At 43.0% G+C, this 144,179-nt stretch overlaps 4 protein-coding genes across 5 annotated transcripts; all 4 read left to right on the top strand.

Annotated features, from left to right (window-relative positions):
• Positions 1-11,390: 11,390 nt before the first annotated feature.
• On the top strand, positions 11,391-36,324 carry CDC42EP1 (CDC42 effector protein 1). The gene is made up of 3 exons (XM_020787742.3): positions 11,391-11,640; positions 19,523-20,597; positions 30,637-36,324. Exons 2-3 carry the CDS (start codon positions 20,183-20,185, stop codon positions 31,428-31,430), a joined length of 1,209 nt encoding a protein of 402 aa, XP_020643401.3. The 5' UTR covers positions 11,391-11,640; positions 19,523-20,182; the 3' UTR covers positions 31,431-36,324.
• Positions 36,325-76,155: 39,831 nt separating this feature from the next.
• GGA1 (golgi associated, gamma adaptin ear containing, ARF binding protein 1) lies at positions 76,156-95,364 on the top strand. Of its 2 annotated transcripts, none has more exons than XM_020787672.3 (17): positions 76,156-76,394; positions 77,923-78,007; positions 79,658-79,733; positions 82,301-82,399; positions 83,065-83,188; positions 83,691-83,791; positions 85,093-85,173; positions 85,798-85,935; positions 86,332-86,413; positions 87,093-87,200; positions 87,508-87,666; positions 88,078-88,142; positions 89,167-89,345; positions 89,472-89,758; positions 91,460-91,629; positions 93,048-93,158; positions 93,718-95,364. In XM_020787672.3, exons 1-17 carry the CDS (start codon positions 76,352-76,354, stop codon positions 93,826-93,828), a joined length of 2,019 nt encoding a protein of 672 aa, XP_020643331.3. In that variant the 5' UTR covers positions 76,156-76,351; the 3' UTR covers positions 93,829-95,364. The 2 variants fall into 2 exon arrangements, with proteins under 2 accessions (XP_020643331.3, XP_078232300.1); XM_078376174.1 differs by lacking the exon at positions 76,156-76,394 and adding an exon at positions 76,504-76,848.
• Positions 95,365-102,175: 6,811 nt separating this feature from the next.
• On the top strand, positions 102,176-137,333 carry SH3BP1 (SH3 domain binding protein 1). The gene is made up of 18 exons (XM_020787740.3): positions 102,176-102,401; positions 108,320-108,362; positions 109,163-109,267; positions 110,374-110,450; positions 112,031-112,142; positions 114,041-114,117; positions 116,631-116,766; positions 118,147-118,215; positions 118,955-119,045; positions 120,579-120,721; positions 120,811-120,916; positions 121,355-121,436; positions 123,029-123,109; positions 123,802-123,918; positions 131,124-131,221; positions 132,193-132,322; positions 134,085-134,245; positions 135,687-137,333. Exons 1-18 carry the CDS (start codon positions 102,340-102,342, stop codon positions 136,103-136,105), a joined length of 2,109 nt encoding a protein of 702 aa, XP_020643399.3. The 5' UTR covers positions 102,176-102,339; the 3' UTR covers positions 136,106-137,333.
• A 1,264-nt stretch (positions 137,334-138,597) lies between these two features.
• PDXP (pyridoxal phosphatase) lies at positions 138,598-142,874 on the top strand. The gene is made up of 2 exons (XM_020787745.3): positions 138,598-139,262; positions 141,172-142,874. Exons 1-2 carry the CDS (start codon positions 138,644-138,646, stop codon positions 141,495-141,497), a joined length of 945 nt encoding a protein of 314 aa, XP_020643404.1. The 5' UTR covers positions 138,598-138,643; the 3' UTR covers positions 141,498-142,874.
• Positions 142,875-144,179: the final 1,305 nt, after the last annotated feature.

Raw genomic sequence — 144,179 nt, 5'->3', positions numbered from 1 at the left:
AAAGTTCAGACAGGTCTTTGGATCGCTCCAATTTGTCTCCTTTTCTATTAATTACACTCCCCTCCCCACCCCTTTCCTTGCATTTTCTTGCAGCTGTCATTCAGCAAGCCACAGTGACTTTCCTTTCTTGGTTGTTAAATAAAGTGACGTAGCAAAACAGCAATACATTTACCTAGCATGATACAGAGAATACCACCAATACATCTCAGAATAATGCTGCATCGATAGGAAAACATATTTTAAATATTAAAACAGTAGAGTAGATGAAAGCGGGGGGAGGGGTTCTCCGTGTCCCTTTCAATGACACAACCTACCAAATACATCACAGGGTTGTCACCTCAGCTCACAGCTCTACTGTATTTGGATTAGAACTAACCATACACACAAGCTATAGAAAGGGATAATTAGGAGTGCTTCAAATTGCACTAAAAAGTCCTATAGCCCTACTGCTACGCCAAAAAAGAGTGAGACCATTCTAAAAAGGGGCAGGATAGATCACTCTGAGGAAACACTGTGGACACCATAATTTGATTCAAACCAAACAGCACCAAAAGCGGTCCAAACAGTGGGCTGCTGTATATGCCCATCTGGATGTGCTCTATCTGTCACATAAACATCACCCGGTAATCTTTTCTGAAGGGTCTGCCCCTCTGTGATATCACAAGCACCTGCCCCTAATCTCAGGTTTTAGTCCCGAAATCTCTAGCAGAAAATACTGCTGATCAGCTAGACTTCTGTCGAGTCCAACTGATTATCCGAGGGACACATTTATATGAGCTCTAAGATCTTGCAGAAGGCCCTTACTTCAATCTCACCACAACCATTCCCCTCAGGAGTCAAGAGCAAGCATTCTCTTTTTTAAAATAAATATTCTTGATTCTTGTTTGGAATATATTGCTTTAATTTCTCCTATAAACTTCTCTCTAGCTTCCATTAATTGCAACTATGTTAGCAAAAAATTCCAGTTCATATTGTCAAAGGCCTTCTCTGCATCAAGGAATATTAATGCCATCTGTTTTCCAGGGTGGGCTTCATAGTATTCCAAGACATTTAATACTATCCTGATATTGTTTTTCATTTGTCTTTTTGGTAAGAATCCTGATTGGTCCTGATGAATGATCTGCACCAAAACCTTTTTCAATCTGTTTGCTAATATTGATGCAAAAATTTTATAATCTACATTCAATAATGAAATTGGTCTATAGTTTGGGATTTCTGATTGATCTGTACCTTCTTTATGTATCGTTGAAATCATTGCTTCTTTCCATTAAGTGGGAATTTCTTTTTCTATTTCTATTTCTTCTATCAATTCCTTAAAGGGTAAACCTAGAACTTCTTCAAAATTCTTGTAATATTCAGCCAGTCTTCCATCGCTTCCTGAAGATTTATTATTCTTTTGTTTTCTAATAGCTTCCACCACTTCACACATCGTTATTGAGGAATTCAAGATCTCTTTATTTTCTTTAGATAATTTATTTAACTGAAACTTCTGTAGGTATTCTCTTTGCTTTATTATTGATTTCCCTGGTTCTTTGTAGAGCGCTTGATAGAAATCCTTGACAATTTTTTTTAATTTCCTTCTGCTCTCATTTAGTCTCTCCTTCCTGGTCTTTAAGGTTTATAATTTGGTTTCTTGTTTGTTCTTTTCTCAGTCTATAGGCAAGCCAGCTACCTGGTTTGTTTGCTTTTTTAAAAAAAATTGTTTTGCTTGTTTTATCTTCATTGCCATTTCTGACATCCATCATAAATTTATTTGATGTTGTACTGATTTCATATTATCTACTACTTTCCAGTTGAGCTATTTTGTTTTGACTGTTTTTTCTCTAATTCTTTGAATTTTTGTGTGTTTTTTTCCCTTTTTGTCTTGCTGGTAAAGACAGAAAGTACTCGTTTGTTATAAACCACAACAAAACTTTGTACGGCAAGTTATTGGCAAACAGGCACGACCCCACTTGAAACACAAACATTAAGTTTTAATGTGATTCTTTGCACTAAAGCAGGATGTGTGCTTCCAGCCACCTGGCCAATGCTGGGAGGCTTCCTGATTAATGCTGAAGTCAGAGCAGCAGCTCCCTTGGTCAACATGCACTGAAAGCAGAGCCACCAGAGTTGCCTCAACCCCATCTTGGTGAAGAATAATGTCAGAGGCTAGTGAGGGCTAAGATAGCCAGGAAGACTTCAGGACTGACTGCATGGTGACACTATTCTTGCTCCGGTGGCTTCATTTTTACCATAGGTTGAATGGGGGAATACTCTGCTGCCCCAGCTCGAGTACTGTTAGTAGCCAGAAAGCCTCCCAGCTCTAGCCAAGCAGTTATGGAAGACCCAATGCAGTAATTGGTGCCATTTTAAAACCACAATAGAGCTTGTGTTACATGGAGTGAAAATAGTCACTGCAAATTCCATCTGGGTTCAAACAGAGAGAGAGAGTGCAGTTTTGGCCGAAATGAAGTAACCACCTCAAGCAGCAGGTGCTTGGTGAGAACAATGGTGACAAATGATCTCTCTGGTGTCCACTGTTGGAGTACAGATCTCTATATGACATACAGTCCATCTTGGCCACCCATTGGAGTAGCCCAGTGCTTGAGTGGTAGTAGAGGACACAGGCACCAAAACCACTATTCATGTAAGCACAACATCTTGTTTACAACAGGCACCAAAATGTCTTAGGCTAACTCTGTTCAGGACTTCTTTTTTGATATGCCAGATAGTGATTATTAAAAATTACTATGAATATGTACATAACATATCCAAAGAGAGCACAATTGGGGAAACTAGTCATCTGAGCCAGACATCCAGGAGTTGATCAAACTTCGTAAGTAGCACAACATTGCAAATAACTGAATACATCTATGTTACTTTTTGTGGCAGTGAGGTCAAGGACAACATGGTGATTTTGGAGTAGGAGGCAGTTAGCTGCTGCATATTCCATATGCTGGGAAGGGTGATTTGCAGTTATTAGTATATATCTATCCTGTTTCCCTGAAAATAAGACCTAACCAGAAAATAAGCCCTAGTATGATTTTTCAGGATGCTCCTAATATAAGCCCTACCCAAAAATAAGCCCCAGTTAAGTGAAACCACACCCTCCACCATTGTGCAGCAACTAGAAGATGATGGCATGACTGTATTTTAATAAATATAGATTGTAGTACATGAAAAAAATTAAACATCCCCTGAAAATAAGCTCTAATGCATTTTTGGATTTTCATCCCCTGAAAATAAGCTCTAATGCATTAATATAAGACCCTGTCTTATTTTCAGGGAAACACGGTAGATCTGAGTTATCTCAGATCAGTGATTCTAATACTGATATGGGCAATCCACATGTTGTTGTGTAGGAAAGGTGATATATGTGGCAGAGATTGGGAAAGCATGACCCTCCAGATGTGGTTGCACTACAACTCCCATCAAATCAATCCAGCATAGCCAACGGTGAAGCATCATGGGAGCTGTAGTCCAACATCTGAAGGGCCTTATATTTCCCCATTCCAGTTCTAACAACCTACTGGGGTGGGGAATTTCGCTTTGTTCTTGTTATTAAACATCCTGATTCACCTGCTGTCCTTGTTTCACTGTATATGTCTTCTAATGATCCTCCCTGTCCCGCCACATTGCTTTAGCTTCCCCCTTTCACTGTTCCTGTCTATCTTTTCTCTTTCTCTTGTTGTCTCCTCTCTTTTCCTCTCCTTTTCAACAACTCTGTTAAAATTACAGCAATTTTGCAAAATTTATATCCAAGTTTACTATAAAATAATGAAGATGGGTTAAAATACAAAAAACCCAGTTCCAAATAACAAAGACAAAATAACAATATAAACTCACTCAATAAAATAGATGACAATAGAGAAAAGAGCAGTGATTTGCAAAAGCTGATTGAAATAAAAACAACTGGGTGGCCTGTGAAAGGGCCAGCCATACTAGAGCAGATTTACATTTGTATTTATTTCTATCTATTTTTCTGGTTTTACAATGCATCCTGATAGCTTAACTAGAGCTTCCAATGTAATGTATAGTAACTGTTTTTCTTATAACCATAAAACTAACCAGAATTATAAAAACAAGCATCCAAGCATCATCAATGTCGTAGTGTTTTTTTAAAGGGCGCATGATATTACCAGACATGCCATAGCACAAGAGAAGTAAGGGGTAACCTGCTATCAGCTTTTTTATCTGTTGGATTACATAATATTATAAAAAGAATATATAATTGGCTCATGAGTTACAGTGGGAAAGCAATATTTGACCTGTTTTGTCTCTGGGGGATTTGTGTGTTTTTTTAAAAGAGAAGCATTAACCTCCAAAAGAACATAGGCCTGAATTCAATTGTTAGTCCCCACTAGAGTGGAGCCATTAAATTAATCGGGATTTGGTAAATCAATACTTATGTAAAATTAATTGATTCAGCTGGTCTACTTTAGTTAAGAGTCTAACAATTGGATTTAGTGCATGGGATATAGGGTCAGAAGCAGATGCTAGAGATGGCCTACCATTAGAGTTGAAAACACCTTACTGTTGCAAAAAAAAGTGATTCAGGTTTCCTGAAAAATGGAACTTGAAGTGGCCAACTAAATCTCATCCTGCACCAAAATTTCTAAATAAGCATGTGCAATTATTATTATTTTTTTCAGATCTGTCACACAACGTGTGCTCTTTTCTGTGTGCATGCGTGCATATGTATTGGGGCCTGATTGGGAGGAGTCATAATACTTTCCATGGCAAGAATTATCTATCTATCTAGAATCACAGAATCATAGAAAAGTGATGATGGAAGGGGCCTACAAGGCCGTCAAGTCCAACCCCCTGCTCAATGCAGGAATACAATCAAAGCATATCTGCCAGGTGATTATTTAAGTTTTTCTTGAATGCCTCCAGTGTTGGAGCACTCACCAACTCCTGACGTAACTGGTTCCACTGTCGTACCGCTCTAACAGTTAGGAGGTTTTTCCTGATATTCAGCCGAAATCTGACTTCCCTTAACTTGAGCCCATTGTTGTGTGTCTTGCACTCTGGGATGATTGAGAATAGAACTTGCCCCTCCTCTGTATGACAGCCTTTCAAATATTTGAAAACTGCTATCATATCATACACACCCCCAGCCTTCTTTTCTCAAGGCTAAACATGCCCAATTCTTTCAATCTTTCCTCATAAGGCTTGGTTTGCAGCCCCCTGATCATCCTTGTTGCCCTTCTCTGAACTTGTTCCAATTTGTTAGCATCGTTCTTGAACTGTGGTGTCCAGAACTGGACACAATACTCAAGGTGAGGGGAATTACCACCTCATGGGATTTGGAAACTATACTTCTATTAATGCAGCCTAAAATAGAATTTGCCTTTTTTGTAGCCACATCACACTGTTGTCTCATATTTAGCTTATGATCTACGACAATTCCAAGATCCTTCTCGCTTGTAGTTTTTGCTGAGCCAGGTATCGCCCATCTTGTAACTGTGGAATTGGTTTCTTTTTCCAAGGTGCAGTACTTTGCACTTATCCCTGTTGAATTTCATTCTATTGCTTTTAGCCCAGTGCTCCATCCTATCAAAGTCATTTTGAATTTTGTTTCTGTCTTCTAGGGTATTAGCTATTCTGCCCAATTTTGTATCATCTGTAAATTTGACAAGCATTCCCTGCACTCCCTCATCCAAGTCATTAATAAAAATCTTGAAGAGCACCAGGCCCAGGACTGAGCCTTGGGGTACCCCACTAGTTACCTCCTCCCAGTTAGAGAAGGACCCATTAATCATCTTCTGAGTACGATTCTATAACCAACTGTGTATCCACTTGACACTTGGTCTATCCAGCCCACACCTAGTTTGCTTGCTAATGAGGATATTTGTCAAAAGCTTTGCTGAAGTCAAGATATACTATGTCTACAGAATTCCTTCTGTCTATCAGGGACGTGACATGATTAAAAAAAAGAGATCAAATTAGTTTGGCAAGATTTGTTCTTGACAAATCCATGTTGGCTTCTAGTTATTACCGCATTGTTTTCTAGGTGCTTGCACAATGATCGCTTTACGGTCTGTTCCAGAATTTTGCCTATGATTGATGGCAGGCTGACTGACCTGTAGTTCCCAGGTTTCTCTTTTTTGCCCTTTTTGAAGATAGGAACAACATTAACCCTCCTCCAATCCACTGGCACCTCCCGTTTCCCATGATTTCAAAAAAATAATGGATATCTGTCTGTCTGTCTGTCTGTCTGTCTGTCTGTCTGTCTGTCTGTCTGTCTGTCTGTCTGTCTGTCTGTCTGTCTGTCTGTCTGTCTGTCTGTATCTATCTATCTATCTATCTATCTATCTATCTATCTATCTATCTATCTATCTATCTATCTATCTATCTATCTATCTATCTATCTATCTATCAGTGAAGGTGGCCTTCCTGTAACTGATGATAGTAGACACTCCCTTCTCTGAAGTAACCAGGCCTCCTGTTTTGCACCAACAAAATTTAAAGCTACATATGTAACTTCCTTTGGAAGCATCCTAACAGAAACTACTGTGTGAAAAGAGCAACTTCGCCCCTTCCTGACTTTTAATACCAATGCTGGCAGCACAAAAGCCTGATCCATGGTGGTCTTCTGTTTAGGTAGGGAACTAAACGAGCCCTTCCTAGTTAAGAGGATAAAGGTGAAATCTTAACCCCGGGTGGTCTGGCTGCAGGACCACATAGGAACACTCCTTCTATCTGCTTAGGAGGAAAACATAAGATGATGGGTGCCGCCATGGAGTACAGAAATGTTGAGAGTGGTTAGGATGAAGAGGGAAACAGAAAAGGCTCACAACCCCTCCCCATGGAGAATCCTATGACCCCTCCCACACCAGACCCCAATCTGGAAAAGATTTGTTCTGCATTCCTGACCTGGGCTGATTACAGCTCCTTTGGAATCAGCTCTCCCACTGTAAATGAGCAAGGAGGGAAAATAATGTTCTATGATCTGCCCACAACAGGAATATATTCCACTGGCTAATAAAGCTAACTTCTGTCGAGGGCTGCCAGCTCGTGCAAAACACAGATTGAAATGATGTTCCATGACAGGGGATGGGTTACCCAGCACCCCTAGGTATGAGGATAATCAGAGGAATGAGTGGGTTGGCTCTGTTCTCCTTGAGCCCAAGGGAACAAGCAGCTGCTTTGAGCTTGCCGTTGCTCAGACATCATGCCCCGATGCACCCAGATCCGTGGGTTTGGCAGAAAGCCCCACCCTATCAGTAAAGGCCAAAAGAATGTAGTGCTCCTGCTTGTTAATAATAAATTGGTCTGGCAGGTCGTGCTTTAGAAACCCCTGCTGTGGGGTAAGTAATTGTTAACCCTGTTTCACAGGCCTCCAAGCACTCCAGGATTTGACAGATGCCCCATCAGGCAAGAGTTAAAAGCAATGTGCTTTATTGACCATGGAAAGCCCATCTTTTAGACACTGTTGTTATTATTTTTCTGAAGTGCCAGCAGTGGGTCTGGTATTATACTGTATAAACAGAGATTTTAGAGCAAAGATGACCTGGCGTGTCAGTGTAGTACAGCAGCAAGGATCCTGCATTTGATTCTAGAAGCTTGAAGCTTTAAAAGACAGGTATGGATCCTTCCAAACATCACAATGCCCACTGTATGCCTTCTGGAGCGTTTCTACTAATGATTCAGCCATTACATCGGCAACAGCAAGGAGCAGAATTTGGAGAAGTTACAGTAGTTTTGAGGTCCCAAACTTTCAGAATTCTCTGATACCCCATCCCAGGAAGTCCAGGTCCTTAATTCCAAAAGCACATGATATCTGCTAGACTGCAGTCTATATGATGTTGTTATTAACAATGATGAAATCTGCTAGTTTCGCTTTCTCTCACATTCTTCTTTTTTAAAACCTCAGGGTCTTTCCATCCCAAATGTGATGAAATCTGTGAACTTTGGTAAATTCTTGGAAAACAAGCTGAAATGGAAAATCTCCCCATTTGCACCAGCTATGTACAATATATTACCACTATTCCCAGCAGGGCGATGACCAAGTTTGCCCGCCTTCCATATGTTAAAGATAAAAAAGCATGGGTGACACTAACCCAGCATTGATAGGATTGAACACACAAGTTCAAACCCAGATTTATACATTCAGGTCAAGACTTGTAATCTAGAAATGTGATGAGTTCTTGCAGAATTTATTTCTCTCCACAATTTTTCAAGCTCTATCATTCCAAGACTCCCTGCTAAGACATCTCCTCAAATTAGAGAGATTTCCTGTCTTCCTGCAAAAAATTATTTTATTACTTACTTACTTACTTACTAATTTTATGTCCCGTCTTTTGCCTTGTTAGAGGGACTTAAGGCAACTCACACAAATAATTTAAAAAGCACAAATATTAAACCAGTTACAAAACATAAATAATATTATTACAAACAAATAATTATTAAAAGACAGAATATTAGAAGACCTATTAAAATCCACTAAAAGGTAAAGGTAAAGGTTCCCCTTGACAATTTTTGTCCAGTCGTGTTCGACTCTAGGGGGCGGTGCTCATCCCCGTTTCCAAGCCATAGAGCCAGCGTTTTGTCTGAAGACAATCTTCCGTGGTCACATGGCCAGTGCGACTTAGACACGGAACGCTGTTACCTTCCCACCAAGGTGGTCCCTATTTATCTACTTGCATTTGCATGCTTTCGAACCGCTAGGTTGGCGAGAGCTGGGACAAGCAACGGGCGCTCACTCCGCCGCGTGGATTCGATCCTACAACTGCTTGGTCTTCTGACCCTGCAGCACAAGCTTCTGCGGTTTAGCCCGCAGCGCCACCACTAAAACCACACGATAAAAGAATATTTCAAAAGTAGAAACGTGAGCTTCCTTAATGTAAAGTATGCCTCCTTATCAGGAGTACATGGAATGAGGAAGCCATGTTACCACTGCTTCTAATCTACACATCAGGATCCTAAATTCTAACACTGAGGCGATAAGTTCCCTGATTCTTCCATCTCCTCTGTATCTAGGACCCAGAGCTTTTTGCTATATAGCCAAGTCTTCTATTTTCCACTGATACCTTACCAGAAGCCACTCCTCTACTGTGTTTGCACTGGCACTTTATCTCAAGGTTTAGCAAACTTTTCCAGTATGTATACAGAACATACCCGTACCATGGTAGCAACTGTGTAAGACCGGGGAAAGGTTGGGACATATCAGTGTTTCTGATTCAATTTGTGGGACACCTCTATTAAAATGCCAGTACAGTATAAGGCTAAAACTTTAGGGTCAAGGGTGAACTACACAAGTGCATAGAGAGTTGTACTAAATTAAATTTATTATATTTATTTTGGATACATTTATATCCTGTTCTGTATCTAAAGAACTCTAGTAGATCCATAGTACCTGGGACTAGAAGTACATTGGCAGGAGAGAGTTTTTATAATATGATTACCATAATTCTACTGGCAATTCATGCTTCCCTGAGGGAAAGAGCATAAATCTTGGTGACAAATTGCTGCTCATCAGCATGGTGTCGGTTATGTTCCTGGGCATGTGTCAGATTTAGAGATGGACATGAACTGTAGTTTGGTGATTCGTCCCAGTACCCACAAGGGTAATTTCACAAGGACCACACACTCCCATCTCCTGCCTCCTCTTTATGCTCACCCATTCTCTGGGTGAAGCATGCTTCCTTCCCTGCCTCTTCAGCATGAGTGTCCGCTCCCCAGTGCAGTGTGTGTTTCCCTCCTCCACCTCCTCTGATGGCTGCCCACTCAAAGACAGTGGTGCAGGCTTCCCTGCCCTGCCTCCTTCTCTGAGTGGGTGGCTGTTGGAGGAGACTGAGGAGGGAAGCACGTGTGCTATGATTGCTGAGTGGGAGTCGCGCTGAGGAGGCAGGGAAGGAAGCACCCTTTGCCCTGGGAATGGGCAAATGTGCAGAGGACATAGGAAAGAGGTGTGTGTAGCACTTGCAGAATACCTGTGCAGGCACTGGGCCAAACTGGGCCGAACTGCTGAACACCTACCTCTAGTCAAATTGCATAATCAGATGTACACATACACACATTGGTTTAAAGTTAATTAACAGTCTAAAAGTATTTAATTTTCAGTTCTAAATAGTATATGGTAACGAGGAATAAACAGCTACAAGAGACTGTGAGGAAGAGGAAGGGAAGAGTACATACAAAGAGTACGTACACATATTTTAAATATACTGTATACTGTATTTATATTGCACCTTTCCAGAAATAAAGAAGACATCACCATCTGCTTCAACCAAACCTCTCTCTTACTTGTAAAGACATATCGACACACAACTATCCATCATTAGTGCAAAGGTTTCCTAGGACTTTTTACATTGTTACTTTGATTTTATTAAAAGTTTCTGTGACTTGAGAATCGCTTCAGAGAAATAAACAACTGCATGTATAAAGCTCAGCCATATATATTCAGTTTACATTTGTCTACAACATTGATACTGTGGCTACCTTTATCTGTTTGTCCCTTTTAAGTCTTTTTACAGTAAGTCATACCTTACTGAAAGGATGACATAAACATCAATAGGACCTTCCTGTAACTGGCAGGCACAGGGAAGAAAAGATTAAAGACCTCCTTATGTGGCCTTCATGTCCAATCCACCTATATGGGAGCCTAAGTGTCTGCATTTCAGGGTCTAATCCTGTATCTGAGGGGAAAAATGTATTTGTACAACTTTCTTCTGAGTACAGTAGTTATGTACAGAATTGCATAATTTCATGTGAAAGAGCCATTCTCTCAATTACGAGTCATGTAATTGACTACTTTGGCCCTCAGCTTTGTGTGCAGAGCTTGGAAGTTTCAGAAGGAGTAGCCAAGTTATGTGCTAGCTATCAGGCCAAAAAAAGAAAAAGAAAAACGAAGAAGACAAAAACGTGGCACCTTAAAAGACTGTTATACTTTAATGTGAGCTTCTGTGGTCAAATCCTTTTCCCCACACCTTGGAAAAAGTACTTTTCTGCACAATTCTCAGAAGTTTCCAGGCAGGATGACTAGAGTCCAGAAAAGTAAGTTTTCAAATGCTCAACTGAAACCTAAGATCTAAATTAAACGTTTTCTGAAATATAACTGCCACTTCTTTTACAGGGAGCAGCACAGATGAAGGGGGTGGAATTAGGCCCAATACAAACCAAAGGGATATTTAGCAACAGCCAATGGAAGAGGGTGCCAAAAGCTGAGCATGCCAACTTTTTCCTGCCATTTGAGGAAGGAAAGATTCAAAATCCCAGGCTATTTTTCGTCAGCCGGAAAGTTCCATTTGGAAAAACGGAGCGGTGGATAAATGGGGTATTCAAGAATCCCTAAATTTCCTTCTGCGGGACTTTTGAACTCGGCTCCGCCTTCTCTGGGCTTCGTGCTCTGACGGGGCTCCGGGATTGGCTGGCTGGGGTGTCGAAACTCCGCCCACTCCTGTCTTTATTCCCTCTTGTCCTCCTTAGGTTTTGCGCCCGCGGGGAAGGGACGGCAACAGAAAAAAGGAGGGGGTTTACAACGTCGTTGGTATCCCCACCCCGCGAGTTGTGGGGGCAAAAAAAGAGAGGGGGGTCCTTGGATCAAAACGTACAGTCTCCTTTTGGTGCAACTCTGATCGAGGTGGGGAGAAATGCAGCCTTCTTAGAAAGCCGAAGAGGGGGATTTCCCCCCACCTCCACTTTGCCCAAGAAAAGGTAAAGTTCAGAAGTTTTTTATTTTTGTACGCGTGTCAAGTTATGTGGAGGTGAAAGATGTCAAGAGAAGAGCGAGTCTTTGTAGAGAGATGGTCAGCAAGCGTGATGAAGGGAGTGAAGGAAGTAAAGCGGTAATAATGAGTATAATTAAAAAGAAATATTGTAATACAAATTTAAAAAAAAATGTGGAAACAGAATGACAGGGGATGGGAGAGGGAAACTTGTTCAAGAAGTGGATGTTAAAGGAGAAGAGAGGAGATGGAAGGGACTGGGATCTACTGGGGAGAAACAGGGTCCAAGTGTGGAAGAAGGAGAGGGGAGAGAAAGGGATCTGTGAAGAGTCAGGGAAAAGATCAAGGAGGAAGGGAGGAGGAGAGAAAAAGAGGCAGGGTAGTAGGATGGAGAAAGGACTGCTATGGAGGAGTCCATGTGCAAGAAGAAAGAGGTAAAAGGGAGCCGGAATGTAGGAGAGAAACCAAAGTGGTTAATATCTTGAACTTTCAAAGGCAGCTAACAAGAATTGCTTCCACAAGAGGAAAAAGTGTGTTTATGGGGAACTAAAAAGTATTTTGACATGCAAACTCCATATAGCTATGGGAATGACTCATTTTTCCCCAAGCCTTGCAAAGCTGACCTTCTAATCATGAGTGAAGGCACAGTTGCAATGTAGGGGAGGTCTGAGGGGGTCCTATCCAGCCTGTTTTTCAAACCTGTACACACAAAGACTGTCCCCATCAAAGGGTCTTCTCGTCTTTTGCTCAGTCTGATTCCATATGGTTCAACTTTAATTGCTATGCCGCTTGTTAAAGTAAGCAAGGAAGAAGGAAGGGCTTGTAGCACTGAATCTCCAGATTTCCACTGGAAACTGTATTGCTTGCTTTGCTACAGGAAGCTGAATGACTCTGAGTTAACACAACTTGAAGATGATTTTGAGTAAACAAGGTTTTTTTTTGGGGGGGGGGAGGTTGGACTACAACTCCCAGAATCCCAGTGGCTGTAATGTTCTGGGAGTTGTAGTTTTTTTAAAAAAGACTTCTTACTTTTGTTGTTAACATTGTTGGCAATCTGGATTGTGTCCTAATGAGTCCAGTCTGAGGAGACATCTGGAGCTTTTGCTTCTGTGTCTTGTTTTAGCTACAGTACTCTTTCAACAAGAATAGGCAGCCTCTGATGACTAGTCTTTGGAATTGGGCAAATCAGAATTAAAAGCATTTTGAGCCACCAATAAAATGCATTAAGTTTGATGTAACTACTGTATAGTGGCCTGGATACACAAGACAGGTGTATCTTGAAATAAGGGGTGCACAAAAATTCTATTTAGGAACTGGCAAATTAGAGATAGCTATCATTTTCTGATTTCAACTATTTCTTTGGAGATTCCTTCTTTGAGAGGTTTGAGGTGAAGGAATAGTGGATGCTAAAGAAGGGTTAGAGAAGTAAAATAAATCACACAGAGCTTTCTCCAAATCAATGCACTGCAGATATGCTTGGGCTACCAACTCCCATTAAGTCCAGGGAGCAGGACCTTGCTGATGGTGCAGTATAATGGAAGCTGTAGTCCAGACACTATAGTCAGCCTAATCTAGATAGCTGCACTTGGTGATGTGAGAGATATAAAACAATGGCTGCACTCCTATGTACATTTATTTGGGAGTAAACAACGCTGAATTCCATAGGGTTGAGTAAATGTGCTTTAGACTCCACTGCACTTATGATGGATGAATAGGAAGTTGGTTAGACGGGGATCAGAACAAAAGCCATTGTTTTTGTGTTGACCAGATAGTCACGAGCACTTTCCTTAAACAAAGGAATAACTGGACTTGAAGTCAAGTGAGTGGGAAGGATTTTGTTAGTTATGTTGTTGTTCTGAGATATGCACACTTTAGTTCAGGCTCAGCAGTAAAAGCTTAGGCTAGTTGGTGTAGGGAAGACAGGAAAAAGGGAGCAGAGCCAAAGATGGGACATAAGAAGCCTTGGAGCACAGTGTGGCTGTGGAAGAATCTGGAGCCTTCTGGCTGCAAGGAAAGGGCAGCGCTTGCTGCTACAATTAGGCACAGCAAATAGTAAGGGAATTACAATGTTGACTTCAAGCTAATTGCCTTTTTAGGGACTGGAACACAGGGAAAAAGGAAGAGTCCTATCTGGGGTCTGGTCCAGTCGTGAAAGCAGTCCAGGCCTCTGCTGGGATGTCTGTTAGTGTCCTTTCCCTTCTGCTTTCTCATTTCTTGTGACTTCCATGATGATGCACGTGAGCCCATTGCTGACCCAGAACATTTTGCTGCCTGAAGCAAAGAACAAGACAGCATCCCTGCTGTATTTCCCATACAGAAGCCAGTTTAGTTTTTCTTCCGCCCTACTGAGCTTCCTAGAGATCAGAAAATTACTTTTTTTACTGTAGCCCCCATGATTTGAGAACTGTGGTTCCAAGAAGTAACTTTTATAAACTCTGTTCCCCAGCCACACCTAAGGCATCACAGAATATGGTAGTTAAATGGAGCCCAGGACAGGTTGTATGGCAATTACAGCCCCATCCCAGAAAGAGAGGATTTCAGGAAAAATGGCTGGAGGCAAGGGGGATATATAGGGATGGGGGGTACCTCCCCTGAAATTTTGGGGAGATACTTCTCTAGCCTGGTCACAAGCCACCCTCACTAGAAGGATACAATTGCTGCCCCACCGCCATACCTTCTGCGTGAAGTGGCCAGGGCTATATAAGCAGTTTGAGGCTCAATAAAAAAAAGCAAGCTTTGTTAGAAGGGAAGTAAAAGGAAAGTGATGAGAGAGACAGTAGTTAACATGTTTTGTTTACAGAGTGCCTAAAAGGCACTGGGCATTAACAAAAAAAGAAAAACACAGAGAGAAAAACAGATTAGTAGCTTCAACTTTTCCTTGAATTTGAAGTTGTAGAGATACCACACAACCCATGTAGGTCAGACTGCAAGACATAACACTTTTGTTCTCTCTCAGCATCTTGCAAAAAGTGCCATATTGGTCTTAAAAAGTTATAAAATGCAGTGGATGCAAAAACAGGTAGATTTAGATATGCCCATTGTTTGCCTTGAAAAGGGCATAAAGCCAAAGCTAAAACAGCTTGACTGAATGCAAAAGATAACATGGATTTAGTAATGGTGTGTGGAAAGGGTGAAAAGAGTAGATTCATATTTTCTTAGTCCTCTCCCGTTAGGGCAGGGCAAGCCACAAATGTTACTTCTTCACACACCTGTGAAGTAACGTTTCTGGTAAAATTTCTCTTCCTCCATCACTTCCTGCTCTTCTAAGGCACTGTGACCTATTAAAGACTCTAGTGAGGGATGGACAACTTGCATCTTCCCAAACATTGCATGCAGCCCTTCGTCTAATTTAAAAAAAAAAAAAACTCTGCATGAGATCTGACCTTTGGCAAGAGTGGTTTGTCTCTGCCGCAGCAGCCAGCTTGGCAGAAAAGAGAAGGGAGTGTGTGTCTGTGTCTGTGCTGTAAGTAAAGAGTCTTCACTGATTTGAATATTGACCCTTCCTGCTACTGCCAGCATGAAGCCCCTGGTAGATCATTTCCTCTATAAGTTCTATTGATTCAAATGGTACTAATCTAATTGTGATTTATTTTAGCATAGTAAGTCACAGGTAGAGTGGGCTCATTTATATCAACTGATAAAATCCCCATTGATTCTAGTGTCATTTACTATACTAAGCAACAGGATTTTGGCATTGTCTGGTTACTGGCTCATGAATCTTAACTTTTTGAGATGTGTTCTGAACTAATTTTTAACCATCTCAATGTTGCGAAGATTCACTTCTTGGTCTGTTTTATCCCCGGGCTTTCTTACATGCCTCATAAATAAGAAGAAACATCAGAACTAGCCTTATTGGTTAGTGCTTGTGACGCAACACAACTCACTCTTCTTACAACTTATATTTAATATATACAACGGGTTTGTAATCCTCTGTTTCTATCACTGTCCTCTCTGATTGAAACCTAAGGAGGACAAGAGGGAATAAAGACAGGAGTGGGCGGAGTTTCGACACCCCAGCTAGCCAGTCCCCGGAGCTGGCAGACCTCGTATATTTACTTCTCACAGTGGAAGAAGTGCTCCTTGTTTTTTTTAACAGAATAGCAACATTTAGCAAATAAGTTGGAATGTAAAACAATAACATTCTCTTGCCCCTTGTAGCTTGCGAGGTGAAGATGTTCTTCAGGGCCTTCGTGCTCCCTGTTCTGACTGCTGAATTATAAAGTCTCCCAAAATATTTCAGCTAAAGGCAAAACAAACAATGCTTTCAGCAGGCCATAGCTTAGTGTGGGGGACATGTTCATATAAGGCTTCAAGTTCTGTCTCTAGTAGCAGAGCCAGAAAAGATCCTTGCCAGAAGCTTTGGTCACTCCTACCGCTAGGCAGATGGAGGGAAGCATGCCTGAAGAAAACAAGACTTACCTGGCTTTTGCTTCTGAGCCCCTGCACATCAGGCTGTTCCTCCTTGTTAGAGGAAAGAATAGTGTGTAAATGCAAATACCATATGGCCTCTCTGATTTCCCAAACTGGTCAGCTGCCATCAAGTGTGGTGGAAGCTGCTATATTTAAATTTCCAAGATTCAACTAACAGTTTAAGACAACCTTTATGTATAGAAGAGGGAAGGATGTGCTATCTTACTCCCGCTGAATGCCCTATATGGGCCCAGATGCTTGCCTCATAAAATAGATACAGTAGTACTGGGCCAGATGGACTGTAAGGTTGCTTCCTCATGGACTCGAGGACAGGCTCGCCCCTCTCCTTATATAGGGCAGGGGTTGTTGAATGTGGGCCACCAGGTGTGTTTTGGACTTACTGCTCTCTCCAGCCCTGAGCAGCATAGTCAGCGCTGAGGGATCACAGGGTTTGTGGGCCAGAAACAACTGGAGGGCCGCAGTTGCCAGTCTCTGATGTGGTGAGATTAGCACATGTAAAGCCCATGACGGGGCAGGATTTTATTAGGGGTTTGAGGGGGGGGGCTTATATGGGATTGCTCTACAGTGACTTTCCCTTTTCCTAAAGCCTGGGTGTCTGCCACTTCTGTGTACAAAACAAGGGCACAGGCTGCTCAAAGAATGGAGGACAAAGGGCAACTGTTCTCCCTCCCCACCTCTGCCACATTCCTGGAAAAAAACAACCAGCCAACATCTGTCATAAATTGCAGTTGGAGGATTTTTGTGGGTTTCTTTTATTTCTTTTAACTTGTCATTTGTCAGCCTTTAACTCTAATAGATAAGAAGGACCTTGTGGAAGCAAACACAACTTGTAGCCATGGGATTGGGGAAGAGGGGACCTATGTGGCAATAGCACAGAATTCAATAGTTCAAGGCCCATCTTGCTGGGACATTCTATCTAGCCTATCCTAGAGCTCTCCTACCTGGGGGATTCTGGGAGCTGTAGTCCAGAATTACAAATCTGCACACCTCTAGTCCTGGCAGCTACTCTTTCCAAGGAGCTCTACAGATAGAAAACAAACAGAGAGGACAGTGGTAGAAACAGAGGATTACAAGCAAGGAAGGTAAGGGGCATTGGAACTGAGCTATGAAAGCTTCTTTTTGAACTACAGCTCTCAGAATTCCCCAGCCACCATGTTGCCATGTTCTGCATCACAGCAGGAGGGGCTGAGAAAAAAAATAGGTATTCTTAGAGCTAATTCATTGAAATGAACTTCTGCTTTGAAATCTGGCACCATTTCAAATCTTGCTTTTTGACATGTTCACCATGCAGCAATGGAAGATCACCACATGTGGTAACATATATGATTATATATCAGTTCCTCCATAGAAGCAATATGCATGTAGATAGATTGTGTTTGAAGCAGGCCGTCTTAGGCTCATTCTCCACTTTTCCCAACTTGATGCCCTCCAGATAATTGAGATTACAACATCCATCATCCCTAATTCATGGCTAGGCCTGGCCTGTGGCCCAAGATGCCTGGGAGACATCATGCTGGAAAAAGGCTAACATAGAAGCACCTTATTATAGCCCTGATAATATTTATTTCTATATGGTTCATTATTAGAATAGAACAGGTTCTTATTAAGTTCTTACAAGTTCTCGCTGGGTCATCTTGGACCAGTCATCTCGACCTGCCTCAAAGGGTGGTTGGGAAGATAATGACGAGGAAAAGGAAAACCTGTTCCTTTCAGGCTGCATTATTGAGGGTGCCTAAAAGGTAAAGGTTCCCCTTGACAATTTCTGTCTAGTCGTGTTCGACTCTAGGGGGCGGTGCTCATCCCCGTTTCCAAGCCATAGAGCTAGCGTTTTGTCTGAAGACAATCTTCCGTGGTCACATGGCCAGTGCGACTTAGACACCGAACACTGTTACCTTCCCACCGAGGTGGTCCCTATTTATCTACTTGCATTTGCATGCTTTCGAACCGCTAGGTTGGCGGGAGCTGGGACAAAGCGACGGGTGCTTACTCCATCGCGTGGATTCGATCTTACGACTGCTGGTCTTCTGACCCTGCAGCACAGGCTTCTGCGGTTTAGCCCACAGCACCACCACGTCCCTCTTGAGGGTGCCTATCCGGAGGCAAATAAAGTAAAATAATGCTAGGACCTGGGTATTTTCAGTAATGGCACCATCACTGTGGAATAAACTGCCACCAGAAACTAGACAGGCCCCCTTTCTACAAGTTTTTAGAAGATCAGTTAAAAAAAACTATTTAAGGAGGCCTTTGTCAACATCCTTGGCTAATTTTTGAGACCCATACACTATTGCTGTTATTGATTATTTTTATTATATTACTGGATATTTTGTTTATTAAGTTATGGTTAATGTAATTTGGTTCAGTCAAGCTACCAGGTGTCAGTCTTCAGTCACCTTTGTTTTGTTATGTTTTAGTTTGTGGTGTCATGTATATCGTTTTTTTTAATTATTATTTAGTTTTTGTGTCTTTGCTTAAGTTATGTAAACCACCCCTGAGTAGTGTTTCACTAAGTTGACCAGTCAAAACACTCAATAAATAAAATAAAACAATTGTTGAGCAGATTGGGGGAAAGGTAACTAATTGAACAAGTACAGAAAGTAAGGCATTAAAGCAAACCTTCCTGTCAGCATAACCCCATTTTGCCTGACCTTGGTGTGATATCCTACCTTTTGTCACTAAAGAGGAGCAAGAGAGAAAGTCATTTGCTGACTGAAGCCATTTTGTGTCTGAAAGGGCTTGAATACCTTCCAGATGTCTTGATAAACATTATTGTATCCAGTGTAAATCAGAATTGGAGCCTGAGAAAGTTTCCTTTCTGGAAAGGGGGGTGCAGTTCCCAGAATCCAGCAGCCAACACTGGCATGCTGGCTGTCAGATTCTGAGAACTGTAGGCCAGAAATAAACATTTCCAAGCTCTCTAGATCAATGGGTACAGTATTTCCTCCACCACACAGACAACATCCTGCTTCCCTGGACTTGTGGTGTTGCGGTGGCATAAATTTGGGGAAAAGACAACAGGGCAGGTGACTAACTCTCCTTCCATCTTTAAAGATTCCAGTCTCTACAGTTCTCGTGGAAAATCTAGCCTTATTGTATGTTATTAGAATGGGCATGCTGACTGCCTGTGGAATTCTGGGAGTTGTGCTCCAAAAAAGGAAATTTCTCACTCTCTAAACGGAACAGCTTGTCAGGGTCACAACAAACACAAATCCTTCACCCATCCCTGCCACCTAGTGGAGGAACTCAAGAAGGAGCCCCGACTTTAAAAATGTATGATTTCACCCCTAGGATGGCGCAAAAACAAAAAATCTATTTTTGTGTGTGTTAGTGTTATTTGTCAGCAGCAAACAGTACATTACAGCTGTCTCACTTCTGAAGCTGCCACCTTCAGACAGTCTCTGCTTGGAGGCCTCACCTTCTTCTCTATGTCTGTCTTTTTCCAGCACATCCTTTGGCAGACATCCAGGATCAAGACGTTTGACCTGAGTTTCTTACCCTGGCTGTTGTGACCTGCTGCCCCATCTGTTAGCCAACTCCCACATTCATGGGAGGTAGAATGAGAGAGAGGGCGGGCCAGAGAGAGAGAGAAGCACTGAAGACAGGTTGGACGGATTAACATTAATCCTCAAGATTTGCTCACTTCCAACCAGACAAGAACAGCTACCGGTTTAACTGCAGATTCCTTCAGCACTGCTCTCGCAACTCAAAGTCCAAGAAAGGCCTCATCTGTGCCCTTCTCACCTGCATTCCTGGATGGTCCAGACTTTTTTTAAAAAAAACCACCAAAAACAAGCCAGCTTGGTAGCTTTATGAAATCTGCAAAAAGTGAGCTGTCCAGATGGACCTGAGAGAGGAATGAAAGTTAGATGCCCACTCTCTGCAAGAAATCCAGAAGTTCCCTGGCAGGTTGGTCTTGATTCTTTCAAGAGCAGAGGAGGGAGAAGCGGTAACAGATGTGATGGGGACATCTAAGAAGATGACTGCGTAAGAAGTGTGTGATCCCACTGGAGTGTGACTACACACATCTCTGGGGTGGAGTCCGTCATTTTAAGGGACATACCAAGACATTCCTGAAACTGGGCTTTCCATCAGCGTGCTTAGAGATGAGTCTTGGGAAGCTACCAGTGATCGGCTGGGTGTCCAGCTCCCACAGCAAACGCCGTTTCAAAACAGAACTGACGCCGGACATGATTAGCCCCCCACTGGGGGACTTTCGTCACACCATGCATGTTGGGCGTGGTGGAGATGCTTTTGGGGACACTTCCTTCCTCCGTAACCATGGTGGGGAAGAAGCCAAGCCGAACAACTTCTTTGCTCGGACGCTAAGACATGTACGGAGAAGCCCGCTCAGAAACAGGGGAAGTAGGAGCAAGGATGAGGCCTCTCCGTTGCCTCCTGCCATCTCACCCATCATTAAGAACGCTGTGTCTTTGCCTCAGCTTAACGAGGGGAGCTACAGGAAAGATAGTTTGGGAGGTTTTGCCTTCAAGAGCACTCCCAACAGCTTCTCTGACTATGGTAGGTGGTCGTTGGGATAGGTTATCTTACCTAAATGGCCAGTCTTGCTTTTGCTGTACATCAGTTTTCTAGAATTTGCTGTACATCAGTTTTCTTTCTGAGGTATGCAGCAAAAACATTGACAGATATGCACAAGTGCTTCTTTATTAAATAATCTTGAGATTTCTGTATATTTAGGACCTACAGGTGCCATGAATATGTAAGCAGAGCACTCTTAAGACTGACTCTTCTGTAATGCTGCTTCCTCCACTGCATTCATTCTGAGGCTTAGTGCTCCACTAATTCCCTTTTCTTGATGTTATGTTGTTTTATTTACTGCACAGCCAGGCAACCTGTTTTACTAACAAAATAGTAGTTTGAGATGGGGAAGATTAGCTCTTGAGTCATTGCAGTATAAACCAGGGGTGGTTAGAAGTCCAGCCAGAATCGACTGCTAGATCCCTTGATAATCTGCAGTAGGTTGGCAAAAATTTCTGCCTCCCAGTTATTTAATCATAGCAGCAACAAAGTGATTCCTCTCACAGTCTGCATTATACTTATGAAAAGGAAAACAAGCAGGATAACCAGGAGTGCATTTTTGTATAGGATTGTGAGTTCTGTTTAATTCTGGGGCTCCAATTTCTGGGCTCACAATTCTTTAATTGTGACTTGCTCCACATTTTGGTAGATGGATCATGGGGTTTTACTCAAAAAATTAGATTCTGTAATCCTGGCTCTGCAAGCAATGTGGTACAGTATAAACAATGTCAAATGACAGCCTTGCAAAGTTTCCAGGCACATCACAGGCAGTATATATCTTTATGAGTGTTTAGGTCTAAAAGGTTTATAAGAGATTAAAATAAAAGACTGCAGAGAATGACAATTTCTCCTTGGGATGTAGCTCACCCTCTGAAATAGGGCTCAGAAAAAGTCCCTCCCTCTCTTTTTTTGGACCACATCTCCCAGAGTTCTCCAGTAGGCTGGAGGATGATGGGTGCTGTAGTCTAAAAAAGGAACATTTCCTGGCTCTGCTGAGATGTCCTTTATTTGACTGCCAGCCAAGTGGTAGTGAAGCACACCCAAGACAACTATTGAGGTCTCATCTGTGTCTTAGTGATAGCACTTCAAGGACCTTTTCTGTAGTTTACAAGCAGGTGATATTTCTGCCAAGGTATAGAATATGAGAGGGCACTTGGCGTTCTCTTGCTACTCTTAAGAGGAATCCAGAAATAGCTACAGCATCCATTTTCTGGTCCACCCCCTTCTCCATAGAGGGTTTGAAAAACTCGTAATGGGAAGTATGCTTTAAAAAGGTAAAGAAAAAGATGGGAGAGGATACATCTCCCATTCCATAAATACTGTCAGAGAGCACAACCAGATAAAAGAAAGTGCTAGAAAGAGACTAAATATTTCAAGAATGACTAATAGCACTAGAGACATCTTCTTTTCCACAGAATAAACACTGGGTTGGTGCAGTATATAGGGCCTCACATGGTGATACTAACCATTTCCCTCTCACCACATAGTATACCCCTGCAATCCTAACCTAGTTTCTTATGACTTTTCACTGTTACCTATTGCTTCGCTGTTTGCTTTAGATCAAAGCGCTACCATTTGTAGTTCTTCACCAGGATTTTAAAAACCTTGTTCCTGGCAAATAAGCAAGATAAGCTTTGCAAGAGGTAGATAAGAAAAAACAGGATGGAAAAGCAAAAGGAGCAAGGAAGTAACAAGAGCAGCTTTTCAGAAGTCACAAGCAGTTCTTTAAAATATTAAACAAGTGCTTGGCAAATTAAAAAAAAGAATATATTTACATTATAGCAATATACTCTATCCCACATAGAATTCTTTATGTGTTAACAGCAAATATGCATAGTGGGGAAGGCAGAAATTTTGCAGGTGTTTTTATTCCAGTCCCTCTCCATGTTCACCATAACTTGTCAATATGTGCACAAACTGTTTGTTTTGCAATTAGAGCCCAGGAAGGACAGGGCCCCCAGCTAACTGCAATTCTAAGATTATTATTATTATATATAAGAACATGTACAGTGGTACCTCGACTTACGAACGTCTCCACTTGCGAACGTTTCAAGTTACGAACGGCTCCTTTCGCAAAATGTTGCTTCGACTTGCCAATGGAGCCTCGACTTACAAATGAAAAAAACATTTCCTGCCCTTTTTTTGACCTAAGTTCATCATAGGTCAAAAGAAGAAAAAAATTAAAAAATTCTCCCCTTAGGGGCAGACTACAGATTAACCAATTTTGCACTAGTTCCTATGGGAACTAATGCCTCTACTTAAGAACAGCGCCTCGACATACGAACGAAAAACAGCCTGAACGGATTAAATGGTTTTAAATGCATTCCTATGGACTTACGAATGCCGTTCCAATACAGATTAAGTTCATAAGTCGAGGTACCACTGTACACAGTTTGTGTGCATACAATCTCTTTAATGTTAGGCTGAAAGTAAGTGGTGAAAGCAAGAGCAGTGAACATTTGAGCCTGGTCCACCTCCCATATGGTAAATATTATTAAGATAGCTTGGAAATGGTTGTTGTGGGTTTTTCGGGTTCTTTGGCCATGTTCTGAATGTTGTTCTTCCTGACGTTTTGCCAGTCTCTGTGGCCGGCATCTTCAGAGGACTGGAGTTGGAACTCTTTCCATGCTCTGTTGTCCATACAGAGCATGGACTGAGTTCCTACTCCAATCCTCTGAAGATGCCGGCCACAGAGATTGGCAAAACGTCAGGAAGAACAACTTTCAGAACAAGGCCAAAGAACCCGAAAAACCCATAACAAACATCAGATCCCGGCTGTGAAAGCCTTCGAGAATACATAGCTTGGAAAAGTTGCTTTTTTGGAGTAATGCTCCCAGGATCACTGAACCATTATGAGCACTATGGGATTTTGGGAGTTGTAAAAAAAAAAAAAACACTTCGAAGCTCTGCTTGGGGGATTAAAGTGTTTGCATTACAATTTATGGATCTGTAAAGAACTAGGATAATATATGGCTGATATCTTGCTTGTTACTAATTCAGTGCAAGAAGAGGGACTCTGTGGTCCTTCAGATACTCTTGAACTACAGGTCCCAGAATTCCTCACCATTGATAATTCTGGCAAGGGTTGATGGGAATTGCAGTCCAACAATATCCAGAAGGGCATGCATGTTCCACGCCTAGTTTGCTCTGGGGACTGTTGAAAGTTAAAAGTGGAATACATACAGTATGTCTAAATTAAATGACTGATTGGTCAGATTCATACTTAAGGCATCACACCTCAGTTAGAAGGTTGAACATCATCCTGTTTCAAGGGAAACATTCTAAGCATAGCTGTTTGGATAGCTCAATAATTTAGGTACTGTACCTGGCTGTGGAGCTAGAGGTTGGGATTTCAGTTGCTCAGTGTGCATCTCGGAAGAGCCAGCCTTCTTAGTTACTGACAGTGCTGGGTTGGGGCTACTCATTTGGCAAAACCGGAATTGCTCCTGAGGCAAGAACAGTGTCATTGTCCAGCCAGTATCATGGAGGCGTTCTGGCCACTTTGGCACAGTCCAACAGGCCACATTGTAGCCAGGGTGGGAGATGCTGCAGTGGCTGTTTTTTTCCTGCATGGCAAGCGGGCAAGACTGCTCTGACCCTAGTGCTACAAGTGGCAGCAAGAGTCCTCCCAGTGATGGCCACTCTGCAGGCCAGGGACTGCTCTATGTCCTGCTTCAATTGCAGGGATTTACATTAAGCGGGACGTGTGAGAAAACGTAATGCAGGTTACCTGAAACATGTACAGTGGACCCTTGACTTACAGACAACTTGACTTATAGACTTTTTGAGTTACAGACTTCTCTGGCCACAAAATTTAGGTTTGACTTGCAGCCTGAGAATTGACTTACAGACCAGAAAAAAACCAAAATGGAACAAAAACGGCCTGTTACGGGATTAATCGGTTTTCAATGCCCTGTAGGTCAATGGAGACTTGACCTACAGACTTTTTGACTTGAGAACCGCCTTCCAATACGGATTAAGTTCTCAAGTCAAGACTCCACTATAGTTCCTGCTCTTCTCCTTTACTGCAAGCAAAAATATCTGCCTTTCCCCCTGCAGGCCATCCCTGCTTGTTAGGATTGGACTGTATGCCTGTAAATTTATTTCCTAGTTTGTCTTGATAGATACACATGCATACAAATTAATAATTTGGGAGCCGGCTTCCCAGAAATATTAGAAGTGCCTGCCTGTTTGTTTTGAGCTGGGATGATTGCCTTAGTCACCAAATGCCAAACAAACAGCTGTTTGGAGAGAGAGAGGACTGTGTGTATTGAGAAAGGAATTTTTAGCGTATTTTTTTTTTAGCAGAAAGGAAAAGAGCAATCAGGGGTGGGCATAATGCCAGGGAGAACATGATGATCCTGGAGGCCCTGAAGCAAGGAGGGAATAGAGTATACTGTGGGCCAGACAAGGATGAATGCTTAGGGTTAAATATGTGTATTGGTCCAATATATTGCTTAAAACCCTGAACAGAACTTGGAAGAGTGATTTTTAAAAAAAAACCCTCAGAATTCCTGGGGCAAGATGACATTTGGGAGATTCTGGAAGCTGTGGTCATAAGCAATACCTTTCTCAAGCTCTGCTGCTAAATTGGAAGACCTCAGTCTGTCCTTCCCACTAACCACAAAAACCAGTGAGTCCAGGCTGGGGCCAGTCTAAGAAATTGGGCCACCTGAGGCAGAAGCGGCGCACCCCCTCGCCTCTATGTACAGAAACGGAGTGGATTGGCAGTGGAATTTTCCTTCAACACTGGCAACACAGAACAGAGACCTCGGCTATCCCTGAGGGCGGTAGGGTCGTGTAGGGGGTGCAAGAGGGAAGTTAACCACTGCTGCCGCATAGCCTCTGTCACTAAGGGCAGTTGCCTCACTCTGTCTAATGTAGTGGTTTGGGTCTGTGCTCAGATGTTTGGGTAGCATTCTGGCTTCCCTTCCTTCAACACACAGGCGGCTTCCTTCTCTACCTGCAGCATCTGCATCTCTAGTAGGAAACGTCCACACTGCAGCATTTGCGGTGAGGTGGGGGACTAGGAGGAAACTCAGTACAGTAGCAGCCTCCGTTCTGAGCTCCTGTTGCTGCAGAGAGCCTCTTTTTACCAGCTGCCTGGCGTGCTTAGTATTGCTAGCACCTTCCCAGGCGCTCCTCTCCTCAAACAGAAGCAAATCAATGCTGCCCCCTATTGAACATTGCAAGCCATGCACCTCTTGCAGCAAAACCAATTTCCCCCCAGCGCTTTTATCCTTTATCATTTTTGCTCCTTCTATCTCTGCCTGGATGATGAATTCCAGTTTTGTGAGCACAGTAGAAAAAGAAGAGATAAGGTCAGCCATTCATTTAAATACAAGCCTAGCTCTCCATTCTCTTCAGCTCATCCAGTCAATACGGTGGTGTAATCAAGCCTGCAGTCCCATTGCTCACTGTATATCTGCAGCATAACCAACCCTATTATCTCATTGCTTGTGAATTCATCCTATTCTTAATATAATGGGGATTGAAAAGGTTTAGCTCCAGGACATTCATAGAGGTTACACTCTCTCTCTCTCTCTCTCTCTCTCTCTCTCTCTCTCTCTCTCTCTCACACACACACACACACACACACACACACACACACACACACACACACACACACACACACACACACACACACACAGGCGCACACAGGCACACACACACACACACACACACACACAGGCGCACACACACACACACACAACACACACACACAAACCATCTCTCATATACCTGGTGCTTGTGTTGGACTGCAACTGCCATCATTCCCAGACACTATGACCATTTTAGATCAGGAAGCACCAGGTTGAGAAAAGCTGGACTAAATCTATCAGTAGATAGTTCTCCTTAAGCCAATGATTCCCAAACTGTACCTTGTGGGACTTTGTGTGCCATTTAAGACTGAAAATGCATCTTGAAAACTGGAGAAACTATAATCGATTATCCATCGCTTTGTGCCCATTAGAGCACTAATCCCCTTCTCCTCCCAATAGGTAGACAGAGACATAAATATCCTGGTGGAAGTTGAGGCAGAATTCCCTGATTCAGCCCAAGCTACAGTGACAGAGGCTATGTGGAGGAATCTAAGTAGTACCCCGATTCGTTAAATACTGCAGGGTTCCGTGCCACTTATGGGGCAGAGGGGGTGATGAGATGCCAGAAGCCAATATGAACGAGGCTGTCAGATAGCTCTGATAGCAAGGGAGATGGTGGAGGAGATATAAATATTGTTGTGTGTGCACCCCAGCATTGTGAATACTGAGAATGTTCAAGGACTCCAGTGTTGAGCAGAGTCTAGTTTTCTCAAAAGATCACTGGAGACTTACATGCACAGCTTTTTTTCATGCCTATACAGACTGAGCATAAGATGAAGGTTGATTCCATTATTGCTCCACAGACTTCCGTCTCCATCCAATGTGTACAACAGGAATGGGGAATATGTGACCTTCCAGAAATCCAATCAGAGGGAGAGCACGTGAATCTCCAGATGTTGTTGGATTGCAGCACCTATTATTCCTCACCACTGACTATCCTGGATAAGGCTGGTGGGAGCTGCAGTGTCAAAAAACATGATGAGTCACACATTCCAAGCTCAAGCCTAATAGAATCCTTAGCTCTGTACAATTTCCTGCAGAAAGCAAAAAATGAGCTCTTTGACTCTTTTCCCAGTCCAGATAAAGAAAAGACTAGCTTTTACACATGCTGAAATTCCCCATCTTTTCCCTTCATTTTTTTTTTGAACCAGAGGAGAAATCTGAGTAAAATGAGTTATGCTCCATGCCTTCTTGAGCCAGATAGGTTCCTGCTGAAACAAGATCAACAGAATGCTACCAGCCATCAGCTGTCTAGGGAGAAAGCAATCATGGCTCAAGGACACATCACGTACCTGGTTCAGACCCCAGCATCTCCAGGGCTGAGCTGCAAAAACTTCCAGACTGAAACCCTGGGGTGTTGCTGCCAGTCAGTGTTGACAAAACAAGGCTAAATAGACCATGAATCAGTAGTGTTCTCTACCACTACTGTAAGGTCCCAAGAAGTGTTACTTTTCAAAATCCAAGCTGATACTGGTTTAGCTCAGGAATGAAAATATTACTCTCCACATTGAAAGCTGCTCATTGGAAATAGTTCATGAGCCACCAAGCGGTGGCTATTTGCATATTTTAGTTGCATACCATAAACATAACGTATGTGCATATGGCAAATGTTAATCATTGTTGGCTTGACATGGTGTACTTGATTTACAGTAGCCTTATCTTGAAATTGTTGCCCTCTGATGCAATCAGATCTTGACTAAGCTCTTGGAAGTCTGGACTCAGACATTGCATCGGTGCCAAACATAATCAGTGGGGTTTTCAGTTGACTTGTTGGCTTAATTTTAGCTTTTTGATCATTTTGCTATGACTTCTTTCTTCAACAATAAGGTTGTATGTTTTTGAGTGATTGTTCACATAGTGTTACCAATAGAGATGGGAAATGTTTGATTTTTTTTTTAATTTTAGCTCCCAGGATCCCACAGCTGGCTGTTTGTATCTCAGAGCTGTAGTCCAGAAAACAAACACCAGTGATTTGCCTTCTAAAGACACCTACATTGTCATGGAAAAATATGCCCTTAAGGGAAGGGAGGGAGCAAAATAGAATAGAAAGGAGATAGTGCCTCTTACAATATTAGAACCCGGGGTAACCCCTGAAGCTGAATTAAGGACAGCTTAAAGGATCTTTTTCTCTTCACACAGCACATAGTCAATTGTGGAATTTGCTCTGACAGATACAGGGATGGCCTTCCCTATGGGTAGCTTTGAAAAGAGATTGGACAAATTTATGGCAGAAAAGGCTGTCAATGGTTACCAGCTATGATGGATATGTTCTGTTCCCTTTCGGATAAAAGGCCGAATGCTCCTGTATGTCGGTTACTGGGGAGCAAAGTGGGAAGGCCCTAACCTGCTCAGGTTTGACTCTAGATATTTCCATAGGTGTCTGGTTTGCCACTGTATGGAGATTTTGGACCCGAGATAGGCATTTGGTCCCATCCAGCAGGGTTTACGTTCTTTACTTGGGAGGCACAAGTTATCTGCTATCCCTGGGTTCTAATCTAGAGAGTGTATGAATTTGAATACAGTATATGTTCTGTCAGTTAGTTTAGCAATTGGGACACAGAAAGAAAAAAAAACTGGCCTTCCCAGTGTTGTAGATTCTTTTTTAATGGTAGAATGAAATAATACTTGATTATCACCAGTTAAGCCTACCTCATTGTGGCTGCATGAAGCCAGAGCTAAATAGGAATAGCAAAGCCATCTGTTTTCTCCAACTTTCTAGATGTCGAGAGCAAAATAAAAAAGGAAGCTAAATCATGCAAATCCGAGGATATTTACAAATTGAAAGTTGTGGCTCACAGAATCCTTCTGTTGAGAGCGGATTGGACACACACATAAATAGTACTGTTCTTTTGTGGGATTGTGGTTGTTTAGTCGTTAAGTCATGTCCGACTCTTTGTAACCCCATGGACCAGAGCACACCAGGCCCTCCTGTCTTCCACTGCCTCCTTGAGTTTGGTCAAATTCATGTTGGTAGTTTCGATGACACTGTCCAGCCATCTCACAGATTAATTAAGAGCAATAATAGCTGCCTTGTGAGTGCATTTGTGAACTTTACTTTAACAACAAGACAGCGTAGCTTGCAGAAGACAGATTGGCAGCAGAGAAACTTTCTTGTAATTTCGATGGCATAGAAGGAACTCTATTTGTTATCTATTTGTTCAGTTTATACCCTACTCTTCCTACAGTGATCATGGAGTCCAGGAAAGTAAAATTCGTCACTGCCTCCATATCTTCCCCTTCTGTTTGCCGTGAGGTGATGGGACCAGTGTCCATGATCTTAGTTTTTTTGATGTTGAGCTTCAGACCATTTTTGGCTCTCTCCTCTTTTGCCCTCATTAAGAGGTTCTTTAATCCCTCCTCACTTTCTGCCATCTGAGTGGTATTGTCTGCATATCTGAGGTTACTGAAGATGCCAGCCACAGAGACTGGCGAAACGTTAGGAAGAACAACCTTCAGAACACTGCCAAAGAGCCCGAAAAACCCACAACAACCATTACTGATAATTCTTCCGGCAATCTTAATTCTGGCTTGGGATTCATCCAATCTTGCCTTTCACATTATGTATTCTGTATATAAGTTAAATAAGCAGGGAGACAATATACTGTACAGCCTTGTACTCTTTTCCCAATTTTGAATCAATCAGTTGTTCCATATCCAGTTCTAACTGTTGCTTCCTGACGTGCATTTAGGTTTCTCAGGAGATAGATAAGATGCTCAGGCACTCCCATTTCTTTAAGAACTTGCCATAGTTTGCTGTGGTCCACACAGTCAAAGGCTTTTGTGTAGTCAATGAAGCAGAAGTAGATACTTTTCTGGAACTCTCTCTCTCTCTCTCTCTGGGTGTCCCATAATCCAGCACATGTAGCACATGTTAGCAATTTGGTCTCTAGTTCCTCTGCCCCTTCGAAATCCAGCTTGTACTTCTGGGTCCACATACTGCTGAAGCCTGCCTTGGAGGATTTTCAGCATAACCTTGCTAGCGTGTGAAATGAGTGCAATTGTATGGTAGTTGGAGCATTCTTTGACACTGCCCTTCTTTGGGATTGCGATGTAGACTGAGCTTTTCCAATCTTCTGGCCGCTGCTGAGTTTTCGCAAGACGACAGGACTCGTGGAATGAATTATTTTCGTCTTGCGAGGCACCACTGTACAGCTTTTCCCACTCTTTTGTTGACTATGAGGGCTACTCCATTTCTTCTGTGGGGTTTTGTGGGATAGATAGAGTCTAATACATTGATGTGATTTTCACTGGAGCTTGGGAAAGTGTTTTAGTTTGGGTTTTTTGGAAAAGTAACATCCAGACTCCACCCCCAGCAAAGAATTCTAGAAGTTGGTTTAAAACAAAATTCTTTTCCAAGTTCTTATTCTTCTTTAATGGTATATGCTTTTCTTTCACTATTGGTTTTGTGATCTTCCCAGGATTGGAATCTGGATTCTGCACCATCCCCCGTGTTCCTCGCTCAGAGAAGACTCAGGAGAACACCAGCTTTGCAGAATCAGCCCTGACACGTTCAGACTCTTTGCTGTCTTTCCGCCTTGACCTTGGTCCTTCCTTGATGAGTGAACTGCTTCATGTTATTGGCCACAGTAACAGAGAAGAGGCTGAAGGAGAGGAAAGCCAAACTCCAGCCAGCAGTGACATTGTCCCACCTCATCACCTGAAGGGCAGCCAGGTGGAGGACTCTTTGCCCTGGAGATCAAGGTCACTTCAAGCCAACTGTGAAGACAGAAAAGCTGAGTCAAGCTTCTGGGGTCACTCTGAGACTGATTCATCCTTGGGACACTCTGTATGTACCAATGGGGATGGTCATTCTCTAGAGTTTTCTCAGGAAGAGTTATCCTGTTCTCAGGGCAGGCTCCCCAGCTCTGAATTGGGAGATGACTGCTCCATGGACATGAAAGAATTCAGCCAGGCAACCCCAGTTTTATCTGGCCATTATGGCATGGGAGGTGGCTACCACCGGGGCCTACAACAGCAAGATGAGTCAAGGAGTCAGACTTCATGGGAAAGCTCAAATGTCCATACATGGCATTTGAAAGCTGGACAGGAACACAAGGCTGAGTGGTGCCAGGAAGCAGAGGAAGAGGAGGAGGAGGAGGAGGAGGAGGTGGAAGAGGAATTCTACAAAGATGGGACAAGTAGTGCTAGAGAAGGGCACAGCAGTTCCTTTGAATATGTGGATGAGGAGGAAGATGATGAAGTTAAGGTCTGAATAGCCATAAGCAGTCTCTTGTGATCTTCCAGGAGATACCAGTGTTAAAAGGAACAGTGCAGGTGACAAGCTGACATTCTGGCAGGTGTGTGAACTCAAAAGTTTGGCCTTATTTGGAGATTATCTAGATGGTCATAGGCAGGAGAAGAAGGTAGCTGATTCCTCTGCTTACCTCTCCCCCTTCCCTTCCCTGCTTTGGGAGTTTAAAGGAAAAGATGGAGGCAAAAGGGAACCATACAGAGCTGGCACCCAAGACTCTGTTTCTTTTTCATTGAAGCGAGCATTGAAAGGTGTTAAATGAATTCACATCTTCCTTCATTGGCTCATACTCACTGACTAATATTCCCATTTTGTCGCTGTGTGTTGTGCCCTGATCCCTTCCATGAAAAAGAAGCTACCATGTGAAAAAGATCTTCCACATCTTGGTCAAAAAATTATAGGAAAGAAAGTATAAAAGGTAAAGGTTCCCCTTGACATTTTTAGTCCAGTCATGTCTGACTCTAGGGGGCGGTTCTCATCCCGTTTTTCAAGCCATAGAGCCAGCACTTGTCTGAAGATAGTTTCCGTGGCCAGCGTGACTAGGGAATGCCGTTTTACCTTCCCACCATGGTGGTACCTATTTATCTACTTGCATTTACATGCTTTCGAACTGCTAGGTTGGCGAGGAGTTGGGACAAAGCGGCGGGAGCTCACTCCGCCGCGTGGATTCGATCTTACAACTGCTGGTCTTCTGACCCTGCAGCACAGGATTCTGCGATTTAGCCTGCAGCGCTAAACCGCTGGTCAAAAAATTATAGGAAAGAAAGTATACTTTAAAAAAATAAAGATAAATCTGCATCTTGGAAGTACGGGGGTGGGGGGGAAATATACCTAATCATGTGAAGTTTGCTTCAGTTGTATATCACTATCCATCCAGTTTATAAGGAAAGAGCCAGTGTGCTCTCATGGGTAGTGTGCCAGCTTAGGATTCAGGAGGACTGGTTAAAATCCCACTCGTCCCTGAAAACTCATTGGAGGTTGCAATGATAAATCACTGCTGAATATCTCACATATTGTGAAAACCCTATTAGGATTGCTGTTAAGTTAGAAACAATTTAACAGCACATAACACACACAGCAAGAAATAATTCTGCCTACCCTGTTTCCCCGAAAATAAGACCTAACCTGAAAATAAGCCCTAGTATGATTTTTCAGGATGTTCATAATATCCCTACTCCAAAAATAAGCCCCAGTTGAGTGAAACCCCGGCCTCCACCATTGTGCAGAAGAACCAGAAGAAGATGACATGACTACATTTGAATCAATATAGATTGCTGTACATGAAAAAGATAAGACATCCCCTGAAAATAAGCCCTAATGCGTTTTTGGAGCAAAACTTAATATAAGATCCTGTCTTATTTTCGGGGAAACAGGGTACTGCCTAAGGTACAGATCAACAACATTGGTCTTCCAGTCAAGATCTACGGACACAAAACTGTCCAAAATGCTTTCTGTCCTCTACTTACAAGGAACTCCAGGTTTGGGTTGAAACTCAGATGGATTTGTTGGTCCTCTATCTGATCCATTTCTTGAAACCTGGGCTTGACCAGGTTGATTTGTCCTTCATTTTACATTCTATTGAGGGAATATAATCGTGTTGTCTGTTGCACTGACAGCCTTACACTGCCACTGTGATAACTAGAGACTGCTTGTATTGGAAGAAAATCAGAGGAAGATACTTCTCAGGTAAAGCTAGAAATAGCCTGTGGGATTGCCTTACATGCCCATTTTTGCTTGGAAAGGTTTGAAGTAAAACGCAAATCCTCCAGCTACCATCAACACTGGTCGTGTTGGGAGCTGCAGTCTAAAAGAATAACTTTTGAAAACTCTGTTTTTGTCTTGAAGTAAATATAAGCAGCCAGCAGGCCAGATGTGGCTCTCGGGAGTCTTTGTGCTGACACAAATGCCCAAGTTCCTGCTGAATCTAAGCCCTTTCCTCAGCTGCGCCTAGTGCTGGGTGGGGTCAAACTCAGTTATGGTGCAGAAGAAGGGATGGCGCTTCTCATGGGGCCATCCTCCCTATTCTAACTGCACTCTGCTCAGCCTGCCAATTGCTGTATGTTGGGGGGGGAGGCTGTTTGGAGCACAGTTTAAGCAGGAGCAGCAACAAATAGAAGATACCATCTCTTTGCCCTCTTCCTCCCTTCTTGAATAACATGCATTCCCCTCCCAGCACCCAGCAATTCAGAGCTTGGAAAAGTTACTTTTCTTGGACAATTCCTAGAGTTCCATAGCCAAGGGCCATGACTCGCTGCAGGATTCTAGTGGCTGCCTTCTAAAAAAGGCAGCTTTTCCCATCTCTGGTGCTGAGCATCTGGAGAAGAATGATGAGAGATCAGCATGCAGGGAGGGGACATCTAAACATCCACAGCTGGAGAGGGAAGGGAGGGAGTATCTGTGTGAGCATTCAGCCCCTAGTCAGTGCTCATTGCTACATGTGGCCTTGGAGATAACAAGTCACATACACCCATTCTAAAGGATATAACTGACTCCATTCAGAAAAGCATGAAAAGGCCATCATGTTCTACATCCTCCCAAATTCCCGTTTGTGGAGAGATTCATTTGAAAATGCCTTTCTGTGAAATTTGCTGCCATACAGCAATATTTTACCACACCAAAAAGTCAGAACTAGGTCACCGAGGTGACAAAATTACACTTGTGGCAGTTTTCACATAGAGATGCTTTCAAAGAAAGATGTCCTTGTGTGAAACATGAGGTAGATCAATCTGAATCTCCTCATTACACACATTTTGAAGAGGGCCTTAGACAGAAAGGATTAGTGCGGAGAAGGGGTCGTGTTCTTCCAGCACAATGAAAACATGAGAATCAGGCTCCTAGTCCAGCTTCCTTATCCACATATTTTAGAAGATACTCATACATAACCCTCTTTCAACCTCTGCATCCTCTACATTTTTTCACGATCAGATCACTCTGCTCTCAGGAAACTAATTAGACAAAAAGCAAACGGAACTTGGATGCCAGACAGACAGCTCTTGGTCTTCAAAGGACAAGCCAGTCATGAAGAAGACATCATGTCACAACATCTAATATGGCTGCCAATAGGAACTGGAATGTATCACACAGCGTGGTTTTCCATAGAAAAAAAGCTTCAGAGGCCCAAAACTGCATTTTGTCTGACATTTGTAACCCAGTAACAACTTAATGGTTCCCTGAATTTTATTCACCTGAGGATTGTGTGTCAAGTTCATGTGACCAAAGCAAGCTCTCAGTTTGGTGCAGAAATTCAGTCTTCTTCCAAGGAGATTAGAAAAGGGATACTCTTGTAAACCACAATGTATACATCTCTTTTGGACTACAATTTCCAACCCCACCAGCATAGTCTAAAAAGTAACTTTTTTAAAGCTCTGCTCTGCAAGCTTTTCCTCCCAAGTTGAGTCCAATACAGTGCAGTGTGTTACAGCTCTTGTTTACCACTAGTTGTGTTCAGTGGGAAAAGGGCACACTGTTTTTTCATGGAGGCTTAGAGACTGAAGAATCTTGTTCACCATGTCTTCTTCTTCTTGGTGCCTTTGCTTATGTGGAGTATTGGATCACAGTTCTCCAAGTGTCTGGATCACAGTTCTCCAAGTGTCTCTCCCACATTGGATGTGTCTTGGCAATATGGTACTTTTCGAATGAGCTAGTTCTTCTGGATGCTGTTTCACACAGAGAGGTTTTTGTGGTGAAGCAGAGATTGCTGGGAGATTAGGTCACAGAGTTGTCGCTTAAAGCACTGATTGTTCCCAAGCTGGCAATGGTTGAAGCATGCCTATTGCTACCAAAGAGATCTATGTGACAAGAATGGGAAAAGCAGGAAGTCAACAAAAAGGATATTATAAGAAAGTATTGTTGGGGGTCGCCTAGTCAACCACTGTTCCTGCTCCAGGAGTTATAACTCACTGACTTCAACGCACAGCCTAAGTAACAAAAACAGCTGCAGATGCCTTTAAATGTTTTTTGGGCAATACAGCATTTGGCAGACTTTCAGGATCTATTGGTACAGAGTTTGTAAAAATTCCTCTTTTATGACTACCGAGTCCCAGAATCGCCACCTAGCATGTTCATACTAGCCAGTGGATTTAAGAACCTGTAGCCTGAAAAGCTTTCGAAGCCCTGGAATACTTGCCCAAATCACTTGCTGGCTTAGATGTGAGATTAAACACCTACTTCTATCTAATATGCATATTTTCTAAAAATATAGTGGTGGTTTATACAAATTAGACCATTGGACTCCCTAACTCCATTTTACCTAAGATGGAAAAAGTCGTTCTCCAAATGTTGGACCCCCATCATCCCTTCCCATTGACAATGATGGTCAGAACAATGAGAAATGTAGTCCAACAATATCTGGAGGACCACACCTTCGTGTTCACCTGTCCAGGCAGGAACTGTATAGGTTTTAGACTGTTTTTTAGGCCCTCTACTTGAAAAGTTTGGGAATGGAATGTGAAAAGTTTTGTAGTTACTGTGCTGTGAGCAAAGACCCTTGGAACCAAGAGGAACTTAGCTTTTTTGGAGAAGCAGTTTTTTTCAGGACTCAAGTGGAAAGGAAAGGTTTAACTTCCCACCTCTCTCTGTGATGTTATCTAAATGCAAGAGTACCCGGAAGTTTGGCCAAACCCCCCCCCCCCCGAACTATTAATTTCTGAAAAACAGACATCTACTCTTGGTTTTAGAAGTCACTGCACTTTCTCCTTCCCACCTACCATGGAAGGCCTAGAGACACATATTTTCCATCTTTCTAGAGTATCTGATATGCACCAAAACAAAATCCCACCCGTCTTTCCTATGTATTCTGCGCTCTTGTTACTGTTCTCATTATTGCATTTTTAATACACATCTATATCAATATTGATTGGTGGTATGGTCATTCTTCTCTTGGGATTGATTTCCTTTGCAGTTTGACTGGGACAACCTTAGAGGTCTAGAACAAGGCCTCTGACTAATTATGTTTCCATACTCAATATCTCCTGTTTTTATGTTATGCCACTTCCTTCTTCTAAGGTTGCCTAGCAACTTAATTTTCCTCTTCTCTCTAAGACTATTAAAATGTTGTTTGGCTTGAACATGAAAGGATGATTAATCATGCTACCACACTCTTAGGAAGAGGCCACTCTGATTGGGCAATGTGGTTTAATTCTAATTAATAGGTGATGCACCAGAGGGCTAGTTGACCAATAATCAAAGCGATGGAGCATTCCATGGTCCTGCAGAAGCATGGGATGAAGTACTCTGGGGCCCTCATTCTTAACCTTCTTAATTTCCAAATTTTAATATATCCCCCCCAAAAAACCCCATCCTGCTTCTTCTAAGTCTCAGTCCTTTTCACCCAGACATCCTGAATAAGTGTGTTATAAGTAACGGTCATCATCACCATCATCTTAGAACTGCACAGTTGGAAGGGAGACTCTGGATTATCAAATCTAGTTCCTATCAAGGCAGCACAGCGGGGAATCAGGCTCCCAACATCTGGCTCCACAGCCAGAAAGCTAAACCATTGAGCTATCATGGGACCACTTTAAAAGAGCACATGCTCAAATAAGTCATGATCTGCACTGTTTTGCACCATAGGTATTTGTGTTTTGGTTTTACTGGAGAAGAGGTGAGGGAGGCAGAGGAAGGAAAGTGTACAAAAAGGAATACTGTATGTATGTTAACATGCGGACAAATCAGTCTGAGACAAGGAGGGCCAAACGAAAATGAATAAAGATATGAAATTGGAAGAAACACTACAGACCTTGGGGAAGTTATTTTTGGCTGACAACTGCCTGGAGGCCAGAGGTCATCCTGACTGGGAAATTTCAGGAGTTGTAGTCCAAAAAATAACTTTTCTCAACTCTGGCACATTGTAATAATGATTCAGGCTAGGTTACTAGAAACTGCCTGTAGGAGATGATGGCTTGAAGGACCAAGCTGTCAGGTTTCATTCTTACTGCTTCTCACGCCAGGATTAAGATACGATATGACAAGGTCTGGTTAATGGCTAATGTGGCTGGAATTTCCCAAGAAAAAAATGTTGGAGACAAAGGTAACAAAAGGAAAACTCTATCCCTTTGATGTGTTTCAAATACTTAACACCTGGGTGCTTATTTCTCTAAATTGTACTGAATGAGGATTCTGGTAACTTGAAAAGCAAAATTTAGGGTGACTGGCAGGAGAGGGTTACAATGTCATCGCCTAGATGTGATAGCCTGTAACTTTTAAAATGATCTTCCTCAGTGTGGTTCTTTCCAGAGCTATTGGACTACAACTCCCATGACTGCCAAACACCTTCCTTCCTTCCTTATGTGTTTATATACCACTGACTTAGTATGAAGCACCACTCTAAGTGGTTTACAGCAACACAATGTAATAGTGAGGGATGATGGAGGTTAGAATCCAACAAATGTAGAAAACACAAGGTTCAGGAAGGCTGGTTTAAACTGATGGAGCAGAGTTTTTCACTTCTACTCAAGCCACATGGCCCTGAAAGCACCGATCAGATGACAAGGCAGGTAAACAGAGCTAGCGTGGGTGAGGCCAAGGCTAGATGTTGCTTCCTGTAGACAGGAAGACATGGCATGCCCCCTGCCAGTGCTGATTTGCCATCCCAGGAGTTGAGGCTCTCCTTAGAAAGAAAGAATTGTCATTTCACCTTGCCCACCTCCAACTCTGGTGCCCTCCAGAAATGTTGGACTACAAATCCCATCATCAGCCATGCTGGGTTGTGGGTTATGGGAGCTGTATTCTCACACAACTGGATGACTCCAGGTTGGGGGAGGGAGGTGTAAGATTAGAGCTTGTGTTTCCTACCTCATGCCTTCTGCTCTTCCCTTCCCATTATGTCCAGAAACAGACATTCCGCTTTTCATGTCGTTAGAGTACTTACAATGCAATCATGCTTGCATTGATTCTCCCACACACACACTAGGACTCATCTGCTTGTAATCCTTTAACAAGCACATGAGACCTACTCATTGTGGGAGGGAGGGTGTTAATGCAAGCATGTACAAACCAGAAATCCCATTCTTGGGAAGAATGGTCTAGTCCAGCTGATTCTCTGCTGTACTAGTTGGCTGGCTACGGCAAGATAGTTTGGTTGGTTAATTTGCTCAAGTGAGACTTCAGAAAACACGGTGATCTCATCAGCTGCATAACCCTCCTGCTACATCATTCTAGTACATGTGCAAAGAAGGCCAGAGTGCTTTCTGTTGTCAGACTCCAGGCTCAATGGCTAAGGCAACGAGCTAAACAGAAAGGAAAAGCTTACAATCTTCTTAGTAATTGTGTGGGAAGCATGCCATTTCGGGTGTCCACAAAGGCAAGGCAGATGCTCCTCCATCAAAGGCTACATTTATTTATTGCTTTAATGCATACACTATATTGTAGTAATATTACAGGTATCCACCTCTCCCCATCCCCCCCCAAAAAAATCCTGTGGAAACGCCTCGGTAGAATAAGAGTAACATCCGTGGCTTGCTTGAAAATGTTGAAGATGGCCTTTGGGATGTCTCAGGAGGCAGTCCCTTGTACTAATGACTGCAAAATAATACACATCCATGTGTGCATGTGTTGCACAGTTTCTTCCTGCACTTCCTCCAAAATATGTTATGTACAAAACATAGATTTAGACATCAGCACATGGAGCCACTGAGTGCTGTTGCCAGCTGGGTGTGGGAAGGAGATTGGTATCCAGGCACTACAAAATTAAACTTCTCCTCTGGTAATGCTCACCTGGGATTTGTCTTCTTGCCAGGATAAAATGGCAGAAGCACCGCAGTTCCCTCAGCCAGCAGGCTGAAACCTAGGGATTTTGCCTCACAGCACTTCATATTTATACATATCTGCCTACTGAGTCTTCATCCTGTCTGTATGATCTGATGGGGAACCATACCTTTTCCATGCTCTTCAGTCCTGTTTCCATGCTTACAGTTTCTGAAGAATGAATTTGAAATGAGGGCTCGTTGAGAAGAAAAGAATAGGAGGGGCAAAGAGTATAATGGGAAGGGAGGGAAAGATTAACAGCTTTAAAAAAATAAGGAGTGGAATGCGATAGAAGATCAAAAACCTGTGAAGAGATAGGATAAAGATGTCTTATTGAAAAATAGAGTACAGTATTGGGGTCAGAGCAGCATTAGAGCTGAGCAGAGGCTTGCAGAAGACCAGTTCAGTGTAGTTTCTTCTACTTATCTTCCAAATAAGAGAGGGACATGGCCTTTCGTTTTATTGTGCAAGCATATGTGACCCAGCCTTTCAAAATAGTTTGATGACAGCGCTCACCTCTTGCGGGGTAAGCCCTGCCATAAGGGCACAATGCAGCAGGTATTTCCCCTACAGGTAGCAGCTTTAGAATTCTATGCGAGTAGTGAAGTAGCAGAGCTGTGGGTCACAGGGACAAAGCTCGGGGACTCTGAGTGACAGAGACGGTGGCATCATCTGCCCCTCCCCCTGCCACTGCTTCCCTGTTCTCTCCGTCCTCACAGTAGCTGGACATGTAATAGATTTGCCCAGGAACAGAGTGTTTTTGCAAGCTATTCTTGTTGCAAGGCAAAGTGTCTGAGGGCAGTTTGTTCTTGGTTGGGAAATGAGGTGCCATTAGCTTTGCAAAAGAACTGTTCCTCGGCTCTTGATACAGAGTGATCTAGCTGCCAGCTGCCTGAGTCAGAAGAGGTGGAGACCTGCTGGCGTGATGCCGTGGAGAAGTTGGAACCAGTCCTGTATGGCAAAGAGACGGCTGAGTAATCTTGTGTCTGGGGCCTTTGGATGGGCGTCCTTGCGCAGATGGTGGAGGGTGACTATAGGAATTGCCCCCATGAGCACCTGTGCTTCCACTACATCACTAACATGTTGGATGGGTTATTCTAGCAGAGTCCAACAAAAAAGTGACCTTTGCAAGCTGTAAAAATTTTTTACCACAACGGAGATGGGGATATACATACTGTAATAGGAATTTGTGCCTCAGAAATCAAAATGCTCTGGGCTGGCCCTGAACACTTTCAATGTGATTCTTTCACTCCTTATTATAGTTGTGCTCACCATCCCACTGCCCATTTCACCAAAATGGAGAGGTGGGGCAGCCTTCATTTTACACTTTCAGATACAGATGTCCGCAGCTAAGATGGCTACTCAGATCAAGCAGGCTTAAACAAGCACATTCAGGGGGTATCCACATTGGCCATTTACTCTGAAGTTTCCATCAGATTTGCAACAAATGAAATCAAGTTGAAAACTAGCAACTAGATGATGCAAAGCCAAATGGGAAGCTTGGTGGGGAATCATCTCTTTTAGTGGGATTTTTTTGTTGTTCAGCCACCAGGGAATTGTGAGGGGGTTGCCTCCCTCAGAACCTCTAGCAGGCCATCTGCCCTCATCTTATGTCCTTTGAAGAGCCTGTCAGAGGTGGTGCCCACTGGGCCTCAAGTGGGTGCAGACTGAGATGGGCACAAAGCACCCAATCAGCGGTTTGTGCCAGTTTGCCCTTCAGCCCCACCTCCTCTGGCAGGCACCCACTCAAAGGCAGTGCCCCAGCTCCCACGCCCTGCCACCTCTGGGCGCTGCCTCTGAATGGGCACCCACTGGAGAAGGTGGACCTGGGAAGTGCCAAACGCCTGTTCAGCTGAAAGGTGAACTAACACAAAACACCAGTTTGGCAGCGTGTGCCGATCTCCAGAGGCCTGTCAGCCAAGCCAGGGCAGGAAGAAGGAAGCCGCCGATGAAACTTCCTGGGGAAAAAGATGGGAGTGGGAAGCCATGATGAGCAAAGGAGGGGTAGCTGGTGGTAGAGGAGGAGGCTGCAGCAGAGGGAAGAAAGCGCTGGATACTCAGGGCAGGAGGACACTGAAGTGGACAAATCCTGGGACCACTGAGTTTTTGTGGAGGCCTAGGGTGACACTGTTGAGAAGCTGGAACCAGTCTTCTGTGCCAAAGGGGTGACTGACTACACCTATATTGAGGACCCTGGGATTGGCCTCCTTGTGCAGGTTTGCCTGCCTCATGGAAGTGACCATGGCAGGGATTTTGAACTAGCACTCTGTCAACCTCCACCATGCCTCACAGCCCACTCAGGGCCAGTAGATCAGCCAGCCCCCCAGCCCAACCCAGGCCATCCTTGTGGGATGCTGGCTGGTCAGGACAGACAGTTATGTCATGGCAGCAACAGGTGCTAAGCATACCAGCCCCAGTGAAGTTAGGTGGTGATACAGAAGGAGCTCGAGTTTGGAACTCACCCCTTGACAAACAGATGCGTTGCTTCATCCTTTTGTGTATTCCACTCCCAGGGCTCAATAAAATAAAGTTCAGAAAGTTCTGTCCATTTGGAATTCATGAATGCCCTGTCCAAGGAAGATTGGCCAAGGATTGTGGTGGCAGTGCTTATGGGAAGGTTTAATTTTGCTTCAATTTGCTGATATAACTTTTCTACACTTTCTGCCATGTGTGATCATCTCATCTGATACAAAGGATTGCTCATGGGGGTTCCCCTCAACTGAGCACCTGTTGCCACCAAAGAGTGTTTCTCTTTTTTAAAAAATGCTTGCAAGTGACCTTTGGTTGAGATAGGTTCATGATGGAGGCAAAGTCTCCAGTAGAAAATGTCAATTGGCACCTTTTCAGAAGATCAAAGGTAGCTCCCCTGTTGGAGAACCAAATGACAGCTTTCTCTGCCTCTGCTGGCACTTGCCACACAATAATTGTTTGCTATCTGGACAGATACAGCAATTTCACCCGCGCAGAAACCAACAGGCACCTGATTTGAAAAACTTATAGATCGCAGCATATTTTCCTTGTTGTGTAGCTACACCCTCAGTTTTTTCACCACTGAATTTATCCGAGATTTAACTACTTCCAAAAATCCCCCAAATGAACAGGTAAGAAAAGCCATCTAAAGAGAAGCCTCCCAAAATCACTGGCCAATGAAGCCACTACCCATCCGGGCTAGAAGGTTCAGTAAGCTAGTCTTCCAAAATAAGTTACTTTATCAAACTCTGCCTCAGACTTTTCCTTTCGTCGTCCATTATTTCCGTGCATTTTCCAAACATTTTGTTTCTTTTATTTTACTTCATTTTGTTTTGTTAAATTTCTTGACAGTCTCATAAACAAACAAACAATTAATTAATATTGAAGCCTACAAGAAGACATGAGATATTTTAACTTTAACATGTCAAAAATAATGCAAAATAAGTGCATGCATCAAAATGAGATATGTTTCAAAATCTTTTTGCATTTAAAGAGGAGCTTAATCTTAGCAGAAGCAACCAGGCCTCTTTCCCACAGTATTAGGGGCAACTCAAGAGGACAGGAAACCAATAAAGTCACAAAAGATTACAGCCAGAGATGGGAAGTTACTTTTCAGAGTTATGATTCTGCAAATCCACCCCCCCCCCCCAACCAGCTTGGGCCAGCCCCTGTGTCTCAGGCTTACAAGGTGTTGTGCCATATGTACAATGAAGGACATCAGAGTTCTCAGCCCTGGGTTGAATTTATCTGGTCCAGAATTCATTTTTATCAAATGATAGCCAGCTCCTGTTTCTTTGTTACACTCTAGATGGCTTGGGTTAAAAGATTGGTTTCAACACCCACACGGAAGCTGCAGGAAAGTTTGTACTTATGGCAATCCTACATAAAAGGAAAGTAGTGTTTAAAAAATCATAACTGTGAATGCCAAGCCACTAACAGCCAGAAATAAATGAATGGGATCATAGGGTGTTTTGCAAGGGTTGCCATATATAGCATTATATTTCTGGTTTTTGGTACAGCAATGGGTGGCACATTGTGGGCATCTAGAAAACAGAACATGAATATATATATATATGAATGAAGAAGATTAGTGTTGTATTCTAAGTGTACCAGATGTGGCTTGAAGATGCCTTCAGTGCTCCGAAAATACATATATTCCATACATGTATCTTCCTCAGTTTCTAGATGGAGAATCCCTAGCATTACCAATATACACTGTCCAGCTATGATTTAATTCCTGAGGAGATTTTCCGTGGAACAAAAAAGACAGTAGAAGTTGTGGGGAAAATAGAGAAGGATTTATGTGGAACATGACATAGAATCTATCTTCTGTTTATAATTCCATGAACAAGACAGGACAACTGCATAAAAGGGCAGGTCTATTCCAGAAGCTATGCTAATCTGATCAAAGCAATGGTGTTTCATCCACATAGCTACAGTTGTGGAGGGATTCCCCAGCAGCTCAGCCCCCTACTTAAATACAGTTCTGCAATTTGAGGGCAAATAATGCTTTCATAACCAATCCATATTGACATCTAAAACCCTTTTTTGCTTTTGTAAGTTTGTCATTATTTCCATTGTTATGATAATAAAGAAAGGAAAACAGCAATATTAATATTCTTCAAAAACCTCTATTGTGGTTCTGTATCCAACAAACCAACAACATCTCACATTAGGTTTTTCTCTCTTCCTACTGTCTCCCACCTCACTTTTCCTAGCAAGATGACCTTTTCTGGTCATAACTCCAGATCCCTTTGTCCAAACTTCTATAAACGTGGTGCAGAGCAAGAGAATGTTTGCTAGAACTGTGCCATATTTGATGCTAATACAATGCTCAGTTTCAACATTATAATTGTTTGTGCTGCGCCCATTTTTAGGATTGCCTTGTAGAAGGTTGATTTGAGTGGCTGCACTATGCAGCCATGCGTGTTTATTTAGATTAACGTATATAGCTATATAAGCAGATTCTCATATATTTCACCCTACATATTTTTAAAATTTATGTGAACATACAGTCCAAACAGGAAGGGGAAGGACCAAACTATTGATACACTGATTCAGGGCAGAGAGGAAGGTGCCTTATGGTACTTGTTTTTCTGCAATCAGGGTTAGAAAGCCAGGGTGATACAGCAGTTATGGATCAAACTGCATATTAGGCAATCCAGCGTTGCTTTTGGAATGGAAGATTGCTGTTGTTGTCCAGGAGATGCCTGAATATGTTCACAGTGCTCACATTCTTTGAAGAGCCTCTTTCTATGTCCCTCACATATGAGATGAAATGTGTACTTCCTGCTGTAGCGTTGTTTTGTTTCCAGTAACAGAATTCCTCCAAAGCTCAATTAGACTTCCAAATGAAACAATTTTTAGCTCCCAATAACTAATCACAAAACAAAAACAAGTGAATTTGCAACATCTAGAAGGAGGCAAACCTTTTGTCTCTACTTTTGTCCTAAGGGGATTGGACCAGAAGGTCTGCCTGACCTTGCTGTGAGGAGAAAAAGAACCACCATCTGCATCACTTCACCAGAGCAGTGGTGCCCAACCTTTTCCAACCCGTTGGGGGTGCGGGGTCCATGCACAGGGGGGCACGCTCGCATGCCTGTGCAGATGGTGGGGGGCACACCCGTGGGGGTGGGGGCACTCACATGTGCGAATGGCACAGGGCACATTTGCAGGGGGCAGGGCATGCATGCATGAGGGCGTGTGCGTCCGGGGGTCGATGGGAGATCTGTCTCCACGGCCTGGTCCTGCCAAGGCCATGGACCAGCACCGGACCGTGGACCGGGGGTTGGGACCCCTGCACTTTAGGTAGGATAGAAATATAACCAAAAAAGTCCATATTTACATATTTTATAGGTTATATGGAGTAGCTTTTCACATTTTCAAAACTAACCACTTACAGTTAGAGTTCCAAGGGCCATAGATTATTTAGATCAGTGGTCCCCAACCTTGGGCCTCCAGATGTTCTTGGACTACAACTCCCAGAAGCCTTCACCACTACCTCTGCTGGCCAGGATTTCTGGGAGTTGAAGTCCAAGAACATCTGGAGGCCCAAGGTTGGGGACCACTGATTTAGATGATGTTATAGTTACCATAAAAAATAAACTTTGTACATTCCAGTTGTGCAAAAGTAGCTAGAGCAGGGTTGTGGTAACACAATGCTGTGTATGTCTACCCTAAAGTAAAAGTAAGCATTTGCTTACTTTTTACAAATATGCCTGAACGTTTTTTTTCATTTCACAGCATGAAGCACAGCCTGCACCAGCACTTGAACCATACTCCTCTTTTACAATTTAATGAGGCAACCGCCCCTTCCACTTATCGATAAAAGTAACTGAAAATATACAGTTACACTGTAAATGAAATGAAGTTATCCTGATGGTATAATCGGAATGTAATGTAATTATAGCTTTGATATTGGACCAAAAATTAATGCATGGGGCTAAACCTAGTGGAAATTAATTTGAAACAGGCATTAATGTAGTCGCACTGATTTCTGAAAGAAAAGAAGTGCTTTGTTACCTGCCTCTTGAAATCAATGGGATTAAACAAGCACTTTTTCATGGTCTCTGTGAATGCACACAATTGGGTTTTAGTGTGTCTGCGCAGAGAGTCTAACAAACGCCTAGAGCTTTTACACACGTCTGTTAGGACCTCCCTCTTGTCGTGCATGCCCTGCCCATAGCACAGAGTGCCTCAATTACTTTTTTGCTACCGCTACAGCAGCACCTCGGTTACGGAACTCCGTTCATTCTATAGAAAAAATAAAGATAGTACAATCTCTTCAGGACCTTGCTCCAATTCTATTATTTTATTTCATGAGTTAAAAACAAGAGAGAGAGAGAATAAGGGTAGAAGGCACAAATCTCTTTTCCTGTCCTTTTTTGAACCCAGTACCTCTACTCTTTTATGGCGTTTTCAGGCCCCTTCAAGCAGTGCGAGCCTCTCCCGAATAAAATAACTCTTTACAATGGGCATTCTCAGTGCTTATTCTGCATAGGTGAGGCACATCAAACTTCATCTTGTCAGGCCTGACTAAACCAGCACTTAAACTTCGTCTCCAGTAGTTACAATCTTTCCTCAGGGAAAAATCCCTAAATCCCTATAACCACTTCAGTACTCGACCATGGATCCTATCCAGGCCCAAACCAAAGTCCTCACCTAGCTCTCAAAATCCCTCTCCAGCCTCGGAACCATCCCAACCTACTAAGAAGGCTAAACTGACATCAAAACCAAAGCCTTTGGCATCGATGTTGAAATCCACCTCGATTCACTCAACTGTATTGACACTTTGGTACCGACAACTAGAAGGAAACAAAAAACATCAGTTTCTCACAAGACCAAACACATTCTGGATAAACCAGCTTGTGAGACAGAAGGCGAGAGGGATACCCCACTCGCTAGAGAGCCGTCCCTCCTCCACAACGAGGATAAGGAGGCAAGACCCCAGCCAGCACCCAAACCAATGGAGAGAGCTCAGCAAGGGACAGTGATAGAGGAACTGAGTGAAAGAATGCAGAAAACAATGAGGAGGAGGTCCAGGAGGAAAAAGCAGGAAAGGAGAAGAAATTAGAGGGTGGCGTTTGGGGCAGGAATAGCGGAGGTAAAAGGGAAGGAAGGGCAGCTGCCACCAGGCTGGGAATGGGAGTGGATGGACGATCCTGGACTGGATCATGGGAAAGGCTAAGAGTGCCTAAGGAGGAGGCGGACTATAGAAGGAGAAGGGAGATCCCACCCAGACTCTCATATTGGGGAGAAGCCGAAGTGAGAGAGAGGAGAAGGAGACTAGGAGAGGAAAAGGAGAGAGTTGAGAGGGAAAGGAAGGAAAGCCTGGAATGGAGGATAAGAAAGATGAGGAGGAAGAGTTACAGGGAGGACCCTGGGAGAATTGAGACCCAGAGAAACAAACCCTGTGGATTGATGCCCGGGATGATAAGACCATGCCCCTGTTGGAAGGTTCAACAGGGCAGACCATAAGAGACTGGGTTCCTTCGGATTTGCCGGGACCATGGAACACTTGTCGTGGGAATCCATTCGTGTTCAAAGACTGGAAACCCCTTCGGGACCCATTGGCGGAAGGAGACGAACTTCAAGATCATGTTATGGACACTTGTTTAATTTTAAATGCACCAATAAATCTTTTACCTGTTTTGAAGCAACAAAAAACTATTGGTTTCTTTGAGTCGAACATGGAATCCAAAACCGAACCCTCACACAGGTCCGCATCCTCTGCCTATGGAAGAGCCTCAACAGGAGATGGTGTGCCTTGATTTATTGTCTGGGGATGAGGATGCTCCTCTCCCTTTGCCTGTACCATGCCCTGCCCACAATTCAGTCACTCTCCTGACTAGGAGAATACCTCGGCAGAGGCTACTGCAGTTATGCACTCAGCGCAGGCGAGCCCTCGATCTCAGGTTGGCTCCATTTGAGGCCATACATCGATGTTGGTATCAGACTCGACACAGGAAGATCCTCCTCAGAAGAGGACCTGTAAGACTCACCACACCAAACCTCTTGGGGATACTGAAGGTCACAGATCTCGTGCTCTGTATCGCACACCTATGGGTAAATAACCGCCATATCAACATCACCGTTTTAAGAAGGTACAGCTTTATGATCGTCCGATCTACTACAAGCCTGAAATCTATTATGACCCAATGCCCAATATTCCCACACTGCATTCTGACACTACAGAAAACCACCCCCACTCTCTTTCAGAGGACTTCACATCATACACTCCGCTGATTCTCTGTATCGCTAAGATAATGGACCTTGCTATGGATCAACTGTTACCAGAAGAGTCTGACAAGGTCTACGAGGATACATTCATGACCAGACCCCACCACTTTGCTTAGCCTTCATCCTGTCTCTTCTCAAACTTCTTAAAGAATCATGGAAGAAACCATCCTCTGTTCCTCAGATTCCCATGAGGGTTGAAAACCTCTATAAGACCCATGGTGCCACTACCACCTTTCTCTGTAAACATCTTTTTCCTAACACATTTATTCTAGATGCTACCCAAAATGGAGCTCGGAATCGCTCTGCCTCCACCCCAACAATTGTGAAGGGTGGAAGTTAATGTCATAGTCCATTGGTCTTATTCTCTCCTCTCCTGCATCTTTTGAGTAGCTAATTATACAGCTGCTATGGGAGCCTACCGTTGCTACCTGTGGAACAAAGCACTACCCATTCTCCAGACGGCTGGAGGCCTTACCCTTGCCCACCAGGAGAGAATTGCAACATGCCACATGGTGGATGCTGCTTCTAAGCAAATGGCCACAGCCACAGCGTTATGTTAGCATGCATGGCTAAAGTCAGATGCTAACCCATCTTAGATCTCCGCCACCTCTTCAACAGGGCAATTGGTTCGCAGTCATAGATTTAAAAGATGCTTATTTTCACATAAGTATATGTCTGGATCACTGCAGATTCCTCAGGTTCGCCTTCCAAAGAACAACAGATGAGTTCAAAGCCCTACCATTTGGCTTTTCAACCACACCACAGGTCTTTACAAAATGTCTTGCTCTAGTAGCGGCATATCTCCACCTCCAAGGCATCACTGTCTTCCCGTATTTGGACGACTGGCTCCTAGTACATCTGTCTCACGCCAAAGCGCTCCATGACATCAATCTGACCCTATCCCTCCTAACAGATTCAAGGCTTCAAATCAACCTCTTCAAATGGGTCCTCAAGCCCTCCCAAAGGGTCACATACATAGCGGCGTGTGTGTTTAGTCGTTTAGTCGTGTCCGACTCTTCGTGACCCCATGGACCAGAGCACGCCAGGCCCTCCTGTCTTCTACTGCCTCCCGGAGTTGTGTCAGGTTCATGTTGGTTGCTTCACAGACACTGTCCAACCATCTCATCCTCGGTCGTCCCCTTCTCCTCTTGCCGTCACACCTTCCTAACATCAGGGTTTTTTCCAAGGACTCTTTTCTTCTCATGAGATGGCCAAAGTACTGGAGCCTCAGCTTCAGGATCTGTCCTTCCAGTGAGCACTCAGGGTTGATTTCCTTTAGAACTGATAGGTTTGTTCTCCTTGCAGTCCAGGGGATTCTCAAGAGCCTCCTCCAGCACCACAATTCAAAGGCATCAATTCTTCGGCGGTCTGCTTTCTTTATGGTCCAGCTCTCACTTCCATACATCACGACAGGAAAAACCATAGCTTTGACTATTCGGACTTTTGTTGGCAAGGTGATGTCTCTGCTTTTCAAGATGCTGTCAAGATTTGTCATCGCTTTCCTCCCAAGAAGAAGGCGTCTTTTAATTTCGGGGCTGCTGTCTCCATCTGCAGTGATCATGGAGCCCAGGAAAATAAAATTTGACACTGCCTCCATATCTTCCCCTTCTATTTCCCAGGAGGTGATGGGACCAGTGGCCATGATCTTAGTTTTTTTGATGTTGAGTTTCAGACCGTTTTTTGCACTCTCCTCTTTCACTCTCATTACAAGGTTCTTCAATTCCTCCTCACTTTCTGCCATCAGAGTGGTATCATCTGCATATCGGAGGTTGTTGATATTTCTTCTGGCAATCTTAATTCCGGCTTGGGCTTCTTCCAGTCCAGCCTTCCGCATGATGTATTCTGCATACAAGTTAAATAAGCTGGGGGACAGTATACAGCCTTGCCGTACTCCTTTCCCAATTTTGAACCACTCAGTTCTTCCATGACCAGTTCTGACTGTTGCTTCCTGTCCCACATATAGGTTTCTCAGGAGACAGATAAGGTGGTCAGGCACTCCCATTTCTTTAAGAACTTGCCATAGTTTGCTGTGGTCCACACAGTCAAAGGCTTTCGCATAGTCAATGAAGCAGAAGTAGATATTTTTCTGGAACTCTCTGGCTTTCTCCATAATCCAGCGCAGGTTAGCAATTTGGTCTCGAGTTCCTCTGCCTCTTTGGAATCCCGCATGTACTTCTGGGAGTTCTCGGTCCACATACTGCTGAAGCCTACCTTGGAGGATTTTGAGCATAACCTTGCTAGCGTGTGAAATGAGTGCAATTGTGCGGTAGTTGGAGCATTCTTTGGCACTGCCTTTCTTTGGGATTGGGATGTAGACTGATCTTTTCCAATCCTCTGGCCACTGTTGAGTTTTCCAAACTTGCTGGCATATTGAATGTAGCACCTTAACAGCATCATCTTTCAAGATTTTAAATAGTTCAATTGGAATGCCATCACCTCCACTGGCCTTGTTGTTAGCCAGGCTTTCTAAGGCCCACTTGACTTCGCTCTCCAGGATGTCTGGCTCAAGGTCAGCAACTACATTGTCTGGGTTGTCTGGCAGTACTTGGCTTGGTCCAAGGCCGAGCTTTTCTACCAAAAGAGAGACGGACAACCCTTCGCTCCTTCCTCTGGTTTTTCTCATTCAACACAGCCATTACAGCCCATCTCACTCAGCGTCTCTTAGGCCTCATGGCCTCCACCATTGCAATTGTCCAACAGGCTCACCTCAAGATGCAATCACTCCAAGCATGGTATCTTTCCTTTTTCGGCCCCATGACTGATCATGAGCAATGCCTTCCACCTTTGCTGCCCATTATCACCTAGATGTCCAGGTCAAGGCGAAAGCCTCATTTTGCTGCATTGTCCTTCCTTACTGCTGCTTTGTTGTGATGTCCCACCTCCTGGTAAGTTGGCTTGCTAGTCATCCAAATGTGTGCATTTACAGAGACCATGAACAAGAAAGAGAGGTCACTTACCTGTAACTCTGGTTCTTTGAGTGGTCCTCTGTGAATTCATACTTCCCACCCATCCTCCCCTCTGTCCGTCACATATGCCTATTGCATGCTGGACAGCAGTGGACTGTTCTACAGAACTAAGACACTCTGTGCCATGGGCCGGGCATGCGTGACACAGGCATGCTAAAACCCAATTGTGTGAATTCACAGATGACCACTTGAAGAATCAGAGTTACAGGTAAGTAACTTCTCTTTTTAATGTTGATTATTCTATGGCATCCATTGGTTTTCTGGGGGAAAGGAATAGTTTTTCCTCTCAGCATCTACCAAAAACCAAACAACCAAACAGCTGTCCTTGCAAGGATAAGGCAGGCTTTTATTCTTAAATGTGGTGGGAGTTGCAGCTAAATCCTGAAGCTGAATGAAGGCTTGTGAAAAATTACTGATCTGTCTACAGTGATTGATAGATATGTTCAAAACTGTGCAGTGTCTCTCCCCATACCTGAGACTAGCAATAACATATCTGCCATGTTGAGTATCTTGATACAAAGCATTCTCAGAGGAAAGGTAACATTCTGTCTGTCCTCCAATACATATGCAAAGCTCTCCTTCTTACTAGTCTCTGGTATGGAAGAAAACATTGCACAACTTTGTCCTTACAATAACCCTGTGAGGTAATTGAGTGTTGAGTGAGAGTGAATGGCTCAGCATTGCCCTCCGAGTTACATGGAACGTGAATGTGAACATCATTTCAATTAAATACTCAGATCACTGTACGATACTGGTTCTTATTTTATTTTATTTTAGCTGCAAAAGAGACTAACACTGCTATCTTCTGAATAGCAACTGCAGCAAAATAAATTATCCCATAATCTTTCAAAGCATGTCTTGAAATGTACCATAGTGAAAAGTACCACTAAATTAGGTGCATCCTTACTGCTTTTTTGTGGTCAAGTCACTTCCAATTTATGAAACACTATGAATCAACACCTTGCCAAACATCCTATCATTAACAACCCTCCTCATGTCTTACAAAGTCAAGACTATGGCTTCCCTTACTAAGTGAATCCATTTTGGAATAGAGGACCAAATAGAGTTGCTAGAGGTGCGGTGTGGTGGATATCCTTCCATGTCGACATAAAGATCACCCCAAATGACATAGTGCAGCTCTGTTTAACACAACCAAGTCTGATCAAGGCCAGGATAGTCTGGCTGTTCAATTGCATCCTAAGTCCCATTTAGCTCACTGGAATTTTCTTCCTTTTAGGTATACCTAAGATTGCGGGCTAAGCCTGTTTCTGTCCTGTGTGCATGCACTGCTCATGTATGTTCTCAGTGATTCACTTCAGTTACTAGTTTGTTAAGCTGGTACAACAAGGATACAAAAGCCAAATTGGCAAATAAATACAGTTTATCTAATCATTGTCTGTGAACATCATGATAAGCAAAAACTGTTATCTTACTCATGTGCAACAAAACTGAATGGTTATCTTATCAAATAAGCAGAGAAAGATGTTTCCATTTAGAAAACAATGCATTAAGAAAAGCCAAAAGAGTTTGCCTAGTGAAAAAGGAAGAAAAGAATGAAGCAAGCAAACCAGAAAGAAAACAATAAAATATGTTTGTCTTTTAATCGTCACACACCTTCATATTTGAATGTGCTGTGAATCTGTGAAAAAATCTAAGGACCTAGAACCAACCACTTCGGTCAAAGCCTACAGCTTTCAGCACCATGCAAGATCAGAGCCTTAAAATAATAGCTGCATCTGCAAGCTGAAAAACATATGCTGCTACAAAATTAAACAGAGCACATTCTCTTTGATAGTTTTCAAAAAATATAATGGCAAAACTAGAGCTGGCTGGTGCAGAAAGAAATGTAAAAGCTGCTAAGGAGAGGGGAAATGATACAAAAAAGAAATTTAAATTCCCAGATGAACGCGTTGCTGCAGGGAAATGGGCTTCTAAAACGAAAACTTCATACAGCTCAAGAAAAGCCTAGGAGGAAAAAATGAAATCGGCCTGGAGGAGGAAGACTAAAAATAAATGAATGCATGCATGGACTCACATAGGGAAGGGAACTGAATCTAGGCTACACTAGAGTGTAGAAAGGGCTATTACATATTTCTGAACCAAGAGGGCACTGGTCCAGTATATTTTGCATCTAAGAGACTTAAATTCCTCTAGGAGAATTAGCCACACACAAATTATATCTGTTTTAAGGAGCAAGTAACAATTCTCTAACTGTGTTTCTCAAAGGCCCTCACAAATTGCTAACTGCAATTTCCCCTCCTCCTTCCTTTGCCAGAAAGAAGCTTAATGCACATGAAGGGAATTTTTTACCATATGTGGTGGACTTGCCGAATAGCGAAACAATTTTGGATAGGTGTACATACTTTGTTACAAAAAAATATTGCTTTGTAAGGTTCCACTAACCCCACAACTGTTTCTACTGAGTATTATACAAGACAATATAGGCAAGACAAAGAACTACTTAGTTATATATATAGTCACCACAGTCAGAATTCTTTATGCCAAGAATAGGAAGAAAAAGGTGATACCGAAACAAGAGGCACTTATTGAGAAGATACGGGAAACGGCAGAAATGGATATTTTATCAGAAGTGTTGAAAGACTGCCCAATACAAAAGGCAACTGAACGATGGGATTTATTGTATAAATGGCTTGAATCACCAGATAGTATTTGCATAACAGATTAAAACTAGGATGTAAATGTAAGTTGAAACCTGGAGGGCAATCAAATAGAAGAAAAGCAGAAAGTCGAGTTGATATTGCAACATGAATAGATTGAATGTCAGTACATTTTGTGTTCTCCTCCCCCTCCTTTTTTCTTTCCTCATATCCTCCTTTAACCTTCTGTACCCCTTACCTTATCCCAAGTTGTTAATAATAATAATAATAATAATAATAATAATAATAATAATAATAATAATAATAATAATAATTATTATTATTATTATTATTATTATTATTATTATTATTATTATTATTATTATTATTATTATTATTATTATTATTATTATTATTATATAGAAGAAGCTTAATGCACAGGGGATGGACATACCTCGCAGGTAAGGCCATGAGGAGAAGGGCCTACTCAGTGGTAGCACTCCAATTATAGCATATCTTCCCTGTGTTTTGGCCCTTTCAGTACCTTTTCATTCTAGACAGCTCATGATTGGGCAAGTAGTATCCCCCTGAAATTTTGAATCATTCCATTTTTATACCACCAGACCTTCAGTTACACATCTGTAGTGTGTTCACTGGCACCGTCATATTTTCCATGTTGACTATGAGGCTCAGTGTACATGAGGGGTGGGAACTGTGCAGCCAGCCACAGGATACAAATGAACAATCATCCTCACTAGCCTCTGGGGTCAGAAGTGTCCATTTTATAATGCAGCAGCTAAAATCTATCAGTGTAACTTATACCACATAAGACTGATGGCTTCATTTACCTTATGTGGTGTACATTACGATGCTGGATTTCAGCCAGGGCATAAAAGGTTATACCAAACAAAATATTTAGCCCTAAGGGTGCTACTTCTCTTATGCATACATGTAGAAGTAAAATAAAAGTGTAAAAACCAGAGATCACAGCCAGAAATATCTCAGTTACAGAGTATGGGAAAATTGCTTTTTTCTCCCACTACAACTCCCAGAGTCCTCTACCAGGGTAACTATCAACCTGGTTGGCTGTTGCCCCCAAAAGTAACACCACCAAGCTGTTTGTGCAGACAGCAACAAGAACTGTCACTGTAAAAACCTGCAGCACTAATTTAATGTCACATTAGGAGTAAGTTCACCTGCAACACAGAATTTGGCTACTGAGTGGGAATCCTCCACAGTGTGCCAATAATGTGCTAATTCTCAATGAATTCCTGCACTGAGCAGGGGGCTGGACTTGATGGCCTTATAGGTTCCTTCCAACTCAATTTTTCTATGATTCTATGTCTGAGAGTGAACTGAAATCAAGACATGCAACTTTTATAACATTTCCAGAAGCCAAAAATGTATTATTACCTGCCCAGGAACATACAATCACATCTAGGCAGAAGGAGACCTGATAAAAGATGTCAAAATTGGCAACACTATGCAAGACAGTTCTCATCAGGAGAAAAAGAAGTTTTTTCTCCAGCATTGTCACAATGAAACATGCATGATGATTAAAGACACTGCAGCTGCGCACAGACAATGACAGCTTCTTCTCTCCTTCGGTCTTAACACATAGCACCTTGAAGTGGAACTAGCTATTGCAAGGGAAATTGGCAGATCCCAATTCAGATTTCTCTTTACAATTCTAAGGGGAATGGGGGAATGTAGATTCATTTTTCAAATAGGTTAAAAAACTTACTATTCCACAAAAATATATTACTTGACTGCATACATCTTTAAAACTGTGTAACAGTAAATTCTGAAGGGCAAGTGCTTACCCGAGCAGTTCTTATTACCATGCCACAAAAGATAACACAGGCAGTTGTATTGATCCATATCAACAAATCAGTTCTGGATGTTTTCATCATCACTTGGAACTGGTTATTTTTTAAAGCTAATAGATCCTGATTGCCAGTTCAAGACCAAAGCATGTTAAAATATTTGGTATTACAACAGAGATCATTCACACCTATATGCACGCTTCCTCTCCTCAAAGCTTATATCATTGAGAAAAGCAAAGTGTGTGAGCACAGAACTACAAAACATCTACCCCACAACTATATATAGTCCTGGTTCACCTTGTGAGTCCTGGCTCCATTACACAGTTGAAACATGATCTCTAAAGTCCTACTTATGTGATTGGTAAGCATATTAAATGCAGAAATGGGGAGAATGCCAACTCTGCTCCCCTCTGATATGGTTTTGCTCATGCAAAAGTTATGTAATTGAAGAACTTCTATAAACGTTTACTTGTGGATGTTGTCTGTGCACGCATACACACAAAAATATCAAGATTCTTGCAATTATCAAGTGCCTCCATGCTTAGAATAGTCTCCCTTTCAGATACGTCACTTCTACTATTGCAGTTATTTCAACCTTGTATGCTGCCTCTGGTGGGTTTGGCTGGAAGGGACCTTTCTGGGCTGGGTGACTATCAATAAATCCAGCAGTAGAGCTGTTTCCCCTCTCTTTTTAGTTAAATGCTTTTAATGCAGTTAGTTATGCAGCTATGTGTTAGTACAGTTAGAATGCATTCTTCAGGAGTCTGCTGGAAACAGCCTATTGAGGCCTGTTGCTGTAAGCAGTCATTTTTGTGCTGTATGCTGTTTTTTATTTGTTCAGAACTACGAGTAAATGAAACCTTTTTATTCTTTCTCTTACTGATGTCTCAAAGCATTGAGACAGTAAGTGCTGGTTAATGTGATAATTGCCCAGCTTAGAGACTGCAGACAAGAATGAGTGCCAGCCTTTGCTTGACAGCATAAATTCACCATCTTTCAGCCTAGTCTAGTTCATGTGGTTTCTTCAGCAAGAAAAACAGAAACATCATCCATAACCTCGTATAGTTTGGGAAATGACTTTAAATAAATAAATACAGTGGTGCCTCGCTTAGCGATTGCCTCATTTAACGATGTATTTGCTTAGCGATGAGGTTTCTGGAGTGATTTTGCACTCCGTTTAATGATGTTCCCTATGGGGAAAATTCGCATAGCTATGTTCAGGACCTTGCCTCGCTTAGCGATGACAGTTTTAGGTCCCCTGTTTCGCTTAGCGATGTGCCATTTTCGCTATTTTTAAAGTGTCTTAAAAGGTTCAAAATGGTTTCAAATGCTTGGATTGGTTAGAGCACCTTCTAAAATGTGTGCAAACTTAATTTGGCTTTGTTCTGACTCTTCATTAATTTTTGGTGAATTTTTTCCCCCATTGAAAAGCAGTGAACCCGATTTTGACAGCTCCATTCCATCATGTCGAAATAATGGGACATTTGGAACTCACCTCTACTTAATAGGATGTATTAAGTCCTCTGCAATTGTCAAGCCAGCAATACTTTCAAGCATTAAATTAAAAATATTGCACAGAGTTAACATGCAGTGTTCCTCCAAGACTGATAGGCTAAGAGAGAGAGAGAGAGAGAGAGAGAGTGCAATTATTAAGTGTGATAATTACCATCAGAATAGATTATTGATGCAGCAAGGAGAAAAAGGACAAACAGGACTTACATAAGTAAAGGGGGTGGGTTCCACCCCAGGATAGCTGAACTCTTACTTTTAATAAAGAGAAGCAGATATGCCATACAAATTGGGAGATAATGGTCCAAATCCTATTTCTTAGTAAATCACATTAAAGGGAATCACTGAGGATTTGGTAAGTCAACTCCTCTGTGATCTCCATTGATTTGAATGGGTCTCCTCTAACTTGACTTACTATACTAAATAAGTCATGGTTAAAGCAGGCCATTTGAATCAATGGAATTTACGGAGGTGACTCACAAAATCCCTATTGATTCCATGGGCTTGCTCTAGTGCTATTTACTATGCTAAGCAAGAGGATTTTGGTACCTGTTTTAAAGTTATCAAGCTGGCTGGATAGCTCAGTGGTTTAGGTATCTAATTGTGGAGCCAGAGGCTGGAAGTTTGATTTCCCCATTGTGCATCTTGTGAGTAGAGTCAGCCTGTGTGGCCTTGAGCAAGCTGCACAGTCCTAGGGCAACTCCAGAAGAAATAGGATTGTACTTCTAAGTACTCTGTCTGGAAAATCCTGAAAAGTGTTTCCATAAGTCAGAATTGATTTGACAGCACATGATTATTTAAAATTTGTCAACCACTTAAGTGACCAGAAATGGAAAACCAACACAAGACCAACTCTTGACAGGTGTAATATAAGTATGTTGTGAGCTACCTGTAATTTTCAGTTATTTGAAAAGGTTAGAACTGCTTTAGCATTACAATGCTTAAAATGCCCATTATATGAGAAGCTTTAAAAATTCATTATCTGTCAGGTTTGGTTTCTTTTGGGAGAAGGTCACAGAAGACTTAAAAATGTTTTATTATATTTCTGCACATTTAGCAATATAAAGATTGAAACATATTGCCATGACCCCTAAGTTTGCCCCATCACATCACATCTTCAGTGGGAGACTATCATATTTGCAGAACTCAACTGAGTTCTCTATTGATCTTTTTTAGAGATGGGGGTATTCGTATACAAATATCCCCACACAGGTGGCATTAATGAGGGTCCAGCCCCATGGGACCAGACAGTCCACTCACCGATCTGCCATGGATGTGGATGGTGTGAGTCTACAGATGGCTTGAAAGCACACAATCCGCTCACCACTCTTCAACCTTGCAGTGAGGCTTGTCCTCCTGCCTCCTGCCAGGAGTGGCGAGCGGATTGCGCGCTGCGGAGCCATTCATCAAATCGCACTGTCCACAGCAAATCGGTGAGTGGACCATCTGGCCCAATGGGGCTGGCCCCTCGTTAATGCCACCTGTGGGAGGATATTCGTATTTGTATATGAATACCCCCATCTCTAATCTTTTCTCTTTTTGCCCAAGTCTGACTAACTCAAAAAAGCATATTTCAACAAGCAGTCTGTGAAAGAAAAGAGAAAAGAAAAGAGAGAGAAAGGAAGGAAGGAAGGAAGGAAGGAAGGAAGGAAGGAAGGAAGGAAGGAAGGAAGGAAGGAAGGAAGGAAGATGTAGTACTTATTTATTATTTAAGATATACAGTATTTCAGCATTAGTTTTTGCGATTACAATCCACTTCCTCAAGACACAAAAGGCAGTTCAAAAATTACTACTGTTTGGATCACAAAATTCCTTATAGAACAAAAAGCATCCTGCTCTATTTGCTAATTAAGAGTCATCACTCTATTGCTGAATTTCCATAACAAGCTGTTGCCTTGCAATGCACTGACTTGGGTGAGAGGTGGCTAGCAGGCAAAGACCACCATGTTGTAAAGGACCTTGTGATACCCCCCAGCTCAATTTTCAATCCAAAACATAGGAATTAACAATATGAGATGGATCAATAGTCTGACCTGGTAGAAAGTAGTCTCTTATGTTTTCTAACTGCCATAGCTTTCAAAGCAAAATCCTGGAAGTATCTTCAGTTTCTGTGAAGGTTTCTGGAATACCTAAAAGTTCACTGCCTATGGTCCAATGTAATACTCAGCTTCATATTAACCCTGCACCCAACCTATTTCTTGTTATTGTCACTTATTCCATGTCCCCCACCCCACCTCAAGTTCATTTTAATCTTAAGATGGCCTTTTTTCACATCCAGTAACAAAATGTGTATTTTGAAAAATGTGCAAACTTCCTAAAAGCAGTTGGTTGGAGACATGAAGCATGTTCAGGGCCTGAAACAGTTATAGGCTCATTTGACTCCACTGATCAGGTCAGTGTCCCTTTAAGGATATGCCAGGATTTGTGACGCAGTCCTCTGCAATTCTATTACAGGCACCATCGGTTTATAGCCTTGCAGATAGAGGGAATGTTTAATAAACAAGCTCAGAGTAGCCAAATTGGCACTGCTGCCACCTTGACTTTTCAATTTCCAACTTCTGGTTCATTTAAGGTCTCAGCCACATCATTTTCAATTACCACAATAAATACCACTGGCAGCATCACTATACTCAACAGGAAACAGAAAGACGCATTAGGTAAGTTCCTAACTACTGAACTCTTGGAAACAGAACTGTGAAAAAAGCTAAGCACTTATTGGACAAAATCAGCCCTGCAGACCCAGCATCTCCCTGCCTCCAGCTACTTCGAGGAATATTTCAGTTGAATGGGCTGAATGTTTAAAAAATGTCAGAATGGTTGTCTGATCCTAACCAAATCTGGTTTCTCTGAAAGAAATAATGGCATAAGAGGTCGAAAAAAAAAAAAAGGGGGGGAAATCACTTCATCATAGACAATTATTTCATATGCTTTTTCCTTACTTAAATGTACCCAAAACGGTGATGGGATGGGAATAAAGTGTCAGTCAAATTGTGTTACTGGCACACTGTTTTTATATCAAGCAAAAGGGAAATAAGACTGCGGAAGCATGCAAGCAATTTACAATTCTAAGTAGGGAGATAAATTTAATGTGACAGAGAGATCTATTTGCTTTCCATGAAACTACCTTCTCTACTCTGGAGGCTTGCCTGCATTCCTTGCTGTGCTGGGCCTGTTTGTTTGTCTATCCTTCCTAATCTTAAAAAATCAAGGTTGAATGATGACTGCATTTTTTTACATGACCTGCATCCAACAAGGGATAAGGGGCCCCTTCCCCATTTCTCTCAACATTAAGCAGCCCTTCTCTTCTCTTAATCAAAATAAATTAAGACCACTCATACACAGAACTGAAGACCACATAAGTTTTATTTGTTTGAAAAACAAAAATTGAAATGTGCATTTGAGACAACCATCTGAAACAAACTTTCTCATGTTACTGCACACTAAAACAAAGCAAATTACATTTTTTTAGTTATGAAGACCCACTTAAATGAGGAAAAAACACTTCTAACATCGAGGTGGCTGAACAAAAGAATGCACAACCTTTCCCTTCAGTATGTTTTCCTTCTCAGGAGAGGTTAAACAAATGTTAGGAGTAAGCTCCACTCCTTTCTACTGGGTAGCAAAAGTTACATACAAGACTTCACCCTGTGCCATAAAGTTTTATTTGAACCTTTTGTAGTCCATTCTAACACTGTTTCTTAAGCGGAAAAATGTAATAAAAAGAAAGAAGCAAAGCACAACTCCAAAAGCTAGCCTCTGTCATGTAAAAAACCAAGTACATAAAAAGGCTAGGCTGCAAGACCACTTATTTATAACTGCACTATATCACCCTTTAAAAATTTAGTATCAGGACAGCATACAAATATCACATAAAATAAAGAGAGAACAGCCTAAAACACCAACCCGTTATGAGGGAGAGCAACAAAAACAGTGCAAGAGATGTGGAGGGGGAGAGAAGCAGATAAAAATCCAAATACATATATAGTTTCTTTCTGAACAATGGAGCAAAGTCAGCCAAAGAAATCAGCCCCATCCTCTGGCCCCCTCACTGGCTCCCACCAAAAAATGAATGTTGTGAATAGGTCATGCTGTCAAATCAAAGCCCACACTCTTTAACTGCTCCTGTAGATTTTTCTTATGATGAACTGAGAACATCACAAGCAAGAAGCAACAGCCCTCAGAAGCAGTTCAAGTGGGTTACTCTTTGGGCGGCCTCTTGCCGCCTCCTACAACCCACCTATGTCCTAAATTTCCTCTTGCCTCAGGGGGAACAAAACCGTCTCACCCTCCAAGGATGCCAAAGAGACAGTAGTGCAAAAAGAGGAAACAAAGGCTGGTTCGACCTCTGAGAACACAAATTAGTTCTCATTTCTATAATCTACAGATGGGGAACTTTGGGCCCTGTACATATTTTGGGCCACAAAGCCCAATTTCTTTCCACTGTATATGATGGGTGAGGCATATGGAAGGTGTAGTCCCCTCCCACATCCAGAAGGTTGTGTTATCAAAGTCTTTGGTATCCTTTGTCTTTCTGAGAGCAATCTGCTCAAAGGATGCAAGTAATATTGCCTTCAAAATGGTCTGTGTTGTCGTTGTTGTTAGCGATCATGAGGCTCATTGGCTTAGCGATGGTTCTCATTTTGACCGATTCTCCACCACATCATGTTTTTCATTGAACAGACCTTTCCCATAGAAAGTCCTCAATCTTAGCCTTAAAATAGTCCGAAATTCCAGATGCTATCAGCCAAGCATGTAACTGCCAGTAGGTTCTTCACTACAGAGTTGTTTGAACAGCGTGCAGAGTTGAGTTGTTGTTTGGCCAGAGAATGTGCCGCTTGCTGGTAAGTCGGTGCTAGAGTTCTTTTATCCTCTGGCAGACTGAGAAGCAGAGGCTGGTTTTTTTCCATATGAATAATTGGTATGCAGCCATGGCTGCTCGATAATTGGCAATTTTTATTCCCAGAGCTGATGCAGAATAAATTCTCCTTCCAATAGAATCCAACTTTCTACCTTTATGGTTATTGATGCTGTATAACTGTGTCTCTTTGCTCTTGTAAGGAATGGTTCCACAATGATAGAGTTGGGTTGTGGGCTCTTAGAAAGAAAGTCTGCTTCTTCATCTTGTATTTTGTATAAATTTTCAACCCTACTTGAAGTTGGTGAGAGGGCTGATGGATTTTTCCAGGATTCTTTTACCAAGGCAAGCAGTGATCGTAACATTACAGAGGTGGCAGCACTTATCAGAATGTCATCATATACAGGGTCAAGTTGTTACCGGCCAATTTTGGATTTCAGTTTTCCTGAAAGGAATCAGCCATAGACGCAACAGCTGAACCAAAGGTCCGATTTTATTTTAGATAGCAAAGAGCAAGAAAGGTCAGCTGGGATTTCCCTTAAAAGCAAAGAAGACCCCGAACATATAGAGTACATACATTTTATAATGATACAAAGAGCAATAAAATGCAACAATTCTATTGGTCAATTGTACCCCAACTTTGGATCCACTCCCTCACTGGGTAATTGATGTCAACTACGCTAATCTATTGGTTACATATAAATATGCATATTGTGCCCCTATCTCTCCATGACCTGGGCCCTAGATGTGCCTGAAAGTCTGGGGACAAGAGTATCCATTTCCCTTATCTATTGGTATGTTTAAGTGTTTTCTTCCTGGGCCCTGATATATGGCCTTCAATACTGTGAATCATTTGTGAATGTTACAACAATCATTGCTGACTTCCTCCTACAACCATTCCAATGGTGGGCCACCTGTTGTATCAAAAAGGTGGTTGGGCAAAGGAAAAGAGTTACATTGTTATTCTATGTCAGCCATAAATATTTTTGAGCTAGGTGTGAATGTTTCAGGGTTAGGTCTTTCTGAGGCCTGTACTTTCTCTTAGTGTCTTGTCAGTTCTAAAATGTAGTTTCATCTTTACTCGCTATCAAAGTGGAGGTCTTGGAGCCTCTATATGCAGATTTCACCATCCTAGACGTTAAATCTGAGAAAGGACTGATACACTGTAATGATGATGGAGAGTTGGTGTCACTGTCTGGAGATGTTGCTAGCAGAGGTGGAGACTTCAGTGAGGAACCTTCATCTTGTTCAAAGTCTGAGGAGTTTTGATTATCCTCTATGAGTAGCTCTTTCTGTTTCACATATCTGTTTTTTCCCATTGTTTTGCTTTGAGCATCATATGTACCAGAGATGAGTGAGCCCAGTTTACTTTTAGCATTTTTGCTTGAGTTTTTTGCTCTTTTTCCAGAAATTGTCTCACTGGGTTCAACAGATTGATACTGGTTGGTTGTTGGTTCCATACTTGATGGGCTAGAGCCCTGAGATGGCAATTTGAAATCTCGAAACTGGCCTCCTTTTGGTGTTGGAGACCTAGAACTTGAAGCACCAGGGAAACAATCTTTATGAATTTTCTCTCCTTTAGTTTCTAAAGTTTTTGAAACTGAGTATTGGCTGTGAGAGGATTTTGCTAGTTTCCTCTCTGGTGATTTGGACACCAAGCAGTGGTTCCAAGAAGCCTGGGACTGTTCTAGCTCAGGGGATTTTGATGGCAAGTGTTGGTTCCGAGATGCCTTTGACTTGGCCTTCACTGTTGGTACTGTGACAAACCCAGACCTACTGGGATCTGCCACACGTTAACTAAGCTGCCACCAACCATTCCCTATAAGAAGTCACACAGACCAGGGATGGATTTTCAACAAATAAAAGAATAAGGTTTATTTAAATACAACACACAGGGAAAATAAAATGATCAGGTGAATAAGATAAAGTAACGTGGCTTATTCTCATTCATACATGCATACAGTTTGGTTCACACAGAACCCTTAACTTGAAGCACAGACCCTGAACCTATCAGTTCTGGCTAACCAACAGACACCTGAACCTATCAGGTTGGTACTCTGACACACAGTAGTACCCTGTCTGACACACAGACTCCCACACCAGCTTCTTCTTCCCAGCTGCTGCTTCTTCACATCCCAGCGTCTAAACTTCTCCACACAGGCTTCACCTATATATACAGTACAGCCCCTCCTCCTGACGTCCCGCCTTCCACTCCCCATAGGATGGAACTTTCCCTCCAAACCCATGACAGACAGGTAACATCAGTGCTGTATGTAACACCTCCCCTCTTTATAAGTTGTTTTGTAGGGGGAAAGCTAAGGTGCTTTTTCCCAAAAAACAACCTGGATAAAACACACAACAACAGTTATACATACCATATCATACTTACTTATACTTACATTCTAAGTTAACCATATCAATTAGGCATTTAAACATTTACCATATACATTACATCAATTTACCTTTATTCATACAAACCAAGTTCAAAAAACAGGTACATTTAACTTTTTGTTCACCACTATATATACATATTCCATGTTTCTTTCGCCGTCTTCATTCTTCAGGTCTTCTTGACAAGGCGTCAGCAACACAGTTCACTGACCCTCTGACCACCTTCACTTCAAAGTCATAGTCCTGTAGGTTTAAAGCCCACCTCATAAGTTTGCTATTGTGGGTTTTCATTGTCTTTAACCATTGCAGTGGTGAATGGTCAGTGCACAGAACAAAATGTCTTCCCCAGATGTAAGGCTTGGCCTTCTGGATCGCGTAGACTATGGCCAAACACTCCTTCTCCACGGTTGCCAAATGTCTCTCACCTTTTTGAAGTTTCCTACTCAGGTAGGACACTGGATGCTGGTCACCATTCTCATCCTCCTGGCACAGAACTGCTCCTACCCCACTGTTAGACGCATCGGTGTAGATGATGAACTCCCGGTCGAAGTCTGGAGCACGCAGCACTGGATAGTTGATTAACGCCTCCTTCAACCTCTGGAACGCCTCCTCACAGTCGCTGGTCCACGGGATGCGGTCATCAGCCTTCTTCCTCGTCAGATCGGTCAGCGGAGCCGCAATCTCGCTAAACCTCGGGATGAACTTTCTGTAGTAGCCCACCAACCCAAGAAATGATTTGACTTTTTTCTTGGTGTTGGGTCTAGGCCAATCACGAACAGCTTCTATTTTGGCCTCCAGGGGTTTTATCACTCCTCCCCCTACCATGTGACCCAAATATTTTGTTTCTGGGATACCCAGCTGCAGTCTGTTCTCTCTGCAGAGCCTAGGCCAAAGCACTTCCTCCCCTGGATTAAAGCGCCTCTCCCTGCCTTCCTGGTCATCCCAAGCTTTCTTTCTGACCTTTTGAGCTTGCAGGGTCTCTGCTGCTAGCTCTAGGTTTCTCTTTAGGTCATTCCTTAAGGTGTCTATGTATGTCACAACGTCTTGTGGGTCATCCTGGGTGATCTGCTCCCAATTTTGTTTGATCAAATCAAGGGGCCCTTTCACCCTTCTCCCAAATAAAAGTTCAAATGGACTGAACCCGGTACTGGCTTGTGGCACTGATCGATAAGCAAACAAAAGGGATTGCAGCTTCTGGTCCCAATTGTTTGGATTCTCTGCCAAGTAAGCCCTAATCATGCGCATTAGAGTCCCATTGAACTTCTCAGTTAACCCATTACTTTCAGGATGATAGGCAGTGGTTTCCTTGTGCTTAATTCCACAGATTTGCCATAAGCGTTTCATGAGCTTTGATGTGAACGATGCGCCCAAATCTGTGATTATTTCTGAGGCAAATCCCATCCTGGACATATACCCCACCAAGGCATCTGCCACTGTGTTAGTTTCAATGTTAGTCAAGGGTATGGCTTCAGGGTACCTCGTGGCATGGTCCACAATGGTGAGAATGAACCTGTTCCCCCTCTTTGTGGCCTTGGGCAAAGGTCCCACAATATCCACCCCTATGCATTTGAACGGAGTGTCAATCACAGGCAAAGGGCACAACTTTGCTTTGGTCCTGTCGCGGCTATTCCCCTGCCTTTGACACACATCACATTGTTTACAGAACTCCCTGATCTGCTTCCCTATGTCAGGCCAGTAAAAATTCTGTGTGATTCTCTGCTGTGTTTTGTTCACCCCTAAGTGTGCAGCAAACATGTCAGAGTGCCCCCTTTGTAAGATCATGGGGCGATACTTTTCAGGTACCACTAGCTGACTTCGGATTCCATCTCCCCCTTTTGAGATATTCCTCAGGGTCTCTCTATACAAAATCCCCTTTTTCTCCAGAAATCTCACTGGGGTTTCAGGTGTTAGCTGGGCGTCAGTCACCTGTTCAAAACACTTCTGGAGAGTGGCGTCTGCCTTTTGCTCTTGTCCAAATCTGCTGTCTGTGGTTAAGGTTTCCACCACAGCTTCTGAACTCCCCCCACCTGCTTCCGTCTCTGGCTCATCATTACCCCCCTGAACTGTCCCCGTGGTGGCTTGTGAACGTGTAATCACTAGCACCCGTTTCACATGTTCAGCCAGGTCATTTCCCACGAGCACGGCTGCTGGCAGAGTCGATGAAATCGCTAGCCGCCAAACTCCCCTCCAGCCTTGAAAGTTGACAGGTACCTCCGCGACTGGCAGTGAGATCACCTGCCCCTCAATCCCTGCCACCTTCATGCTCTCATTTGGGATTAGATATTCCCTAGGAATAATATCTGGATGGCACAGGGTCACCTGAGAACAAGTGTCCCGCAGCCCCCGATACTGATGGCCAAGTATTCCTACGTCCACCCCTGCTGTCTCAAACAACTGAGAATCTGTTCTCACCAGTAGGCAGCGCCTGACCTCTACAAGAGGACCATTTTCCTCAGCCTGATCAGCAGATGTAGCTGTTCCAGATTGAGTAGCCATGGCAACAGGCTCCCTCAGTGACAATGAGCCTTGCTCTTTCTGGACACAGAACACAGCTTTTGGCTTGGTCCCACTCGAATCCTGAGGCACAATTCCTTTTAGCTGCTTTAATTTCTCACACTCTGAGATTAGATGGCCCTTTCCCTGACAGAAATAACATTTTCTGGTGTATTTTAAGTCTTTCTCATCTTGTTTTGGTTTTCCCTCCAAAATCTGAGGTCTTAGTTTCATGTCTGAGGGCTTCCCTTCACCATGGGCCCCTCCCCCTTGCTGGCTTTTCCCTGGTCCCTGAGAGTACTTGCTGTAGGTTTCTTTAGGTTTCCCCATCGCTTTCCCCTCACCCAAGGGCTTTCTTATTTGGGAAATAAAATCTGCGATCTCGGCGGCTTCTGCCACAGATTTTGGTTTCCTTTCCCTCACCTGGAATTTCAGTTCCCCATGCAGGACTGAATAGAACTGTTCCAGCGCTATCAAATCTTTAAGCTGCTGAAAGGTCTCTGTCCCCTCCTGAGATAGCCATTTCTCAAGCAGCCTCACCAATTGGGCCCCCACTTGGGTAAAAGTCTGCTCTGGTTTCTTTGTGAGGGACCTGAATCTTTGCCTCAGCTGTTCCGCATTTATCCCATGTCTTGCAAACACCAGTTTTTTAAACTCTGCAAAATCTTTCATCAGTTCCTCAGGCATCTCGGCATAGACTTCGGCCAGGCTACCACTGATTAAAGATCGCATGATGGTCATCTTCTCAGTTTCCCTTACTGAGAAGTCCACAAACGCTCTTTCCACTAGGGAAAAGAACACCTCAGGACAATCTCCCTTGTGGTACACAGGGAATTTCTTCAGGTCAGCTTTAGACAATTGGCCTCCCTCAGAATCCCTATTGTTATTATTGTTCTGGTTCATCATTTCCAATTTTCTTAATTCAAACGCCATCCTTTCTTTTTCCAGAGCAATTTTCTCTCTCTCTAACCTTTCCTCCTTTTCCATTCTCTCTCGCTCTAATTCAAACTGTCTCTGTTTCTCTCTTTCCCTTTCCTCCATTTCAAATTGCCTTTCCCTTTCCTCCCTTCTTTCTCTCTCTAATCTTTCCTCCACTTCAAATTGCCTCATCCTCAGTTCATGCTGTTGGGCTATGAGCAATTTTCTGAGCTCTGGGTTCTGTTCTCCCGTGCTGTCACCTTGCACTGAGCCAAATTCATCCTCAGAACCTTGGTCAATCTGGGGGTCTTTCACTTCACCCATTTCTGCCATCTGGCTTCGAGTCAAGGGCATAATCCCCCCTCAGAACAGCTGCTTTAAAAAGTCAAGCCTCAAAATAAAATGACCACTTTTTTTTTCTTTTGCCTCAGAACCAGCTTTCCCTATAGATTGCTGCTGTCCTTCAGCACTACTTGCAACTGTAGCGAGTTAGAGTCTACCCCCCTCTGCTGGGCCTCTCAGCAGGCAGGCTAAATCACTTCTACTTTACAGTTTTGCCTCAGCTTTTTTCCCGCCAAAAACAGGCTGCCTCAGAGCACCCTAATCTAGTCTCCCCAGTTGGCACGTTCTTCCACTAGCGCACCTCCCCGTGAGATACACCTAGAAGATTACCTACGCGCCTCAGATTGTCCCTGACTAGACCCCCCTTGCTCTGGGCACCCTTGCCAAGGCTTTGCTGGACCGCTGGACAACTGGACCAGTCGTATCCCACACGCTGGACACCAATCAATGTGACAAACCCAGACCTACTGGGATCTGCCACACGTTAACTAAGCTGCCACCAACCATTCCCTATAAGAAGTCACACAGACCAGGGATGGATTTTCAACAAATAAAAGAATAAGGTTTATTTAAATACAACACACAGGGAAAATAAAATGATCAGGTGAATAAGATAAAGTAACGTGGCTTATTCTCATTCATACATGCATACAGTTTGGTTCACACAGAACCCTTAACTTGAAGCACAGACCCTGAACCTATCAGTTCTGGCTAACCAACAGACACCTGAACCTATCAGGTTGGTACTCTGACACACAGTAGTACCCTGTCTGACACACAGACTCCCACACCAGCTTCTTCTTCCCAGCTGCTGCTTCTTCACATCCCAGCGTCTAAACTTCTCCACACAGGCTTCACCTATATATACAGTACAGCCCCTCCTCCTGATGTCCCGCCTTCCACTCCCCATAGGATGGAACTTTCCCTCCAAACCCATGACAGACAGGTAACATCAGTGCTGTATGTAACAGGTACCTCTTCTGAATCATGCTCTGATGTCGAGGACCTTGATGTCGAAGGTGATCGGCTACATGCCATATGCATAGCAGGCTCCAGAGATTTGGACATAGATAACCTGCATTTATGCACTACTGCACTACATCCAGTAGTGATGTATGGAAGTGAGAGCTGGACCATAAAGAAGGCTGACCGACAAAGAATTGATGCTTTTGAATTGTGGTGCTGGAAGAGACTCTTGAGAGTCCCTGTGAGGGTTCGTGTAGGCGGGCTGTCCCTTCTCCAATAAACGGACGAGACTCTTGTGGCAAATCAAACGGCAACGTGTTTATTTCAACCTTAACATCTTCATTGACAATTCCCATAAACGGGTTAAGAGACGTCTGGAGACCCGGGTTCGGTTTGGGAGGGGTCCATAAACTATGTACAAAAGGGTTAGAGTTCTCTGGGTTCCAGGGACCTGTTGAAGGCGGCACAGGTCCTGGTCCAGGGTTCACTTCTTCTTCCAAGGAGATCAAGGGAAGGGTCTCCTCGTCTCCGCTCCAACCGTCCCATGAGGACCCATCTTCTATGGTGTAGCCCCAGGGCCCGGGTAGCCCCCCAGCTTCCTCAGTTCGGAGATGTGCCATTGGCGTTTCCTTTCCAGCTCTCGGGCCACCGCCTCCCTCTCTTCCCTGAGTTTCCTACGCCACTCTCTCGCCTCCGTCTCACCCCAGTAAGACGGACGGGGCTTCAACCCGAGCTGTCGGCGCTTCTCTGCCTCTTCATGTGGCACCCGGACTTGTTCCCATTTGTGGGTCCACGGATCCTCCATCCACACCCACTCCCAACCGCCCGGAATATCCCTTGGTCTCCCCCTTATATCCCCCATCCCCGCCTCTATCTCCTCCTCCCTCTTTCCCGCCTGAGGCCGTCCCGTTTCGCGGGCAATTCTTAACCCCTTCATGTCCTCCTCTAAGTCACGGGTGTCTACCCCTTTGTTTAGGGTGAGGGATCCGCCGCATTCTGCTCCCCAGTCAGGGGTTCCCACTCCTTTCTCTTCCCGTCGCGGTGGGGATGGTGGGGGGGAAGTCTGTGTCTGGCTGCTATTCTTCAAGAGCAGCGGCACTCCAACCATGGCTTCCACCTTGGGAGCCTCACATACCCCCCCATCCGAGAGTGCCGCACGCTCTTCCTCGCTCCGCGCCCACGGACCCTGCCGGGAAAAATAATCTACGTTAGAGTGTTCCTTACCCTTACGGTATTGGACCCTGAAAGAATAGGGTTGTAACGCTAGATACCAGCGGGTAAGCCTGGGGTTCGTTTCCTTCATACGGTTTAACCACTGTAAGGGGGCATGGTCTGTTACCAAGGTGAAGGGGGCTCCCTGGAGATAGTACTTCAGAGTGTGGGTGGCCCACCTTATGGCTAGCGCCTCTTTTTCTATAACCGCGTATCTTTCTTCTCGGGGTTTCAACTTCCGGCTCAAATATAGAATAGGATATTCCTTACCTTCCCTAACCTGGGACAATACCGCCCCTAAACCTCTATCCGAAGCATCAGTGAAGAGGATGAAGGGATAGCTGAAATCCGGGGAGAATCGTATGGGCAGTTCACATATGATCCCCTTCAAGGTCTCGAAAGCCCTTTCTTGGGCCGGTCCCCACTTCACTTTAACTGAAGCCCCTTTTCTGGTGAGGTCCGTGAGTGGGGCAGCTATGGATGCGAACTGGGGTATGAACTGCCTGTAATAGCCAATCAGGCCCAGGAATTGCTGTACCTCCTTCTTAGTCCGTGGCTTATACCATTGCGAAATCTTGGTCACCTTTTCCTCCTGCGGCTGTACCTCTCCTTGTCCTACCCTGAAGCCCAGGTATTCCACCTTGTCTACGCCAATTTTGCATTTCTTGGGGTTGACGGTTAGGCCGGCCTTCCTCAACTCTTTGAAGACCCTCCGTAAGTGGGTTAGGTGTTCTTCCCAACTGGTGCTAAAAACAATGATATCATCTATATACGCCGCAGCCCAGTCCCTTTGCGAGTCTAACAACCGATCCATAAGCCTCTGGAAGGTCGCGGCCGCCCCATGTAGCCCGAAGGGCATTTTAACGAATTGGAAGAGCCCCTTAGGGGTGCAAAAGGCCGTCTTCTCTCTATCTTGGGCTCTCACCGGAATTTGCCAATATCCTTTAGTTAAATCGATCGAACTCAGGTACCGGGCATTCCCTAATTTATCTAGCAAGTCTCCCACCTTGGGCATGGGATACGCATCAAACTTTGAGACCGCATTAACTTTTCTAAAATCGACACAGAACCGGAGGGACCCGTCGGGTTTGGGTACAATGACGGGAAAGCTGCGCCAGGGGCCCTTAGCAGGTTCTATAACCCCAATACTTAACATGTCTTCTACTTCCTTTTCTATTAAGGCCTTCACGTGGTGGGGCCACGTTCTACCATTCTCCCTTACCACCACCCCGGGGTCAGTTTCGATATGGTGTTCTACCAAATTCGTTTGACCCGGAATCTTTGAGAACACCTGGGGAAATTCATCTTTCAAGGATAGGGCTTGCTCCTTCTGGGCGGGGTTCAGGAGTTTGCCCACAATGATTTCTTCATCCTCCTGCATTTGGCTTACTTCTGGCCCCAATTCCTCATCCGTCTCTCCATCGAAGAAGCATTCACGGTCTACCCACGCTTTTAGTAGATTTACGTGAAAAACCTGCCTTTTCTTTTTCCTATCTGGGGTTTCCACTTCGTAATCTACTTCACTGAGCCGTTTCACCACCTCATACGGCCCGTGCCATTTCGCCAGAAATTTAGAAGTCTCAGTCGGCAGCAACACTAATACCCTTTGTCCAGCTTCGAATTCTCTAAGTTTCACTTTCCTATCATAACGCTCTTTCTGTTTTCCCTGTGCTTGGGCCAGATTCTCTTGAGCCACCTCCCAGGCCAATTTCAAATTATTCCTCATCTCTACTATTTGCTGCAGGGCATTCCGTGAAGCATCTTCGCCCTCCTCCCACTTTTCTCGGATGAGGTCCAGCACCCCCCTAGGTTTCCTCCCGTACAACAATTCAAATGGCGAGAAGCCCGTCGAAGACTGAGGGGCTTCCCGTACTGCAAACATTAGAGGGTTAACAAACATATGCCATTTCTTGGGGTGTTCCATCGCCACCTTTCTCAACATCCCCTTCAGAGTCCGGTTGAACCTTTCCACCAATCCGTTGGCCTGGGGATGATAAATGGAAGTCCGGAGGGGCTTGACCCCTAATAGTTCCCACATTTGCTTAAACGTTAAGCTCATAAAATTGGTTCCCTGGTCCGTTAGCACCTCCTTTGGGAATCCCACCCTCGAAAACACCCCCAAAAGCTCTTTGGCCAGCACTTTCGCCGTTGTTGACCTCAAAGGGAGGGCCTCTGGGTATCTCGTCGCATAGTCAATTATCACCAACACGTACTGATGTCCCCCTTCCGACTTGGTAAGGGGTCCCACAATGTCCATGGCAATACGGTCAAAGGGCCTATCCACCAACGGCATGGGTACCAGGCCCGCCCCCGGGCCAGTCTTAGGTTGCGTTAGCTGGCATTTGGGACATGATTTACAATAATCTTCCACGTGCTTCACCATGTCTGGCCAAAAGAACCTTTGGCGGATGCGGGCCAACGTTTTCTGTGCGGCCAAATGACCGGCCACTGGCAAATCGTGGGCCCAGTGCATTACCCAGCTCCTCAAGTGGTCGGGGACTACCAGGGTTGACTCCTCCCCCTGTTCCCCTCTTCGTATCTGATACAGCAGTCCTCGTCGCACCTCAAACCCTTCCCCATTCACTGGGGTTTCCCCTTCAGGGTAGGCTTTTTGGAAACAAGGCCTTAGGGAAGGATCATCTTGTTGCAGGCCCCTTACTTGATCTCTGGACAACTGCATTATCTCTCCTTCCCCTTCTCCCTCTTCTCGTTCGCCAACCAGTCCGTCCTCTGCTCGCCGCGCCAGGTCCTCCAGGCCTGGCCAGTCCCTGCCCAACAACATCTCACGGGTTAAGCCTGGAACGACTCCTACTTCCAAGATGGCCTCCTGGGTCCCGATAGTCACGTTTGCCCTGGCCGTATCATATTCTTTGGCGTCCCCGTGGATGCACCTTACTACCACCGTTTCCCCCAGTCTCGGTCCCTCTAGTTCTCGTACCAGGGATCGGGTGCACCCGGTGTCTATTAGGGCCCTTTTCCTCTGTCCGTTAACCTCGGCAGTCACCACCCACCCGGGATGGAACTTCTCACCCACCTTAGCAGCGTTCGCATAGATGTTGACCCACGCATATTCTTCGGCGGGGCAGAATTTCCGGATGTGGCCGAACTGGCCACAGCCGAAGCAGGCGGTCATTTTCTCTTTCCCCTGGTTCCAGGTGGGGGCTAGCTTGCTTTTCGCCGGGTCGGTCGTGATCGTCGGGCGAGGGATCCGTGACCCGGTTGGGTTCACATACTCGACACGGTCGGGGCCTTGTTTTTTCGGAGTCGCCATCGGGGTTCCTCGTGGAGCTCCTGCGTTTACCGTCTCCGCCATCTTGTCCTTGCTCCGGGGTTTCTCTCCCCCTGCTGCAGGGCGATTTGACCATGGATCTTCTGCTCCTAGATAGTCCTCTAGTAACGTCACAGCGCCCTCTACCGATGTGGGTTTGTGTTTCACTACCCAGTTCCTAGGTCCGGAGCTCAATGTTGATACCAATTGTTCCAGTATTATTAATTCTAACACCTGTTCTGCCGTTTTTCCCTTCGGTTGTACCCATCTCGTAGCGTTTACCCGCATCTTTTGCGCCACCGTCCGCGGGTGTATGCCCGGCTTCAGTCGCAATTCCCTAAATCGTCTACGGTAGGCCTCCTCATTCAGATTCAGTGTGTTGAGGATCGCTGTTTTGACCTTTTCATAGTCCCCTGCGTCTTCTGGGTCTAACGTGTCCACTATCTCCTGAGGCAAGCCAGTCAGGTAAGGTGTGACAATTAGAGCCCACTGGTCCTTTGGCCCTTGCGCTGACACCGCCACTCGTTCAAATATATTCAGGAACGCCGCCGGGTCGTCTTGGGGACCCATCTTTTGGAGTTTGATCGGTGGGCGGTGTGCGATTGCCCCTCTTCCTTCCGCAGCTGGCGTCTTGGCCGACGACCCTATTTGCGTTCTGCTTAGTTGATCTATGATGAGCTTCTGTTGATCTGCCAGTTGTTTCATCAATGCTTCTTGCCCTTCCGTTATTTGTCGTATCCATCCTTCCGTTTCTTGCATGGCAGACAGCCCCCCGCGTTGGGCGCCAATATGTGAGGGTTCGTGTAGGCGGGCTGTCCCTTCTCCAATAAACGGACGAGACTCTTGTGGCAAATCAAACGGCAACGTGTTTATTTCAACCTTAACATCTTCATTGACAATTCCCATAAACGGGTTAAGAGACGTCTGGAGACCCGGGTTCGGTTTGGGAGGGGTCCATAAACTATGTACAAAAGGGTTAGAGTTCTCTGGGTTCCAGGGACCTGTTGAAGGCGGCACAGGTCCTGGTCCAGGGTTCACTTCTTCTTCCAAGGAGATCAAGGGAAGGGTCTCCTCGTCTCCGCTCCAACCGTCCCATGAGGACCCATCTTCTATGGTGTAGCCCCAGGGCCCGGGTAGCCCCCCAGCTTCCTCAGTTCGGAGATGTGCCATTGGCGTTTCCTTTCCAGCTCTCGGGCCACCGCCTCCCTCTCTTCCCTGAGTTTCCTACGCCACTCTCTCGCCTCCGTCTCACCCCAGTAAGACGGACGGGGCTTCAACCCGAGCTGTCGGCGCTTCTCTGCCTCTTCATGTGGCACCCGGACTTGTTCCCATTTGTGGGTCCACGGATCCTCCATCCACACCCACTCCCAACCGCCCGGAATATCCCTTGGTCTCCCCCTTATATCCCCCATCCCCGCCTCTATCTCCTCCTCCCTCTTTCCCGCCTGAGGCCGTCCCGTTTCGCGGGCAATTCTTAACCCCTTCATGTCCTCCTCTAAGTCACGGGTGTCTACCCCTTTGTTTAGGGTGAGGGATCCGCCGCATTCTGCTCCCCAGTCAGGGGTTCCCACTCCTTTCTCTTCCCGTCGCGGTGGGGATGGTGGGGGGGAAGTCTGTGTCTGGCTGCTATTCTTCAAGAGCAGCGGCACTCCAACCATGGCTTCCACCTTGGGAGCCTCACAGTCCCCTGGAATGCAAGGAGAACAAACCTATCCATTTTGAAGGAAATCAACCCTGAGTGCTCACGGGAAGGACAGATCCTGAAGCTGAGGCTCCAATACTTTGGCCACCTCATGAGAAGAGAAGACTCCCTGGAAAAGACCCTGATGCTGGGAAAGTGTGAAGGCAAGAGAAGGGGAGGAGAGATGATGAGATGGTTGGACAGTCTCACCGAAACTACCAACATGAATTTGACCAAACTCCAGGAGGAAGTGGAAGACAGGAGGGCCTGGCGTGCTCTGGTCCATGGAGTCACGAAGAGTCAGACACGACTAAAAAACAACAGCCTGCATTTCCCATGTCAAGCCCTATAGTATCTGTCTTACATCAAACCTTATGCCCTGCGGTGGTCGAGATAGGGCAGAGGTGTGCCCACTGTGCACCCCCACAGCGCTGTGGGGGGGCCTCCAAAGTAGAATGGAGGTGGGTAGAAATTCTGCCTCCTTTCGGACTGACTATGGGGAAATGGGGCAGAGCTTCGATACTGGGGCTTCCCCGATGCCAATGATTGCGGCGATCAGGGTGTGCTGGCAGCTTTTCGCCACGGATGCCTCCCACGCGGGCTTTCCTCCATTTTCTTTAGAACTTTGCGGAGTCAAATATTGGGGTTCGCCTTCAAACACCTGCGACATTATAGTCCCTCCGCCGACTACTTTCCGTCTCTATGACAACTACGCACCCTCCAAGAGTGCAAAAAGAGCCCCAGCACGGAAGTTCCTCCTTACGCTCTGTTCCAAGGCCGTCAACTGACGTGACGTTACGGTAACGAATCATAAGCGACCACGCTCAAGACGCTCTATTATCAACCTAAATTACGCTCTATGGTATCGCGTTGAAGACGTATGTCTACGTTCGCCTTGCGTCATATCATAGAGATGTAGGGAAGCACTCACTGATCAGCTTTTTATGACAGCGTTCGCCCTCACCCTGTCTAGCAATGAACTTCCGGATTTATAACGAATCATTGCTTCCCCCACGGAGAGGAAGCCTGGTCTACGCTGAACCCGGGTCTGAGACAAACTTAGTAGATCTCGCGTCAGCTTTTCGGTGGCTGGCGAGTTCAACTCCGCCTGGTGGACGTTCTAGGCAGACCGTGGCAACTTCAATGCCTCGGAGGGGGAAGTTTGGTACCACTCCCTGAGGACGTTCTAGCCAGAACTTCCGTCGCTCTTGAGTTCCCAGAGCGGTCCTGCTGGACGAGACGGTTCTCGGACCTTCTTCTCTATGGCTCCGCGCCGCCCGAACGGGAGGGCGGCAGGGACGTTCCTCCTTTAAACCGAGAGGCCGCGGCGACAGCAGGAGTAGGAGCAGCAGCGGTGGTGGCCGTCGTAGTGGCGGCGGGGGGAGGGTCGTCAGAGCTGCGCGGAGATGGAGCCCGGAATGGAGACGGAGACGTTGGAGTCGAAGATCAGTGAGTGGGGGAGGGGTGCGTGGGGGAGGGGTGAGTGGGGTTGGGGTGAGGGTCCCCCTCCGGGGGGGGCGCAGGTGGCGAGGAGGGCAGCTGCCCTCCGCCGGCCCTTCCCCGGTACCCCGCCCTCGGCCTCCGACGTGAGCAAGAGTTGCCTCAGAGAGTTGCCCTTCTCGAGTCCTTTAGGAAGAACAGGAGCAGAGACGGAAGAGAGTGACAGAGAGAGGCTGGGAGCTTAATAACTTGATGCACAGCTTAATTAGGGGCTACTCCCATTCCTTTGGGTTTCCCTCTGAGGATAAACCCCACCTGTGTGCGACCCACGCTGCTTTCTCCGCGAGGCGAACCCTCTTAACTAGTATCCCTGGATTTGCAGCCTTTGGTTTTGGTTTCTTCTGAGCAGGTGCAGAAGTTTTGGGCGAATTTGCCCCTGTCTCATGTTGTAGGTACTCTCCTTGTAAGTTGCCAAAGGGGTTAAAATGTTTTTAAGTATCCTAGAGGTTTTTAAATGAGAGAGAAAGCTACGTTATCGTTTCAGTGTTTAAGTTAGAGGCATAAAAGTAAAGTCTCCAGCACACTAAACTAAAATACAGTACTGTACTGTTATTTCTTTCTTTCGGAATGAGGGAGGCAGCTTTTAGTTAGTGGGCTCATTCCTCTGAATATTTATGTCTACTTCATCTTTTTGTTTTTGTTGCTTACCTGAAGAAGAGAGTTTGTACAAAGGTGTGACAAAGCCCTGTGTGCCTTGTCTTCCTCCTTGCTGCCTATTTATACAGCACATGTATCCGTTTATACAGAAACTTTTTTGCATTACAGTATATTGTTCTAGTCCAGACATACATGATAAAGCACTCTCTACAGCCATGTAGGGCTGCCTTGTCCGCTTGAGGAGAAAGATGGGGCAAATGTATTTTAAATAAACAAATAAATAAAATGTAGGAAAGGATGTTAAATTGCAGAGTTCATGCAGGAAACAAAACATGTTTCTTGGCTTTTGTAGAAGAAGATATCTCCTGACAGATTACCTTAGGCACTTTTCTTATATTAATTTGAAAATAAATATGTGCTGTTGTTGCTATTTAGTAAAATAAATTGATGAACCTACAAATGTAGATTTTCCAGTGGACTGAGGAGCCAAGCTTTAGTTGCTTCCCCGCACTGTATGTTTCAGTCTCTAATATTCCATTAATAATCATATAAAGCTGCCTAATATTGAGTCAAAAATCTAGGCCAGTTTGCTCAATGTTTTCTGCTCTGTATTACTTTCAATAGCACTCCCAGGTCTTAGTGCTTGGAACAGAATCATAAGTACTTGCAACATGTGCTGTTCTACTGCATGGTGGTCTCTCAAATTGTCCTTTTCCATTGTATGTTGTGACATCATTGCAAAAAAACATTTCTTACTTCCGTTCTGTGGGATACAGCAGACAAAGGCCATCTGAGAAATTTGATAATATGTCTATTGTTATTTAGTTTTGTGTACAAGAAAAAAAATTCATGGAAGGCTTTTGTTTCTCTCTTAATTCAGATAGAGCTACAAATCCTCTAAACAAGGATCTGCAATGGGACAGCATTAATGCTTTTTGTGACCAGCTCAATAAGGAATTAGAGGGGTTAGTATGCCTGATATCTTTCAGCCAATAAATAGTTGAAAGGGTATGCATAAAATTAGATCTGAAAGTCTGATAGTGCAATGTGAATGTCAGATTACATGGATATGTTGTGTGACATAAATTTAGGAGAGTGTTCAAGGGTTTAGCTAGTTGTGTAAAATAGTTACTCCATTTTGCAGCAGACAGTAGTAAACAGAAGAGAACTCAGGATGCAAGTAGTGCTTTTGTTTCTGTTATTGGCTCACTATTATGGCCATTCAAGGGTAAGAAGATCCTTAGTTAAAATAAGTAAAGAGTATTATACTAAAGTAAGTATGATTTGTGCAGTGGAATAGTTTCTCAATCAAAGTCTGACCAGAATGATTGATATGACCCAGATATATTAACCAGAAGCACCTTGTATGATCTTCTTTTATTTACTGTCTCACAAATTAAGACAAGAGCATGGAAAAGTTACTACGGCTCTCTGAATCCTCATTTGGCCATGCTCCCTTGTGAATTTGGAGAGCTATAGTTCGAAAAAGAAACTTTTCCAGATACTGTCTTGCACGAATGCCCTTCTTCAGATGCCTACTTGTGAGAGGGTGCTGGTTTGAAACTTCTCACAAGAAGAAATGAAATGAATATATGAATGAATACTTTATTATGGTCAAAGACCAGTAAGAAATGAATATACAAATGTAGTTGTACAAAACATGCAAATGCAAAAACACTTGCACAAATCATATGAACCAATGAAATTCTCTAAAACCTGTCTCGAGGAAGATGGAGAGAAGGGAGAGTAAGAAAGTGGAATGTGCCAGCAGAAGGAAGGATCCAGACCTGGCTGATGCAGTCTGGTTTCATCCCTCTCTCCTTTTGTTGATAACTGAGACACTGCAGTAATGGCAGTGAATGAAAAAATGCTTGTCTAAGATCACCATGACTTCTTGCTGCTGCTGCTGAACACATTGTCCAGAGCTAAGGTCTTTGAATTGTGCTTTGGGAAACCATGACCAAGATCTGACTCTATAATCCTACTGGATTTACTGCTTCTCTGGGATTTTCTTCTATTCCCCTGTATGGCCCTGTGATGAAGCCTGCTATAGAAGGTTTTGCAGCCTTTTGGAACAAGGTCTTGAGACTAAGCACCACTTCGGAACAAAGGAATCCAGTCCTAATTCTAGTAGCAGAAGCAGTGAACTGAATAAATATAAATGAGTGGATCCTGGTCAATAATTAGATAAAGTTTATATCATAAACATTTTCAAAATAATGTTAAATCTACCAGATGTCTATTAGCAATTGAGCCATTCTAGAAACATAGAGCACTTCAGATACCATTGGTGCCGAATCTGTTCACACCAAATCATTACTATTGAATTTCTAGCAAGGTAGGAGGATGCAGGGATGGGCTTTGTTTTTGACTGCTAGTCCACCTCTGCTACGGGTTGAAAAAGCTGTTGTCCAAAGTACAATTGTGGTGAGCTAAGGAAAGGAACTGGGGTGGAAAATCAGCAAAGAAAAAAATAATGGAAAGTGACAGCCTGGGTTTGCCACTAGCAGCACACATAGGAAGAAAAAGTTCAGCAACTACAGTATGTGTTCATGGCAAGGTTTGTATCACAGGAAAGGGCCTTTCACTAACTATTCCTGTATCTTACCATTTAGCCCACCACTTGCCACCCGACTCCTAGCCCATAAGATTCAGTCTCCACAAGAATGGGAAGCCATTCAGGCTCTCACGGTAAGAACTCATAAATCACTTTCCACTGATTTTCCTAATGGCTTTAGGTGGGGTGGGCACAAAAAGGTAAGAGTGCACTTCTACATCTGCACTTGTCACTGTGGCTGCAAGCTCAGAGTAGGTTAGAATTTGTTGAAATAAGATTGACAGCATTCTCTTCTATAGTTAAGTGCAGTGGATGCAGGAGGTTCAACGATTCCACTCTTTTCCAGATTCTTTTCTGTGACATGCTCAGTGTTTCAGAACAGTTTCATTGTTATCTGACACTTTCCTGTGGCAATACTTCAGGGGTGATCATGGGGCCATGCACACAGAGCAAGGTGAACACAAGTTCCAATCATTGACCACCAAGAAAACATAATTGTTTCACTCTGGATGTGTTATTAATGAAGAATTGTAGAACTGAAAGGGACCTGGTGTCCATAAAATGTAACTTGTCCTAATGAAAGGTGAAATATTATTCATGTACATAATCTTCAAGGAAAGACCAAGAAAATAATTCATGGATCATATGAGGGAACCATGTTCATTTTTGTAGAGAATATAGCTTCTTTACAACTACAACTTGTACAGACATTTTTAAAAATGCAGCCACACTGGTATTGTGTCACATTTGGGAATAACTGTTTAAGTTCTTTATTTCATCCTAAGTTGCTTGAAGTGTCATTTGAATGTTAGTGCTCCTAGCTCAGAAAGAATCCTCCTTGAATGAGTTAGGAACAAGAAGTTAATAAAAAGGGACTCCCAAAACCTATTAAGAGCTACACAATATTGTGCCATATCTTTTCTCCTCTTCTTATCCCCTCCTTTGTTGTCATATAAGATTGATAGTTAAGAGAAGACTTCCTATCCTTCTTTCTGTGTCTTTGCTGGTTATGTATGAAGATCATGAAGCCAAAACACGTTTATAGAAAAGTGTGTTCACACCCTTATTTTAATGTTTTGGCCTTTCTAGTAGAGCACTTCTAGTTGAACTGATATATTCATAAAACAGTGGCTTGCTCAGTTGCTTTCACATTTGTGAGGACTTTTTTGTAAGTGCTATATTGTTTTACAAGGATTTTTCATAGCCTTGAGAGCTAGAAATGTACCACTTCTGACAGTTGGTTATTATAGGCATGGCTTTGAGCGGAGAGCATTTTTTAAGTAACCTAGTCATAGAACTTCCTCTGCGAGAAGGTTAGCTTGGTGTTTTCATTGTGTTCCTTTTAATTTTAGGCAGAAAGCTGACAGTAACGTATATTTTATATATTTTTATTCTGGTTAGCTGCCCAAAACATATAGCTGTTGGAAAGATTAAAAGAGAGTAAACAAATAAATATTCACTTCCTACAGAAAGTTAACAACAGTGATATGTATAGCTTTCCAATAGCTATACTTTTTGTGCAGTCAACAAAAATAAAACAGATAAATACGAACACATTGATAGATCAAGAAAAGCAACCAAATAAAAAAAGCAACCAAAGCAGAAGACAACGGGAATGCAAAGATATAAAACATTGATTTTTAAATGTATAAGTTTGAAGTGCCTGTGACTGAAGGAAAATATATGCTAAAATGTCAGCCCTAAATTAGATTACCAAACAGAAGCATGGAATACTTTACAGATGTTGTCTACCTAAGGCGCTACTACCCGCCCCAGTTCATTGCATTGATTTTTGTATCACAGATTGAGAGACTCTTGCCAGGCTTGATTTTAAGTGCATTTTCTGATTCTAGCAAGAATAAGTAAGTGTAGGCTATATATAACTACCTGGTGAAAGAGGGGAACTCTGTATCTCACTGTTGACTATTCACACTCAAGAGTTTGGAGCAGGTGTCTAATAAGGATGCTCGCACAGCACTCAATGTTTTTAAATAATTCCTCTCACCTGTGCAAGCCCCAAGGGAAGTATGATGGATCTTAGGATCTCTGGGAGTGGCAGACTTTGATTTCAAGGTATCTCAGAGTTTGTGCCACATCTGATAGAGCCTTTGTGGAGTGACTTGTTAGTGCAAACATACAACCATCATTGTCTTGCTTACATTCTCCTTGTACTGTAGATGAATTTAAGGAGATGTTTCTCTGATGGAGAGGTGTATCTTACCATTATAAATATTGCCTGGAGCTAAGATAGGAGTGCCTTTGAGAGATGGGGAAGGCTATAGGTAGCAACACAAGTCACAGAAGCCTAAAATAAGCGTACATGGGACCCTTTTAATAGCTGTTGTGTGAGTTGCTCACAGTGATGATACACCTACAAACAGAATTAGAGATGGCCTGTTGTTAAGATGAACATCAAGATTACCTGTTCTAGGCATTTGAAGGTCAAAATGGAGTAAACTATCTTCTTTGCCATCCTTGTTTGTACTCTGTGGAGGAGCAAGCCTTACATTGTTTCTCTCTATTTCCAAGGAATATGTCTGTTGTAGTCTGTGTATACTTCATGGGATGCTGTGCATGTATTCTTCAAAGTAGTGTCTCTCCCACCCCCTTTATATTGCACCCTGAAGCAGAAAATGGGATAATGTGGGACCCTGGCACTTTGATGCTCACCCACTCCCACCTTTGCTCTGTTCTTGTGCAGGTATTGGAGTCCTGTATGAAAAACTGTGGCAAGCGCTTTCACGATGAAGTGGGCAAGTTCCGCTTCCTTAACGAGCTCATCAAGGTGGTGTCCCCCAAGGTGGGTCTGGTTGCTGTTGTGGCAGGATCAAGCATCAAGCAAAAGGGTTGGAATGGCAAAAGAGGATGCATTTGTGTGCTGTTTAGGCTTCAGTAACATGAGCTAAAAAGCAGTAGAAAGTTGGGAGATTGCAATGACTTTACAACAGTACCACTCCATAATAAGAACACTGAAGCTTCTTGGATGCTCTGTGTCTAGGATGAGGCCTATACCAAGCCCAGAGTTCCCCATTTATTCTTCTGCAAAGCTATTTGCACACAATAGAGATGCATATGTGGAAGTGCTAGGGCATAGTCTGTCACAAGAAGATAAGAAGTGACTCTTCCTCATATAGAATGGAGCACTAATATGAATTTAGGAAACATTCTTTGTGTGATGGACTTTCCATCTTCTAGCTGTCAGCTCTGTTTTCTCCTTTGCTACTTGAAACAACCAGGTATTAAAGGATGTTCATTGGGGAAGAAAAGTTCTGAATGTGGTTTTGTTTCTTATTGCCAAAAGTACCTGCTAACATCTTCTTCCTGCCCATTATCAAGTACACAATGCTCTACATTGTGTTGGTACAAAACCCACTATGTGAACTCATCCACTACCTATCCCATCTTTCTTTTTTACTATCCTGCCCCTTCATGTTTGATGTGCATGTGTTTTTGTCTCCCCTTTAGTACCTAGGAACTAGGACTCCAGAGAAAGTGAAATCCAAGATCTTGGAGCTTATGTATAGTTGGACACTGGGACTACCCCATGAAGTGAAGATTACAGAAGCCTATCAAATGCTGAAAAAGCAAGGTGAGAGATCCTTTCTTAGCTCAGAAAATAACGCCTCCCACATACACCTGTATGTGCTGGTACTGACAAATACAGCTTGCCAAATTGGCTATTCTGTCATGGTCTGCAAAATACAAGCCCAATTTCAAAGTAGCTGACTATGGTGGAGACAGAGTTGAGGATTTGCTCTGTATCTCACCAGTTGTTAGATTGAAGAGAAGGCAGTTGATGCAGGAGTGATGACCGCTGTGTAACTGGTCCTCCAGTTGTTAGACTACAGCTCCCATCAGCACTAGCCAGCATGGTCAGCAATTGAAGAATAATGAACATTGTAATCTGTCAACATCTTCAGGTTCAGAGCGTTCCCCATCCCTTCTCTAGACCTTGGATGAACATCACCACAGCTGGTCTAGTGCTGAGAACTCCAGGAGGTTCATTTAGACAAAGTCTTTAAAACTGTTATGAAGACAGTGAAGTCTAAGCTCTGAGTTAAGAACTTCCTAAATCTTTTATTTCCTTCCAGGAATTGTAAAATGTGACCCTAAGTTGCCAGACGATGCACCCTTCCCATTGCCTCCCCCAAGACCGAAGAATGTCATCTTTGATGATGAAGAGAAGTCCAAAGTAAGGGGTGTGGCAAGGTGGCCAAAATGTTTTTCCTAGCCCAGCCATCCTAACAGTCTGGGATCACTCCTCTGATCTCCTTTTTAGCCCAATGCTATTGGGTTTCTGTTTTGGCAGTGAGGGTTTGTTTTTGTCTATTATGGTAGGAGCTGAGTGTGAGTGCCAATTTATCATTTGGCAAATGGGCCAGGTGATGAAATAAAAAAGCCATCCTAACCTGTGCAAACCTTTCTCAAGGCAGCTCATTGATTGCCTCAAGTGTGAAAACATCATTCTTTTGGTATCACTTGAAGTCATTGAGCACTAATCGCTTTCAGGTTGCTCCTGATGGGGCTCAGCTTTGCTGGCTGTGGAATAATAGAAACAGTAGTCCAACCCATTGGAAGGGCATCAGGTTGGGAAAAGCTGAACTAAAAAAAATGAATGTCTTACATGGCTAAACAATGGCCCATCCAGTGTCGTATCATATTAGTAATGGAAACTGCCACAAACTTCATCCTGCAATGCAAAACAGGTTTGTGGTGTTGAATTTGAGTATAGATTATGTCATGACAGTTAAAAGAGAATAAATTTTAAGGCATGAGTGAATTTTAATTTTTTCACGCAATTCAAAAGAATAGTAGTTTGGACAGCAGACGTTTAAGTACTATAGCTTGGGTAGTACCTTACAAAGAGCTTATATCAGTCTCTTTCAATCCTCAGATACTTGTGTCTTTACTTACTCCGTATCTGCTCCAACTTGATTCCCCTGTGGTAATAGTCAAAGTTCTTGCAGGAACGGCAGAGTCCAGTTATGTTTCTGTCAGTACATTTGAAATTTCATGTCAGGTCTCCACAACCTTAAGAAACTGTGGCAGTATAGTAGTAAGCTGCCAGGTCAAATTTAAGCATTAGCCATGTGTGGTGGTTCCATCAGGAGTTTGATAAACCTTTTTTGTCTTTTTTGTTACTGAACTGGAACTGCAAAACATAGAGACTTTGAATGCCAGGCTCTAATATCAGAGTGTAATGGCTCACAAACTGTACCAGTCTGTCTTGGAGGGAAAGTAGGTTACACCAAATGTTTTCCCACCTTGTCTCTAGTAATATATTAGCTACCAAGCTATTCTTGGTCTTTCTCAAAATATACAAGACCAGAGTTTCTAGAGCAGTGGTAAAAATAGAGTTCCCTTGAAGGGGGTGCTGTTTCCTTTGCAGTTCACATATTTGTTTCATTCAGACATACTCTTCCACTGTAAACTAAAACACTCAAATTAGCCCTTTCTTAGGCCTGCTTTTCTCTGAAAAGTGTGTCTTTGCAGATGCTGGCTCGCCTGTTGAAAAGTTCCCACCCTGAAGATCTACGAGCTGCCAACAAGCTCATCAAAGAGATGGTGCAGGAGGTGAGTTTTTCTTTGTAAGAAGTCTTTAGGGCTCTGGCTGAGGGGTTTTTTTTTGTGGGGTTTTTTTGGTTTGTTTGTTTTTTGCATTCTTTCTAAGCCATTGTTATCTTCCCTCAGCTATCTCTGAACAGTTTTATCCTCACTACAGAAGTGGTTTCAGCTGAAGGAGTGGGGTTGCCGAACAGAGCAGGAATTTGAACGTGAATGTCCTTAATCCATACTTTGTACCCTTGCCTCTGCACTCATACAGACTGTGTCATGGGGTTGAAGAGAAGATTGTACATTTTTCTGAAGAAAATAACTTGTGTTTTTATGTTTTCCACACATTCCAAAGGGGTTCTTTCCTCTGATGGCTGGGAATAGGGATCTTTGAGATCCCAAAGTAATCCTACTGTTGAAGTCATATGAAAATAGCTGTAAAAGTTTTGTGTGGTGCAGCTGAATAACATGCTCTAATTTCCAGAGTTGCTCTCATTGTGGTAGCTAACACTCAGGCTTCTCAAAGTGAGGGGGTCCAGCAGGTACCTCTTAAGAAAGGGTTAGTTCATTTAAATACTCCAGCCCCTCCCAGTCTCCAGAGGATAAAGGGGAATGATAAGAACTGTTTTCCTCTTCTTCTTCCAGGACCAAAAGCGAATGGAAAAGATCTCCAAGAGGGTGAATGCCATTGAGGAGGTGAACAACAATGTGAAGCTCCTGACTGAGATGGTGACTAACTATAGCAAGGGAGAGACAACGGAGAGCAATGAGGACCTCATGAAAGTGAGAAAGGGACTGTGCAAGTTGTGGCAATTTTGTATTACTGGCAGCAGGTCTGGGTGGAGCATTTTAATACATGTAAAAAGAAAAAGTATTCTGTCAGTCCTTAAGACTGACACATTTATTCCACTGTGAGCATTCATGGATTATAATCTACTTCCTCAGAAATGGAGGATGCCTGGAATATGATGTTTAGGCTAGAGGTTTATATATGCACTATAAATTTTTGTAGAGGTGGAACAAAGTCAGATGTGATTACTAGTCTGAAATGTGATCTCTATCATAAATGCCAACTTCACAACATACATTTAATATAATGATCGTGTTGCATAATGTGGTAGACTTGCATGCCCAGGAGTACATCCTATGGTACTGAATGTTAGCCTCTTCCCCTTACAGGAGCTGTACCAGCGCTGTGAGCGCATGAGGCCCATGCTTTTCCGACTTGCCAGTGACACAGAGGACAATGATGAGGCATTAGGTAAATGCATAGCCAGTCACTTTTTGATTGTGACACCTGTCTAGTGGTATGTGCCACCCATATTTTAGAAAGCTTTCAGAGGCAATCTAGAGGGCATTCTGGCTCCATTGTCTTTCTTTATGGGTGCCTCTAATGAAGAGTCTGAGTAAATACTAGGTATGTGCTTAGGTTTCACATCAAGAAGATTCTCTTCATTTTCCTGCCTCTGCCCCATGATGGAGAATAAGGCTACCTATAGCAACTAGTCATGTGTGCCTCTGAATAGCACTTGCTGGTAGCACAAGGTGGAAAGTGCTGTTGGACTTAAGTGTTCATTCTGTGCTATCCTTTGGTTTGATGCATCATGGTTCCTGTGTTGAGCATCCATGCCTGTTGATTCAGAACACATTACTAAGATGATGACGCACCATTTTCTCTCAGGTTTTCTGTGCAATGTTTTCTTCCTTGCTTAAATTTTGGAACTTTTCATATTGGCTCATTCTTAACAAATTATTCCAAATTACTTAACAAGGTACTTAACAAGGTAATCCAACTGTCTCAGCAATTTACTCAGTTTTTTTCTTTGTGGTATGATTATTCATGTGGTGAAATAATTAATACTAGTATTAATCATACGTGACATTGAGTGTTGAGTGCCCTAGGAAACTTCACCCTTACCATCTTTGTCCTCCTGTTGCAGCGGAAATTTTGCAGGCCAATGACAACCTGACACAAGTTATCAACTTGTACAGACAGGTTGTGAAAGGAGAAGAGATCAATGGGGAGGCACTGGCCGGTCCTCTCAGAGGTAAGGAAACTGGGGAATGGGGCTCACTTGAGGGCCAGATACTATTTTGTCCTTTTCAGACTAGAAATCAAAAGATGATACGCTTCCACGGGGCAGTTGATTGGACAACAACATTTCCTATGGAGAGAGCGAGCAAAGGCATACCTTGGCTTGTTGTCTGGGTTGACTTTGTAGCTAGAAGAGCTAGGGTTGAATAAGCAGAGCACTAATAAGGGAAATGGCATTGTGGATGACATTACTGATTCCTATCTGGTAGGATTTCTTAACTTCAGTTCCTCTTGGCAATGGAATGTGTTTCCTCTCGTAGGTAGTACATCAGCACTTTTGGATCTATCGGGGCTGGACATGCCAACCACAAGCCCTTCATACCCAGCCATACCAACTTTCTCAGGTGGTGACTCGGCAGGTTCCGTGCCCGAACAAAGCAGTTCTGTGTCCTTGCTGGATGATGAACTCATGTCTTTAGGTAAGTGCAAGGGTTGCTTTGAGGTTCAGGCAGGATGAAAAGTACTTAGTATCAAAGCGAGGTGTGGAAAGGGATGGATCATGTGGAAGGATGCAGGTTCTAATTAAAAAATAAAGAAATGCTTGTTAGTTTCTCAGTTTCCTGCTTTGCTTGAGGAAAAGACTCTTATTTCAGAAATGTTCTGCTGGAGTGTACTGCTTTCCCAGTAGCACAGCAGCCAGATGGAGAACTAGATCTTAATGCCAACTACTTTAAACCTTGATTGGAGAGAAGCTTTGGAGCTTTCCTGTCTCTTTCTCTACTTCTGTGTTCTTTGCTTAGTAGCATATTTGCAAGCTTCAGTTTCCTATTTATCTCCGCCTGGATCTTGGTTCTCCATGTTGAGAATAATGGAATCTCTTTCCTCTGTAGGGCTTAATGACCCAGCAACATCTTCCGCCCAGGGTACAGATAGCAGTGGTTGGAACAGTTTTCAGGTAAGAGCTTGGTCCTGAGGAAGCTGTCAGGAAATTAGTTAAGAGACTCTGTAACCTCTTGAGCTAGAGGCAAGGGAAGAGCTGAAGTTGGAGCTTCACACTCTTAAGGCTTGTCTGATGTAATGATAAGTATCCAACAGTGGTAGAGATGCTTATCATCTGCATGTAAGGCCTCAGCCAAGCTACATTCCTTGAAAGCTAAACTCTTTATTGAAAGTTTCTGTAGATCAGGAATAATCAATGGTGGCGCTCAGATCTTGTTGGGCGGCATCATCCTTCATCTTGACTATGCTAACCACAACTAATGGATGTGTAGTCAAACAACATCTGGACAATCATTTGTTCCCTGTGCTTTGTTCATTATGTGGATTATTATAGGTGCAGCTCACTTTGTTCAGTGGATGTGCTTTTGAAGCTGGCAGCATGGATTTAAAAGCCCCTCCATGGGGTCCCTACTTCTGTGCTAGTGTGAAGTTTCATTGCGGGTAAAACAAGATTATTAAAAATCTCCACTGCTTTCTGTTACATGCTTTCGTTACATGGAAATCCAAACAACTAGAAACATCAGTGTGGGAAAATTAAGTATTTTCCAGATGGCAGTGTAAATGGAGATCTTGTGCCATGGAGAAAAAGTGCAGATCCCCCATTGTCCTGGAGTGAACATAGATCTCTCCTGTGAAATTGGAATAATACCTGTATGGGATTATCTTTAGGTCTGTGCTTCTGTAGCCAATCCATGTAGTTTAGAGCAGTAAAATCTACGTCATAAAATCTACAACTTGTACAGAAAATGTCAATCCTATGCAGGACTGTTTTGCACTGTAGAAATGTATGGACTCTCATCAGATTGTATGTGAAAGGATCCTAGTGGTTTCCACATGCCATTAACATATGTGAACTTGAGAAAGGTTTTTGCCCTTTGTATGGGGTGGTAGTATCTCCTTGCCAAGGGGTTTAGTTGGCTGGTTGGTTTGATCGCTGTTCTTTGCATTATTCTCCCTCCCTCCTTGCCTGCTTCTTGAAGTCATCAGACAGCCCTGAGTTCAGCGTCCCTTCAGCACCACCTGCCTCAGTGGGGAAGACAGATGGTGGACCTCCTCCACCAGCACCTCCTACGGCCACCAGTGGTATGGATGACCTGGACCTGCTGGGCAAGACTTTATTGCAACAATCTCTTCCCCCAGAATCTCTTCAAGTCAGATGGTAGGGAGCAAGGTGGGGGAGGTCAGGGAGTAATTCCATGAAGGAAACATCTTTTGGGTAGGGCTGGGTTGGGAAATGTTCTCCTGCTTCTTTTATTGACGACCCATCTCTTTTGTCATCTTGAAGGGAGAAGCAACCTCCACCTCGGTTAACACTGCGTGACCTCCAGAACAAGAGCACTTCCAGTCCAGCTATGAGCACCAACAGCACTCTGCCTCTCTTCCCAAGCCTCTCTCCAAACCCTCCTAGTACCCTGCCCTTGACTTCGGAACAGCCAGCATCTGCTGGGGTCCCTCGAGGATCACCAACACCTTCTGGAGCCATGGCTCCTCCAGCAGGTCTCCCTGCTTCCACACCTCCTTTGGAAATCTCTTTGACAAATGTCACTGTGCCTCTAGAATCTATCAAACCAAGTGAGTTTGGGCAGGGGTCGTTTATTTATTCATTGCATTTGTTACATCTATAGCTTTTCTCCAGTGAGGTCACGTGTGGTGTCATAGTCATCCGTAGAACATCCATGGGAAGTAGATCAGGCTGAAAAACTGTGACTGGCTGAAGGTTAAGCAGTGAGCTTCACTTATAAGAGGGGACTAGAACTAGGTCCAAATGCTAGCACAATATATGGCTTAGTTCAGCTGTCAATCATTTTGGAACTGTTCTGAAGCAGAGATGGGGATCCACATTAGCACAGCAGGCCAGATATCTACTAACATCACCAGCCTCCTCTGCACTGGACAACATCAGCACATATGGCCAGACCATTGATACCACCATTTAGCTCAGTGAGATGATGTCTGGAGCTTTTCCAAACAGTAGTTCTGCTGGAGATCATGGAAATATTAGAGGGATGGAAGAAGCGTTAGTCAGTTGATAGTAGGCATGGGATTTTCAGATTTTTTCACTACAGCTACCACAATTTACCAGGAATGTCCAAAGCAATAATTCTGGCACCTGTATCCAAAAAATCCAGATCTTCAGAGGTGTTTCGCAACACTTGACTGAGGCCCAGGATGTTCTCTGCAGCTTTTCTTTTTTCTTTTATTGAAATTTTTATTGTACATCCTAGCGTTTTATTGTCTTTTGTATTGGAAGCCACCTAGAGTGGGCTAATAGTCCAGATAGGCGGGGTATAAATCAAATAAATAGTAAAAATAAATAAAGAGTGGATAGGACTTGCCAAGCTCCGATGGGAATTACAATTTGTTATAGTATTCCTAGTGGGATTTTGTTTTTGAGAGCCACCATGTACAGAGCCTAATGAGCAGAGAAACCATCAGTCCCACAATCCCTTGTATTTCCCATGAAGTTTAACAAGTTCCTCTCCCCTTGCTGTGCTGGGAGAAGAAAATGCTGGGTTTCAGATGTATGTACTGAAACCCCTCAGAGAACTTAGATTTTGGCTAAAGGTGCCAGAATTCCTGGTGAATCATGGTAGCTATAGTGAAAAATATCTGAAAATCCCATGCCTAGTTAATAATCTCACCTGGCAACTAGACCTCTGGGTGTGGGTGTGTTTGAGTGTTGTCTTCCAGTATTCCTTACCTTTGTGGTGGATCCGCAGCCTGGTGTGCATCATTAAAGAGACTTGTCAGAAGCAGAGTTAAGGGTGAGAAAGGCCACTTTTAGTACTACCTGTATACTAACTTCAGCTAGCAAAACTAGCTAGAGAAGAGAAACAATCTTGGTGTCTCTCCTCTCTCTAGTCTTGCATCCTTTTTGCTTGGAAAATGGCCTAGATGCAAGCTTGACATCTTCATAGCTTATAAGGCAGTTTTAACTTGAGCTTGCTTTTGCAGGTTATGGTTAAGCAAGGAAGAATTGTTGCTTTCCCCAATTTGAATAGTGGATGCTATTGTTTATATATTTTTTTAAAAAAATAGCCATCCTTAATCACCCAAGATGAGGCAGCTTATTCATTCTAAGCGGCATTATATGTGAAATTATAAATTCTTGAACTTACTTCCACTCTGGAGGGCAGTGGGGTAGAACATCAGTTATGCTTCTAATAGACAGTGTAGATAGCTTGATTACAGTAAACAGTGGCAGATTGATTGCCTCTGTAGAAAGACTCAGTCCTCTCTCTTTGCACTTTTCTTGGTATCACTCCATTCCAGGCAACATCCTCCCAGTGACTGTGTATGACCAACATGGCTTCCGTGTTCTCTTCCATTTTGCCAAGGACTCTTTGCCTGACCGGCCTGATGTTCTGGTTGTGGTCATCTCCATGCTCAGCACAGCCCCCTTGCCCATCAAGAACATCATCTTTCAATCTGCTGTTCCCAAGGTAGTCTCTCCCCGATCTCCCAAATTCTAGTGGTTCTTAATAGTTCATACTCAGACAAAACATTTTTTGACGAAACTGTTTCTTGATCAACCACTTCAGTTGCTTTGAGAAGAAGAAAGAAGAGGTATGCAATTGTCCCTTGGCTACCGCTTCTGTTTGTTCTAATTGCCTCCAGTTGGACAATTTGGGATGAAAAGAGGCCATAGCTTAGTGGAGATAGTGCATACATAAGGTCATAGGGTCAGTCTTTGCGATCTTGAGCAAAAAGATTCAGGTAAGAGGTGATGGAAGGACCACTGGCTGAGATCCTGGAAAGCCTCTCATGGTCTGAGTATGTCCCAGTTAAAAGGGCCTTGGACAGCAAAACTAGCCGAAGTCCTTGGACAACCATGGCAGTTGGAGGAGATGGCACTGCACTACGTAAGCTGGTAGTATGACTTAGTATGTTATTCTTAAAGAAGTAGACATATTCCTTCCTGTATCAGCCGCTGTGCTATAAAAACCAAGCCTATGCATGGCATGCTATCCTCTGAAGTACTTTTGACTAATTCATTATGAAAAGTGTTGGCTGGTTCACATTTCTTTTGAAAATGAGGAATGGAAATGCCCACTGAGGTGTGAGAAGAGCTAGAGTCCTTAAAATTATGAACCAGTGCATTTACAATGGTAATTTATTATACTAATCAAAGTTCTGACTCTAACAAGAGCTGTTTTAGAACAAAGCAAAATCCACAGATATGCAATACCTTTATTAGGACCCACAGGGATACAAACAGATATTTGGGTAACAACAGTGCCTAATATGCCCAAGCCGGGTCATTGGGAGCTTCAGACCAAAAGAGTAACTTCCTCCATCTCTGAGGAAGTGTGAGACTATAGTAGCGTGCTAGGCATTTTTGTTCAGAAACCATCAAATAATGTAGATTTTTTTTTAAAATCATGGGCAAGAAGCCTTGGAAGTACAAATGTTTGGCTAGATGTTGCCATGAGGTCTGCAGTTAAAAAAAGGAGGAGAATGCAGACTTGATGAGTTATTGATAGTGTGCAGGCATCGCTCTAGCATTGATAAAACTGGTCTCTGCACATCAACAGTTCTGTGTTGTTGGCTCGGTTAATATGTCAGTCATCTTCTTCCAGAGAAACAACACAGCCTAGAACAGTGGTTCTTAACCTTGGATAACCCAGGTGTTCTTGGACTGCAAGTCCCAGAAGCCCCAACCAGCATAGCTGGTGGCGAAGGCTTCTGGGAATTGCAGTCCAAGAACACCTGGATTACCCAAGGTTAAGAACCACTGGCCTAGAAGATTGTCTCACTAGGTGATTTCACTATTCTGAAGCTTAGACGCAGGTTCATGAGATCTTCCAGCCTATGCCCATGGTAGTTTTTCATGGAATCCTATATTATTTCATTTCTTCAGGTGATGAAGGTGAAGCTGCAGCCACCCTCTGGGACAGAACTTCCAGCATTCAACCCAGTTGTTCCCCCCACAGCAATCACCCAGGTCCTCCTCCTTGCCAACCCACAGAAGGTAACGTTACGTCCATAGAGAGGGGCTTATGTCTTCCCTTTGCATCTCTTTCTCTGCCCTACCAAATCATACCTTAAAACAAGGTTGGAGGAACATTTGACCCTCCAGATGTTTTTAATTACATCTCCCACAATCCTTTGCCATTTGCTGTCTTAACTAGGGCTCCAAGAAGTTGAAATCTATAACATCTGCAATGTAGTTGAAATTCAAAACATCTGCAATATCTTATTAATAAAAATAACATTCCGTCAAGTCAGTTCTGACTTATGAAAACTCTTCTGGATTTTCCAGATAGTACTCAGAAGTGGTTTCCCATTCCCTTTCTGGGGGTGCCCTGGGACTGTGCCGCTTTCCCAGGTCCACACAGGCTGGCTTTACTTGCAGGAGATGTAGTGTGGAATTAAACTCCCAATCTCTGGCTGTGCAACTGAATATTTAAACCACTAAACTATCCAGCCAGCCACAGTCATAATTCTTCTGTGTAATGAAGAAAATTCCACTGCCACTCTGGACTCCTCCCACTCCTTCTTTAACAGTTGTGCATCTTTCTTCTGACCAGGAGAAAGTGAGACTGCGATACAAACTGACCTTCACCATGGGAGACCAAACGTACAATGAGATGGGCGATGTGGACCAGTTCCCCCCTCCAGAGTCATGGGGAAACCTCTAGTGCTTCAACTCGTGTGCTGTGTCAGATTTGAAAGGAGTCTGCCTTTCCCAGGACCAGAGCCTTCCCACAGCTGTCAAGCTCATGGACTCTGCTCTCAGACAGGAATGCTGGCAGTCATCTGGATGCTGTGGGTGGAGGATGGGTAGGCGGAGTACAGAGGGGGAATGCCTCTCCTGCGGTTGGTGGGGCAGGAATGGTGGAGTGAGTTGTTCTCTGTTCTTCAGACTTGGTTTTGGAGCCCCCTGCTCTCAACTTGCTCTTCCAGCTCTGCTTTCTCTTCCATAGAATGGTGGTCATGATCAGCTGATATTGGTTCTAAGAAACCCAACCACAGCACTCTGCCCCCTCCTCTCCTGCCTTACATCTCCCCACCATCCAGCTCTTCTACACTCCACTCTTCGCAAGCAAACCTCAAGTGTTCAGGACACTAGGTTGATACTTGGGATAATGCCTCTTGTTAAGATCCTGTTTGCTACAAAACAAGGCTTGATTGCTGTTTCAGGTGTGGAAAAAATAGATTTTTGTCTCAAGAGGGCTACTTGGCCCATTCATGAACCTGTGTGCAAAAGCAGCTTTAAGACTACATGGGTAGTTTGGCTGTTATATTTAGGAGGTCTCTGTTCCCCTGAAATGGGGTACTTAGCATGGGCTGCTCTTTGTCATATCTTTAGAGCTACAACAAGTAGAATCTGACTGAATTAAAGGGGTGGGCCAAGAAGGGAAGAGGGTAGAGTGCCTAGTCTAAAATGCCTTAACATGAGAAGGATTTGTGTTTCAGCCTTATTGTACAGTTGTGAAAGGGTTGCACTGAATGTGTGGATGCTGTTCCATCCCGTATTTCCTCTTTCTGGAGACAGAAACTGATAGTGCAAAGATGCAGGATAATGAAAGACCCACTTCCTGAACTCTACTGGCTACACTGTGCACAGAGTCCTTCTACTGCTCTGGACTGTGGATTCAGTGTTTCTGGCCCACCAGGAAGCAGCACTGAAAAAGAGGAAGTCAGGAGAGAAAAGGGTTGCCACAACAATGTTAATTTCTCTGTAGATCATTCCCACCTGTAGCTGCCCCTCTTGTCCTTCCCACTGATTGGTGGGCTTCAAGGCATGGCTTCATGAGCTAAATTATGCCCGGGAGTGAGGCCTCAACTAGTGACTGTTGGCTGGGATCAGTTGCTCCTTGGGAGGCAGAATTAAGCTTTCCAGACAAGAAGTGGGTGGGATTGTGCTGAGAAATACTGTTTTACTCAAGTGGCTCATGCTTTTGGCTTCAGGCAGTGACCGGCTGTTTTGAAACCCAGGTCTTTCTGAAGTGAACATCTGTTAGAACTGGATATTTTTATTTTTTTGGTCTCTCTTTCAAGGTTATCTTTGCCCCCCCCCCTTTCTAGAATTGTTTCATTTTGGTTCTTGAAACAGACTTTTGCACATATACTGTATACATGTGTGCGCAAATTCTTCACATAGAAAACAAGTTTAAAACAGACTGTGTGAAATCTGCTGTATTAATGGGAAATAAAAATATTTCTTCCCTAAAGTGTGTCTTAAGACTCAGGAGCATTTGAAGCAACATACAGATCAAATGCTGAATTGTCCTCTGTCCCACCCCACCCCAGGATCTCTGTGACTTTTCTCTTCTGATTACTTATTAGTTATTGGGGGGGGGGTGTTGTGGGTTTTTTGTTTTGTTTTGTTTTTTGTAACTTGGATGATTCAGTGATTGTGGGATTCAAGAAGAGTAGTGGTTAGATAACAAGCATTCCGGGGTCAATAGTTTGTCTTGATCCACACTGTTTTGAACACAATGCTGTGAATATTCTGTATTTAAACTAACAAAGAAACAAAAAACCCTCACCAAACTCCTATACTGAGTTGCTGGATTTGGGGGTCTATAGAAATTATACAAATATAATCATTTTTGGAATAGTTTATTCTAATTATGTTAGGAAGAGTAAAACGTTGCCCCTGCTTCAGCAGCTCTGTCTACAGATTTAAGACCCTGGGTCGGAAAGCTTTGACCTCCTAAATGATTTGGGCTTTACAATAGTCCCTTTCAATTTAGTGTGCCGTGTGGGCCTGATAGAAACTCCACACAGGGCCAAATGTTCTCCACTCCTTCTAAAAAATTTAGAGCTGTTTAAAAAAAAACCTGACATGCTTAAGAAGCTAAAATCTTAACCCATTAGTTTGGACAGTGAAATATTCATAGCTCTGGCCATCATCCCACATGTCTTGGTTCAAAATCTATTCTGGAGTTTTGTTAAAATAACAAAATGGGGGGTACTTGGTAACTCTGAACATGGACTCTATTTCAGAACTCTGAATCTTACATTGATCTATGCATTACTCATTTTGGCAGCCAGGTTTTGTTCTGATCATCCAAGTAGTAACATATTGCATTATGTTTTGTTAACCTGTTGTGTTTCTCTTACAAACAGGTTGCAAAATTAGATGGAAACACTTTCTGGTTCCCTCTTGTGGATAGTTTTAATATTTTACCTTAAAAATAAAAGGGAGAAAAAAGTCTCTTGCCACTTGGGATTCATGAAAGAATTGCATAAAATATAAAAAATTCCTGCCAAAATGACTCAAAACAGTTCCTGAAAAGAATTGTCTGTTACCTATTACAACTGCAAGTATCTTCATAACTCTAGTTGGATTACTTACTGCTCAAATGTAACTGGTTATATCCAACTGTGACTGAACTTTCCCCGATTGTCTCAGAAATTGAGCCATTTTCTGTGTACAGGCCACCTTTCAGCTTGGTGGAGGAATAAGAACAACAACCACAATTTCCAAGCATCCTCTGTTTCTACTCCTTTCAATTCCTATTTCAGTGCAGAAACTACCAATGAGACATTACAGTGAGATTTTACCTAAGCACAAAAAGCCCCATTATTTGGGCTTAGATAGTGAAGGTATGTTGATCTCTGCAAGAGCAAATACAAATTATTTTTAAAGTGGTAGAAGCTTGAGGTTTCTGCAAATATTAACCAAAATATTAACCTTGGAAAATATCACCTCCTCCTGTTACAGGCAAGCTCCATCTGAGCTTAGACCATGGGCTTGCAGTTTGTGGCTAGGCCTGCTGTGTGCCTGTTAATAACTCGCACTTCCTCTTCTCCCCACTTCCCACTCCTTTTTTGCAAGGGCCTCTGCAGCAGTCATTTTTGCTATACGTATAAGTGTACAGTTGGATTCCAATTGTGGCTAGAGAAAAATAATTAGCTGCTGTTTTAAAGGTGAAGGCTGTTTTGCAGCTTTCCTCCTTTGTAACAGATCTGGTTTTTTTTTTGTTTTGTTTTGTTTAGCAATCTTCACTGTGGCCATGTGGTATAAGAATTGGAATATGGGATCCTCTGCCGTAAGATAAATCCCCCCCCCCCATATCTTACGTGGTGGTAGGTGGCTCTCCAAATGCTATGGGGCTAAAACTCCCATCATTCCTCACGAGAGGATAGCCTTGGTAGGGCTGATGGGAGTTTCAGTCCAACAACATCTAGAGGGAAATAAATACTGTATCACTCCCCCAGGTTGTTGATTTTCATTTTTAATGTGCCAGAAGACACTTTGTAAGCTTTCAAATCTGCAGTCTTGTGTCACAAGCAAGATTTGTTTGGCATAAGCTGTCATAGAGTGTAGCCCACTTCAACAACATCATGAAAGCTTAGGTCAAATAAAATCAATTCGTTATTAAGTTGTCATAAGGCCCTTTTTTGCTACAACAGATTATTATACCAATTTACACACCCTTTCAAGAGTCAGCAATCTCAACTGGTAGATCTGTATCATACAGAGGTAGGTAAAGGCAAAACTCTGAATGTTTGAAATGTATCCTAGAAGCTGGTTGGGGCCAAAACTTTCTGCACACTCCTCGTGTAATGTGCTGATTATAATTATGAAGGCAGATTAGCTGTAAAGTAGCATTGCCTTCCAGATGTTGTGAGTCCAACTCCCATCAGTCCTAGCCAGTGCAGAATTGGTGAGGGATGATGGAAATTGCAGTCCCAGAGTATCTGGAAGGCTGTTCCTGCTTTGAGCTCCGTAAGGCCTAGGAGCTGTTTTATCTCCACCTGCCTAGGTGCTTGCCATTTCTTTCTTATACAGTGTCCTGCAGCATCCAACTCATTGTTCCCCTAAACCTAAGGCATCCACCAAAGCAAGAAGCCTTTCCAAACTTTTAAATTGCCCCAGAACAGAAGGTAATGCTACACATTAATACATTTTAACATTGTATTAATATGTATAAACCAATCTAGTTTGACAGTTTGTGATGTGGAATTCCAAAATAGCCACTTGCTGAGATAACCAGTAGCCCGCCCATTCATTGCAGTCACAGTGGAATCTGAAACACTCTGAAATGGCACTAACACCCGTTTAATTCAGTGTGAGTTCTATCTATTCACGTAAATAGATCTGGCTACCGAGAGGGCCAAAGGTTCCCACCCTCCATTTAGCTCAGAATGTTAACATAAAGCCACAACATCAGATTTTGGGTGTCATGAAAGGATAACAAATTATTGTTCAGTTTATTGTTTCTGGTTTATACTACCAAGGTGCCTGGAAAAGTGCCATTTTTTGATTTGCTTTAAGACCCTAAATGTCTTGAACCAGTCTTCTGCTCATGCCTACAACAGGAGGTATCTCTTTAATAGATCTTATTTTCTGATGTCAGCCCTCAAACAGAAGCTCTCTATACAAACCAAAGGGAAGCTGTAGTTGTAACTTAGCTTCTAATAGATTTAACAGCTGCACCTTAACCTATACTGGGTAAATTTACGAGGCATGTGGTAGCCTGATCTATGTTGTAAATGTAGATTGCCTGAAGCAGGTCTCCCTTTCCTATCTTTTTCATTTGCAATTATAGAAAGTATCTTTCTGTGTGTTTCCTCTGACCACTTCCTTGCCTTGGTTTTGCTTTAATTCTCCTATTTTTCAGTGTTGCTCTACCATTGGTCTCTTATCATTCTTCTGCCTGTGCGGTTTCTTTCAGGGCAGGAAGAACACTGCAAATGGCTGCTAATTGGGAGATTGCCTACAATTGACTGAAGAGATGAGGGGGGAAATACAGAAGTTGGTTTGAGAGAGTAATGGCACATTTCAGAAGAATTAAAACTGTCAGTTCATTTCTTGCACATTTGCTCTGTAACCCACATCTTACTACTCAATGAAGATAGTGTTTGATTTCCAATGGAACATGTAAACTGCTTCAAGGAAGAAACATATTTTGCACATATTTAGATATGTTTAAAATCTTACACATCTTAGATCAACAGAGTAACTCACGAAGAATTAAAGTGAGTGAATAAAGAGCAATGAATCATACAATGTAGACAGCTAGAATATTTTGGAGTTACAGTTTAATAAGTAATGAAAAGTACAGATTGTTACAGCTGATAATTCAAGGCAAATTTTTAAAAAAACTGCTGGTAGAACTTGGTTGGATGCTTTTAGAGGCTGGTTCAAATGCAGCATAAGAGCTGCTGCATCCAAAGTCATAATAGTCATGATGGCATCCGACCTCAGAAGTTACTTTTACATCCCACCAGTGAGATCAAAATTGTGTACATGGCTTGCCTCTTTTTTTACTTCATCCTTGAAATGACGCTGAAGTTCAGAGAAAGACTGACTGCTTAAGGCTGCTCGGTGAGTGTTGTGACCAACAAAGTCTCACTCCAGCACTGACCACTACACTTCTCATATCACAGAGAATTTGCAATGGATGACCTAAAGTGCTTTTAAAAAACTATCAGAGCCTTCAGTGGGGGTGGAGGAGGTACACTTTACTGAGATCCAAAGGGCCCTAGTGTAGGAAACAATCCCCATTACCAGCGGTTTGGGGGGGGGGACCTTGAATAAATTGTCTGACGATGTGTACAGGATGAAGGATTATGGTACCGGAATCAAGTTTGTACTCATAGTGCTTTGGCTCTAAGGGCAATAAGATTAAACAGGAGTGATTGTCTAGTCCTGACCCAAGATATTTTATCAGCTAAGGACAGAAAAGGAACTCTACTATATCCAAGGCCAACAAGGTTATTTTTGGCCCAGAGGCAGCAAAAATATAACAACAAACCAAATAATTATTTGTCTTGTTATCAACCAAATCCCCCACCTCATGCTGTCTGATAGTATGGCTGGCCCAAAGATAAGAACGAATTGGTGGGGGTCAGATAAGGGTCTTCTAGTCCTGTTTTCTTCCTCCTAATAACACCGCCAGGTGCCTCAGAAACATCACCAAGCGAGGGCATGAAGGAGATGAGCACTCGCAAACATACTTCACAGCCTCTCTGCTTGAGCTTCTGTTTAGCTGCCACGACTAGCTTGTCAGTATACTGATCTTACACAAATTTCGTGAATTATGTCAAAAAGCTGCCTAGGTGTCTGCTGTAATGGAACAGCATAAGCCATGGCTAAGGGCCTAAGCTATATAAAATATATATGGCAACAGCATTATCAACCAAATGTTTGTTCTACATTTTGGGAGGGGAGGGTATTTAAAAGTACCTCATAATCTGAGGGCCTAAACTGTAGCATTCTTGACATGAGTATAAAGCATACACTGTTATATGTACCAGTGAATTTCAGAAGTTAATTATACCTTGTGTAATTAAGTTTGTTTCTTTTATCTGTTATGAATCTAATGCTAATCAAATTGGTTATTAGATGACCCTGAATTCTGGCAGATTTGAAGGAGAATTTTTCAACACATCTTTATAAGATGTTGAAGAGAACATCTGAGTGAGGGAAAGGAGAGCTGCTGCATGCAGTTTTGATGAACAGTCCCTACCAAAGTACTTTGGAGAAATCAGATTATTAGGAATGTAGAAAGTTTCCTTGAGAAGAGTCAAAATATTGGTCCATCCAATGCAGTATTCTCAGGACAGGAATAAAGATAATCTTGATGTATAACATGGAAGGTTAAAATATAGTGTAGTGTGTGGATTTCTAACCAAATTCTGCACATACTGTTCAAAATAATGCATGGCTTATTTGGTACTCTGGTAATTAACACTTGATATTCAATATTTTATGTGACAAAGTTGTTTTATTTTATTTTTAAGGGTTTCTGGCCATTCTCAGTCAGAGGCTAGGACTGAAAGCATACGAACAGTGTGCAGTAGACTCTCAAACCCATAGAGGAGGCTGAGCTGGATAAACCACTAGGGTAATGAATTGGATTTCAGAGTACATTATTATACAACACATTTCCTTGGTGTGGAATTTTGTTTTGATGTGGGGTTTCTTAAAGCAGAGGATAGACAGCTTAGAGATTGTGTGGGCTGGATGCAGTGAGAGATCTCAGGATGAGACAGGACATTAAATCTTCATAATTGGACATTGGTTAGTGTGGTATCTAGAATTGACCTGGGACAAGTTGTGTCACATGCCACCAGAAGTCCTGACAAGAATCTGAAAGCCCGCTGAACCTCCCACTGCAAGCAATGTTGGTTGGTCCAACTGGAGATCCCTGTTTCGTGAGCGCTGAATGAACTCTATGCCAGAAGTTGCTAAAGTTACTTCTCTCTGTGTGTATGTGGCAATGCTGGCTGTAACTCTGGGAGGTCTAGTCCCGTAGAGAGAACAGTTATGCTCTTCTCTGCGCCAGGTAGAAAACGTCTAACAAGAACTCCCATGGTCTTTTTCTCGTTGCTGTATGTATTGGATGGGGTGGATGGGTCTTGAGAGCCAGAGTGTCCCCATGCCTGTGCTCCCCTCCTGGTCCCTGGACAGTGCTCCTTGTCAACCAACACTGTTCCTCAGGCAAAACCTCAAGTTGCATTTAAGGGCCACAACCTTAACCGTCCCCACGCTCTCAGCCTGTTAGTTGAGAGAGAAAACAGAAGTAGGAAGTGCTCCTTTGCAGCATGAGCTTGCTGTGCCTTGTTGCATATTTGCTGTCATCCTATTTCCCCTTTAAGGTTTGGCCGAAGTTATTTATACTTTTTCTCTCTCTTTCTCATCTGATGGGGTGGTGACAGGAACTGAGAAGAAGCAGCGGCAGATCTTACCTGATCCGTATCCGAGCGGTGGGGGGGGGGGGCGAGCGAGAGCAGGCAGGCAGGCAGGCAGGGGTGGGAGCCTGGAAACTTGAGAGCAGAAAGGGCGAGCGGGCGGGCGGAGAGAGAGAGAGAGAGAGTGGAGAGCAGGCGGGCGAAGCGGGCGCCGAGAAGCTTGGCGCGAAGCGACGAAGGAGAGGCAATCGGCGAGAAGCAAAGAGGAGGAAGCCGCGGCGGGAGGAGAGGTGTGAAGCAGCCCCAGCAAAGAAAGGGCGGGATAGAGGCAAGGTAGCGCCAAGGGCAGGCTCTGGAGGACGACGAGGAAGTGAGAGGAGCGAGGCTGCTGAGGAGGAGGAGGAGGAGGAGGAGGCGAAGGAGCAACCTATGGCAACAAGTGCCCCTGCCTGGCGCTGAAGGAGGAGCGCGGGGGGGAAGGGGGACGGGACGGGACCCGCTGGCTTGCCCGTTTGAGGGGTGTGTGCGTGTGCAGACTATTTCCCCTTTCCGTCAAGATGATGAAGAGACAGTTCAACCGGATGCGGCAACAGCTCGGTCACCCCAGCATCAGTGGACGGTAAGGACTCGATCCCTGCCCTCACCGGGGAAAGCCTCCCGGCTCCTCTTTCCTTCCCCCCCCCCCCAGAGGGTAACGGGTAAGAAAGCTCTCCTGCTCAGAACTTCGCGCGCACCTCTGGATGTCCCGGAGGTCTCGGCGGGTGGGAGCTGCGTGGAAGAAACCGCTCCGGTCGTGGGACGAAGAAGCGGTGCTCCCCTCGCTCTTCCCTGGCCTCCAGCCTATACGGAGGGCCAGGGAAGCCTCAGCCCTCCCCTCGGCCTCCCCTTGGCCCCGACCACCGCCCGCCCCCCAGACTCCCAGAACCCGCGCCAGAGTCAGCTCTGAAACAGCGACTTAAGCAATCGTTTGGGGCCATCAGAGCTTGGGAACGCTTTCTTTTATGACAACTCCCAGAATCCCCCAGCCAGAATTCTAGGGGTTGTAATGCAGAGGGGAAAAAAAGTTCTGAAACGTGGGTATAGTTTTTCCCCACCCACCCCACTGAGCCACCTATGGAAGGAAAGACAGCCAGGTAGGAAGGGGTCACTTGTTACAAGCCATACCTGTAACCACTGGATGAGCCACTCACCTGCATCATTTTGCCAAGGAGTTGTGACCTCCACCTATCAGGATGCAGGTCTTTCTTTATGTATTTCTTTACCATATTTTTACCCAGCCTTTTCCCCTTTAAAAGGACCCAAGGCAGTTTACATCGTTACAATACTGTACAACATTTGAAGCTAAAACAGGAAGTACTGTATACAAATATGAAAAAAGGATCAAACAACCACCACTCTAAGAAACAGTAAGCAAAAACAATACTAAGACTACATTCAAAGCCATAAAGCACAACAATCATTTAAAAACCCCACTCAGGTAAGCCAGTCATTGAGAGAAAGCTTGCCTGAAGAGAAAGACCTTTGCTTGCTTATAGAAGGACATGAAAGATGCAAGCCAAGCTGGCCTCTTGTGGGAGGAAATTCCAAAGTCCTGTGTATGCACAAAAATGCACCTGTGAAGGTGGTGGAACTGAGAGAAACGTACCTGCAGGGAGGAAGGAAAAGTCTGATCCTGAACTGTTAGCTTGGGTAAACCAAGGAACCTCAGCCAGCATAGCCAGCTGGCATTTACCTCGCCCATACAGCCTCCGGAGGGCCATATGTTCTCAGTTTCTGAGGTGGGCCACTGAGCCTCAGTATCCTTATACTTCTTGGCTCCTGGTGGAAGCACTGTGCCTCATAATCAGAATTCTGCTATTTAAAAGAAAGAAATCGCCATTCTTCAGTTTTCCTATGATATAACTTTATTCTGCTTTGATAAGGCATGGATACAAGGAAGCTATGCAGCAGGGTACTAACACCTTTAATTGGCATGATATAGCATTCTGAGTGCTGGATTTTCAGCTGGGGAAATTTAGTTCAGTGTGTTGGGTGTCCTTGAGCCAGCCACACCTACTCAGCCGAACCTGTCTCAGAAATGTTGTGACAACAAGGTGAACTAATCCACAACTTTGCCTGCCACCCACGGAGGCGGGTGGGTATGAGTAGGAAGGCATATAATAATGGTCATGAGCTGATCCACTCCTTTTCGAGCCCCCCTTTTTTTTTTCAATGACAAGGGAGAGAATGTGCCTGTTTTAAATGATAGCCGAAATTCTCAGACAGCTGAGTTCTTGTCCAATACCACGCTATGTGTGGAAAAACAAAGGTTCACACATCCTTCTCTCTGAGAAATGAACCAGAGATGCTATAAAAACTTGCTGTTTGGTAACACCTTTGGAAAAAATTATCTCAATGGAAAGCTAATGTTTTACATTTTGCTTTGTCAGGTATGGATGGAGATCCATATATATTTCATTTCCTGGTGGAGTGTAGTCCAGGTTTGGGACACTCTTCAGATAATTTGGCAGCTCATGAAGTGGCGTTTGTAGAAGATCTGGAGGACCTAAGTTTCCCCAGTCCTGGCCTTCTCCCCACCCTCTTCCTTGCCTCTGTTCTACTTCTAAAAACCTGGGGATGAGATCATTAGCAGAAGGGCTGGAATCTCGTCTTTGGCTTGCCAGAACTGCTTTTCTTGTCTTACCTGTCTAGCAACTGTGTGTTACTCATCTCACTCCACAATGGGTAAGAGGGTCTTTCCCAAAGCAAACAGTTGTTTGCCTAGGCCATTTTTGCCAGTGACTTTTAAATAAATGGCCACAGGGGAAAAGTGACATTAATTCATAATGTGTGTTTTTTTTCCTTCTGATTTTAACCTTCCGCAATATTAGAGGATTGGGGACAATATAAAACCACACAGGGAGTTGGAGCCAGGCTTAGTTATACTGGATTTTTCCTGAAGACATGACTGCCTTTTCATTCTGATTTACACAGAGTTTAATCCAGTCCCTCAAGTATATGAGGCACACAGTCAAAGCACAGTCAAAATGAATGGGGGAAACAGCCATTTCAGTTGTGGACAATGGTTGGGTTTTGCTTCTTTATTTGCTGTTTTGCATTGAGATTCTCTGAGCAGTAAATGCATTAAAAACAGAAAATCCAAATAAGAAACCTAAGTTAGTATACAGTATAACAAAGATAAACACAACAGTAGAGAATAAAAGCACTAAAGCATATGAAGCCAAAATAAAACCAGCTAGAAAGTAAGTGTGCTACAATAAATTCCTTTTTTAAATAATTAGGTAAAATCAAGTTATATCATTACAGTATTATAAAAGAATGACCAAAATCCTGTTGCTCAACTTCACCTGCTTAAAGGCTGACAATGCTAGCAGTTATGGACTTTAATCTTTAACATTTCCTATCTCCCCCCACTCCCCAGGTTCCTTTGACATGGAGCAGCCTTTGGGGGGGCTTGGGATGGGGGATACTTTGTCTAAAAAAAATCCCCACTGATAATCAATTCATCAATTCAAGTTATCTGTGAACAACAAATATCTGTTACTTTGAACATTTGTACCTGTAGTGGCAACCACCTGTTTTGGGGTACCCTTTAACAACAAGCAGGGACTCTTCCAGAGGGATCATGCTTTTTCCGTTTTGTTCCTCAATGTGTAGTGTTGACTCCAGTACAGTATTTTTCCCACGGTCCCAATGCTGTAAGACGTATACTGGTATCAGCAATGATGAAATGTGACAAAATCTATGGCTTTCTATGCTTTCTAAAACCATCTCTGATAGCTGTTATTATTGTTGTTGTTGTTGTTCCTTTTGTTCCACTTTATACACTTATACAGTATCAGGAACAGCGCTCCAGCAGAAAGAGCTTCCTTATGTTGGCATTGGAAGCTTTCAATGTTATCACTAATCCACAAACTGAAATTCAATGGATAAAATAATCTTCAAAGGGTTTCTTCCAGACTGTTTGAAAAGGAATTGTTTTTACAGAAATAGCTGGTTTCTGATTTGAATTCATAGCAGATGATGTCTGCTACCAAAGACTTCACTCAGTTCAGAAGTTTTCAGTTTTAGTGCTAATAATCTACTGACGCCAAGAAAAAAATATGATCCAGCAGAGAAGATCATTTTTAAAGGATTTCATCAAACTTTTTGAAAAAGTTTTGAACCAATGTTGTGGAGTACTGAATTTTTTTATCCAGTGGGCTTTTAAGAACAGATATGGAGAGAAATAATATCAGCACTCAACTGACAGTGACCAATATAAAGTAGAGAGAAAGAACTGGTCTGTCATAATGAGCTGTAGTAATGTTTAAAATTAATGTCTATTTAAAAGTAAATTCCAGATGGGGCATAATTCCAGATGAATGTGCATATCATTTTATCTTAAATTACTGTCATTAGAACTTTTGAGAAGTTTTTAAAAATACAAACTATAATTTTTTTACACCTATGCTTTAGAACATTAGAATCAAGAAACTGCCTCCATAGAAGAGTTTATGGCATCTTAAAAAGTAACAAGTTTTATTTAGCATGGACTGAAGCCCATCTGATCAGATCCATGGCCTATAGCTTCAGTAGGCAGATATTTATAAATATGCTGAATGGGATAGGGGAAATGGAAATGCAAAAGATATCAGCAAATAGAAGACCTTAACAGTGATTGTATAACAGTCATTGAAGGCAATAAGTGCATATCATAGATAAGCAGAGTCACACAATGATGAAAATTCTTTATCCAAGCTAAACATAAGGCAAAAGGCCAACCTCTGTATTTACTCTAGTGCAAGAGTTCCAAAGAATTTGGCACCACATATTCTTTTTATTTTTGAGACGTCCTCATGCTACTCCATCCCTCCCTTATTAATCAATCTCCTTAGAAAAAGAAAAAAAAGTTCTGAACACAAAAACATGCTAAAGTTAATTCAGGGCTTTTAAAAAATTGCAAAGATTTTCTTGAGAATTCCTAAGTTGTGGTAAAGATAGCTATTACAGAAATGGGTTTCGACTGATGAAAATCTTTGTTCCTTATGAGAAACTGACAGTCTCAGTCCTCCCCTTTGGAATGCCTTCATGCTTTCCAGTTTGGAAGTCAGCGTTCCAGTGGGTGGTGGCAGGAATTAGGGTGGTGGCCAGCTTCTGAAGTTGCTTCTCCAGAACTCGCACAGTTATATAGTCAATATGGCTTGCAGCCATGTTGGCTGTTGAGAACCCTTGGAGCTGGAGTCTAAAAGCACAAGCATGCACCCCAACTATGTGGAGTTCCAATGGCAAGCAACTCAACAAAAAAAAAATCATTGGGAAGTTCAGATATATTGCCTGAAGGTTAAGTACAGACAAAGGCTTTTTATCTCACTACATACTTAAATGTAGCTCATCTTTTCAAGGATGTCTGCATTATCATGCCAGTTTTGCATAATTTATAACCATCCTTTAAAATCCATTTCCCTATATATAGGGTTTTGGGATTTTTTTTGTTTGATTTTGTTTTTCATTTCTAGTCCCTCCAGCTCTTCTGATAATAACCCATTAAAAATAGAGGCTTGTGTTTGGGGACTGCAACTCCCAGAATCCCACAGCCATCAAAGCCAGCATCTATTAGGTAAAGGTAAAGATTCCCCTTGACATTTTTTAGTCCAATCGTGTCTGACTCTAAGGGGCAGTGCTCATCCCGTTTTTCAAGCCGTAGAGCCAGCGCTTGTCCGAAGACAGTTTCCGTTGCCACGTGGCCAGTGTGACTAGGGAACACTGTTTTACCTTCCCACTGAGGTGGCACCTATTTATCTACTCGCATTTGCATGCTTTCGAACCGCTATGTTGGCGAGGAGCTGGGACAAAGCGACGGGAGCTCACTCCGTCGCATGGATTCAATCTTACGACTGCTGGTCTTCTGACCCTGCAGCACAGACTTCTGCGGTTTAGCCCACAGCGCCGCCAGCATCTATTACTTTGTACTAACTTGGTTCTGATTTTTTTCTCTGCAATCATTGAAAGCTACCACTGCTCCTGTATGGTGATTATCAGTGTGTGTCTGATAAAGGTGTGCAAGTTAAACTTTTTCCCCCTTTTCCTGGCAACTGCATGTGTATTTAGTTTGAAATTAAACCCTACTGAAGTCAGATTGTTCATTTCCCATGTCCACTGCTTCACCCTAAATCTGACAAAAGTAGTATAATTGCTCTGCCTATATTTACATACTTCCCATTAAGTGAAATCTCAGGGAAGTGTGGCAACTGTAGCATAGTGTCCTATTAGCCAACAATGTTATATTAACTAAGCTGTAAATATATCATTTCCCAAGGAATTGTGGACTCTTTCAGATAATTAAAAGACTGGGCCACATTAAGCTAAACATAATTTCACACTCAAGCCCAGCCAGAGCACATTATATCCCCTGGAAGCAGTGGAAAATATTTTTCAACCATCTCACCCAAGCACATTAAGCAGGAGCCATGCAAACAGTCAACACTGATGTCCATCAATAGTGGGACGATTGTGTGGCCCTGGTGAAACTGACTCCTTTCACTCTCTCTTCCCTAGAGCACAAGAAACAGCTGATTATTTGACTGAAGACTTGCTACAGGTAAGGCGTAGGGTGGAACTGTGAACAAGTATGTACCTGTACCTACAGGTGTGGAGAAAAAAGAGCCCTTTGTCTTTATGTGCCATTTGTTTTCCCTCTGCTCATGTCTGAGTCACAGGACACTTTTGGACTGGGTTCATCTGCTCCTTAGAAAGATTCAGGTGCTGTAAAGGCTTCTTGGAGCAACTGACTTTGTTGCTATTGTCTGGGTCCAGGGAAATCATGAAGCAATATTAGACCCAGAGACCGTATTGAAAACTGTTACAGCACGAGTTCTTTCTTGGTAGTTTTCATGGCCCCACAAAAGCTCTCAAAAATTCCGTGACCTTTATGTCCAGACACCTGGGAGATAATGGCCTGCTAATATACACAAAGCAAAAGAAAGGTTTTCCAAAATAAAAGTACTTGCATGTTATAACAAATGAAATCTGGAGATAGGGAGGCATCCACATTTATTTATTTACAGTAATACGATGCCACTTTTCTGCCCATAGGGCCCGCAAGCAATGTACAACAAAAATATATCCTTCAAATATTTGAGATATATGAAAAACATTTTTTTAAAATTGAGCCAATATGTATTTATTTACTTTTTTTGGTCCCTCTTGTCCAGTACTGGAAAGAATCTTGTGGAAATTTATGAACAGCACAAATCTATGAACCTCTCTCTGGTGCTTCTGAAGTTCTTGGAAGTAAAAACTTCAGGATATCATTAGGAACACAAAAACTATTTGTCCTCATTTTTAATTGCTTCTGTTTTTAACTTTTGTTGTTGTTTTGTTGTTGTTTTGGCCTACTAGATCGAACAAAGAATTGAACCAGCCAAACGTGCAGCACACAATGTGCATAAGAGGCTGGTGGCTTGCCTCCAGGGACAATATGGGGCAGACATGGACAAACGGGTGGTAAGAGTTTTTCTTCTGTTTCCTTGCTAATCACAGAATCACGTTGCAGTTCTGCAGCCAGAATCCACCTACATTCATTCAGCAATTTCAGTGAGGACCACAGGACAGGGTGAGAAGACCTCCTCTGCATCATGCCGAGACCCAAGTCTAAATCAGATCCCTCCCCTTGGAAGCTGGCCATAAAGACACAGGGACTCAGTTTATGCTTTGGTGGGGGGGGGAGAAAAAGAAAACTACCTGCTTCTACATATAATCATGCTCCAGCATTTCACTTTTTTTGTTTGTTTAAAATTCCATTTTTCTTTGACTACTGCCCAGTCCCTGTCCCAACCATATTTAAGGGCATTTTAAGAGTTTTCCTTGGAAATGAAGTTGGCTAAATTGGATCCTGTCACGTCAATTTCATCATTCTTTTGACCTGTACAGGACAATCAGTTATTAAGTGAAGACACTGCAATTATAAATGGGGTGGAGTGGGGAGAAGGGCACCTGTCTTGCCTGTTTTCGAACTAGCATGGCCAGGTGGCTTAATAGCAAAGTGATCTTCAGTTAATTCTCACCTATTATTATTATTATTAACGGAAGAATGCTACGAATCTGTCGGATTGAGAAGGTGACCAATAAAAGAAGTGCAAAGAAAAAGGAATAAAGACTAAGAAATCATAAAACATGAAAAAAAATGCAGATTGCTAGAATATTTTAGTCCTATAAAGAGAAAAAAAGCATAGGTTTTTTTTACAGCAGATCGTCTTAAGTAAAATAAATGGGATGAGAATTGCAGTGAAAAGAGTTTGTGCACTGGGGAATCTCAGGGACTGGTTTGGATACAAAACAACATCATTTAAAGCTGCCCCATCCATCCTCCAGTAGGAGAAAAGAAAGAAGAGGATGAGGATTATTACCAATAATAGGTATTGGTGAGGAAAGCTCCCAGCACATACAGGGTCCTCTAACACAGTTGAAAAGCACGAGATGTGTCTTCCATTGTTTTGTCTCTTGTGGTCATAGGTACTGATAGGTGTTGGTTCAGAGCAGGACTTCTTTCGTTTCAGGAAAAGGTTGGAGCGTGTCCTTGCCTTCTAATTGTCTCCTCTGATTTTCTACAGAAAAAGTTGCCCTTGATGGCACTGTCCATGACCATGGCTGAAAGCTTCAAGGAACTAGACACTGAGTCCAGCCTTGGGTAAGGATTACTGTGTTTTCACAGATTCAGGAGAAAGCAAAATACTCTTCTGTAGAAAATAAGTAAGCAACATTATGTGACATTCATGTGATATAAATAAAATAAATAAATAAATATTGTTCCGGCAGGCCTTCCCCTTAGCCAATCCTTGACCTTTCCTTTTTTGTTGTGTTTTTTTTTTCTCCCCTCATTTTCGTTTCACTTTTTCTAAGTTTTTCTCCTTACTTAAAATTGTTTTAATTATATTGTAATTATCCTTGCTGTAAGCCGCCTAGAGTGGCCTTAAGTGGCTAGATAGGCGGGATATAAATAAAATAAATAAATAAATAAATAATAAAATAAATTTGCAAGAAGGTGCTATCTTTGCCCTTTCTTAATACAAGATGATGTGCAAAACCACCATCACATTCTAAATGACGAGTTCCTTTTGCAGAAATTCAACTGATTGATTTTTTTAAATTTCGGTCTAACAAATGAAAAGACAAAGTATTTCTAAAATGGTGGTATCCTTTCTACCTACAGAATGCCTCAAATTAATCTGAATTTATTTTATTCATTTATGCACAGATGCAGGGGGACCAGGTGAATCTCCTTCATCAGTGTGCTCATAGGCTGCATTTGACCTGGTCAGCTTCCCATATATTGGGTCCTTATTTCAACTGAGCATCTCAACAATTAAATTTGCTTTGTACCATCTACCCACTTGGGCATCTGTTTGCAATAAGGAGTCAAGAGCAGTAAGGAACATCATAGACATCATTTCCATCAGCAACAGTGTTGGACATGCTGCCGTTCTTCCTGCTTTATCAGTGCAGCTCTTCAGACAAGAGAGGCAGAGCTACTAAAGGCATTTTGCAGCCTGAAATAACAGATAATATAGCATTCCCCCTTCCAAATATGAAAGCTGGGCAAACTGTTAATTGAATCTCACATCAGCAGCATCTTCCACCATGCCTACAGATAGCAAGCTGACTTAAGAAGTTCCAAGGTGGGCTGGGAAGAACAGCTCTCTCTTCTAACATTACTGTCTACCCTAGTATGGACAGCAGATTTCTTCAGTAACTGAAATGCTGAAACACAAGTAGAGCAATTGTCATATCATAGAAAAGATACCACCAGATTCTGCATTGCAATCCCAAAGTTATTCTGCATCTAAAATGCAGTTCTTTCTACAGTAATTGTATAGGTGCAGTCCCTCTATGTTTTATCAGGGTCAGGTACCCCTCGGTCCCAAAAGATACTATCTCAAAACTGAAGTGAGTTTCTGGAAAGGATCCTGGCTTAGGCCCTGGTGCTCATATTAAGCCCTCACTGTGTTCTTTAGACCTTCAAGTGCAATGATTCAGAATAGTGCTTATCTCCATGTGACAGTAATTCATCACTTTATGTTTGGTAAACAGCAGCTGCAGTGGGGATTCAGACCAGAGGTACAGCAGAGGAAATGGGAAGTTAATCCTTTGTGCTTCCTGTCATGTAGCCCTTTATTAGGACATCACCGTCATCGTCTTCCAACACAGCAGAGCGAAATTGGCTCTGGCTATATACACTATCATAAGTATTTCTTCCTCCTTTGTCCATAGGAAAGCTCTAGAAATGAGTTGCTTCATCCAGAGTATGCTAGCCAGGATCCTTGCAGAGTTTGAAATGGCCCTTGAACGAGACGTCCTACAACCCTTGAATAAACTGAGTGAGGTATCCTTTTCACCTTCCACAGTTTTTTTTCTTTTGCATGCTCTGTGCTATCTTTGCATGCCATCTTGGCTTTCCTATTCCACCCCCCCCCACCAAGAGCCTCAACCTTGATGTAACAGGTACACACTCCTTCCTAAGAAACTGGGATAGGCACAAATTGTGCCAGCGTGGCTGTTCACAAAAGGATCCCTTTTGCTTTCGATAGACTACTGTCTTAATATTTGTTGAGAGTAAAACTACCACTTCATGTGACAGTATTTTGAATTGGTAATGGTGATAGGTGAAAAGCAGGTGATGGGTTTTAAGTCACTTGGGCAATTCGCAGGTCCATCCGTTATGGCAGGAAGCTAGCTAAACTAAACTACATATTGCAGATAACCTGCAGTATTTTTTTTCTACAGAGGAAACGCACTTGAAATGTATGCTGTTTGAATATCAGGCAAAACTGGAAGAAAAGTAAAATTTTAAAAATTAAAAAGACAAAAACATTCATTTTGTTTTAGGTGGTAGGGCAAATAAGGTTGCTTGAGGTGCATATGCCATGTGATGCAAGTGTCACACCAAATGGCACACCAGACTTCTACCCAGCCTTAAGTTACTCCTTTAAGCCCAATCCAATGGAGCTGCCTAGCCAAGCTCTCACTTGCCTCAAAAACCATCTTAGGGTGGCTAGGTCATATCAGACCTGATGCCACATAGCACATACAACCTAGTGATAAATGCCAATAGTATAGCTCTCACAGAAAGCATCAGTTCAGGACAAGAAGTAAAGCAAAGTAGTCATGAAATGAAACTGTCTGAGGCCAAAAGTAGGTCTCAGAGCCTTGTTTTCACATGTTTCCTTCATGGCCATCTAGAACAGTGGTCCCCAACCTTGGGCCTCCAGATGTTCTTAGACTAAAACTCCCAGAAGCCTTCACCACCACCTCTGCTGGCCAGGATTTCTGGGACTTGAAGTCCAAGAACATCTGGAGGCCCAAGGTTGGGGACCACTGATATAGAAGGTTCCAGTTAAATAATCACTGATGAAATGAAACAGCACACTGATAGGAAACAGCTGGAGACAATTAATTGGCAGAGACTGGTTTGTTGACCTTGAAACACCCGAGGTAGAGATAATACAGGTGTTTGGACTGTTAATTAACTCATCCAATTAGAAATAGTAACTGCTAGAAGCTCACAGAATTAGAGATGCAGAAGGTGGAAATCCTTTACATACCTCCTTTTCCTTTCTTTCAAGCAAATGCCTTTGCATTTACACAAATTAAATCACATGTCATTGTATGTCTTTTGTTGGGAGAAGAATTTAGTAGGGAAGAAATAGGGACTCTGTGTAACAATTGTGGACAGCTGGAATGCATGCTATTGTGGCAGTGTCCAAAAGAGAGGCAATTTGTGTCTTTCCCAGATCTGGGAATCAAGAAGTGATTCAAAAATCTTGAAGAAATGTTTCTAACAGGATATTCTTGGCAGGATTTTTGTGTGGTTTTTTTAGTACATTTGCATTACAGTAGTACCTTTGTTTATGAAATTAATATGTTCTCCGGAATGTTATATAATGCGGAAATTTCATAAACTGAAACACGGATTGCTGTAGCAATGGTGGCGGTGCTACAAATCTCCAGGCACAGGGAAACTTCCTTTGCAAACCGAAGGAACCAGGGGAAAAAAACGTAAACTGAGGCATTATTTAGAATGAATTTCCGTTCGTAAACCAGAAATTACGTAAACCGAGGCACTGCTATACACTGAACCCTTGTGTGATCTCCCTTGGGGTTACTTTCCTGCCTTTCCTTAGATACAAATCCTCTATTTGGGTAAGACTGAAGTGAGCAGGCCACTGAAAAACAGGCCAGTCTAGACAGGCTGTAACTCTTCTATCCCTGTCTCTCTTCTAGGAGGAGCTACCCACCATCCTGAAACACAAAAAGAATCTACAGAAAGTAATTACAGATTGGAATAGCATCAAAAGCCGGTACTGTAAAGAGAATGTAGTGGTGTGTGTGTGTGTGTGTGTGTGTGTGTGTGTGTGTGTGTGTGTGTGTGTGTGTGTTTATATGTCTCTGTGTGTATGTGTATATCTATAGATAGATATAGATATAGATAGATATTAAAAAACATTTGGTGGGGAAATGACTGCTTTTCTCAAGAAGGAAGACACATGGAAAGAAATGGATCAAGGTTGTTGAAATGTAGACCTGTTCAAACAGGAATATATCATGTGTTTGGGAAGCCCTTCTCTCATCGGCAAAGGAGGGAATAATGGTATTTGTACAGGGGACAATAGATTGATGCAGATAGTTTTGCCCAGAGCTAGCTGCTAAAGCTTGTGACTTTGTTTTAGTCATCACATTGCTAAAACAAGCAAACCCAAGGACAAAAGGGCACAGTAAGTGCAACTCTATTTAACACAGATGGGAGCAGAGAAAACCTTGCTTTTTCAGTACTAAATCAACATGAGTTGAAATGTACTTGATCCACACAGATATCTCTGGAATGGCTCCTTTAGCCAAACTATCCATTTTGCTGTGCATCAAGTACCGTATTTTTCGCTCCATAAGACGCATCTTTCCATAAAACGCACCAATTTTTTAGGAGAAGAAAACAGGAAAATATAATCTGTTTTCTTTGCTCCATAAGACGCACAGACTTTCCACCCCCGTTTTGTGGGAAAAAAGTGTGTCTTATGGTGCGAAAAATACGGTAGTAATGTCATTTTTTGTGCGAGTCAGCACCATGGCACACATTGGTCCTTTATTGCTTTGGGGGGGGGGGCTGGTCTGCATTAAAATATATATGAGCAAAGGTTTGTATCAGTTGCCCCAATCAAGTCTTGGCAAAGTTCTAATCTGGCACTCTACCTACAATAGGCAAAGTTGGCCTTTTGGAGTGATCTGGTGCAGTCAAAATAGGGTCATCTGAGGTCAGGAGAAGGAATGATATGTGTGATTCTCACATCCAAATAGCATACCAACCTCAAGTGACCACTATTTAAGTCCAGCTCCCTCTGTTGCCAATTTCTGGTATCATGAAATAATAAGTGAACCACTGTAGGATATCAGCATATTGAACATTTCTCCTGCTTCTCTGAGGAAGGGCAGGGGAAATGAAATTATTTTAAAAAATTGCATCTACTAGACCATTGCCGATGTGCTGAATCACGTAGATTAATTTTTTGGGGGGGGAAATTATTTGCCTTGTTTGTAGTGCCGATCAAGAAAGTGCCTACAAGCCATAGTTTCAATTGGCACTTCACTCGAAAGCAAATAATTTTTTAACATTTAATCTAAGTGATTCAGTACATCAGTGATAGTCTAGCAGAAAGTAGTAATTTAATTTCCCCTGCCCCTCTACAGAGGAACAAAGGAAGTTTTCAATTTGCCAATGTCCAGAAGTAGCTCATTTATTAAGCCATGTCATGATACTAGATATTGACAGCAGAAGGAATCTTGGCAGCTTTGATGGCTGCAAGGCTTGATCTTGGTCCATTCTCAGCAATTGCACATGCTGGAAACAGACCAAATTACCTACCAACAAATACCAAAAAAAAAAAAAAAAAAAAAAAAAAAAAAAAAAAAAAGGCCCTGAAAAGGGCTCAAAAAGCTGCAGGTAGGGATGCTCTGAGGACAGATTGGTTCACTCTAATAATCAGGTTGTCTGAATGTCCGAAAAAAGAGCAAAACAACAGGCCCCTGCAGTGCACCAAACAATGGGGCAAGCCGTTTGTGCCCTTCAGATGTTTTGGACTAAATCTATCAGCTCCATCATCACTGACTAGGTAAAGGTAAAGGTTCTCCTTGACAATTTTTGTCCAGTCGTATCCGACTCTAGGGGGCGGTGCTCATCCCCATTTCCAAGCCATAGAGCCAGCATTTGTCCGAAGACAATCTTCCGTGGTCACATGGCCAGTGCGACTTAGACACGGAACGCTGTTACCTTCCCACCAAGGTGGTACCTATTTATCTACTCACATTTGCATGCTTTCGAACTGCTAGGTTGGCGGGAGCTGGGACAAGCGACGGGCGCTCACTCCGTCACGTGGATTCGAACTTACAGCTGCAGATCTACAGATCTTATAGCACAGAGGCTTCTGCGGTTTAACCTGCAGCGCCACCACGTCCCTATCACCATTGACTAGTGGTTATGAATTATGAAAGCTGTAATTGAGAATCTTTGGAAATTGCCATTCTCAAACATAGGGAAGGTACCTGATTAGCTATCCATGATACAACCACTGCTATCGATAACGCTCTCTTTAGAATAGTTCTCATTTGGCTTTCCCATACCATTTTCATCCATAGCCATATACAGCTACTTGCATGCGGTGTGCTGACCTCAATGGTTTATGTGGGCATGTATCATCCTTTTTAAAACAGGCATTCGCTTGCCCTGCTCTGTGAGATTTGTAATCAACTTCTATGTCACAGTTTGCTCCCTAATGTTTGAATGTCATCTAATCAGCATTTACCTCTGGCTTTTCTTTCGAAGTCTGAACCAAGCTGCCAAGAGCTCTGCAAACAGCATCAGTTCTAGTGCCGGTCCAGCAGCCTCCTCAGCTGCCCTCAAGCTGGAAAGTCTGAAGGAGGAGGAGGAAGAGATGAAAAGGAGGTTTGAGCAGAGCAAAGTAGGTGTGAATGGAGGCTGCCTTCTTAGGGGTTGAAACCAACAGAAAAAAACACTAAAATTGAGATGAGGGAAAGGAAAATTGAAATGGAATGAATTATGACAAGGCCATGAATGCCGGCATAGCTGGAGAGGTGAAGGCCCAGAAGGAAAACAAGGGGAGAAAAGCCATTTTTTCCTGCTTTTTCCCCCCCAGAAGTACACTTTTTTTGATTTTTCAGTGGAAAAAAAGTGAGAACTTTGTGGAAAACACTAATATGAAACAATTTCTCTTTCAAAATTATTAAAATGCCTTTTAAGACATGTCATACCCATTCAGAATACTAAGAACTATGCACAGTGGTGCCTCGATTTATGACCTTAATCCGTTCCAGAAGATGAACGTAACTCGAAATGGTTGTCAGTCGAAACACCATTTTCCATTGAAATGCAATGGAACGTGATTAATCGATTCCAGCTGAAAAAACATACCAAAAATATATATAAAGCACACCGCAAGCCCCATTGGAAGACGCTAGGGCTTTTTTTAAAAAACAAAACTTACACAGCAAGCCTCATTGGAAGGCGTTGGGGCTTTTAAAAAAAAATAAAAATCACACAGCAAGCCTCATCGGAAGGTGCTGGAGCTTTTAAAATATATATATAAAAATAAAGCACACAGCAAGCCCCATCAGAAGGCACTGGGGCTTTGAAAAAAACAAAAGCAAAAACAAACAACAGAGCAAGTCCCGAAGGCACTGGGGCTTTAAAAAGAAAATAAACAACAGAGCAAGCCCCATCGGAAGACACTGGAGCTGCAAAAAAAAATAAACAACAACAACACAGAAACATAACCCCTGCAGCCCAAACCCACCCAAAACAGGCAGTTTTTTAAAAAGCAGAAAGCAGCACCTTACCTTACCAGACAGTCGGAAGCCTCCCTGCAAACAAATACACTCTCATTCAGAAGCAGAAGCCAGGCAGTCCGAAGCCTCCTCCGACACACACTCTCTAACCATTGGGGCGAAAGAGCCACAAAGAAGCAGCCTACCAATGGTTAACAATTTGAATTCCCCGCCTTTTCCCCCTGCCTTTTTTTGATCATAACTAGAAGCTCTGGCCGCATGTCGAAGCAAAATTTTGTGGCCGGAACTGGTCATAACTCAAAATGGTCGTATGTCCAGACATTCGTAAGTCAAGGCACCACTGTACTGTGAAGATTTATTAAGGAAATCTACAGAGAAACAAAAAGATGTATTTTGGTCACTAGAGGGCATAAGGGTGCTTTATAATTTTTTTTAAAAAGACCTAAGTATGTGTTTTTTTAAAAAAATTACATATTTTGTGCTTAGGCTTTTATGATTAAAACAAAGTATAATGCTTTAAATGTCTCCCCGTCTAGGATGAGTACATGGCTGACCTGTATCACTTTTCAACTAAGGAGGACAGCTATGCGCAGTATTTTATTAAAGTAAGTCAACTTACTTTTAAAAATCAGACCTGGCATATGGTCATCTGCTGTGACTTTTGGAACTTGTACATGGGTTATTTTTTTGTTTGTTTGTTTGTTTGCACTATCCAGAATGTGTTGGTGCCCAGCCTGATGAAGACTAGTATAGTTTTTCCTTGGGTTCATCCTTCCATATAAGACATCTGGTTTCTTTTCAGAGCTTAACTGCACACAACAGTGGAAATCTGTGACTGGATTTTCCAATCTAATTTTCACCTTCCTCATGCATCTGTTGTGCCTATATGTTTTCCCTTCCACATCCCTTTGAGCATATATTACTTGAACTGAAATAATAGCCTCTGAGGAAGGGTAAACCCCCTTTTCCCTGTTTTTTTTTTTTTTTTAAACTAAATCCAAGACAGAGTCTTCTGCAACTTTTTCGAAGAAAAAGAAATAGTTAAAAAAATCAAGCTACTTTACTCTTCTCCTACTCAGAAATTGAAACAGCAATGTTTCTGGACTATCAACCTTCTCTTAAGGCATTTCCCTTGCAACTACCCTTACTTGGAAATGCCCCATCATCATCATAACCATCGGTCCTTCCTTGCTCTCATTCTGTACTTCCTGAATGCAAGCCAGGAAGGTTAACAGAATTTGCCAGGAGAAGGGAGGCCATATCAGGAATGACCTCTTCACAGATGCAGGAAGAGCTGGGTCCAATCAGGATTAAGTTGTGTGTGTCTTTTTCCCCCTCTGGTAGTTGCTGGAAATTCAAGCAGAATTTCATCGGAAATCTCTGGGATCTCTGGATGCCACCTTGGCAGAGCTGAAGGAGACTAACAGCCAGCCAGGTACAAAAGGGCCTGTATCTTTCCAGGTGCCATCTCTCAGAGAGAAGTTAGTTCCTATTGTGTCAGGGTGTGACTACGGTGGAGCAAATTGGCTTTGCATCAGCTCGATTTGCAATTTCTTTTGAGGCTGCATTTGGCCTAGGTGACCACATGAAGACCCCAATTTATTATGGTGCCAGTGTCCACACTGGCCCCTCAATCTGATGCAGTCCCATCCGCACCCACAGCCCCCTCTTCCTTTGATGCTGCCCTCTTGCCAATCTCCGACTCTCCTTTTATGGTCTGCTGTCAAGCCTCTGGGACTGTGTAAAGGTTTGCAAGGCAATACGGAAAAAGGGACAGTTTCCCAAAGTTCTACATACACATACATACATACCATGGAAACATTTTATTCCACTGCAAGTTGTCAGAATTTTCAATTTTACCTTTTTTGTTCTGTGTGGAGATGATCTGGCTGTAAACTAATGTAGTAATACAACTATAAGGTGATCTAATACTAGACTCAATAGTTTTTTTAAAAACAAAAAAAAACCTTCACAGTAACAAGAGAGAGAAATTGTGGGGGTGAACGTTCCTGCTATCCCAAAGTATCATGCACAAACACTGTGTCACCAGAAAATGACCCAAAGTCAACAAAACATATGATCATACAGGGAACACAACATTCTAATCATCGTGATTAGAAAACAGTAGAAGCCCAGGAGACAAGGGGGAAAGTGCAAAAGAGTGGCTTGATACACATTGACCTTTATATAATCATTGAAAAATATTTCAAATTCACCTATGCCTGTTCTAGAGCAGACTGTGAAATATTTTCCAATGCATTCATATGCTCAGCTAGGGTTGAGGTGAGGAACTAGTAGTTTTATCTGGATGTTATTGGACTCCAGTTCCCATGTGCTCCATCCAGTCTAGTTAATGGGGATGGGTCAAAGGAAAAGAAGCTACCAACATCTGACCCACCACAGGTTCCCCAACCTCTTTTTAAGGGTTTGAGGAATGTGAGTGAAAGGACTGCCATGTGCAGTACTCTCAGCCATAGTCAAATCAACAGAGAGGCACCCGTTGTTAACTTCCTGTATCACCACATTTGATTGATTGTGTGTATATTGCTCTGTGTGTACACAGGGAGGCAAGCTGGGATTGGCTACAGCTTCCTGCACTGTGACTTGGCATGCGTACATTCCAAGTGGAACAGCTGCTGTTACTTACATGCAGGTGTCTTCCATGTAAAACATTTGTCACTAAGCACACTATCGCATTGCCACTGTGGAAGTCAGATTCAACTGGCAGTCTACTCAGTTTCTGTATGCACAAAAGTTAAATTTTTGGGATGGCAATGTCTAAAATATTGCAAGCTGTAGTCCGAAAAAGGATTATTATTTTTCAAGCATTGGGTACAGGCTATCTTGTCTTTTCCCTCTGACAGCAAAACATCCTTGTTGAGCTAATTCTGATGGTACAGAAACAAAACCACTCTGAAACCATGAGTTTTAGGAGGCGTAATTATTTTACTCTTCTGCCTGTTTTCAGACTCCCCATTCTCAATGGAAACAGCTGGAACAGGGGTGTTTGGAATGCCTCTAGAGGCTCACCTGAAGGTTTCCGGGCGGGAAATTGCACTCCCCATAGAAGCTTGTGTCAAAATGCTTCTGACATCAGGAATGCAGGAAGAGGTAAATCTAATAACCCTCATGGCTCGCTCAGTCTTGCCTTCTACCTCAGATATTCCAGCTTCACCCTTGTTCTTCTTTCTGTCCTATAGGGACTCTTCCGTTTGGCTGCTGGAGCATCTATACTGAAGAAGCTGAAATACAGTCTTGACAGTGGCATTCCAGATGAACTCTGTGCAGACCCTCATGCTGTGGCAGGTTAGCACTTAATGGTGTAGAGCAAGGGTGGCATTCTGTGGTCCTGGAGCTGCAGCTGGCCCTTAGCCTAATGCCGGAAGTCTTCTGCAAGCAAGCAATAAAGACTTCTGCAAAAGCAACCCACTCCTTTTCTTATCAGCCTGCTGGATAGGTAGGAAGGAGTGGAAGAGGGAGAGGGAGGGAAGGTGAAGAGGAACTGCAGAGAGAAATGAAGACAGCAGAAAGAGAAGGATTTATTCATTTATTCTTGGCTCTGGCCCCATTTACCCCCTGACTTCATTCAGTAGTACCCATAGCCAACATGCAGTCTCCAGCACATTAACCTCAAGGGAATCCTGACCTTCACAGACTTATTACTTAGCAAAGCAGCAGATTCAGTCTCTTTCTGCAATGTATGTTGCACCATCTTTAAAATCACATCTCTTTAATTCCACTCAGGTGCCCTGAAATGTTACCTGAGAGAACTGCCCCAGCCCTTGATGACCTTTGAACTCTATGATGATTGGCTCAAAGCTGCCAGGTAATTCAAGCCAGGGAAGACAAGCATTCTTTATTTTATTTTATTTTATTTTATTTTATTTTATTTTATTTATTTATTTATTTATTTATTTATTTATTTATTTATTTATTTATTTATTTATTTATTTATTTATTTATTTATTTATTTATTTATTTATTTATTTATTTATTTATTTATACATACCCCGCCCATCTGGTCTAAAAGACCACTCTAGGCGGCTTCCAATATAGTAAAAACAGTGAAATAATATAAAAAACACACACAATTACATAAATCATATTGTAATAAACAGAATACAACAATAGAATAGAAAATACATAAGGAGAGAATAAAGAAAAGTCAGATATTAACTGGAGGGAAGGCCTGAATGTATAGCCATGTTTTTAATTGACTTTTAAAAGTGTCCAAAGTGGGGGTCGCACGGATCTCAGGAGGGAGATTGTTCCAGAGGCGAGGAGCCACCGCCGAGAAGGCCCGGTTTCGTGTCCTTTCTTTCTGGGCCTCCCTCGTCGTTAGGCTCCTCAGCCTCACCTCCTGGCTCATGTGGGTGATCCGAGTAGATCTAGGTGGAAGCAGGCGTTCCATCAAGTATCGAGGTCCTAAACCGTTTAGAGCCTTATATGTAAGCATTAACACTTTGAAGTCAATGCGGAAACGGATGGGCAGCCAATGCAGCATGGCCAGAGTAGGAGAGATATGTTGGCATTTTCTCACTCCAGTGAGGAGTCTGGCCGCCGCATTCTGCACCACCTGAAGTTTCCGCATCAGCTTCAAAGGGAGCCCCACGTAGAGCGCGTTACAGTAGTCTTACATCTAACACACATTATGAGTTCAGTTCAGTGCTAAGATTATGTTGACGTAACTAGCAAACGACCTGGATTGATTACTTATTGTTATATTTAACCTCCTTTTTATGAGGCCCTTGCTATGCACAAACAGCTCGTATAAGCTTCTACACAATAATTGTCAGCAATGAAAGCCAGCTCTGTCAGCATCTGCAATTTAATTTAGTGCAACGTTTTCTTCTTACATTCTCCAGAAATAGATCTCCTAATGCAATCAACCACCTTTTGAATTTAATACATGTTTCCAAAATGATTATTTCTCTTCAATAGTCAGCATGACAGCCCTGCTCTCTGCAAGGTTCCCAGAGTTAGGGTTTGAACGGAGAAGTGTTGCATCCTTGCTCAAGCTAGGAAACTCACTCTTTGAACTTGGGTTAGCCACATGCCTCACAACTATTCTACCTCACATCATTTTGGGGAGGATAAAGCCCTGTGTATGTACCCCATCTTGAACCTCTTATCATATGTGAATGTGAAAATTAACTGTGAGACACCACTTGGAAAGTCTAGGGCCATTAGAAAATAAAGATAAGAATCTTTACAAGTAATTTTTTTATCAAGCAGATTATCCCAGCTTTAGGCCCTCTATGTGAGAGTTAAGAATGATGGGCCTTATAGTCCCACAATGCATCTGGGTAACATCACACTAGGGAAGCCTATCCTAGCAGATCTCTTTTGAAACTGCTCTGATCTCTCTCCTCTCTTCTTAAAAAGAATGACACATTTTTCCACCTTCATCCTTTTTAGTACCAAAGAACCAGAGACTCGCCTGGATTGTCTTAGGGACACCTGCAGCCGCCTTCCCAAGGACAACTACAACAACCTGAGGTATGGCCAACCTATCAGCCTCTGGAATTTAATTTTTTAAAAAGCTTTAAATATATATGGTAATGTATTATTTGTAATGCTTGTTTTTACTTTCTCTACTTAATCTAGAAATAATAGCCAGCATCCTGGCTGCGTGTTTACACCAGTGTAATTCATTGGCATAAACTTTTCAGTGGAGAATTGCTACATGTTCAGGAGGCAGTGTGGGCATTTCCTGTCACAAACTGAATCATGACTTGTGTGTGATAGGATATGCCTACTCTGACTTCTTAACTTGAGGCAGTTCACCACTAAAAGTTTTGCCTGGGGAGTTATACTGACAGGATTCTGGCCATTGTATTTATTAATATTGTGAATATTTGGAGAGAAATTGTAAAAAGAGAAGAAACTCTAGCCGCCTAGAGTGGTCACAATTGACTAGATAGGCGGGGTATAAATGAAATAAATAAATAAATAAATAAATAAGTAAGTAAGTAAGTAAGTAAGTAAGTAAGTAAGTAAGTAAATAAATAAATAAATAAATAAATAAATAAATAAATAAATAAATAAATAAATAAATAAATAAATTGCTATTACTCCATGCTGGAAAAGTTTTTCCCCTCTTTTTTTAAAATTTTCTGTTTGGCATGAAACAGACAGACAACCTTTAGACAACCTTTTCCCTGCTATTCCTAAGTGTCCTTTTCTAACAGGTACTTGATTCGTTTTCTCGCCAAGCTGGCTGAACAGCAAGAAGTGAATAAAATGACACCTAGCAACATTGCCATTGTCCTGGGACCCAACCTGTTGTGGCCCCAACCAACAGAAGGGTAACGTATAATGCTCCTGGGAAAAAATCCCTTTATCTCTCTGGCATGCATCCAGTACCTGAACACTTTAGAAATAGGCATGCATCCATTTCATTACTCTGTTTCAGAATGAAGCAGTATACCTGCTAGAGCAGGGCTGGGATATTTATGACTCCCCAGAGGTTGAATTTCAGTTTCCATCAGGCCCAATCAACTTGGCCAGTGGTGAGGTACGAAGGGAGGAGATGCCATTGAGTTGCCAAAGCTTCCCCAGCACTGTGTTATAGCTACATCACACTAAGCATGGCAGATAGGAGGCATATCCAATTATGTGCCTTCAATATGTTTTGGACAATCCCATAGTTCTAGTCAGCATAGTATCTTCTCATAATATCTTGGAAGATGGACATTATAGGATGTGAGATGAGGTAGGCTGGCACACACCATTAAAGGCACCTTCTTTCAGAATCAGGAAATGAGAAGATTCTCCAAATGTAAGGGATGCCATTGCAGCCATACAATTGCCAGAATCTATCTTATGGATTTATCTCAAAAGCTAGCACAGAGAATATTGTATCATTTTAATAAAGATATTATCACAACCTACAATTCAGAAGATTTTGGAAGGTGCCACTCTCCTTGTGACTTGAATAGTGTGATGGGAGAAGTGTAACTTGTGCAGCTTCTCCCTTTCTCCAAGGTTTGGAGAGAAGTGAAGCCTCATCTAAGACAGAATTTAGCAAGTCTGGTAAAACATGTGATTTCCAGCCATCTATTATTAAAGCAGACAACTCTCCAATAGATCCAGGATCTTGCATTTCCCAGTCTCCCTAAGAAAAGAAGGAAACTGAATGGGGTTTTGTGTCCAAATGGGTTTTTTAGCCGCCCAGAGTAGACGTTGTCTAAATGGGCGGGGTATAAATTTAATTAATTAATTAATTAATTAAAATAAACAAATAGAAGTAACCAAGCAAATAAAATAAATCTTTATTAATAAGTTAATATTTTAAAGCCCTCCCTGGATGTTTATACTTTCCTAAAGAAAAAAGAAGAGCTGTTCTTAATCAAATTGAAGGCAGTTTAGTCCAGCGTTTATTCCCAAAATGGCTAGCCAGATACCTCTGGGAAGGCCACAAGCAGGATGTGAGGGCCCTGAACAGTGCAACCTCCTGCTTGTATTACCCAACAAACTGGTATTTAACAACAACAACAACAACAACAACAACAACATTTATTGTCAATGCACAACATGTGTGCAGTGAAATTGAATGAGCCTCCATTGATACAACCACACAAAGTACAGAAACACAGAATACATTCAAACACACAATACATCTCCAGGCTTATAAACAAATCCCTAACCCCACAAATACCAGGGCTAGCCACACATTTTCACATACATACACAAACATATATATATATACATACACATTATTTCACAGGTATGTACAATATTGCATGTTGCACTGGCACTGTGAGTCTGTTGTATTAAGTCTAGTCATGGTGTTATGCGGCATTTAGAAGTCTGACAGCCCATGGATAGAAGCTATTTTTCAGCCTATTTGTCCGGCAGGCTATGCTTCTATATCTCTTGCCCGATGGTAGAAGTATGAAGTGTTGTCCCAGGTGAGAATCATCCCTTGTGGGAAAATAGCCAGGGAACTGTTACCAGGCCTGCCTGGCAACAGTTGATGAGAGAATTCTCTGATAAAAAAGACACTGCAGACTTTATCTTGTTAGTATTCAGGTACCGGTAGAGAAGAAGAAGAAGATGGCTACCTTCTTCACCCCAGACGTTTTTATTAAGCACGCAAAACAAGCAAAATTAGCATAAGATAAGAATTTGGCCATAGAGGCGTCGTGTGGTTATCAGTCTTAAGGCATTCCACGCCTGCGCAGAGAGAGAATCATAGAACAATGCATCTTTATACTACAATAACTTGATTATGCTAAACACCAGTGATGTATCCCTTAATAGCCACAAGATGGAACTTTAGACTACAAAATCCCCACATTCCCTCCGTTTATATTTCATTTTGGATGAGCAAGTTGCTGCCAGTAAGACTCCTGATGGTTTCTGAGTCCATGGAAGCTCTTCATTGATGGAGGGCAACAGCCATGTCATCTCAACCTGTATATCGTGCATCAGCCTCACCATAAAAATCACCTACTCTAGAAAGGAACACATGATATTAGAATTGATACAATTGCTGAGCAGATAAAGACATTGATTGTACAGATGTTTGATATCACTTAGTGAAAACAGTAATTAATGAAGGAATACATTGTTTAAAACAAGCATAAGGCAAATACAAATTTTCAGTAAAATAATACCATGCATTAGTAGTATGCAAAGCCATCCCATAGGGAAGTTTTAATATTATTGGTAATAATGGTATCACTCAAATCAACTAATATATGCTCAATTGAAAGCTGCAAATTATGGAAGCAAATAATACTTTGAGTATCTATTACAATAAAACATAGTATAAGTATGTGCAAGCAATTAGCGATGCTTTAACTGAAAGCTGCTTTAACTGGTCTATTTCACTCTGCAGAGCTACCATGATTCTTGTAGTAGCATTAACTGTTTTTCTTCCAGGCGACAAGTCAGACCCAAAATGTTATGCCTGTTCTTGTGCAATAATGCCTGGATATGAATGTGAGCGCACCTGTAATAAGATTTGGGTGCCCACTATATTTCCATCCCAATGTGGAATGTTCTAGGCCATTGGGATTAAGGGAGGCATTCTTTTAAAATGTTGTCCAGATCAAGTGAAACCTGGAACCTTGGCATTCCAGTTCCCTGCATGAATACAACAGAAACACAAAGCTCAGATGTGGTGCGTAGGAGGAACAGCATGGAAAAGAAGTTCAGATTGACCATGTTCTGAAATACTTTGCAAAGAGGCAAGAATTAAGGTTGGATCATCAATAAGACCAGGCAGTGAGCTCATGATTCATATAAAAGAAAAACATTTTGTCCATGAACATCAAATATATACTGAGCATGTTGCACCCAAGAATTGCCTTGATTGTCCGGAGCAGAAATACGTGGAACCAAGAACAGTTCAAGCAGTCCTAGGAGTTGGATGGCAGAGATACACACCATCTTGCCAGGATCCAAACAGCGCCTTTGTCCAGTGCGACTGCAGCATCCTTGTCCCAGGTGATCAATAGAATTGATCCCTTACCACTCAGGTGGTCTTCTGCCCTGAAATGAACTTTAACTTGGGTTGTGAACCCTGTTAATGAGGAAAAAGCAGAAAATTTAAAGTATACAGAACTTTTGCAACAACCATAGGAACAATCTGACCCAGAAACCCGTCTGCCTGAGGTTTGCTTCTGCAAAAGAAATTTAAGGGTTAAGTGTGCTCTTTCCACAATTGCTTGCCCTGTGGAATTAAAAGGAATCTCATGCTTCAGTGAGAGTCCCCAATGAACATAAAATTCTTGAAAGGCAGATGATATATAGACAGGTCCATTGTCCAGTCTTCAGGCCTAGGATGGCCCATTACAGCAATTGTTCCAAATGTAATGTTGAATAACTTGTCTTGCAGTCTCTCCATGAAGAGCAGATGCCAGATAAACCCAGAAAATGTATCCACAGTCAAATGTAATTTAGGCAAAAACCTGCACTTGTGTGACATCCACGTGCCAACTACAATGTCTCTTGCCTGAGTCATTGGGATAGAAAACATTCTGTGAAACATATTTACAGAGTAATGAAACATGTCATGAGAAGCAAATAGGATCAGAAAAAAGACTAAAGCACATGAATTCTGCTTGAAAGCTGAATCAGCAACAGTATTCCCTTCAGTAAAAAATCCCAGAAGTTGAGGGTGGGAACATATATGGGCGATGGAACAGAATGCTGTTCTGCTTTAAAGTAACAAAGTCAGGAAAACAGTGAAAACAAATCCTTATCTATGGAAGGAGACAGATATTAAAAAAAGCAAATGCCTAAAAAGCTTATAAACGTGTGTCTACAACAAAGTTAAACTCATCATTAGAAAAAAGTTCAAACGCTGCCACGTGGCAACACCTTGGAAAGGCAAACCATCTGAAAAAAGCGTCTGTGGAAAAACAAGTGGTTAATTGATAAAATATACAGGAAAGCAGTCACTTGTCTTTTGGAGAATTCAGCATCACCCTGCAGAAAAGAAAAATAGAGTTAATACGTCCCTGACAATTGTGGCAACATCTGGAACGATGCCTTAGCAAAACAAATCTTCAACTGCTTTAACACAGAAGTACAAGTTCAAGGGAGTGTGTGGCAAGTGCATCCATTCAGCAATTGTGATCCTATCCTTGTCAGGGGTGTAGAGAACTGCAATTGACAGCCATGGCGTAGCTAAGATTGGACTTGAAATAGGAATGCTCTCAGTAGGCAGGCGATCCACAGCTTGCAGATGAAGTTGTTGAGAGATCAGCTGTAACATGGCTTTCATTGATGCAGTTACCAGCATAACATGAACAACCAGGAAGTGCAGAGAACAACCGTGAGAGATCATTAGTAGACAATACCAAACTGACGTGCCCAATTGATATCTCAAAGGTATAGATGCAAAAGTTTATGCCCAGTCTGTTGACTTTCTCTGGGCTGCACAAAAACCCTTCTGCAAGAAGACTGTAGGTTGCCAAATGATTCTCCATTTAGACTGTCCGAACACAATGGCATTCTCTTGGCAGAACACCCAGAATCGCTGATAAGAGGAGAGAACTAAGTCTGGGCATTGCGCCAGGTGTGGACCTTGAATTTGTTACTTCACAGAGGAAGAGAGAACAATACAGACTTTATGTCCTAGCAGGCTGCACTGAATCCGTGGATGAGATTAGAGATCCCATCACGCTGAGATATTCAGGAAACTGCTAAGCAATGCAAGGTGTGATAGAATTTGTAGTTCTAGAAAGAACATGGAACATAGTGTCCAGGATGTTGCAAGTGGCTTGAGAGTAACAATGCTTTCTTCAGATTGGAAGGTGATGGGGGAAGCGCTTTAAGGAGTTGGTTCACCTCCTCCCACCCTATATGCATTTTTCTCTCTTACTGGCCAGGTGGGGGGGCAATCTTTCTCAGCTATGACTGTCCAGCTGAGTAGGATTTTTCCCCAAACCTGAATGTTTGCCATGCGAGTTATCAGTCCTGGCACAACATTCAAGCTGAGACAAACAAAATCAGCGCATGTAAAAACCAGAACAGTGTAGCCTTGAGGAATAGCGGCACATTTAGCTTTAGAAACATAGACCCATTGTGGCAGTTCAAAACAGGCCTCCTGTTGGGCTGTCCCCCTTACATGTTCTTCCTCCTCCCCTTCTGATTTCTCACAAGACACCTGGCATGCTTGTAAAGCTTCTTTTGTATACCAGCCGGTGACATCACATGAATCCTGCAGATCCCCTATTATTCTCTCTCGGCCTGGGGGCGGCCCTGGGTCCCATTTCCCTGGGTCCCATTTCCCATGTGCCCTTGGCTGACTGAGAACTGCGTCCATGAGACGGACTTGAACAGCAGAAGCGAATATACCTTCTCCCATAATAATTGGCTGACGTACAGAACCAACAGCATTAATTTCTGCTTGCTTAGTTGCTAAATCTCGCCATCCTTGAAGGCAAATGAGTCCTTCTGCTGGTGGAAGGAGACCCCTACTCCAGTCACTAGGGGCCAGCCGTTGGGCGGATGAGGATTCCGGGAGAGTCTGTGTCTGTTTGTCCTTGAGACTGAATTGCAGTTCGCGGACGCCTTGATATGGGAGCAGTTCAGAACTATGAGAAACTGCCGCGGCATCTCCCTGTGCCTGTGCTTGTGTTCCCTGAATGCCAGGATAAGCAGTTTCTAAAGCAGCACCCATTGTATCCATTAAAGGACAGTTAGAAATTTTTTTCTCAGTTGCCTGATGAACGGCAGGACTGGGAGACAATGCTGAGGTGTTCCCAGGCTGAGGCTCGGTTTGCTGGGCAGAATGAGACAGAGAGTCCAGCAGTGGAACTAAGGGGGCTGGTGTGAGAGGAAGGGGAGGCAAAATTTGAGGGAGTTGTTTGAACAGATTATTTTCAAATTCTTGATCGAAAAGAATGTTCCGTGGTGGTGCCAAGCCTTGAAGGCAAGTACACACTTTGCAGCATGTAGAAAGCACTTTTGCTGTAACTCTTGGATGTCCCTGTAAACAGCTGCCTATTTTAGACCATTCCTTGAGGTCCAGTGTCCCTTCTTCGGGGATCCAGGGGCATACATCCCGAATAGTATGAACTAAATCTTCCACTTCTGTGCGTGTGGTCGTGTGACCATTCCTTTTTAATAAGAAGTGGAGGTCCTGTACTTCCTGAAGATTAGATACAAAGCTCCCCATGTTTGCTAGGAGTCTAGGTGTCTAACTTGACAAATTCAACACTCACCCGGGATCCTTGCGGATGTGTGACGTCTGGAACCCTTGCCGGGCGAGGGCAGTGTGAATTGTCGCGCTGTTGCGTTGCTCAGCTTGTCCCGTGCTTCTTGCCTCATGCGGGCCGCCAAATGTGGGAAAATAGCCAGGGAACTGTTACCAGGCCTGCCTGGCAACAGTTGATGAGAGAATTCTCTGATAAAAAAGACACTGCAGACTTTATCTTGTTAGTATTCAGGTACCGGTAGAGAAGAAGAAGAAGATGGCTACCTTCTTCACCCCAGACGTTTTTATTAAGCACGCAAAACAAGCAAAATTAGCATAAGATAAGAATTTGGCCATAGAGGCGTCGTGTGGTTATCAGTCTTAAGGCATTCCACGCCTGCGCAGAGAGAGAATCATAGAACAATGCATCTTTATACTACAATAGCTTGATTATGCTAAACACCAGTTATGTATCCCTTAATAGCCACAAGATGGAACTTTAGACTACAAAATCCCCACAATCCCTAAGGATTTTACTCACTCTGTTTAGACAGCGGGATCTGGTGATTTCCTCCAGTGGGGTTATGGGGCAGCCCATGATTTTTTGTGCTGTGCTCATCACCCTCTATAGTGCCTTCTTGTCCATGGTTGTTAAGCCAGCATACCATACCATGGCACAATATGTGAGGACACTTTCTATTGTTGACCGATAGAAGGATGTCATCAGCCGTTGTGCCACTGATGACACTGAAGGGCATACTGGATAGGCCTTTCAGCTAGATTGGTCGCAGCCCACAGAACTCTTCTTGTGTTCTTATGATCCAGTTAATAATATCCATGTTGACTTCTCTCTCCTAGGTGCCAGGAGCAGCTAGATATGGCTTCTGTATCTTCCATCCAAGTTGTTGGAGTTGTGGAACCCTTAATACAAAATGCTGAAATCCTTTTCCCAGGAGGTAACCAGTCCTCTGTTGACCTGTCCTACTTGGTGGGATTAGGAGGAACTAAGTTTGAGATATGCTGGTGTGACTGGAAACGGGGAAATGTTATATGGTCGTAATTACTGCTGAGACACATTCCATCCTTCTAGCCTGGTATTCTTCAATTGTGTTAGAACAGACAGGGATGTTGGCCAATCTTCAGGTCAGAGTCCCAAGTCTGAGTCCAAGTCTTTGGTACCAAGTCCTAAGTCCCAAGCCCATCCCTATTGAAAATAAGCTTTATTTCCCCAGAAAAAAAAGGGAGGGGTGGGTGGAATGCACCCATAGACCTCTCCATAAAAAATGAAGTCTATATGCAATGGCCAGAATAGCTACCCAGTAGAGCAAGTGGGCAGAGTACTTGGAAGCTACAGTTTGACAACATCAAGCATTCCACAGATGAGAATAGGAATTGATGAGTGACTTTCTATGTGGGACAATGAGGCTGCAGCCTTTTGTTAAGACTGTACTTTTGTTCTGCCAAAGATGTGCCGTTGAAGATGGTCAGTATTGGTTATGTGTAGAGTTAGTCTTCTTGCAAATATATGTGCTCCTGTGGGTGGAGACATGAGATCCTGTGTTAAGACTGATGTCGTTGCCCAGCCCGACAGTTAATCCCATATGTTGGAACCTCCATCTCCAGCTAACAATTCTGCTATGGGATTTGTAATTGATTGAGGATGGGGGAAGCCAAACCAGGAAAGGAAAAACAAATATGCTACTAGGAGTCTGAACTATGGGGTTATGAAGAGTCGTGGGGTCACAAAGAGTCTGACATGACTTAATAACTAAACAACAACTAGGAGTCAGTGGTCACATAATTCTCTGTAACCCTTGCTGTTTATTTCAAATCTGGCAATTTACTGAATGAGTTAACAGTGCAAAGTCAGCAAAACGCATGTTTTTGAACCCTTTGAATTTTCTCATTCTTTTTTCTGTCTCTCAAGACATAGACTTCAATGTCTCTGGCCTGTTCACTCCCCCTTTGGACATCAGACCTAGAGAAGTCTCCATTACAGAAGAACCCACATCTTCTCTTCCCTTTCCTGAGCCTGCTTCACCATCATCTAGGGAAAGGTAAATATCTGATGTGTAACCCTCTTAACAAGAGTTCTGCCTGGAACTGTGAGATAAAATGAGATTCATTTTATTGGTAGTAGTATCAGGGCTTGCCCACACTGGATGATTTGAAGTGTTGTTTTTGCTTCTCCATAGTTCAGAACTTTTGCATCCACATGCTCAAGATCTTTTATCCTGGGATGTTCTAGTGTTCCGTCCACACATAAGATGAAAACAACCACAAAAAAGCTTGTGAGATCGTTTTGACCATGGTGGAGGGATAGGGGGATGCAATTTGTGATGCTCTACAATAACAGTAGCAGTGCTAGATGAGAAAGAGTAAACAATTCAGCGCTAAGCCACTTTGCTCTTTACTGTCTGGTGCAAATCTCATTGTAAAATGTTTAAAAAATAAAAATAAAAAATATGGAGATAACCCCAGTAAGAAGCAGGTGAGATTAGATGTCCCCATACCTTACAAAACTACATGCCCACCAAAAGTCCACTATGATGGACCACACCATACAACACCAGTACAAAGTAGGCTTTTAAGTAAAACCCACACACCAGGATGAACAAAAAGAACTAGAAAGTCACAGAAAAAGATTGACTAATTGATATAATTGTGATTTGTAAGCCGCCTAGAGTGGTCGAATAAGACCAGATAGGCGGGATAGAAATAAAATAAATAAATAAATAAATAAATATAACAAAATGTTGTTTGGATATTTTAAAAAAGCAATACAATACATGCAAGACGTATAGCTTAAAGCAGGATGAATGGCAGTTTTTATGAGTTTTTAGTTGCTGTTGTTGATGCAGTGCGACCTAGGTACATGGGTCTTCACCAAAAAAACCCCAAAAAACAACAACCCAGAATTGACAGGTCTTACATTCCGGTACTTGCATTCTGAGGGTTCTGTTTAATGTATAATGTATTAAATGCATAGCAGGCACCTAAACCTTATACTGTATTCCTTGTTTCTTCAACATAAATACATGTGGCTTCATACAAATCAGAACTACCATTTGTGAAGAGAGAGAAGCTTAAACCCTCACCATCCCTTTCTCCCTTATTTTGTCCCATCCCTATGTTGCAACCAAAACCGAAAATTATTCCCTCTTGGTGCCATCTGCAAAGGGAGCTAGGCTTAGCAGGGGAATAATCTAAGAATGAAAAAAAATATGCTGTGGGGAGAGGTTGGCTTAATCCTCCCCTAGTTGCACATGATGGTCTTGATCTAGATCAGGACTGTACATTTGCTTTGGAATAACAAATGCAATTGGGCTCATCTGAGGGAGCAATGTTGTAACATATAGAGCAGGAACACAAATTATCTATACCTGCCGATTTCTAGAAAGAGAGTATGCTTCCTTATCACAACAATCTCCAAGAAGATACCCTGAACATTCATGTTCTTTTTTTCTAGCATGATCATGATTTCATTTACAAACCTGAAAAACCAGGAAATTCAGGGATACCTGCTCCATTAGGTGTAGCTACAAGATCCTATTTTAAATTTTACACAGTGCTCCAGCATGTTCTTCTATGTAGCACTGTTATTTGGGTATAATAAAACATTATTAAGTTTTACATTTTTATATTATTTGTTGTTTTTGCTTTATATCAATGTTCTTTTACACGGGCATTTTAATAAAAATGTCTACAGTAATATAAATTAATAATAAGGAAATATTCTTTCCAGGAGGGAGCACATCATGGAAAGGCCCTATGCTTATCATTTCTTTATTTGTTCATTGTTGGTGTGCACCTTTCTAGGGCCAAGAGACAGGAAAGCAAACAGCTTACAACCCTTTCTCACACTGACAAGAAAAATCCTGAGGCAGCCCGTGACATTTTCTCAAAGGAGACCCAACCTTCCACGGAAACAGCAGTCTCCCCGCCGACTACAGTTCCTGCTGATGAAGCTTCACGGAAATGTAAGTCCGATTCTTACAGGGACTTCCGTGTTAAGCATTTCTTCTGAAGTATACGTTATCTGTTTGCCCAACTGTTTTGGAAAATGCCAATTACAATGTTTCCAAACCACTGCATTCCTGGGGGGCATTCCCCATTGATCTGTGACCATGTTACCCTTAACCCTGTTCTCATTCGTGGCAATTTTGGGACCCTCAAATATCACTTTGCTGGGTGCAATCTCCATTAAAATGCCCCTTCAATGCACATGCAATCAGTCCCCATTATTCCAGTCCAGTTCCTGCTGGACCTAAAAGATCTATATTGGGTATGGAGCAGGGTTAGACTGGTTTGCGATTCCCTGTACTGTATATCATGTATTAGGCAGAAAATAGGTCAGGTCATGCCATAAGCAGTCTAAAACACAAGTATATCATCTTCTGAATTCACTCTAAGTGACATCCCATTGATTTCCAAGGACCTGCTTTAGTACTGATACAACTACATCATGCCAAAGTTGCTTCTTGGACTACAGTACCCTGAATCCCCCTCCCAAGTGCATAGCCAATAGTGCTAGCTGGAGAACTATAGAAGTTGTAGTCTAAAGAATTAGCATTGTCAATCTCTGTAGCCAATATAATGTCACCAGATATGTCCCCATCCATTGCTAACTGTTATGCAGGCTGCAGGTTGTGCAAAGTTGCACTAGATTAGGAAGACTGGCTTACTGCCTACATGCTGCATTACTGAATCTATTGGTTCACCATCTCCTTTTTTGCAACAGAGATCTTTGTGCCATTAGCATTTGCTTCCCATGCCCACATTTTTTCATAGGAGTGCAAAGCCTTGGAAAGTTTGACTATGTTTTATTAAGTGTGACTGGACACAAACAACAAACATTGTCAACAGTGACTGATTTTGTGATGCATTCTTTAAGTAGCTTTGGAACTGCATGGCTGGAAACTAGCTGTATATGCAGGAGGTCAATAGGGCAGTTGGGCATGTTTGGCTATATCCACATATAGGAGAAGATCTCAGAGTCCAATTCTGCCCATATTATGCGTTTTCTTTTTTTTCCCTCTTCCTCTTCTTTGGGAGGGTGGTTGCTTTTTTGGTTTTATTGTGAGAAGCAGCAATCTGCAGTACAGTATGTTTTTCCACATTTCTTAACTGGACCTTTTCCTGGGTTCTTCCTCCCTTATAATATTACAGCTTGAGTTACTCCCTAAAGCTGAATGGTAGGAAATTTAGGACAGATAAAAGGATCTACATATTTACATAGTACACAACTAAATGATGGAATTCACTATCACAAGACAGAGTGATAGAGGCCACTTTTTCAGATGCCCTAAAAGAGGATTGGCCAGATTTATGGAAGATGAGGCTACCAGCCTTAAAAGTAAAATATAGTACCAGCCTATCTCAGCAATTTCAAAACTTGAATTATTTTATTTTCCTTTGCAGCAAAACGGGTAGCTCCACCTCGACCCACAGGACCTCCTCTGCCCCTAGCCCAGCCTCGATCTCCACCTCCTGTGCACCTTCAAACCCAGGCTCCTGCCCCAGAATCTCCTTCCATTCCTAAGGCCCTACCTCGAAAAACAGCAGGCGGACCCGTGCGCGCTCCCTCTGTGCCACCACCACTTCCACCCCAGCCAGCCAGACGTCAAAGCCACAATGCTCTGCCCTCCCCAAAGCTGCCTCCAGAAATTCCAAGCAATGAGGCAGCTCCAGCTGAAAAGCCTCCTGCAGATAATTGTGGGACACACACATCCAAAGAGTCCACTGTTGTGGCAACAGAGCCTGATGGACCATTATCAGTGGAAAGAAGTTGTTCTCTACCCACATCTGATGTGAAGGCTGAGTCTCTGGAGAATGACTGAAGTGGGGAAGTTGCTCCAGTGACATAGCTTCTGCCTGCCCGTCTTTAAGAAAGGTGTAAGATCTGGTGCAATGTCAGGTACACTGCCTATTGGCTGTCATCTCTCCTTGAGAGAAATATGTGCCCATACTGGCTTCTGTTGCTATCCCAGTGTGGAAGCAGGTCTTCATGTCTGCAGCCTTTAAAAGAATAGCTCTTCTTACATGCGCTTCTGCTTCTCTTAACACCCTTTCCCCTCCTGATAAAAGACTCCTTTTTATGTTATTCCACAGCAGAAATTTCCAAGGGGATAGCCATATTAATCTATTCCATCAAAAGCAATGAAGTGTTTTGTGGTACCTTAAATATTAACAAGTTTTATTTTGCACAAGCTTTCATGGACTGTGGTCCACTTCTTGGGATGCAACTAAAGAAGTGGGATTTATTCCCTGAAAGCTTATGCCAAATGAAGCTTTAAGGTGCTTAAGACATTTGTTTTCATTTGGTTTGTTATTGCAGGGTCCCCGCCGCATTGTTTTTGTCCTTGTCCTCTCATTGGTACATCATCTTCTTGATGTTCCCCAGAATATCAAGGGCCCACATACACCATACACAGAATAAAGATGTAGAATTGTGAGCAAATGGTCTTTTGCACCCACACATTACAAACATACACACCAGCAAGATTTTTGTATATAATTAAGTAGCCTGGAAGATAGCATAGCACAGCCTTTTTCAGTATAGTGGACTTCTATTTTTTTTTCTTAAGGGTATTATTTTGTATTCATTCTGAATGAGCTTTGCTGTAGGAGTTTCCATCCTACAAATATTAAATAGTCCAAGACTCATAACTTTTCTACACCCCCCCCCAAAAAAAGGAAAGTTATTTTGTGGGGATTTTCTTTGAAAGGAATGCATTTGAATAATGTCTTCAAAAAAGGCTTCTGGGACTGTTAATGCTCATTTATACTTACAATGCAGAAACGCTATAAGAATCTGTTAACATTTGGAACTCTTAGGATTGAAGGAACATCAATTTATTTTTATACATTGCTACTAAATTATTTTTTAAAAGTGGGGTCATATTTATCCCTAATAAGAGAATAATTATGTTTCTTCATTTTTCCATTAAAAAACTGTTTTGCTTGCACTGAGGATCAATTTAACTATTGGATTGTTCTCAAAAGAACTGTGCAAAATGAGAATGTTTTGTGGCATCTCAGAGTTCAATAAAGATATAATTAAATATGCTTTCATGAATTTATTATATGCAACTTTAGATGCTGACTTTTCTTCCTTTAGCATCTTGCAGCATCCCTCTTTCTAAAGGCAAAATGCCTTCATTTGTAAATTGAAGTGTTTTTTATAGATAAACAATTGTTCCCAGGGTGAGTCCCCTGACACTCTTTGTGCATGTCAGAAGCACCACAACTTAATTCATAAATATAATAATGGGCAATATCAAGAGATTTAGGGTAATTAACATTAAATCTTCCATCGTACATGTTCAGGAGCTTAGCGTACAGACATAGCTGTGAAGTTGCCTGTTCCCTCCACTGACAAAGAACTGAGTCTTGTATACTGTTGCTACTAGTGTTACCTTGTGTGAAAAAAACAGGAGCGCCTGCTGTATTTGTGATTCCTCATCAGAGCCCATGCATTTGGTACGAGGGAGATATGTTGTACCATGGCCCAAGATAGTCATGGTTCCAGCTTCCTAAAATGATCATAAAGGGGATGAAATGAGCCTGAGGACACTTTGGCTGCCTAGAGTGGTTGTATAGACCAGATGGGCGGGATATAAATCAAATAAATAAATTTTGCAAACCTATTATCTTGCGTGCTGGCTGGATAGTTCAATCAGCGAGGTACCGATGTTGGCAGTGTGATTTCCTCACTGTGCTTCATACAAGTACAGCCAGCCCCTGTAGCTTTGGGCCAACTTGGACAGTCTCAGGGCGCTCCCAGGAAAAGGGAATAGTAAACTACTTCTGAGCGCTTTTACCTAGAAAGCCCGGAAAGGGGTCACGGTAAGTGACCTCATGAGATAAACTTGTTATAATAATCTCTTTCACTCTCCCGGTTCCTAACGCCTTTTTTTTCCAGCTGTGCGACCTGCCAGAGCCAGTGCTGCAGCAAACACCCCTTTGGATAAGGGGCTGCTGGACCAGGTGTCCCTTCATTTTGGCCCGCCTTGACGTTGCTTTTTGCTGCTTCTTCCTGTTCGGGGGAGCTTCCTTTTCCCGAAGCCGAAGAACAGCCATCCTTATAGGCTCCGCGGAGGACGCAGAGCTGCATCCTCTTTCCCTTCCTCCCCGCTGGAACGGGTTGCTATAGCAACACAGCCCTGCCTTCCGCCTCCTCTCCCGGCTTCTCTGCCTCTCGCGCTTTCCACGCGTCGAAACATCTGGTTTCGGAGCGCCCCGATTGGTGGTCGGCGGCCCCGCCCCTTACGTGTTGCTTCTGTCCCTCCACGGCGCGGCGGGCCGCCGATTGGCTGTCCGGCGGGGAGGAGGCGGGGTTGCTCAGTGGGGGGGTGGCGAGTGCGGGGGGTCCCAGCATGGCGAGCTGCCGGCGGTTGAGCGGCTCCTGCCTGCGCGAGGTGCTGGGGGAGGCGCAGGGGGTGCTCTTCGACTGCGACGGCGTCCTCTGGACCGGAGAGCGGGCGGTGCCCGGCGCCCCTGAGCTGCTGGAACGCCTCAGCCGGAACGGGAAGGCCACCCTCTTCGTCTCCAACAACAGCCGCCGTTCCGTGGCCGAGCTGGAGCGCCGCTTTTCCCGCCTGGGCTTCCGGGGGGTCCGAGGCGACCAGGTCTTCAGCTCCGCGCTCTGCTCCGCCCTTTACCTTCGTCGGCGGCTCCTGGGCGGAGAGGCCGGGGCCGGCGACTCCTCGGCCTCCCCGCCGGGCCGTGTCTTTGTGCTGGGCGGGGAAGGGCTACGCGGGGAGCTTCGGGACGCGGGGCTGCCCCTGGCCGGCGACGGCGAGGAGGGCGGAGAAGAGCCGCCGCCCCCGGGCCAGGAGACGCTCCCGGTGCGCGCCGTGGTCGTCGGCTATGACGACCAGTTCACCTTCGCCAAGCTGTCGGAGGCCTGCGCCTACCTGCGCGACCCGCAGTGCCTGCTGGTGGCCACCGACCCGGACCCTTGGCACCCGCTGAGCAACGGGCAGCGCACCCCGGGTGAGTGAGGGAGGGAAGGAGGAAAGGCCGGCAGGCAGGAAAGGCCGCCTGCGCCCCGGGGGGGGGACTTTGAGCAGGGGAGGGTTGTTCCTGGTCGTGTGCAGAATGCTCCTTTCCTCCCTCCGCATATCTGCGTAGGTGGAGGCCTCCTACCCACCCATGTGCAGGGTGGGGGTTTGGGGGTAGCCAGGAAAGGTGACCCGCAAACCGAAAGGACATTGGAGAGGTTTAGGGGAAACCGTCCATTTCTGTTTCCGGGGGGAGCGAGGGAAGCAAGCAGAGTGGCATTTGCACCTCGGCTTTAGATGTTGAGTAATCACAGTGAGGAGGCCCGGGAGTTGTGTTTAAAAGTAGGGTAATAGATTCTCAAGGCTTCTCAAACAAGTCTAGATAGGTTTTTGTTTTTAATGTATGCCATAGATTTGCTGCGGTGCAAGTAGAATGATGTTTCATCTTACTGCTTGTTCTTGTTAGGGTTACAGTGGCTTCCCTATCTAGTTTTACATGGTGTTCTTGAAGACACCACCTATGTTAACCGGAGATGTTAGAATCCGAGTCAAACTAGCTAACACAATGTGTTCATATTTAATGGTGTGTAGAGGTACCCATAGATTATTGGAAACAATGTCAAGTATATACTATTCCTAAAATGGGAGCTGAAGCATAGCCAGGTCATAAGTGGGCTGCGCCCTTTGAACTTTTGATGTAAGATGACACCTTGCTTGGTCCACAAGCCACTCCTGAGCTGAAGATTTCTCTTTTATCTAACCCCTGTTTAAGAGAACTTGGGTTGCTGGTTAGTGGTGGCCTGGCTAGTTGTACGGTAGTACTTGTAGCTGGATTTATGCTAAGGTTATCTATGAATAGAAAATTGGACTCTCATATTTATCCAGGTGATAAGTTAGTGAGCCACATGCTTGAATAAGTCAGGGTGAGTCCACTTGCCTTCTCCTGAATTGTAACCTTGCCTACTTTGTCAGCACAGTCAAGCTTCTCTCAGGCTGGTTTATATTTCTTGGGGACCCCCAAATATATCTATCCCAAATCAGCAGCACATTACAGAATAAAAGTGAGCTTAAAAACTCTCGGTAGTTTGAGAGACATCTGAGAAAAATTCTACAGTTTTGCAGATTGCTTCAAATTTCCTGTTTTAATCCCCAGGCATTTTAGCCAAGATAGTCCTGATGAAACTAATATGGTTTTTAAATTTGTTTCAGAAACCTCCATTACTAACATCAGTAATGCTTTAGCATTAGGTTCAGTTAACATGAAATTTTGTGATAATTTTATTAAATCAATAGATTTATTGGGGATCATACAGGTACACAGAATAAAGTAAAGTTTATATGGCTTGGTGAAACATTAATTTGCTATTAGTTTAGTTATTCAGTACATTTAGATATTTCAGTTTCTGGAAAACTGGTGTTTTTTTTCCTCTAAGAATTTTGAGGTAACTCAAGGTTCTTTCATAGTGGATCAGGATTGGACTTTGATCTATGTATTAGTACCTGGTTCTCAGTAAAGTTACTATTATCTCTGGGGTGTACCTGATTGCAGGTGAAACTTAGATGAGTAACTTACTCCTCCATATAGAAAAATCATTCCTTGCATGTAGAAGCTAGCACATGGGAAGATGTTTAGACCTGTCAACCTGACATCTACTTTGCTTAGTGGAGGGGTTTTTCTTTTCTTTCATGTGAGGGAATATTCAGTCACACAAGTTCCTACCTGAAATAGTAAAGCTAAGTAGAGATTGCCACCTCAGTGACAGTTAGACTTGTTTACTCCCCCCATCTTGAAGAACTATGCCTTTCCCTAGTATGTCTTCTGCTAATGATTGGTTATATGTATTGGCTATGCCCAGGTTTCTCATCTTTTGACTTGTGGTCATGTGTCTTCTCTCTCTCAGGGACAGGAAGTCTCACTGCTGCAGTGGAAACAGCATCAGGGCGGAAGGCAGTAGTAATTGGGAAGCCAAACACATACATGTTCGAGTGCATTGTGGAGCGCTTTGGTGTGGATCCATCCCGCATGCTCATGGTTGGTGACCGGCTGGAGACAGACATCCTGTTTGGCAAGAACTGTGGTCTTGATACGGTTTTGACCCTGACAGGTGTCTCCAACCTAGAGGAGGCACAGGCATACATGGCCAGTGACAGCCCTGCTGCAAAGGACCTGGTGCCTCACTATTATGTGGACAGTATTGCAGACTTGATACCAGGCCTGGATGAGTAAGGAGAGATGTGGGTAGGCAGAGGTCCTAGTCCCATTCCAAACTGCCACTCTTTCCTACTTCTGTCTCCCTCTGTCCATGCTTCTTGGGCTCATCACATTCCAATGTTTGGTCAAGAATGAAAAGAGGGGTGTTAGTTCCTCATTCATTCTTGGAGCTCATTTTTTAATTTTAGGCAGCTTTAAGGGAACAGGAATTCTAATGTGAAAGTACGGGGCATTTACAGACAAAACCAGTATTTATTTATTATTTATGTACTTATTTCTTCCACCTCTTGGCATGATTAGTGACTTTGTTTTACATTTGCCAATAATGGCCTTTTTACTGTTCTTGTCTGCTTTATTTTGAAGCACCGTGGTGTGCTTGTAGTGATGTTTGATCATAAGCTTAAATGAAGCAACAGTTGTATCAGTGTTTTTGTCTTTCATCTACATCCATTGTCACTTGATGTTATTATTGGGGGTTCTTTCCTAGAGCTGTTGATGGAGAAAGGGGGAGTGTCAGAGATCAGTTTAAAAATGGCATCTTGTCCCCACAAAATGGCACTTTGGGTAGTTCTTGTAGGTGTGTATATTGATCCGTGTTTATAAGGAACAGCACAGCTTGCTCAGAAATGATATGAGCTGAGGCTCTCTTTTTGATGCAAACTGCCTAGATGGCCACTGCTGTCACTGTTTGGCATTTTCATTCACAGCAATTATTCCAACACACTGTGTTGTGCATGAAAATTTGTCAGTTGGCTCAGTCAGAAGAAACGTAGACTGGTACATCTGGAATATATACTATACTAACTGTGAATTAAATATGAAGGATTTTTTTCTGTCTTGAGAGATTTCTCAGGTAACAGTATTTTCATAATTCTGTTTTAATTTTGGTATGGGCTTGCTACTGCACCAATGAAATAAATTGCATAGAAGAACCATTTTTGTGCCATAATGTTCTGAATGGGCCGTCACTTCTTTATCCTCATAGCAATCTTGTTTCAGACATATTCCTACATATATAAAGACAGGAACACACTGTGGGTTTTCTCCTGTCTATGGCTGGGTGAAATAATGAAACAAGTCTGTAAACTGTGGATGCACTATTGCCTGTGGGGAGGAATGGATATTTCCCTCCCCCCAGTCCGCTGTGGTGTATTTGGGATAATGTTGGCATATCCAGTATTGTCAGCGTGCCTCAGCATCCCAAAATCCATCCTTGCTGCTTGTCTTTTTATGTTTACTTATTTATTAAAGTGTTTGTATAAATTATGCTGATCAGTTGTGCCAAAGTGGGTATGTAGCCTCTGGGCCCACTCACTACCTGTACCTCCATGTTGTAGTTTTCTGACTTTCACTATCATTCTGCATACAATAAAGTGCAGATGCAAGATGGAACCAGACTCTTATTTATTTACTCAGAATTCCCTTGGGCTTGTTAATTATCTGAAATTAGTTTGTATAAGTGTTACCATACAAATTGTGTATTAACTGTATATAGCTTGATAATTTGAATATACATTATCCTATTAATTTTGGAGAGCGGGGAGGAAAAGACAAGGTGGATAATGTTAGATTTTTGCTTACACGGTGAGTCAAATTTGATCTTGGATGATTTGCTGGTGGTTTCTTCTTCTTTTTAAAGTTAGTAATTTGCATGACATGTTAGCTGATAGCCAGGTTTGAGGTGAGTGGGAAACACAGCAGTAATATTTGGATCTTCTCTTATGGCACAGACTGTGAAAATATGGATCTGCTTAATCACTGTATTTTGTTTATATCTTACCTTTCATGAGTACAACTGTGCATAGGATCTTTTACTTTGTAACGCCTACCTCTTTTTAATATAGCTTTCTTTCTTTAAAGTATTTTCAGATAATAATTAGAATAGTTTAAAGCTTATCAAAACACAGTAATGATGTACTCTTGAAACTAAGTGTTCTCAAAAAGGCGAATTATTAACCATTAAAAGTTGGGAAGAACTAGCAGTCCCACATTTCACCAGGTAGAAGATTTCAAAATTTTAGTGCCACCACCAACAAAGCCTTGGATTTGTCTTCTGAATCTTTAAAGATAGTGGGTCAGAAAGCAGACCCTCTTCATCTTATATCATAGCTTGAGGCTGCATACTGGCACCTGTCTTTTCCCCATCGTAGGCACAAATCATAGATGTACATATCTGTTCACTTTATTTGCCAATCCCCCAACCCTACTAAACATTAATTCTTTTCAACTCAAATGTAATTATCAGTAGACAGTGAAAGTGGCTTGTTTGCTCTTTCATTTTTGCACAGGGGAGCAGAATATAGTTCAGCTTTTACGCTGTTTTCCCAAAAATAAGACAGGGCTTTGTATTAATTATTGCTCAAAAATGCATTCGGGCTTACTTTCAGGGGATGTTTTATTTATTTTTTTCATGCACAACTATCTACATTTATTCAGATACAATCATGCCGTCTTCTTCTGGTTGCTGCACAGTGGTGGAGGGTGGGGTTTCACTGAACTGGGACTTATTTTTGTGCTAAGACTTATATTACAAGCATCCTGAAAAATCATACTAGGGCTTATCTTTTTTGAGATACTGTAGAGTGCTCTGTGATGGTGAGTCCTGGAGTGCATGTTGAGTTCATCCTAGTCCCCAGAGCAGCACTGCCTTTGTCAGTTAAAGACTAGTGCATAATAACATAGTGCTTAGTGGATCAT

This window comes from Pogona vitticeps, chromosome 5, assembly GCF_051106095.1.
Source record: "Pogona vitticeps strain Pit_001003342236 chromosome 5, PviZW2.1, whole genome shotgun sequence".
Taxonomy (NCBI): domain Eukaryota; kingdom Metazoa; phylum Chordata; class Lepidosauria; order Squamata; family Agamidae; genus Pogona; species Pogona vitticeps.
Note: the sequence above shows the minus strand (reverse complement) of the source record. Positions and strands in the feature narration are given on the sequence as shown.

What these genes read in the sequence shown, in the direction of transcription:
- SH3BP1 (XM_020787740.3), top strand. Translation starts at nt 102,340, where the DNA reads ATGATGAAGAGACAGTTCAACCGGATGCGGCAACAGCTCGGTCACCCC. An exon ending in TGGAATAGCATCAAAAGCCG is followed by an intron (nt 114,118 to 116,630) that starts GTACTGTAAAGA and finishes TTTCTTTCGAAG; the next exon opens with TCTGAACCAAGCTGCCAAGA. An exon ending in ATGCGCAGTATTTTATTAAA is followed by an intron (nt 118,216 to 118,954) that starts GTAAGTCAACTT and finishes CCCCTCTGGTAG; the next exon opens with TTGCTGGAAATTCAAGCAGA.
- PDXP (XM_020787745.3), top strand. Translation starts at nt 138,644, where the DNA reads ATGGCGAGCTGCCGGCGGTTGAGCGGCTCCTGCCTGCGCGAGGTGCTG. An exon ending in CAACGGGCAGCGCACCCCGG is followed by an intron (nt 139,263 to 141,171) that starts GTGAGTGAGGGA and finishes TCTCTCTCTCAG; the next exon opens with GGACAGGAAGTCTCACTGCT.
- GGA1 (XM_020787672.3), top strand. Translation starts at nt 76,352, where the DNA reads ATGGAGCCCGGAATGGAGACGGAGACGTTGGAGTCGAAGATCA. An exon ending in AAGCCATTCAGGCTCTCACG is followed by an intron (nt 79,734 to 82,300) that starts GTAAGAACTCAT and finishes GTTCTTGTGCAG; the next exon opens with GTATTGGAGTCCTGTATGAA. An exon ending in TCAAGGTGGTGTCCCCCAAG is followed by an intron (nt 82,400 to 83,064) that starts GTGGGTCTGGTT and finishes TCTCCCCTTTAG; the next exon opens with TACCTAGGAACTAGGACTCC.
- CDC42EP1 (XM_020787742.3), top strand. Translation starts at nt 20,183, where the DNA reads ATGAGTCTTGGGAAGCTACCAGTGATCGGCTGGGTGTCCAGCTCCCAC. An exon ending in CAACAGCTTCTCTGACTATG is followed by an intron (nt 20,598 to 30,636) that starts GTAGGTGGTCGT and finishes TGATCTTCCCAG; the next exon opens with GATTGGAATCTGGATTCTGC.